The sequence below is a fragment of the Taudactylus pleione genome, unplaced genomic scaffold, assembly GCF_031769625.1.
Source record: "Taudactylus pleione unplaced genomic scaffold, aTauple2 ptg000627l, whole genome shotgun sequence".
In the NCBI taxonomy this organism is placed as follows: domain Eukaryota; kingdom Metazoa; phylum Chordata; class Amphibia; order Anura; family Myobatrachidae; genus Taudactylus; species Taudactylus pleione.
In genome coordinates, this window is record NW_028285029.1 from 6,266,179 (window position 1) to 6,387,500 (window position 121,322).

At 38.6% G+C, this 121,322-nt stretch overlaps 1 protein-coding gene across 1 annotated transcript; it reads right to left on the reverse strand.

Annotated features, from left to right (window-relative positions):
• Positions 1 to 29,239: 29,239 nt before the first annotated feature.
• Positions 29,240 to 106,974, reverse strand: LOC148479283 (vomeronasal type-2 receptor 26-like). The gene is made up of 3 exons (XM_088454698.1): positions 106,714 to 106,974; positions 45,949 to 46,072; positions 29,240 to 30,156 (listed from the first exon to the last, which is right to left on the reverse strand). The coding sequence occupies exons 1-3, from the start codon at positions 106,966 to 106,968 to the stop codon at positions 29,240 to 29,242; spliced, it is 1,296 nt and encodes a 431-aa protein (XP_088310824.1). The 5' UTR covers positions 106,969 to 106,974.
• Between the last annotated feature and the right edge of the window lie 14,348 nt (positions 106,975 to 121,322).

The window sequence follows — 121,322 nt, forward strand, 5'->3', positions numbered from 1 at the left end:
GGTGATCATATTAAAACATTTTTATGAATGTACTTATTTTAAGTTTAAATTAAAAAAATATACTGTATATTATGTTTTACCAAAAGGATTATATCTGTTTATTGGATGGTCAAGAGTCAACCATCAATAACAGCAAATTGGGTGAAAATATTAAATAGGTAGTCCTAATTATAGTATCTCGCAGAAATTATCATTATATATACTGGAAAAATTACCTTTAATTACAGGCAGATAACACATTTTCAAAAATTCCAGTGAAAATATCACAATTATATGACCACAGTAACTCCATCCAGAAACCAATCTGTATACTGTAGGTTCAATATTTATATCTGTTGAATTTATTATTCACAAGAAATCTAAAATCTTAGATCACAGAAGTAACGTACAGGATCTTGAACCAAAATTATTTTGTATAGGTTCAGTATTATTCACGATTCTCTATGCAAAAATACATCATTAAGATAATAGTGATCTAAAAAGAGTAAGATAGTTCCGGCATCAGTGAAATTAGATCATCTTATGCATTATTTGGTAAATGAGTATGATAACTCAGGTAACAATACTCTTAGATCATATTATGCATTTTAAATTTAATATATTCACAATGCAGTATTAAGTACCATATTATGCTGATTATATACCTGCAGCCATTTGCAAGAAAGTGTCCATGAACCTATACATTTATTTTTGGTTCATGATCCTGTATGTTGCTACTGTGATCTAAGATTTTGGATTTCTTGTGAATAATACATTCAACAGATATAAATATTGAACCTATACAGATTGCTTTATGGATGGATTTAGGGCCCGATTCTGACCCACTCGCAAGCGCTGAGCGCTCGCAAGCGGGTCGATGGTGCACTAGTGCACATGCGCATGACGGAGGGAGCTCCGTCGTGCGCATGCGCGAGACCCGAATAATGATGGGGTAGCCATCGTTATGGGTCTTGCACCAAGGGGGGCGTGCTGTCGATGGTGATTGACATCACGCCCCCTTTGGTGGGTGTGCCGTGGGCATGACTGCCAGATGGAGGCATTCCCATGGGAATGCCTACCGTCTGGGTCCGGCCCCACTGACATCACTAGTGATGTCAGTGGGAGTGATTTTGGCTCTGATCGAGCCAAAATCACTCCAGGGCTTGCGGCCACGAGACCCTACCACAGGGTCTCGTTGCAAGCCCGATGCTAATGATGGTCTTGACCATCGTGACCATCATCATGGACGCTCGCTTAAGCTGTGGGTGGTAACCAACAGCTATGCGAGCATCCAAGAGGCAGCTCCAATGTTAGGTAGGAGGGCCCTGATTCAGAGCGAGTGCTCTGGTCAGAGCGTCCGGCTCTGAATCAGGCCCTTAATGTGGTCATATAATTGTAATATTTTCACTGTGGAATTTTATAACATTTATGTTATCTGCCTGTGATTAGAGGTAATTCTTCCCGTATAAATAATAATAATAATAATAATAATAATAATAATAATAATACATTAGAATTTTTGAGGGATACTATAAATTATCTGACTCTTGACCCTCAAATAAACAGACATAATCCTTTTGTTAAAAACATAATATATATATTTTTATTTAAATTATATTTAAAAAAATTATATTTTAAAATGATCACCATGTCACATATAATTTTGAACTAAAAAGAGTGCCCCAAAAAAGAGTCAGCTTTATTTTCCTGTGCAAGGAATGTTTTGTATATATTTAACTATTTCATTGACTCCAGGGAGCTCCACCAACAAACCCTATATTACAAAGAAGATTTACAATCTCACTCATGATTTTTCACCATTGGTATATGTAATACTTGATATCATATCCTGTGCAGGTGCCTTCCCAAATACTCCCTCCCTTTGTTTTTGTAATACCTTTTAATGCTAGTCACATTAAAACGTTTGAGTTTTCCTAGGAGAAAACTCATCTGGACTCGCATAATCTAATAGCCTTGAATTCAAAGTGTGCAGGCTATTACATTTGGTGAGTTTTGAGACAAACTCAGTCCTTTAAATGTGCAAGAAGGTCCGAGTTTGTCTCACACAAAAAATATGTACCCCATTACATCTCGCCCAAGATACTATATAAGTCTCATGGGAGTATTGAGGAATTTTACAGTACCTAGAGTTCCATGCTATTCTGAGTCACACATACAGTGGAAGTAAGATGGTTTCTGAAAGATCTCCTGCACATACTATAGCATGGGGCTGGTGAAATCGCTGATACTAATGATGGGGGTTGAGGCTGTTGATGGAACAGTTGGCAGTGCGACTTCTTACTTGAAGCCATACAGATACTCACATTAGCATAGGGTAATAATGGGGAGATTTATCAAAGCTTTGAGAGAGATAAAGTGGAGAGAGATAAATCAATCAGCTTCTAACTGCAATGTTACAAAACTGCTGTGTTTTAAAAATGACAGTTAGGATCTAATGTGTTGGTACTTTCTCTCCAAGCTTTGATGAATCTCCCTCTAAATCTGTATGAAATGGTCTAATAGAGGCAATACATAAGCAATCAACTGAGGCAATTCCAAGTTGTGATTGTAATTGTTTAAAAATATCTGCAATGTATGGGGTTTACCAATTGCCGATTCAGACAAAATAAAATCTGTAATTCAGGTTGTCCAACATATTGGATTTCCCAGACCAATTGCGGTTGTAGACGGCTAGCTTATGGTAACAATCAGCCAATATGCCAGCCATTTACTTAAAAACATTATGAGCCTTTCACAAATGGAAGATTTGTTATGTCCTGAAAGTAATCTGCAAATCACTGAAAACTTTATATAATATATGGGTGCAGATTGGTGGATTGGAGACTCATTAAATCAGGAAAAAAAAGCAGAATCCATTATTTGGGGGTTGCTGATGTATGGGCCCCAAAACCCACTTATGGCCATTTGTGTGTGGCTCAGAATGAGACCCATATTTTTTACCAATGCTGTAAGTGGTCAGTACCATTGGTACCAGGTCAAGTAAAGTAGCAGCATAAAGTTACTATATATTTATTAATTTATTTTTTACTTTGTTTAGTTTCACTGTAAACCCCTTAAGAGCACAACTTTTTAAAATAATGATTAGATTGTACTATCTAAAACCATAATCCAGCGTCTATGTATGGCTGTGCTGGTGCTGCAATAGGTTTCTTTTTTTTAACACATTTTTCTCTGTTTGGTTGAAATGTAACATGGTTCTATTTACACTGATGTATTTTTTATTAGTCTATGACAAAAGAGTAATCTGCAGTGAATATAAAGCTCTCACTAGCTCTTCTTCTCCCTGTGTCCTGAATATTCCATAATACACTTGTGCAGCCAGGGCCAGATTAAGGCTTGTGGGGGCCCCGGGGCAACTAAATTGTGGGGGCCCCCACCAAGCCACACGGAGCCTACCCCCTTCCCCTCCACATGAAGCCTACCCCTAACCCCAATGATTACTTACCTTCTGGCTCTGTGTTTTGAATGCAACAGCACAGTCAGCACTGCTGCATATAGCGCAGAACAGCTACTGAGGCCCAACATCAGTGATTAGCATCATGGACATGTGTAACGTGATGTTGATGAGGGGACTTGTGACCCACTCTGTGCTCTATGCAGCAGCGCTGACTGTGCATTCAGAACACAGATCAGTGGCAGCTCAGCACCCATCTGGGAACAGGGTCCACATACACATACTGTATATACACATAAACACATACATACTCATTTATACACAAAAACACATACACATCATATGTACACATACATACACATAAACACATACAAACACAAAAACAAATATATACGCAACATATATACACATAAACACCTCATACACATATACACAAAAACACATATATACACAACATATATAGACATAAACAAATACATACACATATATACACATACACATATATACACAAAAACAAATATATACACATAAACACATACACACGCAAACACATACACATATATGTACACATACATACACATATATACACAAAAACACATATACACAACATATATACACATAAACACATACATACACACACATAAACACATAAATAAACTACATTTTATGCAGGTGCTGCACCCTTCATTAGGCTCCGTCCCCTCACACCATAATCCAGCGATTTGTGGGTCATATGGGGGCGGGTCTTATCATATTGGCTCCTCCGCCCCCACTTTGGCCACGATAGCTGCAGGGAAAGTTGTTGCTCCATCAGCGTGTGCTAGTGGTGGGGGCCCTCTGTGTGTGGGGACCATTAGACGACGCCCCTGTCGTCGTCCCCCTTAATCCGACCCTGTGTGCCTTTCACATGCATCTGATTTCCCTAAGCTTTAACTTATTTTATTTTTGTTTCTGGTTCTGTATTTGACTCTCTGCAGCTCTGGCTGGGACATGGACATCTAGACATGGATGTCAAATTGTAATGAACTATTATACATTTAAATATATGTATTATCAGGAAGATAACATTATTGAAGGATTATTCACTTAACATTCAAGATTGTATTCTCAGAGCTATGAATGGAATATTTTATTGGATGTCATCTGCATGATGTAAGTACATTAGGTTCTACATAACTTACATGGTCATTTCACACACATAGAACATTCCTAAAAATTCTGATCATTACTGTATTATATTAATATATATTAATTTATTTGTCTCTTACTTGTACTTTTAATTAAGATATTTTCAGATATCTGCAGGATGTCTTCATTTCAAAAAATAATTATGATAATCTGCGTATTAAAATCAGAGGTGCAGCAAGTGGAAATAAAACAAAAGAGTAAACACCCAATACTCAGATGATATAAAGACTTGAATAATATGTCTATCACCTTCTAGCGCTCTCCCAATAATAGATTCACATAAGTGGGAAATGACAAATACAGTCAGGTGTATAAATATTGGGACATTGACAGAATTTTCATATTTTGGCCTCTATTCACCACCGCAATGGCTTTGAAATGAAACAAACAAGATGTGCTTTAACTGCAGACTTTCAGATTTAATTTGAGGGCAATTACATCCAAATCAGGTGAACGGTGTAGGAATTTCAATGTTTTCTATATGTGCCTCCCACTTTTTAAGGGGCCAAAAGTAATAGGACAAACTAAACAATCCTAAATCTATTTTTCACATTTTAATACTTTGTTGCAAATCCTTTGCAGGCAATTACAGCCTGAAGTCTGGAACGCATAGACATCACCAGACATTGGGTTTCATCCCTGGTGATGCTCTGCCAGGCCTCTACTGCAAATGTCTTCAGTTCCTGCTTGTTCTTGGGGCATTTTCCCTTCAGTTTTGTCTTCATCAAGTGAAATGCATGCTCAATCAGATTCAGGTCAGGGGATTGACTTGGCCATTTCTAACATTCCACTTTTTAGCCTTAAAAAACTCCATGGTTGCTTTTGCAGTATGCTTTGGGTCATTGTCCATCTGCACTGTGAAGCACCATCCAATGAGTTCTGAAGCATTTGACTGAATATGAGCATATAATATTGCCTGAAACACTTCAGAATTAATTCTGCTGCTTTTGTCAGCAGTCACATCATCAATAAATACAAGGTAACCAGTTCCATTGGCAGCCATACCTGCACACGCCATGACACTACCATCACCATGCTTCACTGATGAGGTGGTATGTTTTGGATCATGAGCAGTTCCTTTCCTACTCCATACACTTCTCTTCACATCACTCTGGTACAAGTTGATCTTTGTCTCATCTGTCCATAGGATGTTGTTCCAGAACTGTAATGGCTTTTTTAGATGTTGTTTGGCAAACTCTAATCTGGTATTCCTATTTTTGTGGCTCACCAATGGTTTACATCTTGTGGTGAACCCTCTATATTCACTCTTGTGAAGTCTTCTCTTGATTGTTGACTTTGACACATATACACCTACCTCCTGATGAGTGTTCTTGATTTGGCCAACTATTGTGAAGGGGTTTTTCTTCACCAGGGAAATAATTCTTCTGTCATCCACCACAGTTGTTTTCTATGGACTTCCGGGTTTTTTGGTGTTGCTGAGCTCTCCGATGAATTCTTTCTGTTTAAGAATGTTCCAAACAGTTGATTTGGCCACACCTAATGTTTTTGCTATCTCTCTGATGGGTTTGTTTTGATTTTTCAGCTTAATGATGGCTTGCTTCACTGATAGTGACAGCTCTTTGGATCTCATATTGAGAGTCGACAGCAACTGATTCCAAATGCAAATGTCACACCTAGAATCAACTCCTGTCCTTTTACCTACTTAATTGATAATGAAATAACAAGGGAATAGCCCACACCTGTCCATGAAATAGCTTTTGAGTTGATAGTCCCATTATTTTTGGATTTAAAAAGTGGGAGGCACATATAGAAACTGTTGTAATTCCTACACCGTTCACCTGATTTGGATGTAATTACCCTCAAATTTAATCTGAAAGTCTGCAGTTAAAGCACATCTTGTTTGTTTCATTTCAAAGCCATTGTGGTGGTGAATAGAGGCCAAAATATGAAAATTCTGTCAATGTCCACATATTTATGCACCTGACTGTATAATTAAAAAATAATCATCATAAATAAAGACTCCACTGAGCAATGGATCATCCACATAGAACACCTTTGGAGGGGTATTTGATGGATTCTACAATAGATATATATCTCCCCTCTCTATGTGCTAATACGAACAACACAGGTATGGGGGATATGAAGAGAAATACAAAATAGTGCAGATCAAACTTGACACATATATGTTTTAATGGTAGATTGCACTTACAAAACATAGTAAGAATCAAGTGTTTTAAAAAAACATCCTCAGTGACATAACAGCAGCACTTTCATATACTTTGTCCTTGTCTTCCTTGATGGTAGGTAGGGAACGGCAATCACCCAGCTCCAGATAACAAGATATGCCACAAGGTAAAAGTAGTCAAATCGGTGCCACACCACTCGAATAACGGATGCAGTCCACAGATCCCATGCTTAATGCATTTCAGACTATCAGTCCTTCATCAGAAGCGTGCTCCATGGCTCATAATATGCAGTATAAATACCCTACCTATAGACCATACCTGTATCCACTTGCCACTACTTGGCATGTATTTGTGACTGCACATGCGCACAGTCACTGCCATCCCAGAAACAAGATGACCCTGCATTCCACAGTACCCGGAAGTTAGTTCCAAAGTGTCTGGCAGTTCATGCATTCCACTTAACAGCTGCGATGTGTAAATGATCCGGTCCTTAGTCAATGTATCTAGTAATAGTCTCCCATTCCCTTATGCATAGATAGCAGCAGCAAGCACAGCATCAAGTCCATTTATAATCACATAAATAAAATATAAAATATATATATGTGTACTAGATTAATAAAAACACATCATAAAAATATATAAAAATGCATAGGGAAAATGAAGTCATTCAGCAGTGTTATAAATAGATAAACAAGTGCAAACATCACATACTCACATAAGTTAATTAATTTAAAAAGCACTACAATTCAAATCACCTGGTTACAAGAGTCCCTAATTGGTGGATCCACTTAATTTCTGTTTGGGAGAGACATTTGTCTAGGTCTCTCATTCGCCATTTTGGTAAAACTATTTGTATACCTATAAAATTATTTAAATGGCACTCCTTAGAGTTATGGTGCTTTTTAAAATGCATAGAAACTATATGGGTTTCCAATCCTTTGCGGATGTTTTATATATGTTCAGCCCATCTTGATTTTAGGTTTCTACTTGTTTTACCTACATAAAATAGGCCACATGCACACTCCATGATATATATATAGCATTCTTGGAGAGGCATGTGATGAACTCCTTGATGGGATATGTTACACCTTTTATAGTGAATTCAGTGATCTTCTTTTCACTGGATTTCTCCATTTTGCACATCAGACAACTTCCACAATGGTGGAATCCTTTTGTTCTAATGCTTAGCCTTTTTTCAATGTCTACACTGCTCCTAACTCATTTTTCTTTTAAGGAGGGTGCCTTTCTATAAATAATCTTTGGCCTTTCTGGAATTATATCCACGATTATTGGGTCTTCTTTAAGAATACTGCAGTTCTTTTTTTGCAACTTTTTCTACTTCTATATAAGCTGAATTATATTGTGTAATAAAGGTCCACTGAATGTCTTCATTTAAACTTTATTTTTCCTTTTTCTCCTTTATCAATTCAGTTTGATCCAGAGTATATAATCTTTCTCTGGCTCTTTCAAGAGTTTCCTCTGAATAACCTTTTGCTAGAAATCGGCCAGTTAATTCATAGAGTTGTTGATGGCAAACATCCCCCTTGGTACAATTCCTCTTGATTCTTAGGAACTGTTCGAAGGGGATTCCATCAAGCCAATTTGGATGATATTCACTTGTTTTGTCTATAAATCCATTTGAATCAGTTGCCTTCCTAAAAGTTTTAGTATTGATCTATCCATTTTTTATATAGATTAAAAGATCTAAAAAGGAGACTTCTAAAGTGCTCCTTGCAAAAGTAAACTTGATTGTAAAGGTGTTATCATTCAGTAAAGTGCAGAAAATTAAAAGAGCTTCTTCGCTCCCCCCTGCATATAAAAAATACATTGTCTATAAAATGCTGCCATGACACCAGGTCCACCACCAAGTTGCCACAAATCCATACATGGCTATCTTCCCTGTACACCATGAATATAGTTGCGTAACTGGGGGTGAACCTGGTGCCCATGGCAGTGCCGATGATCTGTAGATAATATACCCCATCGAAATAAAAATAGTTATTCGATAAAATAAATTTAATACTTTCCAATATAAAAGACTTAGGTCCTCATTCAGAGGTGCTTGCAAGAAGCGAGTGCTCATTCTGAATGAGGGTGGCCGCTTGTATTTGTAAGTGCGGCCTCCTGGTCGCTAGCTAAGCTGTGGGTTACCACCCACAGCTTTAGTGACTGACCAGGTTGATGGTCGCGATGGTCAAGTCCATCACAACCATCTGGGCTTGCAATGAGACCCTAAGGTTGGGTCTCGGCAACTGCAAGCCCCAGGGAGCTTCCTGCCCTGATTGAGCAGGAAGCTCTCCACTGACATCACAGCTGATGTCAGTGCGGCCACCCACAAAATGGCAGGCATTCCTTAAGGAACTCCTCCATTAGTGAAACCACCCCCCTGCCATGCCTACAAAACAGGCCGAGCTGTCGATCAACATCGACAGCCGGCCCTTTTGTAGTGAGCTCCGGAGCGAGATAATTCCTCTCTCTCTCTGGGGCTTGCACCGGGGTCTTTGTGGCATAACATAAATGAGCTCTGTGTGGTGGTAAATGTATGTGTTTTTTGCCTCTGGGGGGCCCTTTAAAAATCTTGCTACTGTATGTGGCTCACAAAGTTCTAGTTGTGCCCTTGCATGCAGACACAGTGGCTCTGGATTAATAAGAATTTGAGTAATCAAGTTTGCTCAGGCAAAGGTTAAAATTATACTTTTGTTTTATTCTCACAGGTTTTTGGCAGACTTCCAATTTCCACTGGAGCCAGCCCTGGAACTTTTATAATTTAAGAGTGTCCCCATTAGTAGAGTTTGTGTGAGAATGTGTGGCTCTGACAAAATACCAACCTAGGCAAAAACCTAAACCTGATCAAACTACACTACTTTGCCAAATTTGGTGGAGCTAGGTCCAAAACTCTGGCATTAAGGTCAAATACAGTATATGGACAGACAGACATACACTCTTTCTAGCGGGCACTCTCCAAACAAAACAAAACACCAACTTGGCTTTATAATTAGTATTTATTGGTGATATAACACCCAGATGCATAAATTAATAAAACATCCTGTAATCTCCATCAACATCAAAACTATGCTTTTGGTGAAAGCGATGTTCACATATGTTCAGTGCAAAAATAATAATCGTAATGTCCTTGGACAAAAGCCATGATCAAAGCCTACTGTGGCTAACAAGGCTCAATGCCAAATATGCAATATGGAAAACTTCAGTACTTATACCAATGATGTCTGTCAGCCTCGGTCCCCTCACAGACCATTCAATACAAGCCAAATAACCTCATCATGCATCACAAGGTGCCAGCATAAATTCCCTACCATTAATTACCACATATTTTTTTTTTTCCATAGTCCTATTAGGGCTTCCTACACATGATCTGCAGATTCAGCACTCTCATGGAATGAGATTGCTGTCACTCACAAAATGGTAGACCTGCTAATTCACAGATTTGTGTTCTCACTGGAATACATACATGCTGTGTATGTAACTGAAGGACTGATAAGTTATTTAGACCATGCATCTTGCTCAGTACCCACAACCATATCACTTGGTTCATCTTACTCCATACATTATCTCATTCAGTATCCACATTCAGCTCCAACAAACATCTTGCTTAATTGCTAAAACCATCATACTCACTCATATTCTCCATTCAAACATTCCAAACAGACCAGAGCATATTGGGGTGGCATACAGCAGTGCAGATGGGGACAAGTCAGAGCCATAATAATGGGGGACAGAGTTGTGCAAATAAGGTGGAGACAGAAAGGAGCTGATTGGAGGGAGACAGAGCAGCACATATGGGACAGAGTGATGTAGATAATGGGGAGACAGTGTGTGGCAGATAGAGTGGAACACATACAGTAGGGAGAAGACATTGAAGCTCAGATGGGGGCAGAGAAAATGGAAGAGACAGTGGCATTGATGAAGGGGAAAACAGAGTAGTGCAGATGGAGGGAATGTCATAGGTGTAGTTGGGAGTAGACAGAGTGGTCCAGATGGAGGGTTATACAGTGCAGTGCAGTTGAAGGGGAAGACAGAGCAGCATGGATGGGGTAGAAGGCAGAGCAACACAGGTGGGGGAAATAGACTGGCATGAAAAGGCAGGATACAGAGTAGCATGGAACGAGAAGGTAGACAAAACAGCATGGGTGGGGAAAATCCAGAGCAGTAAGGATGATGGGAATATATTTTTTGCTTTTATAGCTGTGCAGACATTCAATTGCATAGACTGCATATATGTATTTCAGTGTTCACACTTATGTGAATTAGAAGCTCCATCATTTTGTGAGTGACAGCAATCTCAGTCCATGAGTTTGCTGAATCTACAGTAAAACACAGGATGTGATGGCATACCATATCTATATTACAGAAGGAACATGTCCAGAATTTCACTGCACTATTAATCTTGAGTGATAGAGATTTGACAGTTTTATGAAATGGGACATGTGAAACTGCACATTTACAGTATAATATATATATATATATATATATATATATAGTATATATTTATATGACAGGCTTAATCCATGGCACTCAACCATCTGGGGTGCCCTTGGTATGTGACCACACCATCTACATAAAAATATCATAAAAACTCGGAACTCACTTGCTTTTCAAACTGCAACTCCTTTGAATACAGGGAATGTTGGCTCCAAATATTGCAATCATTTGTTAAGCTGACCACCCCTCATGGTCATTACCATCTGGCCAGTCCCTACACTGATTCTCAAATAAATGATCTTGGTCTGCCACCTTTGGCTCAAGCTTGCAAACATTTTAAACATGAATATTGGTCCTGGCTTAAAGAGACAGGATTACACCCAGGGATATCAGTTAATAAGCACCTGGAGATAGACAAAAAAAGTTTGTCTTACATTTGAAAAATAGGGTCACATACCAAGGGCACCCCAGATGGTTGAGTGCTGTGGATTAAGCCTGTCATTTATTTACATTTTGTGGTCACACTTGATAGGGCATTTGAGTTTTGCAGTGTCACAGCTTGTTGGAGGTGTCTGTGTCTCTCTGGAAATCTCTGCCTTTCAGTGCCCACAGTAGTCCAGGCAGTATGTCTTTTGGGGGCTCTATGAGGCAGTGGTGGCCTCAAGGACACAGACATCCTACATATCTTAGCATGCAGTTTTGCTATCTACTCCTGCAGCAGAGAAAATTGCTTACAGATTGGAGAGCAGCTGAGTCTCCAGCCTTCTTCCTGCAAAACAAATGCATTACATCCCCTTCACTGCACTAGGCCAAACATTGTCTCAGATGTAAGTGGTATCGGAAATATGTGTTACTGTTTGTGTAAAATAACTCACATTTTTCTGTATTCTAACTCACCTGCTTCTGTTTAAAACTCACTTAAGCTTTTTTAGGTCACTATATATTTATCTATATTTTAAAGGTCACTCATTTATACATAATACACAAATTGAGTTGTAGATTAATTTATTACACATATTCACTAATTAGTTTAACTTATAATAATAGATTAACATTTTATTCACATTCACTTTTATTAAAACAGTTTTGTACATTAGTAAAAATATAATATTTATTTATACACAGCAAATTATTAATATGAGAATTCACAGGAAAGTATTAATCTCACACAGATATTTGATAGAGGAATTTATGATGACATATTATATGGTATATATAAATATATATGAGTTCTAATTAGATATATATATATATATATATATATATATATATATATGATTTTCACTAAATGTTAAAAAAATTTGTTCACATTCACTTTTCTAGAATCACTGCTTACTAGCACCATTTAATTAATGTAGGCTCCACTTGAACCTTTTGTAAAGAAATCTATATATAAATGGAGAGTATGATTATGTCATTATTATTATATCATAATAATGAGTATATTAATAGACTATTTAATTTTATTGTGGTTGGTGGCATAGATGATATTATGGATAATTTGGCACAATAATGAACATATAATTTATATGATATAATTACTATATAGTGTTGGTGATAAGTAATATAATTGGTAAGATTTACAGCATATAATATGTGATCTAATTATGTGCAATCTGTTTAGCTATATATTAAATATTACAAGGATATTTCAATTTAAATTATTATACTAGCACATATATAATTTTCTAATATAAGGTGATTTAGGTGATATAGATAATATTATGGATAATTGGGTGTATATATAAATATAATATTATGAGATATGGGGTGATAATGATGTGTAATAATAAAAATATATATAATTTATATGACGTAATAATTATGTAGGGTTGGTGAGAAATAATAAAATTGGTAGTATCTATATATTATATGTGATCTAATTATGCTAATTCTCTGTATCTATACACTTAACATTAAAGCATATCTAAATTATTATACTACCTCCCATATAATTTTCTAATATTAGGTGAATCAACAGCTTGCCACCTTATAATTTACTATATATAGAAATTATGTATATGATGACTAAATAGTTATCATATACAAAGTATAATATTTAATTAATATTATGAAAAATTATGTCAGAAACCTAACGGCTCTAACTAAGAATTCACTATCATTTAGCTATGCTCCATAGTCATCTTCTGAGGAGACACTGACATGGAGCTGTAGAACCAATGGAATAAACAGCGGTCAGTGATATAATTTGAATGGACCAATGAGTATAAGGCTGAGGGTATATATGAGTATTGAGACGAACGCACTGGTTGATCTGCCGTGATAAAGCAGCCTCTAGGCAAAATGCGCATCGGCATTGTTATTGTTATAATGCAACCTGTGATTTGTAGCATGTAATATGCAAAGCTGACAAGGGCATCACTCTCTCTCTCTCTCTCTCTCTCCCTGACAGGATTAAATTGGCTGGCTGATCATTACTTTTACTATTCGTATAGCTTACAGCACGTGTTATGTGAAGTTGATAAGAGCCTAATCTTATTCTATTACTTTCTCTCTCTTACCCCGCTGTATTGTGAAGGTGGAGGATAGCAGATGTCTGGTGTAATAAAGACTGACTGGCTGAATAAACAGTGATTTATCTGGCAGCAGTATTGGAATATAGAGATATTGATGCAAGTAACCTGTGTTACAACAATATAACTAAATAATTCTACAATTTTTGTTACATTAGTAGCTCTTTACAACATAGGAGAATTACACCTGGATATCAGAAACACTGGCTACTTATGAGTAACAGACCTCATTGAAATAAGTTATAATTAGAGTGGAAGTATATTTGTTAAAGGACTAAAATTGACATCAATTATTAATAAACACTGTCATTGATCACAAAAGGAGATATAGGTCTGGGAGAAATAAATAAAAATTGAGAGATTCTGCTATATTAAATATCTATTAATATTTATTTACAAATAAGACAGTGGTACTTGGAAAACTTTTTTAATTAACTTTATTTAATTTTTTATATCATTCACATCAATTTTGTTTGTATTATTTTCTAAGAATGTTTCTATTTGTTGTATTAATATTTTGCCACATTGGTGTCCCTATTAAAATATTTTAATATTATTTAAATAAAGATTAATAATTTTAAGAGATATAAATTATCATATTATACTGTGGAACATAAGAGTGATCAAGAGTGCACCAAATTAAAGAACTCTATATTTTCTTCTCTTTTTTTCTGTTTGTAGTTCATATATTTTTTTAATAATCATTATTTATTACTTTATTAAATTTTTAAAAAAAAACCTTGGTAGGATTTTTCTAATCAAGCCTACACTGAACAATCCTATGTTGCATCATTTGAAAAGAGCATTTATGGTGACCATTTACTAACCGTACTTGTGTGAATAACACAAATGGTGTTTAATTAGATACTCTGGAACTTTATAAGTAAAGAAATTTGAAAGAAAGAATCCCTCTGCAGCAGCCACTACTTCGTCCAGCAAGAGTGAACCCTTCTCTGCTTCTCGGACCTCTCGAGAGTACAACTCCAGCATATGTGACCATCATTTGATAGCAAAAGGAATCCATCATGAGAGATAGTAGACAGTTTGAAAAGGCAAGCCACGAACAAACCAGAGCAAATTAGCAATGCAACAGTGTGCAGCAGTTGTAAACCAAACCAAACTATCCACAGAGCATAAATGCAAAGATTTAAAATGGCCGACACCTATTTAACCGCTAATGAAAGCCCCACACACCTCTGGAAACATCTGAAAAGTATACACCGCTCCAAGAAAAACCAGCCCAGTATTTGAATTCACTGCCAAAATTGAAAATCGTTGATAATGACCACTATATCATTCATCATTTATTGTTTGTGAAATTGCTCAGTGTGTATGTCTGATATATTTCTTCCGGGACACCTGGAAGTTCAAGGGAAATCATTAAACAATATCACTCAGAGAGCATATTTTATAGTGGCTGGACCAAAATGCAATATATAGCACCTATCCTTGTGTATCAATGCCTATTTCCCTATAGATTGTAAGCTTGCGAGCAGGGTCTTCCTACCTATATATCTGTCTGTTATTATCCAGTTTTGTTCTATTAATGCTTACAATTGTAAAGCGCAACGGAATATGCTGCGCTATATAAGAAACTGTTAATAAATAAAATAGTGTGTTGGGGCCTTTACACTTTTGTGGCCAATTCACTTCCTTCTAGTCACAAAATAGCACCAACACTAATTACAGTATACAGATTAAAGGTTGTATCACATTACTTTTATAGAAAAATACACAATATCAATCCCCTTATTAATACCTATTGGTGCTAGTGAGTTTAGGGTAAATATCCAAAATTACTCACTACTAGATAGCTGTATCTCCCTACAGCCCCCTATAAAGTTTTCCCTAATGTGTTAAAGTACTGTGAATTTTAGATCACTTGTTTCAGAGAAGTGTCTGGGCAGGCTGTCTGTCTTCATTTTGTTTTTAATATTTCTTAGGTGTTTTTATACACAGTTTCAGTTTTTTTTCCACATAGTGGAGGCCACAACTATATGTAATCCTTGTAGTTGTGGCCTCCACTATGTGGGAAAAATAAAAAGAACCCTTTAACTGCTATTTCTACAGACTTGAATATTGCTTTTTTGTCGGTGGTACTGTATATCATTGAAAATTGTACATTTCAATATTATAAAATGTTGGTCAATAGTGAGACTCCAGTCACCATTTTGGTGGGGTATACTGAGAGGTCACTGACTCTGGGGCTGAGGCAGACTCTAAACTGTATTTGTTGGTGCCCCAAAACTTTACTTGTCCCTTCAGTGTTCTCTATCAGTAGGTTTTGCTATCTCTGGGGTTGACACATACTTTACAGTGCACTCCCCCTGACTAATGGTGGCCAAAGTGTCTGTGATGCATTTATATATATAAAGGGCACATTGAATTTGTTTTGTTTTGATATAATATATAATTAGCATTTATATACAAATAATTATAGTCATAGTCACAATTAAGGTCACACATAGGGAACAAATGTAACACAATTTATGTTACAAATCGCACACAGTTAAAACAAGAGCACTAAGCACACTGCTTTTATGCACAATAAAAACATATATTGGTAGTTTTGATTAACGGTATACTGTTCCAGTATTTTGCATTTGTGCAGGTTCAAAGATGACATATTCATATAGTGGTGTGGCACAAAGGATGATTTTCTGCTAATAGTGTCCTATCTCATCAAGTTAGAAAGCCCAATCAGATTTACCAGTTGTATTCAGGCTGAACAAATCAGTTTTTTAGATGTATCAATTTTTCAAGTTGATGATGATTTAGGTACCACCCTTAAAGTACTGCTAGGAATACAATTATTATATGGGCTTCCAGTCACTATATGGAACCTTTTGAAAGAAGGTTTGCAGACTTGTCAATTTGTTCATGTACTGTGGAACAATTTGGATACAAGTTTTGCTAGAGTCTAACTGACCGAAATGTCTTACTTATTGAAAGGGGCTATTCTAACCAAGTGCTCAAGAAATGCTTAAATAGAGCAAAATACATCTACAATAATCCGCTGTGTACCGGAGTGGATCAGGTGAAGGAGAGGATGGTAGTAACTACCCAATTTGACACCACAGCATCTGCATTTTCAATAGTAGTTCACAAGAACTGGTCAAATGTAGGTACAGCTGATGGCTTTTTAAAAGTTACATAAGCAGCCCTTGATTTCATTCAGGATGGGACCCAACTTAAAACAGCTGCTGCTGAGACCCTCTATCCCTTTTAATAATAAATCAGACACATGGCTTCAGTCCAAGAAATTAGTTTGCTTTGGTTGTGTGGGGTGAAATGGAATGATGACAGGTAGATATTTTGTGCACCCACACACTGGAGAACTGATTCCAATATGACACAGTCTCAAATAAATTCTTGCTACTGAGGTAGTCAATGTGGATCTATAAATTGTTAACTATGAGCCTGATTCAGAGATGGACACTAATGTCATTTTCTCACAGATCAAGTGATTGTTTGCCTTTGTGCATGTGTATACATCACAGTGAGCATGCATGAAGGCAGCTCTGCGATTGCACTGCGATCACGCAGGCCAAGGAGAACCCATTGCAAAGTGATTGACAGGAAGTGATCATTTGGGGGTGGTGATTGGGGAGTCGTAGCAAATCTTTTCCAATTCTTCTGCAGAAATATTTCATTCCATCACTACCAAATATGGATATTCTGGTTTCTTCATTCCAGATGACACTGTTCCATTGTTCTTCTGACCAATTAATATGCTTTTTTAGCACATTCAAATCTTTTCTGCCTTTGTTTGAGAGATAAAATTGGCATTCACTTGGAATTCTGGCAATTAATCCAAAATATTGAAGTGTGCGTCACCCTCATGAGATTTGTTTGTGGACCCAGGCGTAGTCACTGGTAGACAAGGGTTCAAGAGTACGGACAGAGAACATGGGAGGTATGATGTAATGCTGACTCATGGGTTGGACACGGAACCAAAGGAATGAATTCTGGAAGTTGGCTGAAACCTAAGTAGAAGTGTGGAGTCTAACCCGTTGATGATTTTCAACAGTGACCCACACATGGGGATATGGGCTTGGCTGAACCTGATGAGCAGGTTGCAATCCCCTACCTTGGTTTCCCTGTACTAGTGTATGGTATTGGGAATTCTCTTGATGGAGAAGACCATGAAAATTGGAACTGAACCGGACTAAAATTACCAGAATGGAACCTGACTGGATTCACTGAAATGGAACAGGACTATATTCATTGGGATGGAACCAAAATGGATTTACTGGAATGGAACCACACTAGATTCCCCCAAAATGGAACCGGACTTTATTGACCGGAATGGAACCGAACTAGATTCATTGGAATGGAACAGAAATAGATTAATCAGAATGGAACCAGACTGGATTCACTGGTTGGAACTGAACTGGATTCAAAGGAATGGAACCAGACTAGATTCACCAGAATGGGAAAATAATAGATTGACCAGAATGGTCAGGACTGGATTCACCAGATGAAACCAAACTAGTTTCACTGTAATGGAACTGGACTAGATTCACTGCAATGGAACCGGACTGGATTCACCAGAATGGAACAGGACTAGTTTCACTGGAATGGAACCAGACTTGTTCCACTGGAATAGAATAAGACTAGATTCACTGGAATGGAACCAGACTGGATTCACCAGAAAGGAACCAGACTAGATTCACCAGAATGGAACTGGACAGGAACTGAAGCCAGCTGTGCAACGAGATGGGAATCTGCACTGAGAACTGAAAGTACAGCAGGAGCTCAAATGGGAACAACAGCAAGGCTGAATACATTATTGCACTTGCAGCTCTGCTAGTGCAAGGGACTTCCTTACATTCCCTGGGCTAACCAGGGATTAGAACACAAGGTCAGGTGATGGCAGATTTTGATTCCACTGGTTGTAGGTTAGACAACTGATGAAAGGCAAGATGGCTGCAGCCAGTAAGTGGAGCCAGTGGGAGAGATTCCACATGGGATGCCAGGGAGACTGTGACATGGTTACTTGTGGGGAGAATCAGGGTGCTGACATTGAGAACGGTGAGCAGCACTCTGAGCTGCCACCACACAAATAGCTGACTGACAGTGATATAAAACATCAGGACATAATCTAGCTGTGGAAGATGAGTGGGAATGCCCATGTCCCCCAGCACACCACCATACACTTCTAATAGGTAAGTGGTGGGGTCTGGTACTATGGTCTCTGACAAGGGTTGAGACAGTCTGCATCAAAAAGTCCTGCCACTGATATTTGCACCACATTCATTGAAATCACTTTGATTTGCCTCAGATGATTTTCCTTTGTAACTCAAGGCAGTTGTTTCATTCTTCTATGGTATTGTGGATCTTTTTATACCTTTACCAGTTTGGTTTTGAATCAACTGAGTCTGTTGATTCTTATTCCACAGTTTCAAAATTCCTCCTTTGGTTATGTTGCCACCGACTTTTCTTATAATTTTGTTGTGTTACCTTCTTCACATAAAGTGATTATTTTGTATCTCTTTCTAGGTGACCAAACTACTCTTTTTTCATTGCTTGTCATTCTAAATAAGTTACACAGCATATTTCAAGAATGTAAGTAAAAAATGCATATAAAACAATGACCAACTTAGTGACAAACAAACAATTATATAAGATTGGGCAGCACAGATGGTGTAATGGTTAGCGTTACTGCCTCACAGCACTGAGGTCGTTGGTTCGATACCCACTACGGCCCTAACTGTGTGGAGTTTGTATATTCTCCCTGTGCTTGCGTGGGTTTCTTCCGGGTACTCCGGTTTCCTCCCACACTCCAAAAATATACTAGTAGGTTAATTGGCTCCTAACAAAATTACCCCTAGTGTGTATGTGTGTGTGTGTGTGTGTGTGATAGGGATTATAGAGTGTAAGCTCCACTGGGGCAGGGACTGATGTGAATGGCCAAATATTCTCTGTAAAGCGCTGCGGAAAATGTGTGTGCTATATAAATAGCTGGTAATAATAATAATAATAATAAAGATGTTTTACTATTAATTCTTGAAGCAACAAATGTGAGCTTACTTATGCTAACACCTGGATCAATTTTATGGCATCGCAACACCTGATTGGCTCTCAGAACAATCACTCCTATTAGTGAGTTTTGAGTTAAAGAAATCACACAATTAATCCCTAAAAACACACATTTTCCAAAAGGTTTCCACAATTTTGGCTACTATTGTAATGCACACTTAGATTCCACATACCAAATTTGAATTCCCTAAAAATCTGCAAAAGAACGCAACACAATTACCAGTGATACAATTGCAAATGCAAAAAGTAGTGGAGAGAGTGGACAGCCTTGGCAAGTACCTGTTGAATGATGAATGGAGTAGCAATATGTCCTTTAGAGATTTGAGAGGATGGATTACTATAAAGCATTTTAGGGATATCAAAGTATGAATAAAAAAACTAAATTCAACAAGGTTTCATGTCACCATGTAAATATTTTTTTACATCTAACAACAAAGGTAGATTAGGGTTTTTCCCCAGAACATAAGAGATATTGAATAGCTGCCAAAACCTCCCCGATAGGAAGCCTATTTGGTCTCTATGTACAATTGTAGGTAGAATCATTTTTTAATCGATCTACATGAATATTAGTTAAAAGTTTATAACCTAAATTCAAAAGAAAAATTTGAATATATGAAGCAGCGTTTTCTGTGTCTTTGCTGGGCTTGAGAATATTTTTTAATAATTGCAGAATTATAGTGAGCTTGTAATTCATGTTTATCAATAATAATATATTCAAAATTCAGCAAAGGTCCTTTGATAACATTTTTACAGAGTTTATAAAACTGTCTGCTAAATCCAATGGGCCTTAGAGCTTTTAGTGGTTTCAGTGATTTAATAACATGATCTATCTGTTTTAGGTATGATCAGAGAATTTAAACTTTCTGACAGGTGGGTGTCCACCTGCGGTAGTGACAAGTTGTTCCAAAAACATAATTTTTAACTATATATGCCTGCAAACAAAAACTTTAAAAAATTTGAGATGTCTTTAGTAAAGTAGTCTTAGCATTTTTGAGAATGAGAAATGATCATTTCATAGAGCATGACTTCAAACAATATTTTTTAGCAAGATATACAACTTTATTCTGGGGAGAAGGGTCACTCTCAAGCAGGGCCACCATTAGAGGGGGACTTCCGGGACTGGAGTCCTGGGCCCAGACACTAGGGGGCTGGCGGCTCCCAACCCCCAATGTTGGTGCACAATAGCAGGGTCTAGTGACTGACATGCCTAGCCCAAAGATGCTCTCTTTCTCCGCTTCCTACCAATGCCACTGCAGGACACTCAGTGGCCTGATCCTCATAGTGCCGCTTGTTGCCTGGTTGCCCGTGCCTGCTACTACTAGTACTTTAAGAGTGTGCTGCCCACAGCTGCCCTCCAGCTCTGCTTCTTACTTAAATCATGGCTGGCCTGTACAGTAAACTCTTCTTGTTAGACAGAGTTGCAGATACACTATGCGATCATTACTGTTCACATTTAAATTTATTAAATATAATTTCAGAAGTAGTTAGCATATCAATGGCCAATGATAAAGGCCTGCCCACCAGCATCAAGGTCACATCATTGAGCAGGTCCGTAACACTGTGGGGTTCACATCTGGGATGCAGGGCACCCCAAAAAACAGCTCAGCCAAAGACCTCCCTAGGGCATCACACAAAAAAGGGTGACAGTGAAGTGTTCAAGTATCAGGTGTGTAAAAGTAGCTAATTAGGGTTAAAATAATAATAAAGGTAAAATATGTGTGAATAAATGAGGTTGCAATAAATCTGGTAAATTGTTGGCAAACTTAGTTATGTCCTATTTCACTCCTTCCCACATTGTACAAATGATAACTCATTTATTGGCCTTAATAGAGGACTGATCTCCTCCTATGGGTTTTAATGAAGACAGATCTATTGTTTTTCTGAATCAGGAAAAGAGCCCACTCTGAAGTATTATAAGCCCATTTCATTGGTAAACCAAGATTTTAAACTTTTTACCCAATTGATTGCATAGTGTCTTCAATGCATTCTACCATTTGTTCTTCATCCTGCAAAAAATAGGTTTGCCAAGGGTTTAACTTCAGTGCACAATGTTCATATGTTATTTGCAGCAATGCTCCATTCACATTGTTTAGCTAGTCATGAGGCTATTATTTTCAGCTGTGATACAGACAAGGCTTTTAACCACATTTTATGGTCCCATATTTTAAGAGTTCTTCATTTCCAACAATTCATCCCAGAATTCATACATATCTTTAGAATGCTATATGCTCAACCAATGGCATCCGTTATGATTATTTGGCCTTAAGACCTCTTCTTTTATGCTGAATAGGGGTAATCACCAAGGCTGTCCCCACTCTATATTGCTTTTCAATATTGTCCTGGATCCATTGATCTACACTTTTGTTGGTGATATTTCATGCAGGGGGATTGTTGTCGGACCCATGATAGCAAAGTCTCTGTTTTTGATGATGAGCTCTTGTTATATCTTAATGAGCTACGGGCAGCGCTCCCCTACTGACCACATTGTGAGATTTTAACTTGCCTGGTTTTCTTATTAACCTTTCTAAAACTGAAGCATTGGCCCTACATGCAAATGCTAAGACTAGGTGAGGAGATTTGTTTCCTTTCAGGTTTGCCCAGGGTCATCTAAAATATGTATGTTTACATTTTCCACACTCTCTCTCAGATTTATACTCTTGTAATTTCATTTCTTTATTAAACAAATATCAGAGGATTTCACAAGATGGAAACATCTCCCAATTTCAATTTTAAGATGCTGTCATTTGTAGTAAATGGTCTCTTTCCCTCACCTCCTCTATCCTGTTCAAATGCTTCCTTTTATTTTTACAAAATGCAACATTAGTTCCATTAATGTGGCCCTGAATACATTTATATGGGATAATAAGCACCCTTGTATATCTTTATTTAAATTGCAACAGCCTCTACTGCTTGGTGGGGTGAATCTCCCTAGTGAAGAAGATTATGCTCTGGCAGTTTATTACAGATATGCATTGGATTGGATTGGAGGAGGTGATAATTTTGTATATATAGGCCCTTGGACCAGGCTTTTAGTATGCATTTGGATCTTGTGAGTATACTACACTCCTCCATTAGTCTTTATTTTCCTTAGCTATTTACCAAGCCTCTTCTATATACACCTTGTCAGGCCTGGTGTGCAAACATACAAAAAAGATTTACAGATGCACAACTCCAACATTACTCATTATATATAATAATAAATTTTGCAATAGCATTTTGCAAATAATAAAATAGGTTTTGGCATAATCATGGCCATGGTTATTGGCCTACCCACCTCGCCCAGGTAACCTCTGCAGGTAGGTCCCTAACATACTGGGGTTGAAATCCAGAGCGCAGGACACCCCAAAACCTGCCCAGCTGAGCCACCCCAGGGCATCATGCCAATAAGGAAAGGTAAAGTGTTAAAAGGTGTAGGATAGATGAGAGCAGCTGCTGCTGCATGTAGGGAGGTGAAAAATAAAGATGTGAAATAATAACAAACAATGGAAGTGCTAAAAGTGCAATTCAGGTGACACCACTCCCCAAAAATTAACCCTTAGCTGCACTGCAGTACAAACATTTTTAGGACTTACCTAGATTGTGCCTCTTGTTAAAGTGCAGTCAAAATGCCAGATCCCTGCTTAAAACCAATAAGGGACAGGTGGGAAGGGGTGCTAGCCTAGATTGAAGGCGTCTCATACCTTCAAGTGTGCATAAGAACACACTAAATAGAATATGTGGAAATAAATATATGTCCTAAAAATGTTTATACTGCAGTGCAGCTAAGGGTTGATTTTTGGGGTATGGGTCCCCTGAATTGCTTTGGTTGGGCTGCTTCAGGTCATCGCATTATATACACATTTTTCCTTTCTTGCACTTTTAGCACTTCCATTGTTTGTTTATTATATATGTATTATTTTCACATCTTTATTTTTCACCTCCCTACATGCAGCAGTAGCTGCTCTTATCTATCCTGAACCTTTCTACACTTCACCTTTCCTTATTGGAGTGATGCCCTGGGGTGGCTCAGCTGGGCTGGTTTGGGGGTGTCCTGCGCTCTGGATTTCAACCCCAGTATGTTAGGGACCTACACGCAGAGGTTACCTGGGCGCGGTGGTTAGGCCCATAACCATGGCCATGATTATGCCCAAACCTCTTTTGTTATATGCAAAATGCTATTGCATAATGTATTATTATATATAATGAGTAATGTTGGAGTTGTGCATCTGTAAATCTTTTTTGTATGTTTGCAACAATAGTCTCCACAGGTAGCACCTCCTATTGTATATATTTTCAGGGTGTGCAGTCTAGGGCCCCCCTTTCCACAGGCCTGGTGTGTACTTAGAGAACGCTTTGGCTTACTTTCATCAAACTCTCAGTTTATGCCCTTGATCTCCAATCCAGATTTTTAGAATGGTGAAGCTAATGCATTGGTTCACACTTGGCACCTTCAAGGAATTAAGTTGGTATATCACTACTTAAACTTAGAATGCTCTTCTGTTTTTACCCTGTCAAAAATTAAGGGGACATTCCCTTCCCTTGATATTACCCTTTTTGTCTACTTTAAAGTTCGTAGCTACATCACTCATTTGCTATCCCATCTAACAATCTACTGATTAGCTCTTTTGATAGGATAGTGAGACTACAACCTTGAAATTCTCAATCTACATCATTGATATACTCTTATACTAGATGGTTTTAGGAATCTCTCTAAAGTAACTACTGGTGGTGATCAATTTGAAACAGTTGTTTTATTCGCAATAAGCATTTGGTAGACAGAAAGAGACACCTTTTCAACCTGAATTCACCCAAATACAACTGATAACCTTTTTTGCTTTCAGTACACAGTTTGAATAAAAAAAATATATAAAATCACATTGAAAACATATTTTTACACATATACATTAGACATCTTGATCATTGTAGGACAGTTGTTAGTACACATGCTATCTCCCTATATAGGGACAATTTCTTTGACAGCCTGTAGGGCTCAGTTTGGATTTTAATATCTTGTCACCCAACATGTTACACCATAAATGACTTCCTTAGGAGTGTTGAAATGGTGTATGTGTTAATCGTAATTGGGCTTCAGATATTTGTATGCCTCCAAACTCTTAATCACATCTGTGGTACAATTATGTATACCAATATTAGCATATGATCAAACAATCAGTCTTTTTGCCAGCCTTTCTTGTTAGCATGATGTAAACTGTCACTTGACTGTTTTTTTCTCCAATTCCATTCAGTAACTCTAAAACTGTGTTACATTCAGTGACTCTATCACTGTGTGCTTACCTGTACAAGTGTACAAGTTCTTCAAATTGTATCCCTTACCAGTGGTTTACGATTGCTTGACTTACAAAATAGTAAGCTGCATCATTTGACGTTTGCTGGTCCATTGCAGTATGCTAAGGAAATTAGTTTTGTTTTTTCTTTTCTAGATTAACCCCACCCTTATATGAACCTGTGATGGGCCAATAAATTAATTGAGCAACTACCATATTGTGTATCACTGTCCTGAGAGGCTTGTATGGGATCATTAGCTGGAGTGTATGCAGATCCTTCTAGTGTCATACTGAAGTATCCTAGAGTGCCACCAGGTGAGTTGGCTCTCAATTTAGAAATAAATGTATGACCCAAAGTGGTGCTGTTATCATCCACTGTAGGACCACCAGAGGACAGAGACCTTTCCAATGCTTGTGAATTACTGAACTATATGTTTGCAAATGTATATAGCTGAGATGTCTGCACTTTTATTATCATGTAGGATGTAAATTTCTTTTGCTGGTCCATTTCGGTGTGATGGGGGATTTTGGTTTTTTTTTGTTATTCCCTTTGTCTGTTATTACCCAATCTTGTTTTATTATTGTTTTGTTCCCAATTGTAAAGCACAGTGTATTATGCTGCTACTACTGTATATAAGTATCTGCTAATAAATAATATATATATATATATATCTTTATTTAGTCTATAATTGTGGTTGCTCACTATCTGTTAGCATATTAGTGTTTGTTTCTGCTACTGAGGTCTACTCTGCTGGAACAGGTTTGACTCACACTGTAATATTTGTGACAAGATGTCAAGTTGCACTTTTGTGGTGTATTAAGTATGCAAGTGTGAAAGATAATAATAATAATAATAATAATAATAATAATAATAATAATAATTATTATTATTATTATTATTATTATTATTATTATTATTATTATTATTATTATTATGTGAATATGGTAAGATTTTAAAAGCAATTGACATACATTCTATAAACAACTACAATAAAAACATAAAATAAGGATAGTTTAAAATTTTAGCTGTTAAATAATGGTCGTGTTCAATCACTAAAGGAATTTACATTTAAAGATATAAGATTTTGAAACATAACAATCAAGAAATAGATCCAGACACCAGATATATATCACTTAAATAACAGTTATTATTATTATTATTATTATTATTATTATTATATTTTATTTTTTAATTAAAGGTGCTATGTAGCACTATATACAGTAAATTGAACACAACTGTCAATAAGTTATATATAACACACTAAATAAGCAAACAATTTTAGATATAAACCATATGCAATTACATTAATTATAAAGAGAGGACAAAGGTAAGAGGGCCCTTCTGTAATAACCTTAAGATCCATAGAGGATATGGGTTAATGCAGTAGGATAAAAACCTGCATATTATCAGAGGGTAGAGACTGCAGAGATAAGCGAGGTAGTAACCTATATTAAAAAAAGTTTTAATGGTATGTTTTATTGTTGGGAGGCTGATGAAAGTCTAAAAGAGCATGGAAGGGCATTCCAGAGGATGGGATAGTCCAGTAAAATTCCCGAATGTTAGAGTGCATAATGTTGATAAAGGAAGAGATGTGCAGATTAGTTTGGATGTGATTATAAGAGAGTTAGTGAGCCAATGAAGTAATAGGTAGAGGGGCGGTGGTGCATCTTTTGTACAGCAATGAGATATGAAACTAAAGCAGGCAGCATAGTTAAGAGCAGGGTGCAGAGGTGCAAATTTTGAGGTAAGAATACCAGAAATATGGAAATTACAGTAAAGAAGCAAATAAATAATGATGGCATGGATGAGAGTTTTAGTATCTTCCAGAGTGAAGAAAGACCTGATTGTGGAGGTGGAATTGGAAGAATTAATAATTGTGGGGTAAGAACAGTCAAAATTAACTTCCAGACATCAGACTTTGGAAAAAAGAGAGAAAGACATTATCAATATAGACAGATAAGATGAACGATGAATGGGTCCTGGCTAGGGGAAAGAAAATTAGTTCATATTTTTAAAATATTAAGATTTATATAGCATTGTGCCTTTCATGAGGAGATGGCTGATAGTGAGAAGGGGTGTGGATTGATAGGTTTACAGAAAAAGGTTAACAGTTTTTGGGTCAACATATTCATGCCAACAGTCCATACATTGACAGGGTAATTAGGTCGACTGAGATATAAGGTCAACAGATTATTGGTTGACAGAGACTTAGGTCAACAGTATTAAAAGATTAACAGAGTTAAAAAGTTGACATGCAAATGGTTGACACAAAAAAAGCTTGACACATGATTTTTTTTTATATTAGCCAAACCCTAAACCTAACCCTAAAAATAATGAAAAAACATTTGCTGAACTTTCTTGTGTTCACCATTTGAATGTGAACCTTTTAACCCTGTCAACCTAAATCACTGTCAACCTAATGTCACATTCAACCTAATGACCCTGTTCACTTATTGACTATCAATTTCCTTGTGTATATAGTTAATTTTAGAAAAGTTAGATTATTGAAGAGTACATTAGGTATGAGTTAGCTTCAAACAAAGAAAGCATGTACAAATTGGAGAACATAATCAAGAGACTTTTATCCATGTAACCACTGCAAAGTGTGTCAGTATTGTAGTAAAGAGTTACTTAGTTTAAATGTATCTGCATCATTAAGAGATAAATAATATCTACTGTAGAATGATGAACTATGAGACCGCATTTGTTGTTTTTATGGTAGAATGCCAATGTGGAAAAAAGATATATTGGCAAAACTAAAAGACATTTAAATTTCTGTATTTTAGAACACATGCAAAATATTTTAATTAAAGTAAAAATTCAAAGCATCCCAAGGCATTTTCTGGAATGGCAAGATTCAATGATAGACAGTTTATTTTTAAACGCTATAGAACATGTGATCTTAGATGAGAGAAAGGGAGATATTAAAAAAAATGGCTAAAAGAGAAAACTTCTGGATACATAAATGAAGCACTTTAACCCTTCTAGGTCTTCATGGAGGTTGCAATATAACCCCCTTTATAAATTAATAAGATTTATATGAATTATTAATTTTATGTTTCCTCCTTTCTGATTACAACCACATGATGATGGAGCAATCAGTTAATCCCTGTTTGCTTGAAAACTAGGTGGCAATACTCATTATACTGTAGTTTAGAAGTTATGTTTGATGTATATTTTATTATGCTGAAATAACATGTAAATGGAAAATTAAATTAGTTTTTTATGTCTATTTATTGTTTTTTTATAATGTTTTATTTTATTTGAATATCAAATTTACAGTACAGTACAGATTGAGTCTCCCATATCCAAAATGCTTGGGACCAGGGGTATTTTGGATAAAGGAATATTCCTTATTTTGGAATATATGCATAAAATAATGAAATATCTTGAGAATGGGACCCAAATATAAACACAGAATGCATTTATGTTTTACATACACCTTATACACATAGCCTGAAGGTCATTTTATACTATATGTTTTAATAATTTGTGCTTTAAACAAAGTTTGTGTACATTGAACCATTAGAAAGCAAAGGTTTCACTTTCTCAGTCATGCTAAAAATATTCCGTATTTCAGAATATTCTGTATTTCGGAATATTTGGATATGGGAGACTCAACCTATATATATTATGAAAGAATAAAAAAGGTTTAAAGTAAAATGGCATTGGTATGAAGCAAGTCGCCAATAGTGAAACCACAAAAATGTCAGCTGTTTTTAAGTAGCTAAATAATATGAATTTGTGTAGCAAATGTATGACTGAAAAGATTGCACTTTCCAAATATTCAGACTTTAACATATGGTTATGTGACATGTATTATATTTTTTACATCTGTACTGTTTTTGTGAAACAGTTGATATGCTAATGAGATGATTTATTGCAAAGTAATTGAACAGCCTATAATAACATCAATGGGCCCTCCTAAGGACACACCCACTGATGAAGTCACTGTTGTGACAAAACGCGTTTGGGCAGATCGATAGGCAGAACATGAACTGACACTTTCAAGATCTAATACCAAGGCTTGGACTGCATCTATGTCCCTATCAGAGTCAGTAGGCACTCCAGCCTCTTAATTATGTGATTACTACTGCCCCCTAAATTGGAGTATTTTAAACCTTAATGTATGTTTCTGTGGACAAGTAAAGTTGTTACTTTTTATTACACTCATTGTGTGCCTCCTGTCTTGTCTTATATATTCTAAGGGAAATGGTGATAAATTTATATTATGAGCAAAAGCTTGTTTTCCCCAGGCATAACATATCTTTTCTGTTCATTTCAGGACTCTTCAGTATTGTGTAACATTTAGGAAAAAATATACAGGAGAGAATTCCTATACATGATGCTAATATAGCTACAACTTCTACAATGACCATATTTTTCCCCTTAGTGCTCAGATAGGCTGGGATGGCACAGATCCAGACACTACAGAACACCAGCATGCTGAATGTGATGTATTTGGACTCATTATATATATCAGGTAATGTCCTCACCATGAAAGCCAGAACATAGCTCACAGCTGCCAAGAACCCCATGTAACCCAACATGAAATAAAAGGCCAGCACAGAACCCTCATTACATTGGATGATGATAGTCCCAGGATATGTGTCCATGTTAAACTCTTGAAATGGAGGAGAAACTGACAACCAGATAACACCATTCAGGACCTGGACAGATGAGCAGATCAACACTAAAGCATTTGGTAGTTTGGTTCCCATCCATTTTCTCCAGTAGCTTCCAGGTCTTGTGGCCTTAAAAGCGATGCAAACTGTGATAGTTTTGGCCAGGATTGATGACACAGCGATAGTAAATATAATTCCAAAAGAGATCTGCCTCAGCATGCAGGTAATATCCACTGGACAACCAAGGAAAAGAAATACACAAAGTAAACCCAACTTTAGAGATATGAGGAGAATAAAGCTGAGGTTCTGATTATTCACTCTGACAATTTGGCTGTTCCGGTAGAAGATAAATATACCAAATATAAAGACAATTAAAACAGAAAATAAAACAACCATGGCAGAGAAAAACCAGGTTATATAGTCTGCTTCATATGATAGAAATTCTTGTACTCTGGAAATACACTTGTTTTTATAATCATTCGGCCAGTCACTATCGGAGCATTTCACACAATTTTCATTGCCTATAGAATAAAAATGTGCATAAAATAATGTCAAGACAAATTGGCTTATTATCTCACTTTATCTCATGTGAGGAATAATATGACTAACATTAAGCAAAATCTGGTGGATAGAGCTTATATGAGAGCAAAACTAGTGAACATTGGGTAACATGTAATGAAACAGCAGATGGGTGGTGGATTGAATGTGAGAGTATTACTCTTGGTGGAGCACATGTATTGATGGGCAGGTGATGACATGTGCACACAAATCTGATGGTTAGTGGAAGATGTGATATAAATATTGTAGCAGTATTGCTGCCCTCATTTTCTCTCAAATCTATTCCTGTCTTTAACTCTCCCTCCCCTAAGTTTCACATATGCTGGTTAAAATGTAATAGCCCATGAGTTGCAGACAACTGTGCATATGCTGCTATATTTATGGCAACAATTAGTTTTCACAAAAATCAGCCTGATTTTGTCTAAAAAAAAATTGGCACTTTTAATCAAATGGCTATCTCTCTGGATTGGTTGCAGTATGGATATGTAAGTTAGCATTCTTAACTAGGCGTGTTATGAGGAATCCACTGTAGGGGGGAACTTCCCATTCAGTGCAATCAGTAGGTGGAAGAGGGTAAAGGATAGCAAGTGTTAAATCAGCTGAATCTATTTACCTGGCATATTCCATGATTCACACATAAGATCAGATAGCTGATCAGAGTGAGGAAACTCTGGAATTCTACCTTCTGTTGGTTAAATAATGTCTATTTTGCCTTAGGAGTGGGCTCTGCCTCTTCTATTTGAAGAATAGATTTTACAGCTCTCACAAGTGTAGGTATATTCAATTTAGAGGGGGGTTCCTACCCTCCCAAACGGGAGTCAGAGTGAGAGAGGTCTGTGGGCCTGATTCAGAGACGGACGCAAGTGGACATTCGCTCGTTCGGCGTACGAGCGAGAAAATATAAATTCAGGCGCTCGCTCGTAAGTTCGCTCATAGCTAATCTTCCGCCCCAAAGTCTACCAACCCCTCCTCTAGCTAACAAACTATCAAAATAGCGACTGTCCATCTCCTATTTTGGTTGCAGGGAATGCTCGCACAAGTCCAAACCAGAAGTGGGCCTGTCATTTATCATTTGCTTGCTATTTCATTCTGCCCACATACTGGAATCAATTCCTAGCAATCAGTATATTAATTAGCTTAATTGTTATTCACATCTTTGCAATCCGTTTTTTTTTTACCATTTCAATAAACTTTATTATTGTTCGTGTGTGTCATTCTTTCCGCTGAATACGTTCGTTTGTACCAAGTGGATGGTTTTTCAAAATTCAAAGCTGTTTTGAAGGCTACTATTGTTTTGCGTAAGTTGATATGCAGATTTCGCATCTTTATTTTTTAATATTTAAATTGGCTAACGCATGTCACTGCCTCAAGCCTATAATAATTCACATTATATTTGTGAGGGTGTAGGTCACATGTTTCATACAATAACCAATCCAATGCATTCTGTTATATTTCAAAGTACATTAGCCAATCATAATTTTTCTGGGCCCTTTATTAAAACTGTTTTTTTGGTTAAAAATCATTGCCATTATGAGAGCCGCAGCCTTTACAAGATGAGAACTCCTGGTCCTCACAGATGTGATGGACCGGAGGATCACAGTTCTTCAGGCCCCCATCACAAACCAACGCAAGCGGCTTGCCTATGCGGAGGTGATGCGCCACCTGCGATCTTTGGGCTACCGCCGCAATATTGGGCAGCTGGAAAGGCGGTGGTCTGATCTCCACCGCAGGTCCCCCCACCCTTTGGTGAATTTGTGTGTTGAAATTCGCGACAGTAAGTTTTTTTTTTTGTTTGTTTTTAAATGTAAGCCTCCCTGCGTTTGCATGTTTTCCATCTATCCCTTTTTGTTTTTTTTTTACATCCCTGCATGTGCATGTTTTCCATCTATCCCTACTTGTTTATTTTGTACATCCCTGCGTGTGCATGTTTTCCATCTATCCCTGTTTGTTTATTTTGTACATCCCTGCGTGCGCATGTTTTTTAGTTTCGCTATTAAAATTTTGGACTGTGTAAATTGATAAAAAAAACAAAAATAGAAAAAAATAAAATTTTAAACCATCATTTAGGGGCTGAGCGCAGAGTACGACACCCTCGTCCCCTATCCCCCACTCCCACCCAATCCTCCTCTCCCCGACCTTCACCAAATTCCCCCTCCACCCCAGACCACCCAGTGCCTGAGGCCCATCCCTGTCCTATTATTCCCATCCCTCACAATACACCCTCCTCTCCCCCCCTCTCTTTTCATCACCCTCCCCTCCCCCCCATCTCGTTTCATCACCCTCCCCTCCACCATCCCTCTCTTTTCCTCCCCCTCCACACAGAGTCAAATATCCCCTCCTCAATCGGACCAGCACTGGCCCACCTCTGAGGAGGACGATGTGGTGTTTACAGGACCAGGCATCAATATGACCAGTATGTTTGCCTTTTTAACTATGTTTTTTTTTGGCTTTTTGGTTGATGTTGTCCTTTTGCCTGTGCATTTCCAATTTGTTAAGTATTTCTAATGTTTTGGATATATATCTTGGCAAAACAATGTCTAGGATGTTTTCCCCTTACACATATCACACATGTCCAAACACTCATACTTGTGTCTATCTATTTTACGGTACCAACAAATGTATTGTTTTTGCATACTTCTGCTTTTTAATTTTTGTTTTTTTATGTCTAATTTTTAAAGTTAGTATTTAAATAATCTTTGTGTTTGCCATAACTTTTTTTTTTTGGACAAATTTAGATCTTTTTTGAAACTATAGTCTGATTTGTAAGTTGTTTGGTAACATATAAATTAAGGTGTCAGTTTAGTAATCCCTTTTTTTAAAAAAAACCACAGAGGACAAGAGGCGTTTGCAAACAATGCTTGAGGGATTGCAAACCTTGAGGGCCCATCTCGTGGTGGTCCTGCGGCACTATTTTTTTTATTTTTTTGAACCCCCTTAAAATGTTGGGACCAATAAAATATATTTTGATTTATTAAAGTCTCATTCCTTGTCTGTAAATATTAGATCCATTAACCTTACATAAGTCGACTATTGGAGCATGTTTTTTTAAGTAATGTAAATGTGTTTGTAGAAAGCTCAAGTAAGTATGTAAGCTGGAACATTAAACACCTAACAATACCAATAGGTTTGTCGAATTACCAGAGTTTTTTTTTATTTTGGGGTGGGTAATGTAAATTTTCTCTAAAACCTGCTTAGCCCTAGATTAGAAAACATCCTGATTCACCTTAATACCTTTGGTGTTTGTTTTAGCCACAAAGCATGGTAAAATACTTTACAATTTAACACATTACAGGATTAGCCATTAAGCAAGTTTGCCTTTTTTGGACCAGGTTACACTTGCTTGTATTTTACCAAGGAAGAGTCCTTAAAAGGTTATCCAAAAATTTAATCCACACAAAAAAAATAAACAAAGTGAATTTTGTCAAGCAATTATCACAGTGAAAACACAATCTAAAAAACAACCAACACCAAAAATAACAAAACAACAACAACAATCAAGAACTGTTTGAAGAAGTAGCAGGCCAACATGAATCCCCAAATGAGGTGAAGAAATAATTGTTCCAGAAGTTAGAGCCAATGTGGACACATGAAGAGATTTTTTGGGATCAGGTAGTAGGCATCATTTGTTCGGGTAATTTAATGGAATAAAGGACACCCAAAAAAAAAGGGAAAAAAAATTACAAATGGTCATTGTGTAAATTATCTACATAATTAACAAAAATTACCTAAAATATCTGTCCACCACATCATCGCGTAAGGCCCCCCCACATACTGACCTCCGACCAACCTCGGGGGGGCCATCCTCAGGCAAGGCATCCTCTGGCTGCATTGGGACACCACTCCTTATGGTGATGCTGTGAAATATCCCACACAGGACCACAATTTTTGAAACCATATCCAGCAAATACATGAGCTCGCCACCAGAGCAGTAGAGGCATCTGAATCGGCCTTTAAAAGGCCGATACAGTGCTCCACCACCTTCCTGGTGGCTGTAAGTGTGGAATTATACTCACTTTGTGGCCCTGGTGTGGGTGCCAAATAAGGAGTGAGCAGCCAGGGCGTGCAAGGGTAACCACTGTCTCCTGTGAAAAAAAAAACATCAGGACAATTGTGTCACAAGCTTTGCATTGGTTGCCACAGAAGGTGTCAACTTACCCAGAAGCCACGCATCACCTGCTTGTAGGTTGTCTAATTTGTGCCAAATCCCTTATTGCTGGATGACGAAGAATCATGTGCACTCCCAGGGAATTTGGCATTCAAGGACAGGATCTGGAGGGAGGCATCACATACCACCATTACATTCAGTGAATGAAAGTTTTTTTGGTTCCTAAAAAAAGCCTCCAGCCTTGCTGGAGGCTGAAGTGGTATGTGAGTGCCATCCACAACCCCTATGATGTGTGGGAAGCCAGCTATTTGGTAAAAATTGGCCTTCACCACACTAAGGGAACCCATATCCAATGGCATTGTAATAAAATGATGGAGGTGTTTAAAACTGGCCTCCATCACTGCCCTCAGGATCCTTGAAAAGGAGGATTGGGAGATTCCGGCAACTATTCCCACAGTGGTTTGAAAGGATCCTGAGGCACAGAAATGTAACACCGACATTAATTGCATAAGTGGTGGTATTGCTGTAGGACTGACAATTTGCCGTTCAAGATCACTCTCTATTAATGAGAGAGTGTCTAGTATGATTTGTGGATGAAGACGGTATCATCTTAAGACCTCATCATCTGGCATTCCAAAAAGGGTGACACGTGTTCTATATATCAAGGGGCCTTGCACGCCTATGAGGCCTACGCCTGGGACGAAGTTGAGGTTGGTCCGGTTCTGGAACCAGGGCCAATATAATTCGACCAACATCAACCTGAAATGGTAAGCCAGGTAGTTATTTGTTTAGACAAATTTGTACAGAAAAACATACTTATCTTTTCTAAGAATTCCAAAGATGCTTACTGGCCTTGGATGGGTCATGTGCTGAACCACCTACATTTAAAAAGTAGAAATTATATTTAAGATTAATTTAATAAACTATGATTGTAAACACATTTCTGGGTTGAAAAATAGAGAAGGGAGGACACATTATTTGAGAAAATCTTACGCCACATTTCCAGGGGTATTCTATATGGGAGCGTTAACATGTTTTGGGCATTATTTTTGGAGGTAAGACGTCATTATGCCCATGTTTACTTTTACACCCTATTCAATATCAAAGACTTATCGCAATTTGGAAAAGTGTTTGTTAAAAAATGGGGATAACTTGTCACCATTGAATAGGTGTCGGAAAAAAGTGTAGAATTGGTGTTTAGGTGTGCAGGCTTAAAAAAATTAGCCTGCACCCCTGGGACTGACATTTAACCCCAAAATGTGTGCCAAAAAGTTTAACAAACAAAAGAGTGACACCCATCAAAATTTAGGTATATGAAAACAATAAAAAAGGGACGAAATTATTACACAATATGGAAGTAGGTTCAGGGCTAATCTGCAAGTATGCGGCCGGTGTTTTGAAACTACGAATTATAGCGGCAGGTGCCCAAATGTTGATGTTTACACAAATTAATTGAGGGACATCAAAATATGCTAATCCCCATTTTTAGTTTCTCCATATTTGATGGGCCCACTTAAAAAATGAGCAAAAATAACCTAAGTGCTCTTCTGCATCACTTCTTCAATGTTGGTAACAAAACACATGCTGCAGCTCTTTTAAACCCCCACTTTCAAATAAAGGCTAAAACGGGGGTACCCATAATGTTCAAACATGTTTTGCCAAATTTAGGGGTGCTCTTACCTTTTTAAATTGGACAAACAAGAAACTTTACGCCAATCCCAAATCCAAGTTTCCAGTTTGTGTTATTTTTCAATTGACTACGGGGATAAGCGGGAGGGCGTACCAGACTTAACGCTGATAAATACTCCGATATTAAACGTTAACTTCGACAGTGAAGTTAACATGTGCTATTGATTTATTTTTCAGCGTTAAGTCTGGTGCGCCCTCCCGCTTTTCCCCGTATTCAATTGTAACATTTCAAAAAATGGAAACTTGGATTTGGGATTGGCATAAAGTTTCTCATTTTTCAAAGTTAAAAAGGTAAGAGCACCCCTAAAGTTGGAAAAACATGGTTGAACATTATGGGTACCCCCGTTTTAGCCTTTATTTGAAAGTGGGGGTTTAAAATACCCGCAGCATGTGTTTTGTTACCCACATTGAAGAAGTGATGCAGAAGAGCACTTAGGTTGTTTTTGCACATTTTTTAAGTAGGCCCATCAAATTTGGAGAAACTAAAAATGGGGATTACCATATTTTGATGTCCCTCAATTAATTTGTGTTAACATCAACATTTGGGCACCTGCCACTATAATTATATTCTAAAAACCACCTGCCGCATACTTGCAGAATAGCCCTGAACCTATTTCCCTATTATTAAGAAATTGTATTTTAAAAATAATTTTTGATCACCCTTTTTTGTTAAAAATTTTGGCCTGTCCATTTTTGCTGAACCAAAAAAAAGAGGGACCCAGTTCTTTTTTCACTGACATTCTCAGGGGTGAAGGCTATTTTATAAAAGCCTGCACCCCTAAACCCCAATTCTGCTATTTTTTTGTGCACCTATTCAATGGAAACAACTTATCACCGTATTGGATGAAAGACTTGTTAAAAATGCAATGTCTTTGAGATTGAAGAGGGAGTAAAAGTAAAACCTGCGAAAATGACGTCAGAATGTCTAAATTAACGCCAAAACTAAGTTAAGGCACCCATATTGGATAGCCATGTTAGTGTTAAGACAAGATTTTTAACTAAAACAAAAAAATATTAGATCACAAAATAGTACGCTCCTTTTACAGTTCAAACAAGACACATTAGTTCGCAAAATAGTACGCTGCTTTTACAGTTCAAACAAGACACATTAGTTTGCAAAATAGTACGCTACTTTTACAGTTCAAACAAGACACATTAGTTTGCAAAATAGTACGCTACTTTTACAGTTCAAACAAGACACATTAGTTCGCAAAATAGTACGCTGCTTTTATTGGTTACACATGATTGGGCAAAGAAAATAAACAACATTACTTTGGGAAAAAGATGCAAAGACAAACACATCGATTTGGAAAAATAATTAAAAAAACACTTACCAAAAAAAGACAAATAAACCAAAGAACGTCACTGGGGCAAGGCCAAAAAAACTGTAAAAAAAATTAAAACACATTTTCAAAAATTTACTCCGAATTTTTAAGGGTGGATTTTAAAATACTTACTGAAAAATGCAAAAGCAAAAAATTTGAAAACAAAACCGACCAGAAAAGAAATAAGTAAGCAAAATTCCCAAAAAGATCACAACCCAAAATACACCTTCTACTACCAAAACAGCCAACAAACCACGACAACGCCCAACCTCCAACAATCAACATGCCACCTCGACTGGAGTCACACCAAGCCATAAATAGTCTTTATTATCCCGCACAAATTAAGGATGGACAATAGGAGCGCACAATCAATGATGCGTCCGAATAATGAGAATAGGAGCGCACAATCAATGATGCGGCCGAATAAAAATGTCACTGAAATCCCAAATCAGTCTGCTGTAGTTGAGTCCAAAATGACTACCGAGCAGCAAGGTACTGGCCAAGAGGCGCCAGGTAAGTATTATTGTTTTAATAATGAAAATGATGGTTTATCAATAATTTCAAAAAATATATAAATTATACCAAAAAATTTCTGTTTTCCAAAAGGTGTGAAGGATGACATGGAAGAGGCTGCTGGGCCTAGTAGGCCTACAAAACCTGGCAAAAAAAAGGCAGCCACAATTCACAAGGAAGGAGATGGAGGTTTTGGTTCAAATGTGCACTGACACCCTGCCCCAGGCCCCAAGGAATATGGGTGCAAGCCAGAAGTGGAAAATGTGGGAGGACATAGCCAGTGCTGTCAATGGGGTGAGTGAATTGGAACGTGCAACCCGGGATGTTAAACGCCGGTAAGTACAAACTACATTTGATTAAAAAGTGTTTAAAGGACAAAATACTGCAGTAATAATGCCAACTTTTTATACAACAGATGGACCGACTTCAAATATCGGCTGAAACAAAAACTTGCAGATATGGCTAGGCATGCAAGGGGGACAGGTGGGGGTCCCACCCCTGTGTCACTTGAGCTTACTGATTTGGAGGAGCTGGCACAGGGGTGTGTGCAGGATGAGGAGGTGTTTGGCGTGTCAAACATGGATATTGACATGCCAGACTTTGCGGCTCCTCATGTTGACCCAGATAAATGTTGCAATGTTAACAACTCTGAAATGTTTTTGGGAACATATCTAGATTCTAATTTTACTCTTTTCTCTTTTTTCTCACAGAGACACAGGCAGATGAGTCTGCTCCAGAGTTGAGCGTTGGCCGCAGAATTTCTTCTGGCTCTGCAGGGGAGGAAGCAGTAGATCCGGCTGGGGACCCTGTGGAAGACAGTCCAAGGCCTTCCCCCTCACAGGCAGTAGTCCTCCTCACTTGATCTCAATTTCAAAACTGATCAACTGACCGAGATTATGCTGAGGCAGGACGCCAATCTGTTACCGGTGGCGGACGCCCTGGAGGCAAATTCTGTGGCCAACGTGCGAATTGCTAATGCCCTGGAGCAGCTTGTTTGCCACCACATGTTGGAGCCTGCCACCCTTCCTGCAGGAACATCAGGACCCTCCACCTCTGGCACAACAACAGCCATCCCTCCAAATGTGCCTAGCCCTATGCCTAGTCCAGAGGCCACAACATCTGCCTTTGGACAGGCCAGGCGAAGGACATCCCGGACCCGTACCAGCTCTCTCCCCACCCCGGCCAAATGCCCTAAAAGGCGATGACAGCACTGGCTAATTTCCCCACATTCCATTTCTGTGTTTGCCCTATATTCCTTAATGGCCAAAACCTCCCGCTCCTTTCTTGTGAATTGTTTTTAATAATTTTATTGGTTTGTGTATGAAATGCCACTTTGTTTATTTTTGTGGGCAAAAAACCAATTTATGTTTTTTTACGTTTTTTACATTATTTCTGTGAGTAAAAATAATTTAAAAAAAAATACAAACTGATCAATTCTCTATCTTGTTTATTTCTTTCAAAACTGGTTTAAAGGTAATCCAGACAACAAAATGACAAACAAGACAACGGAAAGAAAAACATTTTTTAAAGTCTAAACAATCAAGGGTTTTTAAAAAAAAAAGAGTTTTAAAAAACCAAAACAAAATACGAAACCAAAAAATGGTTTCTTTGGCCATAAAATATTCGCTTATCAAAAAAAAAAGTGTACAATATTGTTGAACTACAAACCCCCACAAAAATAAATAAAACCAAAACAAAAAAAGTCTGCTAATTGATTGTATTAGGCCACAATTAGCAGCTGAGTATTTCACCTGCGTTCGGATTTTAGCAACTAAAAAAAGGCTATTAACGAAACACCTTACAAGCAGATTAACAATTACAAGATGATTGTTTATGTGGCCGCAAATGATACATCGCCACACCATCGATGAGCCCGGAGAAGGCCGAAGAGACCATCGTCATTGCGGTAGACTATACCAGACCACAAGCTGAGCGAGCAGTCTTACTGAAAATTGGATCAGCCAGTGAAGTATGACTTGTTCCGTTCACATTGGCCACTCGCATCAGATAATTTATGTACGCCGAATAAATGCCTCGACATGCCTGCATTTTCCCATCTCCACCCCCGTCACCGCCCCCAAAATGGACAGTTCTGTCAATCACATTTTACATGTCACTTCCTGTTTGCTGTTCGACGAACGACTGAAAAATTATCGCAATCAGCAGTACGCACATGCGCACTGTTACACCGACGCATGCGTGGTTGTATAACATCGGACCGCTACGAGCGAATGTCCGCTTACGAGCGGCTCTGAATGAGGGCCTGTGTCTTTTGCCTCCCCAGATGATAACTCAGTATCTGATAGCTGGGTTGACTGGGAAGATAACACAGCATGCTTAGAATGTTTACTAGGTAAGGGTCTCTCTGTTTGCAGCATTTGTTGGAAGGCTGCCTCCATGGAGGAGGCAAGGGAAGCACTGGATTTGCAGGGAGTACCTGTTGTGACCATCACATAGGGACAGCTAGATGGTCCACAATTTTTTCCAACACCTGTGAAAAGGACGCCATGGGGGGGTTCCTGAGAAGAGGGTGCAGGGGCGGATGGGCCAGGTGGCGTACAACAAGATGCATATAGACCATCAAAAACAAGATCCTCTAAAGCTAAGCCTGCTAAATTGGACTTACGAGACACTAGATTGGAAGCAGCAGACTGCTTGTTATTCTTGCCTTTGCTAGACATAGCTGCAAGTTTAATGTATCACACAATCTGTCTTAGTGCAGTGAGTAACCCAGATATATACATTATGGCTGTGTAGTGCGTAACACAAACATACAGTATGTGATAGTCCACACACATAGAGGTAGATGTGAGGTACATTAAACCCCCTATACAGTATCTCAGTATTCCAGGGTTATAATGAAAGAAAGGGAAAAGTATAAGCTGACAGTTGTGAAAAATAAATAGACAGCAGCGCTAGCACAAGTCACATACAATGCAAAACATACAATATAAGTGCTGTGGGAACTATAATCAACTACACAGACCACAGTCACAGGTAGGAAATAGTGCTGTATAACCTGGATTTTGGGGGAGGTATCCAGGGAGACTGGACCCAGTGTTTTCTTAGAGACCTGAGGCTGATGCAGAAAATGGCTACTGTGAGTCTTGTGGGAGCAGAGGTTGAGGGAGGAGCAGCTCAGGGGCAACAAGACTGCAGTGGAATGGCGCCTGAAGCTGGGGGAGGGACCGCAGGGAGAGGAACTTCTCCCCTATGCTGACATCAACTACTGGGTCCAGGCCTTAGCTGTCCCCTGTGTCAGTATAGATAATGCACTGGTGGTCTAGTAGAGCCCTGAATGAACCGATGTCCACATCAGTGCCTCTGGTCTGTCTACTGAGACTGGAGGCAAGACGGAACATAGACTTGGGTCCCCACAAGCAGGGACCCACCATACCTGTCCCCTTGAGTCCTGGCTGCAGTCTGGGGTCTGAGGAGCTTTGGTAGCTAGTTCCCCCCAGACCCCTCTGAGAGTATCTAGCTGAGGGCTGGTATCACGGTGCCATAGAGGGGTGATGGAGCAGCAGTACAGACATCCACAGGACTGTCTAGCACTGCTTCTCTGTATTAAAAATGAAAATAAAATGAATCATCAAAATAAAGCTTGGGCCCCACTCTTCTAACGGTTATCCAGCTCCTGCTGGACACCAACAAAACTGAATTGCCTTCAGGATGTGGGTGGGGTATAGGGGGAAGGACTGGAGCATCCTGGGACAGGAAAAAGCTTTGCTGTTGGTGTCCGGTCCTATATGTACCACCTACACCCCATTGTCTCCCTGTGGAGCTATATGGACCCTGAAGAAGAAAAATAATTATAATTTAAAATGTACATATTATTTACAAGAGAAAAAAAATAATTTCTAAACATAGTGTTGGACAGAGTTTCCCAAACACGGCCCTCAAGGCTCCCCAACAGTTCATGTTTTAGAGATATCCATGGTTAAGCACAGGTGGTTAAATCAATTGACTGAGGTACTAATTAAATCACCTGTGCTCAACCATGGATATCTGTACAACCTGAACTGTTGGGGACCCTTGAGGACCATGATTGGGAACCTCTGGTGTAGGAAACAAATCTAAATGGAGTTGCTTTAGGTTCCTTCCAGACTTATCAAAAGTGGACATACAGTATAACATCCCATCAAAAAATATATAAAACCCTTGTGCTCCACTGTAGGTGTACAGTACTAATGTCTAACAAATTATTTTAAGTTCATAAACTGTACTGGAATTCCTTCTGTCTTCTAATCCTTGTACTGACAGATTTTCTCACATCGAACAATCCAATACAGTATAAAAGAAAAATATAGAAGGATTCTATATCATTTTTGATGTGATAGTATAGGATATAACTTGGTGGGAGAAAGTTAAAATGGTTCACCTCTATTAACCTTGCAGTTCCATCATAGGATACAATGTAGCAGTTCCCATTGTAGACTTTAATGTTACTTTACCACCATTGAAGTCTATGGGCGAAAGTTTGACAGACAGCCTGCTAATTCAAAGCAAATCAGTGGGTAGCTATAAAGGTGCCTGATAATTGGCTGCCGGCTTCTCTTATGACAGGAGTCACCCATATCCTGCTCATTTGCACAGAGGAAGTGTACTGTTAACAAATAATCTTCCAATTGTCCCATGCTTATCATGTTTTTTTAACCCATTGGATGTCTGCTTGGACTGAAGAGAACATTATTTACACTAGGAATAGGTAAGTATGGAATTTTTTTTACAGGATACGTGGATGTTACATGGAGACGTGAATGGCTGCAGGGATTGTAGGTGAGTATGTGTGAGAGTAAGCAAGTGAATGAGTGAATGCATGTGCACTAAGAAACAGGCCTAATGTGCACAAATAAGAATCAGGCCTAATGTGCACAACTCAGAATCAGGCCTAATGTGCACAACTGAGAATCAGGCCTAATGTGCACAACTCAGAATCAGGGCTAATGTGCACAACTTAGAATCAGGCATAAAATGCACAACTTAGAAGCAGGCCGAATGTGCACAACTCAGAATCTGGCTTTATGTACACAACTGAGAATCAGGCCTAATGTGCACAACTCAGAATCAGGCCGAATGTGCAAAACTCAGAATCAGGCATAATATGCACAACTCAGAATCAGGCCTAATGTGCACAGCTCAGAATCAGGCCTAATATGCACAACTCAGAATCAGGCCTAATGTGCACAGCTCAGAATCAGGCCTAATATGCACAACTCAGAATCAGGCCTTATGTGCACAGGTCAGAATCAGGCCTAATGTGCACAACTCAGAAACATGGCTAATATGCACAACTCAGAATCAGGCTTAATGTGCACAACACAGAATCAGGCCTAATATGCGCAACTCAAAATCAGGCATACTATGCACAACTCAGAATCGGGCACAATATGCACAACTCAGAATCAGGACTAATGTGCACAACTCAGAATCAGGCCTAATATGCACAACTCAGAATAAGGCCTATTTATTTATTTACTTTTCAAATTAATCAAAATTGTATTGTTAGTTTTCCCACCCCAAAGTTAGTTTTTAGCTTTCAGCATTTTGCACAGATATCTCCCATGTTACACATAGACCTACTCTATTACATACACACACATCCTTTGCATAGATATCTCCCATGTTACACATATACCTACTCTATTACATACACACACATCCTTTACACAGATATCTCCCATGTTACACATAGACCTACAGTATTACGTACACAAACATCCTTTGCATAGAAGGTATAAATTAACTAGTTTGTTAGAATCTTCTGCAACTGACTATGTGTGTCAGTGTATAATATAACATATTAACATATTGATGAACTGTTCTGTAAGAATTTCACTCATCTCTATTAAACACAATTGTCCATGTTTCAAACTGTATGTGGATTTCTAATAATATTGGCTAGGACTTACAGGTGTTACCTCATACATTCTTGCAGCAGTAGTGCCAAACAGCCCCTGTCGATGCGCTAGGTCCAATGTGACTCTGCTAGCGCTGGGTGTTTGTTTTCATCTTTTTTACCTGAAAATTATTTTAATTGGAATGTGATGTAACAGGGTCGTATCTACCCTTTGGCCAGGATGGCACTCGCCATGGGCGCCGGCGAAGGGGGGCACCATCTGGCAGTGCCATCCATAGTCAAGGGGGAGAATCAGTACTAGACTGCCATCACTGGAGTCCTGGGTACGCTCCTGCCTCTCACCTGGGGCAGATGTCTAGGGCCGGGTAGCCGCTTGCCGGCAGCTGCCTGGTAGAGTAAGTTTTTATTTTCACAAGGCGCACATGACATCATGATGTTGTGAGCACCGCATCGCTGCACTGAAGAGGAGCCGGTCACAGCCTGAAGATATAGTAAGTATGTGTGTGGGCTGCAGGGGCTGGAGAGACAGAAGGGTTGTCTGGCTTGGGAGACAGCAGGAGGATGACTGGGGAGACAGAAGGTGGATGGCTGGAGAGACAGAAGGTGGATGGCTGGAGAGACAGAAGGGGGATGGCTGTGGAGATAGAAGGGGGATGGCTGTGGAGATAGAAGGGGGATGGCTGGGGAGATAGAAGGGGGATTCCTGGGGAGATAGAAGGGGGGTGGCAGGGGAGATAGAAGGGGGATGGCTGGGGAGACAGAAGGAGGGGGATGGCTGGGAGATAGAAGGGGGGTGGCTGGGGAGACAGAAGGGGGCTGGCTGGGGAGACAGAAGGGGGCTGGCTGGGGAGACAGAATGGGTTCTTCCTTATGAAACAGAAAAAGGTGCTGGCTGATGAAACATGGGGGCTGGCTGGGGAGACAGAATGGGTTCTTCCTTATGAAACAGAAAAAGGTTCTGGCTGATGAAACATGGGGGCTGGCTGGGGAGACAGAAAGGGGGCAGCTGGGGAAATGTTATAAGTACAGAGTGTAATTATACAGTAATTATGAGGGGCGCCAGTCCATTACTTTGTCAGGGGAGCTCGGATCCCTAGATACACCTCTGTGATGTAATTAAGATGCACAAGTAGACTACACTGTTTAATTTAATATCTGACACTTGTCTCTCTGTGTGAGACTGAGTCTGAATTTACTGTATATACAAAGTGCTATGATGCAGCAGCCACTTCTTTTTTCAATGCCAAGTTCAGTTGTGCTTAATTTACAGACTCAGTCACACACATAGGGCCATATTCAATTGAGCGCGAGGTTTAGCAAGGAAAAAGCTCGAGCCAAATTGTGGATTACCATGGGTCTGCTACATTTACCTGCCCAGGGCTATACAGTGGTCTACGTAGCTCCTGGTGGCCTCCCCTCCAGCTTCACACTGGGTAGGGGGCTGCTGGGAATCCTGGTGGCTTCTGGAGGGCTCCAGGGGCTGCAGGGAGGAACAAGGGCTACTGGGAGATGTAGCTCTCCCACCGCCCATTATGGGGGGGCATACATACACTTGAGGGGGTCACGCAAACAGACACTGACTTATACACACTTTAAAACACTAACAAACACTCACACACACTGCATACTCACCACTGCTGCAGACCCGACGCTGGATGCAGAAGACAGCACTGCAGAAGGTAAGTCATTAAGGACTACTTAAGCTATTTGGAAACTTCCAATTGCTTAATTCATCCTCAGGGTGGGTGCCGCCAGGGTCCCAGAGCAAGTCCCATTGATTTTTCATAAAATTAACGATTTTAGGAAAAATCAGACTTGCTCTGGAGTTGCGAGAATAAAAACCTCCCGGCGCTCAAAATAGAAAACAACACGCACCTAATTAAATAGTAAAAATCCTGCACATGCAGGAAAAACCTCGCAGGTATGGGATTTTTGCTATTCTCGCCACCAATTGAAAATGCCCCATAAATCAGTGCAGTATCATGGTGCGTCTTAGTTGCATCACACTATGACTAAGGTGCATTTGCTGTTAAAAGAGATGCTGGGCTCAAGCAGAGTCGCCCAAGACCTGGCGGATCACTCACACCAGGCTTCTCACACAGCATGGCAAATTGAGGCTACGTGTATAAGGACACATCTATATCATACTGTATAACATAATAAGGTCACAAAGTTCTGGATGCTGATTTCAATTTGCTGTAAATTCACATTTTTTCCTTTGCTTCTAATTCCAAAACAAATTAGTAAAATATTGTACATATACCAGACTTATTGGATATTTCTCCTTCTGAGCACGGCACACAGTCATAGCAACATGCATGGTATCCTTCCCTATTAGCTTTTCTGTATCCCTCAGGACACTTTTCCGAACATTGTCCATGTGGCTTCTGTTGAAACAAAGAGATGAGGTTCAGCAGTTTACCTGAACATTCTATCATGTTCCCCTATTTTTAATGCTAACAGCTTTGGATCAGTATAAACAATCTGCAGATACAGATGTGTCCATCTACATTGTTGCTGTATACACAGCAAACTGCGCCATGCATGGCACAAAGTGTGCGCCTGCGAACGGATATGCAGACGACGATCACACCTGCACTTCCATAGGATTGCATGGTGCGATCGCAGTATGCGCCATAGCATACTGTAACATATAGTGTTGCCAGTAATAGCATGGTGCAATGCATGCGCACATTTGTAGCGTTATCAGCAAAGCTGTAGCTGGACACAACTGTATACTGGCAAGAAGAAAATTATAAAATAAAGAATTTGTTTTAATACAGAAGTTGAAGAACTAAATCATCATTTTTTATAAGTTACTTTTTTGTGAAACTTTCTGAAAAAAAGTGCATACAGGGGTGCTTTGTGTACAGAAAGTAAATGGAAAAATCTACATATGAGAAAATGTAGAGATGCTGTTGCCCTTAGTTTAGACAAGAGTACTTTATAATGGCCCAAAATGTAGAAATGATCAGGGGTGTATCTTACTATTGGCCAGGATGGCACTCTGTATGAGGGCCACCCGAGGTAGGGGGGGCAGAGCTGCATGGTGGTGTCACCCATGGCCAGGTCTCCCTGTCAAAGTCTGCTCTGTTGATCACTCAGTCAGAAGCATCAGCGCTGGACTATAAGGGAGGAGAGGGGTGATAGTCACCCATACAGCCACCGCAGTGTCTGTCCAGTGTCTGTCTATCTGTTCAGTCCCTGCCTTGTCCTCCTCCTTAACCCTCCAGCAATTTTCTTCTGTGTCCTTGTTACCTGGGATGTATTCTTGTCACTGAAGGGGGAAAGGGGAGAAGAGGTATGGGGGTAGCATTAAAGGGGGGGAGTGTGAAGGGGGGTCCCCAGTCACTTGCTTTCCCAAGGGTGCTAGGACACCTAGATACACCCCTGGAAATTATACAACTTAAAACATGGACCAGCCTTAATGATAATAGCTACAAATTTTGATTTTGATTGTTCTCTTAACATGCAGAGAGGTCTCTTATGCTGCATAGGAGATGGCAATGTCTAATTAATGAATACCCATGTATCATCATTTAAACGGTCAGACATGCCTGTGTTTTTCTGACCACCACTGTTACCACCCCCAAATGCTAACAAACTGTCAATCACTTTGCGATGGGATTCTATGAGCAATGAAAAACAATCACTTGATCTACATGAAAAATACATTAGCGTCCATCTCTGAACCAAACCCTTGTGCATTTGAATATTCAAATTTCCTTTTTTTACCAGCATTTACAAATCAGACTATCATTGTAATATCACTTTCCATTTGAAAGCAAACTCCTTATCTTTTCCGTCTCTATATCTCTGGAAAATCAAACTCTTAGGACTAAATTTACTAAACATTGGTTTTGTGTTTTTGGGTGATTTTACATCAGTTTTGCAATTAAGCCATTTGCCAAAGTTAAACCGGAGGGCAAACCAAGTCTCCAACTTTCTACCATTTTATGCCATCAGACCAACCATTGCTACAGTACTTTCTCATTGACAAGTATACAATCTGCAGTTTTACTAATGGTCAGTTTTAAATATGACCAAAAAACAACTGAAAAATGATGGCAAACCTACCCAAACAATAGACCTACCTATGGCAGGCAAGTTTTGGAGAAGGACAGCACAGAGCAGTGCAAGCTTCATTAGGTTAAAATGTACACTAAGGGTTAAACTCTTTAAAAAAAATGTGTGTTGTCCCCCTAAAATACATAAACAGCCCTGGATCATGCAGCCTGGGCTGGTATGAGAAAATGGGGTAAAAAACTGTGTGTCCTTGAAAAAGAAGCTAGTACTTCAAACCGCATTGGAGTATTTTAAAGGACATCACTATAGCAGCCAGGAGTTGAGTGTTAGTAAAAAGATCCCACCTGGACTGGAATTTGTTTTACATAAGGGTGGGTTGAGGACTTTACTATAAACAGATAAGCCCACTCCTTATTAATGGATGTAGAATGTTTTTATTTCTCTGTACATGTTATATATACAACTTCTATTTTTATAGAAGTTTCCTGCTATTTTTCCCAGATCTATAAATTGGGGACATTGATTGTAAAGCATTCATAAAGCTGATAAGATACAAGACTCCTAGATGTGAGTAAGATATTTGATTTTTTTTTATTCGATTATGTATGCAACAATTTATTTTCCATTATATTTCAGGATAACAAAGAACAAATATTGGATACAGAGGGACACATCCTCATTTCATATGAAAGTTTTTCAATATTTGGATTGTTGAATGCTGAACATAAATACTTCTAATAATATTTATTTTTTGTTTCCAATTCTGGTAGTGTCAGGTGACACTAAATAAGTTGACCAGGTTCTAGGCAGTCCAGTAGGAAGGGTTATTATCTTTACTTTGATGTCATTGTCGGTAAAGGTCTTACTCTTGGAATTTATAGTTTATTTTGATAAACATATTTTTTTCCACATTTTGAGAAAGTAACCTCCTATGCCTCTTTCTGCATATACACTGGAGGTTGGGCAGCTTAGGCAAAGCAAAACCAGTTTGTACAAGGTCTACGAAATTGTAATTTTTTTCTCCCAGTAGTCAAGGAAACTGGCTGACATGTCTATATTTACACTGCCATTAAAATAATCCTCCTACCTTCTATGGATGGTGACCATACCAGATTGCATTGTGATAGAGGTGTCACTAATTTTCAGCACCTATTTCAGACCAGACAAGATTTCAAAATGTTGTGTAGAGTCAACAGCATCATTAGTGGCATTCTTGGGAAAGCTCAGTTTTTTCCTGGCAGCCATAGTTTGGGAAAGCTTAGATTATTCCTGGCAGGCACAGATGCCAGAGAAACTAAAGGAGAAGATGTAATTGTTTCATGTGCCACTTGAGCTGACAACTTGCTAAACAGGAGCTCTTTGAATCTGTTAGGATCTAAGTCAGTGGGAAAGAAAGATATGACATACTACTTAAACCTAGAATCAAGTACAATTGACAGAATGTAGTTATTCAATTCCAAGATGTTGACAATCTATGGATCTGGGCAAAGCAAATAAAGGACTTGATTTACAACTCCAACATACTTAGCAGAATTACTTTATTTCATATCCGATTCTCAAGCTGATTTTTCAAAAGTCTACTTAGAGGAATCACCTGACTCAATCTGACAGAGTCAGAACTCACTTCACAGGTGAATACTTTGAATGGTTTCAGCACCTTGTACAACACTAAAATGTTGTCCACTGCCCTGTACTAAGAAATATTCTCCTTATGTCATGGTTGTTGTGTAGGTTTGGATGGCTTGTTGCTGTTTCTTCATTCACTGAAGCATATAGAGGGTTAATTTTCACCTTGTTAGTCCCTTGTGCCTTAATTGGTGGCATAGCAAATTTTACTTTTCTTGCAGCTGCTGCATTAATCTGCGTGCAGTTGCTAAATTGCAAAAATGTCCTGACATTTTTTGGTCCAAAGACAGAATTTCCTACAATTATCTGTCATTTAAAAAAAAATGCTGCACCACCAATTTGATTGTAAGAGCAAAACATGGGACATGTTAGTCCACAATATTTGTGGTGTTATCAGAAATCACAAATCCCAAGTACTGTAGTCCAAGTGGTAAAATCCATTTTGCAATGACATCCCTGAGATTTTCTAAAAGGTTAACACCATTATGCCTCTTAGTGAAGCTGTTGATACAAAGAGTAGCCTGCCTGGGAATCAGCTGGCCTGCTATGCTACCTGCTGCTGCTAAAGGTGAAACACCCACCCAGTGACTGTTACAGTCATGTAATCTTTTGTTTGCCTGTAACCACTTGTCCATGTATCTGTGGTTCTGTGGACAGTGGTTAAAATGGCATTTTCTAGACCACTATATTCTTTCTTATTGTCCTAGCACAGGCGTAGAATTGGTGTTATAGATAAATGGAATCAAGGTGAAATTTGGTAGTGAGAAGACAGTACTTCAATTCACGTCTAAAACTCGATGCATTAATGGTGGATATTGGATGCAGATCTAGTAGCATAGGTGTCATGGCATCAGTGATCTGCTGTGCAACTAGGTGACAGCTGTCATACTTGTTTTCTCTTGCTAAGGATTGTTTAACAGTCAATTGTTTATGAAACTACTACTAGTATTCTTTGTCCCCTTCTGGGATGAAGATCCACTCCCAGCAGCAGCAGGACTAGCACTCAGGGATTCTATTAAGGAATCCTGGATAAGGGAAGACATAGTTAGCCTTACCAAATTGGATGTTGGATTAGCTCCAATCAAATGTTTGTGGTAAAAGTTACAGGTGCTGGAATCTAGCTGAGAGAAGGTAAATAGCTGATGCTGGGCTACATATTGTTAATTTAATAGCATAACTTTCTGATTTTGAGAAAAACTTTTTATGAACATACTGCAAATGATGAAAAAGGAGAAGGTTTCTAGATGATTAAGGTCCCTATTTGTACTTCATGTGGATTTACAAACACTACAGATGGCTTGACAACTGATGTCAGGATTGGGTAAAAATAATTCTACACATGTAGATTTTTATTGTCTTATGGCCAGGCATGGCAATGGTGTTCTTATCATGGGCAAAACCTGCTTCCATTGGTGCCTTACTTACACAAACAACATCCTCATCATCAACATCCCCATTATCAACATCCTCATTAGCGCTGATATCAGTTGCAAAAATATCTGCCTCATTCTATTGCACTTCCACAGTGACATCCTCAATCTCTATTTGAGCATCTTTACTTACTTTAAGTGACACACAGTTTCTGAAAAAAATTATCCTTCTTGCTTTAATAAGAGTCTCATAATGATAAGCAATATCATTCCAAGAAAGGTTGCAGCAAGAACAGTCACTTAGGGAAATTTAAAAAAAAAAGTAATTTAGGAGATATTGATCTCTTATAACTTTTCAATTAAAAACCCACTGATAGACTAATGTATGGTCTTAATAAAGTGTTAGTAAAGTGTATTTATTGACCTTGGTCAAATAATGGTCTGTATACCACCTCCAGTACTCTCACTGGTTCCCCGCTTGTTAGTAGGAAGTTCTTGAATGCAAGATCCTTATGAGAGGAAATCACTCTCCAGGCTAAATGTTTGTTAAAAGGTAATTGCTGTGAGCAAGCAGTACTTTTAAGAGGATATAACTCTTCTGCTCCCTGGTTGTTAGAAAGTAGATTCTGTATGCAAAAATAATTCAAAGAGGGAGTTCCTAGATAAACAGCACATCCAAGATGTGGATGGTGACTTGACTCAAACTGATGGTTCACACATAATTGGCATTCATAGTTCAACATTTAGCGGAGTTTGGCAGCACAAATGTGTAAGTGGAGGTCAGCTTCCTAGGTCCTACAACTCTAACGCATTTTAAGTTATAGCATGAGGGTTCATCAGAGGATTGTGATGTTTCTGAGCAAACAGTTTGTTCTACTGCTTTAATATTTTTGTCAGTACTGATGTTCTTGTTTTCATTTTTACCAACTCTTCTAGACTCAGAGTGAGACAGTCATACATTGTCATGTGAGGCAGAATAATATGCCTGACTGACTGAATTTGCAGAGCTCCTACTCAGAAATAAATGGTAAGGCCCGATCCTTTCCTTGTCACTGCATATGGTGTATGTCATGTGCCAATTTTATGTTTTTCTGCAGTAAATTTATCTTTATTAGAGACGTATTTTTTCTAGCAATGTAAAATATTGTTTTGAATTTAGATACCCTGACTGAAACCCTCTATGCCCTTGATTAATGGCATTAGTAGATGATGTTGAATGACTTGTATTGTCATGACTGGTGGCTGCAGCTTCAGCACTATTACATTGTTGCTGCTCCTTCTCATCTCTTGAGTGATAGTCATGATCCATATCGATGAATAACACAAGTTGCACAAAAAACATTTTTTTGTCACTAAGGACAATTCAAATAGTGCTTATAATTATGAATGCAGTGCAGCACATACAGCACACACCAGTTGTACAAAAATGCAACTTTTTTTTTCACTAATGACAACTTTTGTGCACTAGCATGCACAGTGCACCAAAAAGGATTAATGCTGTCCTATATTAGGAGGAGCTCTGGACTGCAATGTATACTAATCAGTGGGCATGCAGTGACAAAAAACTCCATTCTACAGTGCACAAATGGTTATTGCTGCCCTATATGGTGCTCTGGGTGTGAATGCAGGCACTAGACAGTGCTGTTACAAAAAACAGTGTGGATAAAGGGTTAATGCTGCACTTTGTGCAGTTGTGCACCAAGGGTTAATGCTGCAGTGCTCAGTTACTCAGCTCCAGTATGACATTGATTGTAATAGAAAATTATATACCTGCACTATAAAATATAAAACAATGATTTGCTATCTACCTACATAAAACTACCTCACCAATATTTCTTTAGGGTGCAACTACCCATCAAACAGAACACTTAAAAAGTGAAAGCCAAGGGGACTCCACACTCCTCCTATATCTGTCAGCTCTGCATCCAACATATTTGGTGTCTGCTGTGAAATGGCACCTGATTCATCATGACAGAGACCTGTATCGGATCTAAATTATGCAAGACCCAACTCTGGGAAGATGATGTTAGCCTTAATTTCAGATCTGAGTTAGACAGGAAGATCCGACCTGTTACTTGGATCCCATCAGATATGTAAAATTTGGGTGGTGACAGGGCCTGATTCATTACAGATTGCTTTTTCAATCACAGCTGTGATTATGCATGCAAGTCCATTGTGAATAATGCATTGAAAAATATCAAAACCATCAGTAACATTGAGTACCATCACAGCCTCATGTTCAGTTGCACAAGGTGTGACCTTACTCAGAAATTGTACGCAGTGAAACCCCATGCTGCATATGGCATCACAGTGGCTAATTTATGCACTCCCCTGTAATGGCATTCAAATGCATTGGCATGACCTGCATTTCTCCAGCCACTCCCCCATCACCACCTCCATATGCTCACTTCCTGTCAGTCACCTGTGATGGGTTTACGTAGTCACTGCGATCTCAGTCTGCATACACAATGCATACACATGTGCAGATCTCACCAAACGGCCATCTGCATGCGTAATGACAGTTGCAAACAGTAATAAATCAGGTCCTTGGTTCTCTAAAAACTGAACCCACTCATCACCATTAATAACACTGGGATAGTCATTGTAAAATATAGGGCCTAAGTTAAAGATAGCAAAATAGTTCCCTGCAGGTACTATTTCTCCTATTTTGGCTGCTGCAAGTAAAATTTTTTTTTTTATTACTATTTTCTTACAGGTGTCCAAGGGAAGCAGAAGAGGACTACTTCAGGTCATTAAGACCAGGTAAATATAAATGTATACTGTATATCAAGAAGTTGAAGGATCTCTTTCTGGTGATATTCAACAGAAGGAATAAATATGAGTAGATAAAGAACTGAAGGTTAATGATAGGTTGAGCCAAGGTGATGCTGAGATTTGACTCTTAAGAAAAATAAGTAATGGCAGTAATGACAACAGTGAGGGACAAGTTGGGAGGAAATGAGAATATGTATTAAATAGCTGTGAGAGCTCCCTTCTGTGGCTATTCATCATCAATTTTTTTTGCTATACTATTTGACTATTTTTGTATGTATGTTCAAGGTGGAATAAAATACTCATTTATATATTACATACTATTGCCTGTGTCCCAGCATAAATATTAGAGTGCAGTGAAATTTGAATTTTCTTGCTATTCATCATCACACTGAATTGAATTCACCCCAAAAAGTCTTTCTTTTCTTTGAATACCATGATTGAAAGAAGAGAAGAACTTTAAAGGCGGAGTGTTTGGATAGTGGAATGCAGAACTGGAAATTTTTGCAGAAACCAGATCAATTTAGAGTGCCAGAGTTAGGGAGAGGCTTAATAAAGTTGCAAAATGAAGAGCAGATGTGAGAGAGTAGTTGTACAGGGTAATAGCCTTGTTGGGTAAGGCCATGACACTGGTAAAAGAGAATGATACTAAACTCTCATTTTCCTGATCATGTTAGCAGGGCCCTCTCTGAGCCCTGTGAATGTTCCCAAGTCGAAAGGGCTATAGAGTATGCAAGCATAATATACATTATATAAATGTTATGAATAATAAGTAAATTCTGAAAATGTAATCTTCATTTAAACAAAAACAGGGCCAGATTTAGCATGGATCGCAATTGTGATCTCAGCTGTGTAATCGCATGCAATTAATCTGCGAAAATATGCTAATGCCTGCAGCCGCTCAACCAGCTTAGAAATGCCAACTGTTGCATCCTCACATCTGTAATTCCACGCAGTCCTGCATACACATACTGGCCGCCATCAGGGGGGGACTGCTGGGCCTGTAGTACCGGGCCTGGACACTCTGGGCACCCATCCACTCCTCCGAACGCATGTCCACTACTTACCCCCTGTTAAACTTACGTTCACTGACAGTCTCGTTCGGGGCCGCCAGCCGCCAGCGCCCTTCCCTATATCCTCTTACTATCTCTGACATCTCTGACTGCCCGATGCTGCTGCCGTGTATATGGCAGGCTGTGGGAGGCAGGCAGAGTGGATGCTTCTAGCCTATAGCACAATTAAGCAGCCGGAAGCATCCTCTCTGCCTGCCTCCCACAAGCAGCCACAAACACCACAGCAGTGGCGGTCGGCTGGAGAGGTAGGGAGAGGATATAGTACTGGGCGCAGTTTGCCATGCACTGGTACAAGCGGACCACCGGCCGAGCCTGTCAGGGAGTGTAAATTTGGCAGGGGAATAGTATTGGGTTGGTGGGCCCCGTTGGCCCCTCGTTGTGAGGGGGGAGGAAGATTACTGTGGGGGGGATTTGTGGGGTGTTTGCTGTGTTCTGCATAATGGGGGCTGTGGGGGCCCTACCTATTTGGTCCATCCCGGGCCCCGCGATTTCTGAAGGCGGCCCTGACTGTATGTAACTTCAAAGCACATCAGTCCTTCATGCACAATAACAGCAGGCCTGATCTGTCTCAGAAGTTACAAGGCTCATCGCATGCAGTGAGTACACAAGCTGAAAATGCCATTGCAGTGACTAATATATGCACACCCATGCAACTGCATTCAAAAGTACAGGCACACCTACATTTCTCCAACCACTCACCTATCACCACCCCCAAACACTCACAGCCTGTCACTCACTCTGTGATGGAATACTCTCTGCATCCATAATTACTGTATGATTGCTTGGTATGCGCAGTACGCAACAATCAGTCAATCGGCGTATGCAGTTGCAGCTGCTATCCATGCTGAAGCAAGGTTTATTTACAGTGTAACAGCCAGTTCTTTCCTCTGTTTTATTGTACTAACTGTCATCTATGAAAACTGATCAGATTTACTCCCTTTAATATTTCTCTAACATTCATAGTAGAAGTGTCTCTGCATGTGGTTCTGATGAGCCATTTGTCATGCAAATATGTTGTACTATTAAATAGTTATTATCATCTGAGAATTTGGGTTTATAATAGAAATCTCAGTTTCATGTTGACTATATTGATGGAGGCATCTGAGTGATTTTTTAAGATATGGCACATTGGAATACAGTATTCTTAGAAAATGATACCAAATATTGATGGCTAGAGTGCACTAGTGTCTTATAACACTACAGGTACTTCCCTTACGAAGTAGACGGGTCATCCTTTGAGTAGATGGTTCTTTCATAGATCGCAATCATCCAATACATGAAAAACAAAAATGAATGCCATGACTATAGTGTAATATTTTCATATAAAAAAGCACATTTATTCACATCAAATAAAAAATTTAAAATTGTGAACTTCTGGAAGCATGTACCATACACTTTTACATATATCCAAGTTTATATCAGGTGGGGAATTACCAGAAGTACCTTTTAACAGGGCAAGTAGATGTAAAGTTGAAAGTTTCTGGACTACTTCTATATGGAGCCTTATTAAGGTCCCTCTGGAAAATTCTTTCTTGTGGTCAGTCCTGTCACATTTCCAACGCATTTTGGGAGTGCTTCCTCCTTTCCTCAAGGCAGTGTGACAGGAACATATCTGGTGTTCCTTAAGTACCTTAAGTTGCATTGACTTCTGGTCATAGGTCTAAATCTCAACAGATGAAAATATTAACTTGCCTGGTGTCTATTGAAATACCTGTTGCTGTTTCAATTAACTAAAAACGGAATTAAAAAAAAACTTAAATTGAGAACACATTGTGCCCACAAATAAAAATCTGTTATGTGTAAACATTAGACTGGAGAATACAGTAAATGCATAAAAAAAATGCATTTTAAAAAAAATACTCTTTTTTAAACAATTTAAAAAATAGTATAAACAAAATTAAAACAATTCCTTAAGATTAGCATAAACCCATAAAATCTCACATATATGGACATTCATAATTAGTAAAATAATAGAATAATAATATGGTAGAATAATAAAATGGTTACTATTATATTATATCCTGATTATATTCTACAGTTTTTTTAAAAAAAGGCCTGAACCCCATGAAATCATACATAATAAACCTCATAAAAAAACATTTTAATTTAAAATCCAGGTTTAGACAATTTGTGAATAAGGATTTTTAATCTAAAAATCCAGTTAATTTTTTTCTTGGCCAGCATGGCTTTGTCAATTCTATCTCTCCATGTGCTTTTTACATTTTCTATGACCATGAATTGTATGATCTCTTTAGTGGAGCAGTTATGTGCCTCTTTGTGGTTAGATAGGGAGTGTGTAGTTACTCATTTCTTGATATTACACAGATGCTCACTCAATCTTGTTTTTAGTGCCCTACTAGTTCTACTAACATAGATCAGGTGGCAACTGCATTCAATATAATATATGACATTTGTAGTGTGGCATATCATGAAGTGATCCAGTTTATATGTCTGGTTTTTGATAGTAAAATCTATATACTTTGTCTTAGTGGTTTTTATTTCTTTGCATTACATGCAGCTGCCACAATGAAAAAAAACCTTACTTCTAATTGGATGAAATGTTTTAGTTGAAAGGGCACTTCTGGGTAGCTTATTTTTTAGATTACGAGCTCTCTTATAAATGATTTGTTTTTTTTTGTATTTATTTTTTCAAAATGGTAAGAAGATGCCAGTGCTTGTTAAAAATGTTCTAAATTTTTTTGTACTTCCCTGTGTATTCTGTAATAAAAGCATACTTAAAATCATCATTTAGTGCTTTCTTATATTCAGTAACTTCAATTAATGAATCTCTATCTTTATCTAGGACCTCTTGGCTATATTTGTTCAATATTTCACTCTTATACCATTTATTCTGAATTATTTTCTTCATTATTAATATCTGGTCAGCACACACATCCTTTTTACTACAGTTTTGCCTCAATCTTAGAAACTGGCTCTTCTGAACATTTTTCAGCCAGTTCCCATGATGTTCACTTTGATTAGAAATATAATTGCTAACGCCTGTTTTTTTATTATAACATTTGATTTCTAAATGATCTTTTTTGACATATAATCTAAGGTCTAGAAAATGTTCTTCTTTTTGACTGGAATGGAAACTGAAGTGTACATTAAAATCATTTTTATTTAAATTATCACAGAAGTCCACCAGATCCTCCTGTGTGCCTTTCCAAATAAAAAGGACATTGTCTCTATAACGGTACCATATTTTTAGGTTCTTATATCTTTCTTTCTCAATAAAATTTTCCTTTCATTATGCCATAAACAAGTTGGCATAACTGGGAACAAATTTCATGCCCATTGCCGTTCCTACCATCTATGCATAGTAAGTACCTTTAAAATAAAAATAATTCTTTTGACATTAATATTAATGCCTTTGATTAAAAATCATTTCTTTGCTTCATCATACTCAGATTTACCAAGGTGCCACCCGATGGCCTCTATTCCTTTTTCATGAGGTATATTTGTGTATAAGGCTGTCACATCTGCCATCCAAAGAGTCATATTCTATTCCCAATTAATCTCTTTTATTTTTCGTAGCATGTCTGTAGTGTCTTTCAAGTGGGATATGGTGTTCTTAACCAATGGTTGTAAATGTGCATAAATGAACTACAAAAGGTTCATTGTTAAACTGCAGACTCCCGACATGATGGGTCTCCCCAGGGGGTTTGATGTGTCTTTGTGTACTTTTAGCAGTACAATTGATAAATATTTGCATTCTTTCTTCATGATGGTTCCTACCTTAAAAGATTCTTCCAGAATTTTCTGCAGGTTATTTTTAGTCTTTGCCTTTGGATCTTCTCTTAATTTAAGATAAGTTTTTCCATCATTAAGTTGCCTATTAATCTCACTTATATTTTTACCTTTATCCGTAATTACAACTCCTCCTACTTTGTAACATGGTTTAATAACTATTGAGTCTTCTTTCTGGAGTCTCTTTTAGGCAGTCTTATCTTTCCTAGTTAAATTAGTTTTCTTGGTACGGATAATTTTGAGTTTCTCTATGTCTTCATGCACCAATATTTGGAAGCAATCAACAAAACTGCCTTTTAGGTGCTTTGGGTAAAATGTTGATTTCTTCTTGAATTTAATGTCCTTCTCAGTATCCTCCTGTTCTTTGTTGAGATTCTTATCAGTAAAGAACTTCTTTATAGTTAATTTTCTCACAAACTTTTCAATATCTATATAAGTATTGAATTTATTAATTTCTTTACTAGGAGCAAATTTTAGTACTTTTAATAAATGTTTGGTCTCATCTTTCGATAACATTCTTTTACTAAGATTGTAAATTTTACACTGGTCTTCATTATTAATTTATATTACTGTATTTGTATTGGGTCACTTTTTTTTTTCTTTTTCTTTTTTCTCTTTTACATTCTTCTTCCCCCCTCTTTTTCCTCTATTCCTTTTCACTTTCACTTTCACCATCTCCCTTTGAATTTCTGACCCCTGTATAATGGAGAGATAATTTCCTTCTCTTCTCCATCTATTGCCATCTAGAAGTGCTATAACATTCCCTTTTATTATATCTCTTGACCTCCATTGGTTGTTTCCAATGTGGAATGGGTAATGGTCACCTGTCGTCCTATATTATTGACTTATGTAGTTGTTTATGTATATTGGTTAGTTATATCTCTTGTTTTTTCGGTAGTAATTTCTTTCTTTTCTCTTTCTCTTCTATATAGTGGTTTCATTGGAGAATTCTTATATATTTTTACAAACCTCTATATTTCCTTTTGTGTTAATCCTCCTCTGTTATAGCCATTTAAATATTGTCCTTCAATGCTCCTTATTTTATTTTCATAATTCCATGTGGAATCTTCTGTGGAATCTTCTCTTTCAGTCTTTGTTGTCCTATATATGACAAACAAGATACATGGTCTTCATCTTCTTCTGTTTCACCTTCCATGGAATATAATGATCCCTCATTCATTGCCTCTTTAAATAAATTGCCACTACCTCCTTTGTAATACTCATTGTCTCTCCACAATTTATTTTGCTTTTTTCTAATAATCTCTTGGGTATTTTTCATAGTTTTATGTTCTATCACCATTTTAGCTTTTTTATAATCAGGAAGTAATTGGAAAGGTTCAACAAGAGTCTGTATAGTATTTCCTCCTTGATATCTTTACATTTTTCCCCACATTCCTCTAATATCCAGTCCATTCAGGAAAAGGAGCAAGTCTCCAGGGTTCTGCTCCACTCGTCTTTGAAATTTTCATTAGCATCTTCAAATAATGGTAGTTTCTTTAATCTCAGTCCCTTGGGGATAATCTGGTCTGAAATATATATATTTTTTTCTAGAGTGACGAATTCCCACCAAAGCCTGTTTTCTTTGTAAATAGCTTATCAAGAAAGAAAGAAAGAAATAAGAGCCTAAAAATATGGTAATGTTATATAGACAATGTCCTTTTTATTTGGGAAGGCGCACAGGAAAATCTGGCAGACTTTTGTGATCATTTAAATAAAAATATTTTTAATATACACTTCAGTTTCCATTACAGTCAAAAAGAAGAACATTTTTTAGACCTTACATTATATGGCGAAAAAGATCAATCAGAAACCAAATGTTAAAATGAACCAACAGACTGAGGCAAAACTGTAGTAAAAAAGATGTGTGTGCTGACCAGATATTAATAATGAAGAAAAACTTTCAGAATAAAGGGTATAAGAGTGAAATATTGGACAAATATAATCAAGAGGTCCTTGATAAAGATAGAGATTCATTAATTGAAGTTACTGAAAATAAGAAAGTACTAAATGATAATTTTAAGTAAGCTTTAATTACAGAATACACAGGGAAGTACAGAAAAATCGAGTCAATTTTTAACAAACACTGACAACTTCTTCTAAAAGACTCAATTTTGAAAAAATAAATACCAAAAAATAACAATTTAATATATAGAAGAGCTCCCAATCAAAAAAATAATCTACCCAGAAGTGCCCTTACAAGTGAAACATTTCATCAAATTAGAAGTAAGGGTTTTTTTTCGTTGTGGCAGCTGCATGGCATGCAAAGAAATAAAAGCAACTAAGACAAAGTATATAGATTTTACTATCAAACACCAGACATATAAACTGGATCACTTCATGACATACCATACTAAAAATGTCATATATTATATCAAATGCAGTTGCCACCTGATCTATGTTGGTAGAACTAGTAGGGCACTAAAAACAAGATTGAGTGAGCATCTGTGTAATATCAAGAAATGAGTAACTACACACTCCCTGTCTAATCACTTCAAAAAGGCACATAACTGCTCCAATAAAGAGATCATACAATTCATGGCCATAGAAAATGTAAAAAGCACATAGAGAGATAGAAATGAGGAAGCCATGTTGGCCAAGAAAGAAAATTAACTGGCTTTTTAGATTAAAAACATTATTCCCAAATGGTCTTAACCTGGATTTTGAATTAAAATGTTTTTATAAAGTGTTTATTGGGGTTCAGGCCTTTTTATAAAACTTTAGAATATAATTAGGATATAATATAATAATAACCATTTTATTATTCTATTATTTTGCTAATTTTGAATGTCCATATACATGAGATTTTATGGGTCTATCTTAATCTTAAGGAATAGTTTTAATTTACTATTTTTTAAAGTGTTTGAAATAGAGTACTTTTTTAAAATGTATTTTTATTGATTATGCATGTATTCTCCAGTCTAATGTTTACACATAACATATTTTTATTTGTGAGCATAATATGTTCTCAACTTAAGATTTTTTGTTTAATTCCTTAAGATGGCCACTACAACATAATATCTATCCATTAAAAAAGAAATATGAGGTTCATCTCACGTTCCTAATGAAAACATGCCATGGAAATCCCTTCAAAATATAAGGCTGGTATACTACTAATATATGGCAATCGACTCTCTATTGAAAATGACTGAATCCTCCCCAATAAGGCCGCGAGAGCCGAAAGCCTGGTGTACATTCCACAAAACCAGAAGTTGACTATGTGTTCCAACTACCAGAAGCATCTGAAATTATAAAGAGGAGAATTGTAAGGAACCCCCTGCTCGACATAGGAGGTTGGAGACATGTGGGCAGGACAGTCTCCACTAGGAGGGATATGCATAGAGTGGGATTTAGGTGTTCCTGAGACCTGTGAGAGCAAGTGCCGTGAACCGGTCTGGCGTGTTCCTCTTCTTATATGAATATAAATAATTTGCATTACTATAACATTTATGTAGTCACTTTTAAGTGATTGAAACAGCCCCAGGTAGACACCAGGGAAGTTAATATTTTGATCTGTTGAGATTTAGACCTATGACCCAGAAGTCAATGCAACTAAAGGTACTTAAGGATCACCAGATTAGTTCCTGTCACACTTCCTTGAGGAGGGAGGAAGTGCTCTTGAAACATGTTGGCCATGTGTGACAGGACTGACCACAAGAAGGAATTTTCCAGATGGACCTTAAGAGGGCTCCATTTAGAGGTAGTCCAGAAACCTCCAGTTTTACAACTACATGCCCTGTTAAAAGGGACTTCTGTTTATTCCTCACCTGTTATAAATTTGGATATATATTTATATAAAAGTGTATGGTACATGCTACCGGAAGTACTCATTTTTAAATTTTTGATTTGATGTGAATAAATGTGTTGTTTTTATATGAAAGTGTTACACTATGGTCATGGGATTAATATTTATTTTTCATGTATTGGAAGACTGCGATCTGTGATAGAAAAATCTACTCATATGACAAACCATCTACTTCGTAAGGGAAGTACCTGTAGTGTTATAAGACAGTAGTGCACTCTAGCTATCAATATTTGGTATAATTTTCTGTGTTAGTAGGTTGTAAGGATAGAACCATTTTTTGATTGCTTATTTGCTGCTTAATTAGTGTCTAGGTGCCCAAGGTTACTACTAAAAGCACATTATAAATACAGTATTCTTGTCTAAGTTCATAATTAAAAATTGGATGAACATTCTAAAAGTTAAAATTAATTTATATTTGAAAAAATTTATGTCAATGATACTTTACACCACACCTTGTCATTTCTCCAATGTATTTTCCATGGCTCAATGTGTAACTGTTTATCACCTGAAACGGATCCATCAAATTTTCCAATTTTTATATGAATCATACTATATAATTTTGATACTGGAATTGCTACCCAATTTTCAAGATCTAAAGTTGAAGATAATTCTCCTTTATTATAAATTATTTTATTACCATATTCATCTGTATAATTAACCTTTTTTATGTAGGTGTGAAGCTTTCAAAGGAAAAGCAAAGAGAGAGAGAGAAATAGAGAATGAAAATGAACAGATATAATCATTGATGAGCATAATAAAATAGAAGATAAGAGAAATAATACAGTAGACATGTGGATTCAATAAATAGCAATGATGGGGGACATTACTCTGCAGACAAACTATTAATACATATTAGCATATAGAATAGTTTCCAATTTAAATTCAGCAGATCTTTACCACTGGAGAGTCATGAATATATTAGTGGATCAGTAATTTATGTGAAATGTATCCTAAATAGAACAATTTGGAATTTAAGGAAAATATCACAAAAATGTGCTGCATTCACTGAGCTACCTATGTCACTCAGAGCCATTTGACAATTTATGGAAATTAGGTAACATAGAACCTTTTTAGTCATGTCTGAATAATTCAATCAGAATATTTGGGGAATTTAAAGCATGCTAATTTATGCCCTGGGCTATTTCATTAGCCCCAAAGGCAATCATAAGGCTGCACTTATCGGGGATTTTTTGGGGGGGTCTGATCAGATCAAAAATAAATCTCTAAAAATGAGCCAGTTAACAGGTATAAACACCCAGTAAACACCTAGGTCAATTTCCACGCACTCTATGTATTAACCACCAGTAACATGTTCATTTAATGGACATTAACATAGGGCTTGGGTGAAAAAGGGGATATAATTGAATAGCCTCAGGCATTAGTCCAATGCTATTACCCTTTATTGTGACAAACTGAATTCTGCCTACTGTAATACCTCTTTTACACTAAATTCCTGGGTCTGACCCGGTATTTGGAACAAGTTTCCAAACCGGGTAAGACCCGGGACAGATCCCCTTTAGACTGTGGTGCCAACCAGGGTTATTCTTGGGTCAGCGCCATTCACACTGCACATAGGTGCAGTGGAACTGGTCTGCCAGTGCTTGGAGATGACATCATCTCCAAGTGCCAGAAAATCCAGAACTCTCTATCCTGTAAATGGGACTCACGTCAAATGACCCAGGTTACCCTCTTTACACTGCAAGGTTACATGGGGAATTCCTGTGCTAAACCATGCAAAACTACCCAGGTTGGATTGCCAGGTCACTCGAGCCGGGAATCCAACCCTGGCCCCTGGTACACCTAGCAGCAATCTGAGTTAACTTGGCAATAACCCGGGTTTTAGCTGTTGTGTAAACAGGGTATAAGTCTAATGAAAACAAACAGATTTACAACAAGAATAACACCTAATATTCTGACACCAAGCGATATGTACCTGATAGTTTCATACTAAGAGATACTTACATTATATCATCAATCTGGAAGTTTTGTATCATTATGTAATAACTGTTTCTAAGATCTGTGTGCAATAATAAAACATATCTAAAATCATACTATTACAACAGATGAAAGGGTTGATTTATTATTAACATTATACACACTTAAATTTGATCCAATTATACCTTCTCCATTATCAGGGTCTGTGCATAGATTTATAGCACTGATATTTAACTCTGTATAATCAAAAGTTTATATCAATAGAATGAATAAAGGGTACTATATGTATTTGAATTTGCAAACATCTCTGTTAATGTGGTCTGTGCATAGGTCTTAAAACTAAGACATTTGATTGTAAATAGTATAAAACGTCCTAATTCTTATTGGGTGTTCTTCAAATTTAAAGTTGCATCACAATATAAATTCCTTGTTTTAACCTGTAAATATACATGAATTCATCAAGTTTTCTAACCCAGAAATTGTGACTTTACTCATAGAACATACAGAAATGTCCACATACATCTTACTTCCTTGTGCATTAAACAGGCCTTTTAGTCACACAATGCCGTGGCGTGACTGAGTAGTGGCAAGAATCTTTTTTTCCAACTTTTTACATGCAAATGTGTCTTAATTGCAAAATGATGTGAATGGGGTGCACATGCATCTTTTGCTGTTTAGAATGATATGCAACATGCCTATATTTTGTGTGCAACTGCGGGTGTATCTGCATGCAAAATGCTTTGTTACAGTGCCACAGCTGCTGACACTGTAACATAGCATTTTGCATGCAGATATACCTGCTGTTGCACACAGAATATAGGCATGCCGCATGTCATTGTAATCAGCATACGCTGCTTGTGCATCCTATTACCATCACTTTCTAAAAAAGACGCATTTGAAGATAAAAAGTGTCATGAAAATATGATCAAAGTTGCACAGCGCTCACACATTATATTTAATGAGACTTGTAGGTAAGATGTATGTGGACACATCTGCACACAAACCACAATAATTAAGGGGTATCAATAAATATACTCACACATCAGATACCACCTAAATGAACAATCATAATAAATGACACAATAGGAAACGTTTTACTAATAATCACAAATTTTCTGTCTTTATTTTGCACTTTTTTTACAATATTTTGTTTTTAGATATTTCACTGGTTTGTCAAAACTTATTATTGAATATATTAAATGTTATATGTTACATTTATCCTTGTGTGCTACTTGAAGAGAGGACCTGATTCAGGACCAGACGCTCTGACCAGAGGACTTGCTCTGAATCAGGGCCCTCCTACCTAAACTTGGAGCGGCGTCTTGGACGCTCACATAGCTGTGGGTTACCACCCACAGCTTATGCGAGCGTCCATGATGATGGTCGCGATGGTCAAGACCATCGTGACCATCGGGCTTGCAACGAGACCCTGTGGTATGGTCTCGCTGCCGCAAGCCCTGGAGTGATTTTGGCTCTATCAGGGCCAAAATCACTCCCACTGACATCACTAGTGATGTCAGTGGGGCCGGACAAAGATGGTAGGTGTTATCATGGGAACGCCTCCATCTGGCAGCCACGCCCCCGGCACGCCCACCAAAGGGGACGTGCTGTCACTCACCATTGACAGCTCGCCCCCTTTGGTGTGAGACCCCGAGCGATGGCTACCCCGTCGCTCACCGGGTCTTGCGCATGCGCACGACGGAGCTCCCTCCGTCGTGTGCATGCGTATTTGGGTACCATCGACCCGCTTGCGAGCGTCCTGTGCTTGCGAGTAGGTCTGAATGAGACCCAGAATCCCTTTTTCTTCTTCTTGCTTGAATTAATGCTCTTAGAAAGTCTGGTGTAAAAAAAAACACATCTGAGCTACACTAACATTTCTAAGAAATGGACTCCACAATTTACATCTCCCTACAGCTACACATTCCCCAGCTCCCTACAGCTACACAAACCTTATCTACCTATAGCTACACAATCCACATCTCCTTACAGCTACACAATCCTCAGCTCCTTACAGCTACACAATCCTCATCTCCTTACAGCTACACAATCCTCAGCTCCCTACAGCTACTCAATCCTCTGCTGCCTACAGCTATACAATCCTCATCTTTTAACAGCTACACAATCCTCAGCTCCCTACAGCTACACAATCCTCAGCTCCCTCCGGCTACAAAATCCTCATCTCTCTACAGCTACACAATCCTCATCACCCTACAGCTACACAATCCTCATCTCTTTACAGCTACACAATCCTCTGCTCCCTGCAGCTACACAATCCTCAGCTCCCTACAACTACACAATCCTCATCTCTCTACAGCTACACAATCCTCATCTCCCTACAGCTACACAATCCTCATCTCCTTACAGCTACACAATCCTCTGCTCCCTGCAGCTACACAATCCTCAGCTCCCTACAACTACACAATCCTCTTCTCCCTACAGCTACTCCTCAGCTCCCTACAGCTACACAATCCCCATCTCCTTACAGCTACACAATCCTCAGCTACCTACAGCTACAAAATCCTCATCTCTCTGCAGCTACACAAATCCTCAGCTCCCTACAGCTACACAATCCTCATCTCGTTACAGCTACACAATCCTCAGCTCCATGCATCTGCACAATCCTCTGCTCCCTACAACTACACAATCCTCTTCTCCCTACAGCAACACAATCCTCAGCTCCCTACAGCTACACAATCCTCAGCTCCCTACAGCTACACAATCCCCATCTCCTTACAGCTACACAATCCTCAGCTCCCTATAGCTACACAATCCTCATCTCTCTACAGCTACACAATCCTCAGCTCCCTACAGCTACACAATCCTTTTCTCTCTACAGCTACACAATCCTCAAATCCCTACAGCTACTCAATCCTCAGCTCCCTACAGCTATACAATCCTCAGCTCCCTACAGCTACTCAATCCTCATCTCCCTACAGCTACACATTCCACATCTCCCTATAGCTACACAATCCTCAACTCCCTACAGCTACACAATCATCAGCTCCCTACAGATACACAATCCTCATCTCCCTACAGCTACACAATCCTCATCTCCCTACAGCTGCACAATCCTCATCACCCTACAGCTACACAATCCTCATCTCTTTACAGCTACGCAATCCTCTGCTCCCTACAGCTACACAATCCTCTGCTGCCTACAGCTATGCAATCCTCATCTTTTTACAGCTACACAATCCTCAGCTCCCTACAGCTACACAATCCTCAGCTCCCTCCAGCTACACAATCCTCATCTCTCTACAGCTACACAATCCTCATCTCCCTACAGCTACACAACCTCATCTCCTTACAGCTACACAATCCTCTGCTCCCTGCAGCTACACAATCCTCAGCTCCCTACAACGACACAATCCTCTTCTCCCTACAGCTACACAATCCTCAGCTCCCTACAGCTACACAATCCCCATCTCCTTACAGCTACACAATCCTCAGCTACCTACAGCTACAAAATCCTCATCTCTCTACAGCTACACAAATCCTCAGCTCCCTACAGCTACACAATCCTCATCTCGTTACAGCTACACAATCCTCAGCTCCATGCATCTACACAATCCTCAGCTCCCTACAACTACACAATCCTCATCACCCTACAGCTACACAATCCTCATCTCCTTACAGCTTCACAATCCTCAGCTCCCTACAGCTACACAATCCTCAGCTCCCTACAACTACACAATCCTCTTCTCCCTACAGCTACAAAATCCTCAGCTCCCTACAGCTACACAATCCCCATTTCTTTACAGCTACACAATCCTCAGCTCCCTACAGCTACAAAATCCTCATCTCTCTACAGCTACACAAATCCTCAGCTCCCTACAGCTACACAATCCTCATCTCGTTACAGCTACACAATCCTCAGCTCCATGCATCTGCACAATCCTCAGCTCCCTACAACTACACAATCCTCTTCTCCCTACAGCAACACAATCCTCAGCTCCCTACAGCTACACAATCCTCAGCTCCCTACAGCTACACAATCCCCATCTGCTTACAGCTACACAATCCTCAGCTCCCTATAGCTACACAATCCTCATCTCTCTACAGCTACACAATCCTCAGCTCCCTACAGCTACACAATCCTTTTCTCTCTACAGCTACACAATCCTCAACTCCCTACAGCTACACAATCCTCAGCTCCCTACAGCTATTCAATCCTCAGCTCCCTACAGCTACTCAATCCTCAGCTACTTACAGCTACACATTCCACATCTCCCTATAGCTACACAATCCTCAACTCCCTACAGCTACACAATCATCAGCTCCCTACAGCTACACAATCCTACACAATCCTCATCTCCCTACAGCTACCCAATCCCCAGCTCCCTTCGACTTCTAAGGGGGTGAAAAGGGCTGAAATGTTTCCCCACCCTGTGCAATTTCCTGACTGTCTCATCGTGGCTGTAGCAATGTTCTATAATCAAACACCAACTGTCATCCCAATTGCTGCCAAACATCACTGGCAGTTGGTGTGGCTCTGATATTTGAATAGTGAGGGAAAAGAATATGTTAAGAGGTGAGTGAGGAAAATGTGTTACAACAACAGTGAGATGGGAATGTGTTACTATGTAGGTGAGAGAGGGGAATGTGGTTCTACATAGGTAAGGGAGGGGAATGACAAATGTCTTACTATAGGGTGAGGGAAGGGAATATGTTACAACTCAGGCAAGGGTAGAGAATGTGTTACTACAGGGGTGAATGTGGGTAATGTGTTACTCAGGAGGTGATGGTGGGAATAAGGTACAACAGGTGTGAGTGAGTGTAATGTGTTACTACAGGTGTAAGGGAGGGATTGTATTTGTACATAGGTAAGGGAGGGGAATGTTGAATGTGTTACAACATAGGTAACTACCCCTGACCAAGCCTGAGGGTGAAACTGTATCATCGGAAGAATAGAATCTCTTGTCGTTCATGCTGCCTGGAACACCAGACACCAGACTGCTTCACCCATTGCTAGATAGAGATGTATTCTTTACACTTCTTTACTGCACTCTCATCAGTGCTGGTCTGCAGTAGCCAGACACAGCATGTCTGACAGCAGATGCAGCTGTACACACTGAATTAGAGGACTTCTTTATGCACTCTCATAATTTCTCCTCTACACGCACTTTGGAAGCAAGAGAAATGAAAGCAGATGCGTGACCATCATAAATTAGTCTTTTCTAGCACTTACTACTACTGTAACCAGAGCCGCCCCAAGCCAATTTGGTGCCCTATGCAAAATTTGGACTGGTGCCCCCTAACAGATAATTCCACCAGCAATCTTATGTCGGGTACACACTAGACGATGTCTAGCATACCCGACCTCATCAGCAACTGGACCTGTTGGGGGAGCCGGCATTGCCAAGTGCCAATACACACTTGCAGATGCTGAATGCAGCATGGCCCTCTCTAACAATATCCCCCGTTGGCCCTGCATGCAGGGTCAATGGAGGATGTCGCTGATGACGTATGGCTACAAAATACATATTAAAAATATCTATTATTGTGTGTTCTATGACAAAAATAAATAAATAAATATAAAAATTAATAACATGGATAATCACACATGCCAATCAACAGCGTGCATTCCACAGCGAGTCAGGGTACCTCCCCCACATGTAGTGCATGAATTACCTGATTTGGAACTACTGTATAATTCTACTTCTTCTGTATGGAGCGCACAGGCCCACACAGCCAGTCAGCAGCGCCATGCATTCCATATCCAACACAGCAGAGTGGCATGTGCAACAGCCTCCCACCACTTCCTTCAAGTGGAATGCCCTAGCCCACCCATCCAATCACCATTCCACCATAAAAACAGCCAGGAAGCACATAGGTGATTGTTCACCTTTTATTGTTGTTATAATTAATGCATTCACCACAGTAACTACACATTGATATATAAACAATCCAGAATATGGTAATATACCATTAGTATACAAGGATAATACATTGTATTGATGTATCAATGGTGAGCAAACCCCCTGGCTGGGGTGTCTTTATTGAACATTTAGGGGTCCTAGTCCCCTTCCTCAGGAAACATACTGAGGAAGGGTACTAGATCCCCAAAACGTTGAATAAAGACACCCCAGCCAGGGGGTTTGTACACCATTGATACATCAGCCTCTGAGTGACGCCTGTTTGCCTGATTCTTATATATATATATATATATATATATATAAAACCCCAGAATCCAGCACTCACAAAGTCCATGGCAAATGTGGCCATGTGCCCTCCACAGCAAGCCCCAGATCCGGGACTGATATAGTATATATACATATATATATATATATATATAAATATATATATATATATATATATACAGTATATATTTAAACTTGCAATATGGGCAGCACTTCCACAGATAAATAAATTATAGAAACATGATTTAAAAATGCAATGTTTCAGATGTTTAATTCATCTTTCGGCAAGGCATACATGTAGATGTGCTGCCCATATTGCAAGTTTGTGGATGGTGTCATGGCTCTGTGTCAGGCTCCTTGGGAAATTGAACCCCAGATGTTGGACAAGTATGTGGAGTGCCATTCAAGAATATACATAAACATCTACACACACACACACACATATAAATATATATATATATATATATATATTTTTTTTTTTTTTTTATATATATATATATATATATATACATACACATACACATTATATATATACAATACATACTTTTTATGAAACAAAACATATAATTCAAATAAATCCATTATTAAGAGAACATGATTAAGACACAATTCTTCCATTTTAGATCTATAAAGTACTATTGTATATATCACTGTTCTTGTTTTAAATGGTATTACACCTATCAGCTGTTACACATCACATCAATCCACAACTGTGTATCCATTTTCTCACAATACTTAATTGAAGAAAAAAGCAGTCATTGGGCCTTTTTTTGTTCCTACAATACTAATAACTTCAATAACATTTATTTCCACTCGTTTCCAGTCAATTTTGACCACCTCACTCTCACAGCTCACAATATTGATTTACGTAAACCAAACTAGACAACTCCACTGTGCAAATTACAGCTGCACCCTTCAACAAGTCCCTGAGTGTCACCAAATACTCAAAACAAGATAAATAAAACAGATGGTGGAACTTGGATGGGAGCGCTATATATACAATCCAATCAATAAAGTGGATATAAGTATCAGGGTGAACAGAACAATACCATACAGATATCCTTAAGTGAGATGAGTTGGTAGGTATTCTTAGTCCTTACTACTTGTAATGTTCTGCTGATTATTCCTCGTGCCAGGAAACATATAAGGAAAAAAGTGGGGAAAAAAGAGAAAAAAACGTCCAATGGGTATATCTGTATGGCAAATCGATGGTATACAGTACGTCAATCTCCTACTATGAGTTAATAAAGAGGAGAATAGTTCTATATAAAATGATATTCTTATTCCCGTATGCAGATATAATCTTCTTACAACATCTCTTCAATAGTACAAAATGATAAACATGGGCGTACCCCACTCACTCTGTACTCACAGTGTTGAAGTATATCAAGGTATCTTTAAAATTTGGATTATATGCGTTCCATACTCACGTATAGCAGGCTCGAGGTACTCCTATCTGGCTGTATTCAATTCTGCACTGGACAATCAGTACCACTCAAATCCGTAGTATCAAAATGTTTTATTTTATCTAAAAAGGCGAACCAATAGGTCCAGAAAAAGGCAGGTACAAGTGATAAACATACAAATCCACATCTCCGGAAAAGTGAAAAAACATATGAATCACACTGTCTATACTGGAACCGAAAGCACCCCCTGAATGAATGAAAAAACATACCAAAACAGCACACACTGACGCATTTCGACTGGGTAGGTCTTTATCATGGTAGCTGTTGTGTGCTGCTCCATGCTCTTTTAAATACCCCCAGTAAATGAGTCATCATAATGGGCGGGGCGTCTCCAATCTCAATGGATTACCAGCATCTATCTATTCTACTCATCCTTATCTCTTAATCAGGCAAGAGTTAAACAAACCAGCTGATGTTACCCGGTCTGGCAGTCTAAAGTACGATGCAGAAATCATGTTAAACTTAAAGCGTGGCTTTGCGTTCCACCGTGAGGAACGCAGGTACTTCTGGCGGAAGTATTCCGCGTGTATATCTTAGTAAAATAATCGTGCTCCAGTGACCAGAATTATCTTTCACTGGAACGCAGGAACCTGTTGTGAGCCGCAATTGCCAATGACTATGCCAACCCATGTGACAAGATGACGGGAGGCTCTGCGGAGATGAAAATTAAAATTAAAAATACTGCCTATCGGATGTAACACTTAGCAGGAGTTAAAAATTATAATAATGCCTGTCAGCTATTACACTTTACATACTACGATGTGTGGAAATTACGATGGTACAATGGGGTGATGACATATACCCCAACTGATATCAAAAATTGATCTAAATAAAACAGATGGTGGAACTTGGATGGGAGCGCTATATATACAATCCAATCAATAAAGTGGATATAAGTATAGGGGTGAACAGAACAATACCATACAGATACCCCTAAGTGAGATGAGTTGGTAGGAATTCTTAGTCCTTACTCCTTGTAATGTTCTGCTGATTATTCCTCATGCCAGGAAACATATAAGGATAAAAGTGGGGAAAAAAGAGAAAAAACATCTAATGGGTATATCTGTATGGCAAATCGATGGAATACAGTACATCAATCTCCTACTATGAGTTAATAAAGAGGAGAATAGTTCTATATAAAATGATATTCTTATTCCCATATGCAGATATAATCTTCTTCATGTAAGCATGAAATAAGATCTTTCATTACCTGTAATAGTAGAAATGTGGTGTATTTGTTGGAGTGTACGTGTAAAAAACAATATATAGGAAGGACATCCCGAAAATTGAAAGAAAGAATGGGAGAACATGTACGTAACATTAAGAAGGGTATGCTTACCCATAATGTTTCTGCACACTTTAATACCCATCACAATAGAGATCCCACTCATATATCTAGGTTTTGTGGTATCATATTAGTTCCATCAGTTTGGCGGAAAAATGATGGTGACAAAAGATTGGCTAAGTCAGAGATGAGGGCAATTTTTGAGATGGGGACCCTTGATCCCAAGGGGCTCAACTTGGATTTTGAGGTTAAATGGTTCTTACCGTGACCAACCTATAGAGAAGGAGTTAAATGTATATTGATCTCATGGGTTGATGTTTTATATAAAGAATTATTTTTATTCCTATAGTTATTTTTTTTTTAGTAGTGGCTCATGTCATTATTGACAGTACATAACAGGTTGTATATGTCATTTTTATTGAGATGGACCCACTTGGTCAGGTGCTGTTTGGATGCTTAATTATATACACTTGTGGGATTGTTATATTATATTTTATTCTGCTGTTTTTTAATATATGTATATTTATATGTATATCTGCATGAATCCATTGGAGATGATAGATCAATTTTTGATATCAGTTGGGGTATATGTCATCACCCCATTGTACCATCGAAATTTCCACACATCGTAGTATGTAAAGTGTAATAGCTGACAGGCATTATTATAATTTTTAACTCCTGCTGAAGTGTTACATCCGATAGGCAGTATTTTTAATTTTAATTTTCTTCTCCGCAGAGCCTCCCATCATCTTGTCACGTGGGTTGGCATAGTCTTTGGCAATTGCGGCTCATAACAGGTTCCTGCGTTCCAGTGACAGATAGTTCAGGTCACTAGAGCACGATTATTTTACTAAGATATACATGCGGAATACTTCCGCCAGAAGTACCTGCGTTCTGGTCTGGAAGCTACACAATATTTTTGGGATTTAGAGGAAATGGATTTGGATAAAAAAGAATTTGTCTTGGAAAGTATTGAGTTTATCCTGAATAATAATTTTTTCTGGTTTGGTGATTCTTTCTACATGCAGATCAATGGGACAGCGATGGGCACCAGATTCGACCCCAGTTATGCCAACCTATTGATGGCCTTCTGGGAACACACTCAGCGTGTATGGGGGCCATGAGCTGGGGGCGAGTTTGGTGTCCTGGATGAGATATATTGACGACATTTTGTTTATATGGAGGGGAAGTGAGGAGTCTCTTGATACTTTTTGTGAGTATCTCAATGGGAATAATCTGAATATTAAATTTACATACAACAAGAGTTCTAATACTGTAAATTTTTTAGATTTAACTATTTTTATTAAAGATGGGAAAATACAGACCAAGAATTATATAAAACCGACGGACTGTAATTCATACATAGACCATCAAAGTAATCATCACAGTAACTGGTTAGGCTCCATCCCTAAAAGTCAATTTCATTGGATACGGAGGAATTGCACCTCAAAAGAAGATTATATCACTCAAAGAACCCTCTTGAAGGAACAGTTTTCACAAAAGGGCTATAATATAGAAAATGTAGAAAAATCTTATTCGAAATACCTGGAATGTGATAGATCTCAATTGATTCAGGAAAGAAAAAAAGAATCTGAGGATATAGGTATCCCATTCATAACGAAATACAATAGTCAGTGTAAACAAGTAGAAAAAGTTATAGCTAGACATTGGGGGATTCTAAAAAGGGATGAAATGATTAGAGAATACATACCAGATAGACCTAAGTTTGTCTACCGTCGGGCCAATAATATGTGTAATAACCTTCTGAAAAGTGTCTCCACTGGGAAACCAATCATAACAAGGAGCACCGTTAAAAAAAAAAGGTTTTTTTAGATGTGGTGAATGCTCCATATGTAGATGTTGTAAAACAAAGTCCACTAAGATCACGGAGTATTGCTCTACATACAATGGAAGTGAGCATGAAATAAGATCTTTCATTACCTGTAATAGTAGAAATGTGGTGTATTTGTTGGAGTGTACGTGTAAAAAACAATATATAGGAAGGACATCCCAAAAATTGAAAGAAAGAATGGGAGAACATGTACATAACATTAAGAAGGGTATGCTTACCCATAATGTTTCTGCACACTTTAATACCCATCACAATAGAGATCCCACTCATATATCTAGGTTTTGTGGTATCATATTATTTCCAGCAGTTTGGTAGAAAAATGATGGAGATGAAAGATTGGCTAGGTCAGAGATGAGGGCAATTTTTGAGATGGGGACCCTTTATCCCAAGGTGCTCAACTTGGATTTTGAGGTTAAATGGTTCTTACCATGACCAGCCTATAGAGAAGGAGTTAAAGGTTATATTTATCTCATTGGGTTGATGTTTTATATAAAGACTTATTTTTATTCTTATAGTTATTTATTTTTTTTAGTAGTGGCTCATGTCATTATTGACAGTACATAACAAGTTGTATATGTCATTTTTATTGAGATGGACCCACTTGGTCAGGTGTTATTTGGATGCTTAATTATATACACTTGTGGGATTGTTATATTATATTTTATTCTGCTGTTTTTTAATATATGTTTATTTATATGTATATCTGCACGAATCCATTGGAGATGATAGATCAATTTTTGATATCAGTTGGGGTATATGTCATCACCCCATTGTACCATCGAAATTTCCACACATCGTAGTATGTAAAGTGTAATAGCTGACAGGCATTATTATAATTTTTAACTCCTGCTGAAGTGTTACATCCGATAGGCAGTATTTTTAATTTTAATTTTCTTCTCCGCAGAGCCTCCCATCATCTTGTCACGTGGGTTGGCATAGTCTTTGGCAATTGCGGCTCATAACAGGTTCCTGCGTTCCAGTGACAGATAGTTCAGGTCACTAGAGCACGATTATTTTACTAAGATATACATGCGGAATACTTCCGCCGGAAGAACCTGCGCTCCACACGGTGGAACGCAAAGCCGCATTTTAAGTTTAACATGATTTTTGCATCGTACTTTAGACTGCCAGACTGGGTAACATCAGCTGGTTTGTTTAACTCTTGCCTGATTAAGAGATAAGGACGAGTAGAATAGATAGATGCTGGTAATCCATTGAGATTGGAGACGCCCCGCCCATTATGATGACTCATTTACTGGGGGGTATTTAACAGAGCATGGAGCAGCACACAACACCTACCTTGATAAAGACCTACCTGGTCGAAACGCATTGGTGTGTGCTGTTTTGGTACGTTTTTTCATTCATTCAGGGGGTGCTTTCAGTTCCAGTATAGACAGTGTGATTCATATGTTTTTTCACTTTTCCGGAGATGTGGATATGTATGTTTATCACTTGTACCTGCCTTTTTCTGGACCTATTGGCTCACCTATTTAGATAAAATTAAACTTTTGATGCTACGGATTTGAGTGGTACTGATTGTCCAGTGCGGAATTGAATACCGCCGGTTTTCATAAAAGATACCCAGATAGGAGTACCTCGAGCCTGCTATCCGTGAGTATGGTACGCATATTATCCAAATTTTAAAGATACCTTGATATACTTCAACACTGTCAGTACAGAGTGAGTGGGGTATGCCCATGTTTATCATTTTGTACTATTGAAGAGATATTGTAAGAAGATTATATCTGCATATGGGAATAAGAATATCATTTTATTGAGAACTATTCTCCTCTTTATTAACTCATAGTAGGAGATTGATGTACTGTATACCATCGATTTGCCATACAGATATACCCATTGGACGTTTTTTTCTCTTTTTTCCCCACTTTTTTCCTTATATGTTTCCTGGCATGAGGAATAATAATCAGAAAATTACAAGGAGTAAGGACTAAGAATACCTATCAACTCATCTCACTTAGGGGTATCTGTATGGTATTGTTCTGTTCACCCCTATACTTATATCCACTTTACTGATTGGATTGTATATATAGCGCTCCCATCCAAGTTCCACCATCTGTTTTATCACAATATTGATTTGTTCATCTTGTTTGGGCCCAAAATTTGCTCCAAGATTGCTGGCTGACTAAGCTAAGCTGCAGCAGAGGGTGGCACAAACACATGGCAGTTCAACTTCAAACATTGCACATCAGGAAACACTTTTATTATTCAAGAGAGGCCTGAGGGAGTTGGAGTATGTATGTAGTTGAAGGTAGGGCAGGGACAGTTGGGGTTGATTGGTAGTAAATTTAAGTGAATTTTTTTATTCAAAAGAAAATTTATGAGGGAGAAGGGGAGGGCAGGAGGCATTTACAAAAAAATGTGATACAGTACATTTACATCAGACCTTGCCACAGAAGAATCCTTGAGCATGGCTGCTGCTGCTGGGAGTTGATTTTCTCATCCCAGAGGGGACCAGGAAGAGTGCTTTCCAAAATAAATAAACAATTGACTTAAATAATGCTTTGCAAACCTTCTATAAAGGCATTTCCCAACCTGTACAGGGACATAGAAAAACAGTTAGTTAGTGGCCTCAAAGTGCCACTTAACCAGCACATATATGGGGACAAGTGTAAGATCTATGATTTAAGGGCATGGGTAGCCAACCATGGTCCTCGAGAGCTACCAACAGTGCAGGTTTTCCAGGTCTCTTCACAGAATCAAAACTATAATAATTAACTCCACCTGTGGATCTTTCTAAATGTTTTGGTAAGTAATGAATGCACCTGTACACCAGCTAGGTCATCTGGAAAATGTGAGCTCTCGAGGACCAAGGTTGGCTACCCCTGATTACATTGTGTCTTTCTAGAGAATCCTGTGCCTGCTCTGCAGGTAGGAGTGGATATTCATCCCATAAGGGGACCATGAAGAGTGCTTCCAAAGAATAATTGACTTAAATAATCCTTTTCAAATCTTCTGTTCTGTAAAGGCATTTTCCAACCTATACAGGGACATTAAAAAAACAGATTTAGTTAGTGGCCTTCAAACTGCCATTGTTTCTCTGTCTACTTAACCATATGAGATATGTGAACAAGCGGAACAGAGCAGCAAATGCAACAATTCTGATTTAAGGTTTAAGTCTTATGTTGTGTCTTTTTGGGAATTATGTCTTGAGCGCCATGCCTGCTTGCTGGGAGTGGATTATTTTCATCCCAGAAGGGGACCAGGAAGCGTGCATTCAAAAAATAAATAAACGATTGACTTAAATAATCCTTAGCAAACCCTTTGTTCTGTAACTGAATTTCCCAACCTGTACAGGGACAGTAAAAAAGCAAAGTTAGTTAGTGGCCTTCAAATTGCCATTGTTCCCACTGTCCACTTCTTAGATATGTGAATATGTTAGAATGTAGAAGGCCAAAAATTTGGTGGACCACACATCGCTGATTGATCAACCATGGTGACTGGATAAGTGTCATAAGGAAGATGAGGCTGCAAACTGGGTGTCATGTTATGAGTTGGCAATATTGGGTATGCTGCTGTTAAGGAATCAGGCTGGTTATCAGTGGACACATTATTATAGTTGTTGTTATTTTGGGTTGCCATCTCCTGAAGGGTGTTTACCAACAGAAAGAACTTACCTACCTATCAGCTCAGGTATAGATACTGCCTGAGGAACAGAGCTCTGTTCTCTGGAGGGAAGCAAAATAGGTGGGATCCCCTGTTCCAACATCCAAAGCTCTTATCTCTCCACATCATCTATTATAGATGAAAAAAATTTAATCGGGGACATCTAGCTCCTCTTTCTGTACCCTGCTCAACCTTTTTGGACAGGAAGTCCAGGATGGAAGGTTTGCAAGAAGAAGGCCTAGCAACAGATGGGGATGGTCATTATCAAGACCTGGTGTCCCCAGTGGGTATAATCTGGGAGGTATTGGTTGGTATGCAGGTAACGGAATAACAAAGGCCTCCATTTTGTCTGTGCTTACTATTCTGTATTTCAGTTTGCGATTCAGGTAGGAATAAAGTTGGCTACAGAACACAGTGACATAATCACTGGATGTCTTAGTGCATTCAGGCCAAATAAGATCCATGAATTCCCAGACAGATTCTGGACATATGAATCCTTTGCTTCTAATAATCTTTGGTAATTCCTGGCAAAGGTGGGTGTTATAGCCAGACACTTTGAAGGCTGTATCTTTGAACTGCTTTGTAGAAAACATGTGAATGAAACCTTTCCACACTGCAGAACATAATGGAGAAATCCCTTGAAGTTCAGAACCTAGAGCATCTTTTTTCATGTTCTCTGAGGCCTCTCCTGACTTTTATTTATGTTTGTCAATAGAACAGTTTTTGAATTTAGGATGTCTACTCTATATAGGTTTGTAAATAAATATAGGCTTTAGTTTTTTAGAGCATATAACTTTATATGCTGTTAAGATAACTTTTCTGATATGTTTAAGATTAATAAACCAACTTTTTGTAACCCAATAAATTTTAAAAAAATTATCATTGCAATATTCATGCAGCCCCTTGACAGACAGCAGCACAGCACCCCTGCACAGCTATGCTGATGACACGTGTGGCTAACATGCACACAATAAAAATTGTTTATTTATTATTTTGGGTAGCAGCCCCTTGATAGACAGGAGCACAGCACCGCTGCGCACCTACACCAATGACAGTGACAAAAAAAGACAATATATTTTTATTTTTTTTATGCTCCAGAACTTGGGCTCAGAGCACCAATTGATTATGACTGGAGTCGGGCAGCAATAGGTTGCAACTTGAGTTGCTGGCTGGATCTTGTTCAGTTAAGCCTAACACGCATACACACACAGAAAAATATTACACTAAAAGACACTTTTTTTTAAAATACATATTTTTTATTTGGGAGTCCAGAACTTGGGCCCAGATGTATGCATCACCAGCCCAGATGTATTCTGCACCAGCCCAGATGGACACAGCAGACAGCAGAGCACCAGCCCAGAATGGATCAGCTCCAGTCCGGAATGGATCAGCAGTGCATGAGCCTAGGACACAGGGCACAGCACCACTCTCCCAGACCTACACTACCCACCCTCCCTGCTCAGTCTCCACAGCCAGAGTGAAATGGCATCCACCGCGTGGTCCCTATATACTACATTGATCATAGAGATGTAAGCTCGCGTACCACGAGATTTCTGACTCTATGGTTTTGCCTCAGTTTCAAGCTCCAAGTAATGTGGGAAACTCCTAGCCTGCTTGGATCTGGCTCAGATCTGCAAAATTCGAGTGGGCTCGGTTCTCTGAGAACCAAACCTGCTCATCTCAAGTTGTAACATAAAATTATAGTTGTGTTCAGCAGTGATACAAATACTGTGATGAGAGGGGTTGTCTTTCACCTGATTTGCCCACAATCTGGTGGGATCAGCTTCCTCCAAGGGAGATGAAAGCAAAACTTGTGAAACTTGCAGCAGTAAGGGAGATTTGGAAATCCAGGTCTTCAAGGTTGCACCAGCCCAGCTGCAGCTCATCACTGAGAGACAGAAAGGGTTTAAAACTCTCATACACCCAGTGCTCTGGGCACTGATGGTGCAAAGCGGCAAGTTAGTAGGCCAAAATTCTGTAGTTTCAGGGACTGATGATTTTGGCTGTGCTGGAAGATCATGGCAGATTGTTGCTGCAGGCTATGTCAGCAGACTAACCAATAAGCATTCGGAGTGCTGGAACATTTATTTTTACCTGTTTATTTATTTTATGTGCCTGTGTGTACAGATCTAAGGCTGTTTTTTCTAAAGAGTAGTGTCTGCTGCCACAAAAGACATTGGTTTACCAAGTACCCGCCTGACATGAGCCCATATTTTTACACTCGATGTTACATTTAGTGGCCCATAAAGGGACCTGCATTGCTGTGTCCCATCACAAATCCCAGATGCCTCTGAACATATCCTGCTCTAGTTCTTTTGGCCAGGAATCATGGACAAAGTCAAAAGGTTCTGCCAACAATGTCCCTAGAGCAGAAAGACAAGCCCAAGACCTCATCTGAGGGTAGCACTAGTCCCAATGCCTACTGCTGGAGTACCATTTGATCACATCACAATGGATCTCATTAGTCCACTGGAAAAATCAAAGCAGGGTAACAAATATTTTGTGGTGATTTTGGATTACGCCAACCATTATCCAGAAGTAATACTCTTACGGAATACCAAGACAACTACTATTTCCCACATCTGCTGCTCCTCTTTTCTCGACTTTGATTTCCTAAAGAAATTCTTACAGACCAGGGAACACCATTTATGTCCCAGATAATGTTTGAATTGTGTAAGATATTGGGAATAACCCATCTCCATACCTCAGTATACCACCCACAGATATATGGGTTGGTGGAAAGATTTAACAGGACCTTAAAGCCTATATGTTGTGCTGCCATGGATAAGAAATGGGAGTGGGATGAAGTACTACCATACATCATGTCTGCCAAATGTGAGGTACCCGAATCCTTACTCAGGTTTAGCCCCTTTTGAGATCCTCTTAAGAAGACAACCCAGAGACATCCTGACAATCTCCACTGTCATTTTTGCCAGTGCTACTGCATGCAGACCTGGCTGCAGCAGTTCATCCACAGTGCCCAGAGTTGGAGGTATCCGTCTTCACTCACCTGTCCTGGACTTATCACATGTGGTGAGAGCTCATAAGAGCAAATATTCTATTATTCTCAGCTCTCATTTGAGATGTTATTTTGGCACCCTTATTTGATATCCACCAGCGCATCACTATCGGAATTCCGTCATCTCCCACCTAAGCATAATAGGAGACCTCCATTTCGGAGGGCACAATCATTAGACTCCAGCTTATCAGGACCTATTTTCCATGCTGGTCATTCATTTCAAGGTTATTTATTTCACCATTTATCCCTGCAGTTCATTATATACTCCTACTTCATTGAATTATGTGATTTATTTTTCCTGTTTATTTGTTTATCTTTTTATGTGATTTTTTATAGAGCTTTCTTAAATAAATATTCAAAGCAAATATCATCTGTATTGAAATTAATTTGTATGGTTTTGTGCTGTGTACCACTCTATTTTGTCTGCCTAGTATATTTATGATACAATTAGGAGGATTGACAACCTCCTTCACAGCTACAATACTTTTAACTGTTTACAACACCTTATATTGAAGGTCTTTTCTTTTCTTATAAGGAGCAAATAGGGTGGAAGTTGCCAAAAGGATAAATGAAGAAGGGCAGACTAGATGGGCCAAGTGCTTCTTATGTGCCATCAAATTCTATGTAAAATTAAGATTATTAGAACACACAAAATATACTAAATACAGTGAAAAATCACAGTGTGCCAGAACACTTTTATGAATGCTGTAACTCGGATCTGACTGGTTTTTATTTTTAAGGCAATAGAAGAGGTAATATGATATGAAAGGAAAGGAGACATTCTGAAACAACTATCAAAGCATGAAACATATTTGATATATACATTAAATAGGTGTGCTCCTTATGGTCTGAACAAAATTTGTGATATCACCCCTTTTCTGCATGACTAGTTGTCATTTAGTGGATATGATTTCTGTTGAGGTGTGATTGTTTTTGGATTGATTATCTCAATCATGGCTCTTATATGGTCTTTTTTGCCAAAGATTAGGTGCAGATTCTTGGTGTCACTGTTTTATTTGAGCCAGGAGAAATTATGTAATAATATTCCGTTCATGTTTGTGAAGAATCAAGGTTGCTAGTAATAAAAACTTACCTTTGAATATAAATTTTCTCTTTTTAAAAATTAATTTTAAAGATTAATATTGAAATTATTACTATTGAAATAGTGGGAAATCATTGGGATAATAGGTATAATTTTTTTTTTATTAATATCCTTGATTCTAAGATTATATGCTGGCAATTGTATATACTGTATATTTGGAAACAATGTACAGTAAGTATTTGTATCACTGCTGAATACAACTTTAATTTATATGATACAACTAGAGATGAGAGGGTCTGGTTCTCTGAGAAGCAGACCAACCTAAAGTTCTAGATCCGAGGCATGAACTGAGTCCAGCTCGTGGTTTCCCACATGACTTGGATCTCAAAAAGAGGCAAAATGTCATATTCCTGCTTTCAGATTATCACAGGTTTTGGATACTATAAAGGTAACTGGTCATCGGATCCATGTCATGCTGACTGTGGAGAGTGTAGTGAATGGATGTGTTGTGTCCATTCAAGAGCTGCTGTATCTGTCCAGGGCAGGTGCTGCTGTGTCCATCCTGGGGTTGCTGTGTCCATCCAGGGCAGGGACTGCTGTATCCATCCAGTGGTAACTTTGTCCATCCAGGGGCTGCTGTGTCCATCCTGTCCATCCAGGGCAGGGACTGCTAGGTCCATCCAGGGGTTGCTGTGTCCATCCATGTGCAGTGGCTGCTGTGTCCATTCACAAGCTGATGTGTCCATCCATGGGCAACTGTGTAAATCAAGGGCAGGGGTTTCTGTGTCGATCCATGGGTTGCTGTGTCCATCCAGGGGCAGTGCCTGGTGTGTCCATCCAGGGGCTGCTGTGTCCATCTAGTGGTTTCTGTGTGCATCCAAGGCCAGGGGCTGCTGTGTCCAACCAGGGGTGCTATGTCCCTCCCATGGTGCTGCCAATCAGACTGCAGTGTAATTTTTATACACATATTGTTTGTAGCACTGTAAGTGGTAGTGCAGTATATAATAAATATTGTGACACTGTAAGTGGAAAACATAGTGTATATGTTCAAAATATTGTTACACTGTAAGTGGAAAACAGTGCATTCATAAAAAATATTGACACCGTTAATGGAAACACAGTGTATTTGTAAAAAAAATCATGACACTATTAGTGCAAATGCAGTATATTCATAAAAAATACTGTGACACTGTAAGTCTAAAATGCAGTGTTTTTGTAAATAATATTGTGACATTGAAAGTGGTAGTGCAGTGTTTTATTCTTTTCTTATTCATAAAAAATCTTATGACACTGTAAGTGGAACCGCAGTGTAATATTCAACATGTATTAAATTAATTTGTGACACTGTAAGTGGAAACTTCACAATTTTACAATTTAATAATACAAAGTTAGCAATAAAAAATGTAACTTTTCACTTCTTTACTCGTTCATGAAAAATGATTAGTCTACACGCTGACTACAAGACCACAACAAAGTGCTAAATAACATGCATAATATATTAAACATATTGAAATCACAAACGCCTCAGCTGAGATTCAAAAAAACATATTTTCAAAAGGTGAAAATAGAGGATATGTTTTAAAAAATGGAATAAAGCAGCTAAAACTGCATTATCAGATACATTATCCCTACTGCCTAAACTATGGCCCCTCTACCTAAATTTCAGCTAGTCAGAGGGGCAGCTCCATGCAACCTTATTCCAGAGTGCAGCTTCTCCTCCTGTAGCCCAGGTCAGACGATGTGTGGGGTTTTGGTGATATGGACTAAAATGGAAATCATATCCACTAAAGTGGACAATGAATCCCAAATCTAAAAAGGAGTGCAGCTATAATTCATACACAACACAGGATGGGATGATGATATAGGCTTGGGTGCTGGTATAATCTGGGATGATGGTATAGGCTGGGGTAATCATATAAACTGTGGTTATAGGTTGCGGTGATGCCTGGGCATAAGACCAGAAAAGCCACATCTTGGGTGTGGAATTATTTTAACCCAGTTCCTCACAACAGTTCTGAAGGCATCTGTATCATTTGTAAAGCCAAAATTAGGAGAGATATGGACCTTAACTATCTAGGAACCTCCACCCTGTTTAGTCTTCTGCAGCACATACATCAAAAAAGTTTTGAAAAAACTCTGAAACTTTGGCTAAAAAAGTAACAACAAGCAGTCGTGTCAGCTAGCTCCCTTTTTTTCTGCTTTATCCAAGCATCTGCCATATTCAACACCAACACCTTCCTCAACAATATCTGATGGAGTCCTGGAAGAGGTGTCATTAATTGTAGGCAATACATTTAGACAAAAGCAGATGTCAAAACTTGGTTGTGTTGACACATCTGCATCACCAATGGTTGTTTTGAGAAAGTTTAGGTTTTTTTTCTCGGCAGATTAACTTGCTGGAGAAACTGAAGGATAAACCATCACTGCAAAATTGGCCACTTAAGCTGACAATTTGATTACCAACAGCTCTTTGCATATCTTCAGATCTGTGTCCATTGGGAATAAAGACACAATGGCCCTCATTCGGAGCCACTCGCTAGCGGCAGTACGCTCGTTCCGAGCGATGTTCGCACATCTGTGCATGCGTACGGATCGTTATACGCATGCGCGAACCAGTCAGTGCGGCCGAAATTCATGTGCTCGCAATATAGCGAATGCCTGCTATTTTGAGTGACAGAATGAGGCGTATGTGGGTGGTAACAGGGGAAGGTGCTTGAAAATGGGGAGTGGAGATCCGAACGCAGGCGTGCTTAAAGGTCAAAACGGGCATTTTATGGGTGTGCATAATTAATACAGCAGCGTCATTGACCACGTCACTGGGTTATTTTATAGCCAGAACTGCTCGCAAGATTGTGGTAGCAAAAACCAACCACAAGAATAGCGAGCAGTTCATACGCTCGTCGATGTACTCGATTAATTCTAATAAATAGCGGACATGACGTATGGTGCGTGCGGCCAGGGGGCGTTTTTAACAAATAAACGAGCGTATGTTTTGCTCGCTCATTCAGACTTAGAGGTGTGAACAGACTGCAATTTGCGAACTGATCATTTGAATAGCCACCCCTTGTTTTTGAACGAACGACCGCAAATAGCGAACGGCTCTGAATCAGGCCCAATGTCTTCATCCATTATGGGATGAAAATCCACTCCCAGCAGCAGCAGGCATGGCACTCAAATATTCTCAAGAAAAACACAACGTAACACTTAAACCTTAAATCTTGCATTTGCTCTGTTTGTCTAGTCCATATATCTAAGGTTAAGTGGACAGTTCATACACTTGGAGGCCACTAATTAGGGTTTTTTTATTTCCCTGTACAGCTTGGGAGATGCTTTTCTAGTGAAGTGGAATCTTTGCAAAGGATTATTTAACAGTCAATTATTTTGGAAAGCACAACTAGTAGTCTTCCTGGTCCCTTTCTAGAATGAAAATCCACTCCCAGCAGCAACAGGCAAAGCGCTCAAGGATTCTCAAGAAAGACACAATGTAAGACTTAAACCTTAAACCTTAAATCTTGCATTTGCTCTGTTCGGCTAGTCCACATATCTGTGGTTAAGTGGACAGCGGGTATAATGGAATTTTGGAGGAAATGGATTGCAAATGCTTTTCTATTGAAGATGAATCTTTGCAAAGGATTGTTTAACAGTCAATTGTTTTTTAAATCAATATTAGTAGTCCACCTGGTCCCCTTCTGGGATGAAAATCCAATCCCAGCAGCAGCAGGCATAGCACTCAAGGACTCCTCTGGGGCAAGGAATGATGTGAATGAGTAAAATATAATTTGTAATTGCTTCCCCTTCTCACCTCCCCTTTGTCCTATAAATTTACTTCGGAATCAAAGAATGTAATTCAATTTACTAACAATCAACCCATCCTTTCCCTGCCCTCAACTACATACTCCAACTCCCTCAGGCCTCTTGAATAAAAAAAACATTTGTTTCCTGATGTGCCATGTTGGAAATTAAACTGCAATGTGTTTGTGCCACCCACTGCTGCCGCTTATCTTAGTCAGCCAGCTAGCTTGGTGCAAATGTTGGGCCTAAACTGGATGAAAACAATATTGTAGATGTGAGGTGGTCAAAATTGACTGGAAATTAGTGAAAATTACTATTATTGAGGTTATTGAGGTTAATAATGCTGTAGCAACAAAAAAAATATGTGATTTTAGCAGATTTTATAAATCTTTAAAAACAAAATCAAATCAAATCAGAAACCAAATCCAGATCAAAAACTCAAGGAGATCCAGATCCAAAACAAAAATAGAAACACAGGGGTCAGTGCACATCTCTAGATACAACTATGTTCTTATGTAATGACTGCTTTTTCCTTCAATGCAGTATTGTGAGAAAATGGATACACAGTTGGGGATTGTAACAGCTGATATGCTGTAAAATCATTTAAAACAAGTGTGGTGATATATAATATACCACAGTACTTTATAGATGTAAAATGGAAGAAATGTTCTTAATGTTCTCTTCCTAAAGGATTTGGTTGAAATATGTCAGTCTTGTTTTATAAAAAAGTATGTACAGTATTGTATATAAAATGTAATAATTGGTGTATATATACGGTATATATGGCTTATATAAAAGGGTGCTGGGAGAAGGGTTAACCACACCCCCTGACAAAGTCCTTGACAAAGATTGTTGGGCTTGGCTAGGAATGTGAGACTTTGTGATGTCATCTGTTCCATCCAGAAGCAGCAGTGATCTGTGAAAACTGTCAGCAGCTGCAGTCAGATGTTGAGTAATGGGGATATATCTTTGTGCTGTGTTTAATCTGTGATGTACATGAGCAATATTTATAGTAAAGTTCTTTTAATATACTAGTCTCACAAGTACGATCTAATTGTTGATTACACTCAGAAACCAATTTCCACAAGGAAATAGCCCACACCTGTCCATGAAATAGCTTTTGAGTTGATAGTCACATTACTTTTGGCCCCTTAAAAAGTGGGAGGCACATATAGAAACCGTTGTAATTCCTACACCGTTCAACCGATTTGGATGTAATTACCCTCAAGTTAAATCTGAAAGTCTGCAGTTAAAGCACATTTTGTTTGTTTCATTTCAAAGCCATTGTGGTGGTGAATAGAGGCCAAAATATGAAAATTCTGTCAATGTCCCAATATTTATGCACCTGACTGTGTATATATATATATAATATATATATATATATATAGAATAAAATGTGACGGGCGGCACTCAGTGAGACTTCACAACTTGTGAAGTCTCACTGAGTGCCGCCCGTCACATTTTATTCTACTTACTACTATTGGAAAGGCACCGGAGCATAGATTTTTACCACGAGTGCCGGGCCAACTTGGACTCTATATATATATATATATATATATATATACATATATACACACAATATATAAATATATATATATATATATATATATATATATATCTGTATATGTATATATATAATATATATATATATGTTTAGGCAGCACTCCATGAAACAATATTACTGGCTGGTGTCTTCCTTAGATATCCTCAAAGGAGTCCAATATAGATGCAGTGGAAGGTGGCACTCAGAACTTACATCAGCCACAGGCACCATAGAAACATAGAATTTGACGGAAGATAAAAACCACTTGGCCAATCTAGTCTGCACCTTTTCATTTATCATTTTGGCAACCTCAACCCTATCTGTTCCTTACGTCTCTCTTAAGGATATTCTTATGCCTATCCCAAGCGTGTTTAAATTGTTCCACTGTCTTAGCTTCAACCACCTCTGCGGGGAGGCTATTCCACTTATACACTACCATTTTTGTGAAGTAATTTTTCCTCAAATTTCCTCTGGTAGTATCAACAACATTTCAACATTTAATACATCATCAGGATAAGAACAGTACAATAACAAATATTCTTATAGCATTGGGCCCACCACATGTGCCTTCGGCTCCCTGGGACCCATGGAAGACACCCACTGATGATTTATTTACCCATCACTGTGGCAACCAGAGAAACAGATGTAAACAATTACACAAATGAAAACAAGCACAATTTCCTACATATAAATTATAATAACAATGGTAAGTACAGGCAAAGCATATCCATACCACCTGACAATTTGAGTTGAAACATTGCAAATAATAAATATAATTTATAAATTGAGCAACATTATACAATATATCAACAATAACTTATAAATTGAGCAACATTATACAATATATCAACAATGAGCCTAAATAAGCCCAAAGTATCCCACAGAGATAAAAAAATCCCATGGACAAGAGAGCCACTGATAGTATACACATTTTTTTATACATAGACACATAAACACACATATATATATATATATATATATATATATATATATATAGATATTAGGGGTGTGCACCGGCCACTTTTCGTGTTTTGGTTTTGGATCTGGATCTTTCTTTGTGTTTTGGATCTGGATTGGTTTTGCCAAAACCACCCTTCCGTGTTTTGGGTTCTGGGTTTTGCGTTTTGGATCTGTATTTTTTTGAAAAAAAGCATAAAACAGCTTAAATATCCGAATTTGTGGGTTTTTCTGCTCCTGTGCAATTATTAACCTCAATAACCTTCATTTCCACTCATTTCCAGTCTATTCTGAACACCTCACAATATTGTTTTTATGGCCAAAAGATTGCACCAAGGTAGCTGGATGTCTATGCTAAGCGACATGAGTGGGCGGCACAAACACGTGGCCCATCTAGGAGTGACACTGCAGTGGCAGTTTGAAAAACTAGGCCCCAAACAGTACATACGGCAAAGAAAAAAAAGAGGTGCAAGATGGAATTGACCTTGAGCCCTCCCACACAGCATTATGTTGTATAAATAGGACATGCACACTTTAACAAACCAATCATTTCAGCGCCAGGGTCTGCCACATGACTGTGGCTGAAATGATTGGTTCATTTGGGCCCCAACAAAACAAGCTGGCAATTAATGTGTCCCTGCACAAACTGGCTCTACGGAGGCAAGATGTCGTCCTCATCCTCCTCATCCACCAATTCCTTGGATAAAACAGGAAAAAAGGGATTTAGGTGTCCCTGGACTGCTTACGGTCTTAGCCAAAGTTTCTGAACTGGACAGTAACTTTTTATGACCGCGCTGCAGGTGCCGTATAAGGGAGGATGTTCCTAGGTGGTTAACGTCCCTACCCCTACTTATTTCACCTTTACATATAGTACATATGGCAAGACAGTTGTTGTCCGGATTTGGATAGAAATATTGCCAGACCAAAGAGGTGGAATGTTTGGTCTTCTGCCCAGGCATGACCATGATGGGCTTTTTCATCCCCCGGACAACAACTGTCTCCCCCGGAGCCTGATTTAAACAAACCACATCACCATCAGAATCCTCCTCGCCAACTTCCTGTTCAGTGCCAGCTACACCAGCATCCTCAGTCTGTTGTACTTCAACAGTGACATCTTCAATTTGCATATCAGCAAGTGGACTGTGGGTGCTCCTTTCAGCACTTGCAGGGGGCATGCAAATGGTGGAAATAGCCACCTCTTCCCGTCCAGTGCTGGGAAGGTCAGGCATCGCAACCGCCACCACACTTGGACTCTCCTTGGGGATTTGTAATATCTTCTTAGAATGCACAGTTCTTCGCTGTGCTTTTGCCAGCTTAACTCGTTTGATTTTTTTAGCGGAAGGAGGGCTTCCATCGTCATGTGAAGCTGAACCACTAGTCATGAACATAAGGAAAGACGTTAGCCGTTCCTTGCCACTCCATGTCATAAATGGCATATTGGCAAGTTTACGTTTCTCTTCAGATGATTTAAATGTTTTTTTCAAGGTCATTTTCCTGAACTTTGTCATTTGGGATTGTATGTGCCCTCTACTATGACAATGGGCATCGGCCTTGGCAGACGACGTTGATGGCATGTTATCGTCTATGTCATGACTAGTGGCAGCAGCATCAGCACTAGGAGGAAGTGGTTCTTGATCTTTCCCTATTTTATTTTTAATCAGAGAAAGTTTGGTCCTCCATTTATGTTATATTGATATATACGTGCGGCTATATACTTATGACAGAGGCGCACGTTTGGCACTACTTTGTTGATGCACGTGCGGCTACTGCGCACACAATTCACAAACACAGAAAATATTTTTTTATTTGGTTTGGAGTGTACTTTGGGGGTTACAGCACCCTTTAATGGTCAAGCCAGCTGGCCCTTTACTTATGACACAGGCGCACGCTTGGCACTACTTTGTTGATGCATGTGCGGCTACTGCGCACACAATTCACAAACACAGAAAATATTTTTTTATTTTGTTTGGAGTGTACTTTGGGGGTTACAGCACCCTTTACCGGTCAAGCCAGCCGGCCCTTTACTTATGACACAGGCGCACGCTTGGCACTACTTTGTTGATGCACGTGTGGCTACTGCGCACACAATTCACAAACACAAAAAAATATTTTTTTTTATTTTGTTTGGAGTGCCCTTTGGGGATTACAGCACCCTTTAACGGACAAGCCAGCCGGATTTTTACTCATGGGACACAGGCGCATGCTTGGCGCTGCTCCTTTGTTGATGCACGTGCAGCCACAGTGCACACAGTTCACAAACACAGAAAAAATATTTTTTTTTTAGCACTTGGGGGGAGCACCCCTGATGGACAGAGCACCCCCTGGACAACACTACAGCACCCCTTTAGGATTGGGACCCTGCACAGGACTTTGGAGTGGACACAGCCCCTATGGACAACTGACTGCACAACACAGTCCAGCCAGCCCCTATGGACTTTGAAGTAGTGGACACAGCCCCTATGGACAACAGCAGCACAGCGCAGCACAGCACAATACTACACTGCACTACACTACACTACAACACTACACTACACTACACAGCCCAGCCAGCCCTAACTCCCACCCTCCCTCTTCACTGTCCACAGCCGAGTGAGAAAATGGCGCCAACGTGGGTACCTTATATATGATCCAAAACCCGCGAACCCCGGAAGGTGGGATGATGATGTTTTGCCTCGATTTCAGATCCGAGTCAGGTGGGAAAAGTCGAGCCTGACTCGGATCGGCCTCGGATCGGGGGGGCTCGGGGGGGGTTCGGATTTCAGAAATCCGAACCCGCTCACCCCTAATATATATATATATATATATATATACTACTAATTTAGAACTGGCATCTCTCACTCTGTGAAACATGTATAATACACAAAATCAACATATGGAATGATAGTTGGATGAGGCAAAGAAGTTAAGTAATAAAGTCGAACATTTTATTTAACCTCTTTGGGGATAATGTACCCAATATAAAGATCCTTTGCAGTTTACATCTTAATAGTTTTAAGGAGCGGTGCCTACCACCTAAAGATGATGGTACATCATACAGCATATGGTAGACAGACTATTTCCTGCTGTCAAAAAGTGTTGAGACACTGGTTGGTTGCTTTGTGCTCTCATAATGGCTGAATTAATTGATTAACAGAGATGAACCATATGCTCTTTCAGTGTCCTCTCCATCTTCCCCACATAGCTTAAACCACAAGGACATGTATTTAAATAAACAATTAATTTTGTGGTACACTTCAATCTATGTCTAATATAATACCTCTTACCACTATGGGGATTGCAAAAACTATTGCCCATGGTCAAGTGTCATCAAGTTAAGCAGTAAGGCACTTAAAACACCATTTCCTTAGCCCAAGCCAACTAGCTTGTTCACTCTGTTTTAAATGTAGGACTGTTATATCTGTTTTTACAACCCAGTCTCTGATGTTTCTACCTCAGGAGTAACAGTGTATATTTTCCAAATATTTTAAGTTCAAGTGCTAATCAGTTTTAAAAATAGGCCACAGTCGCTTAGTAGCCTATCTAATCTTACCACTTGCTATATTAAAGTGACTAACCTATGGAAGATTGTTGTCTAAATTCCTTTCACTTTTGCAAAGTAGTTTTGATCTAGGTATGGCCATAGTTCGCTCTTTAGCTTTCAATAATGAGGATTTATCATATCCCTTCTTAAAGAATTTTTCACACATAATATATTATTATGTGACGTTTAGACTCAGTAGCATACTTACAAATGCGTTTAGCCCATATAAATTGAAATATGGTAATCCAAACTTGAGTGACTTAGGGTTGAGACTGTTAGCATGTACAGTAGTATTGTATTTTGGTCAGTGGCCTTATTATAGAGAGTAGTACTAACACAACCACTTCACAAAAATGCTTGGACATCAAAAAAGGTATCAATGCCTGCCTTGATGGTATAAGTAAGTTTGATGAGACTATCAGATTCATTATGCCCCTTAATGATTTATATTATCTTTGGTGCCTGTTCATATCAAAAACAGATCATCAATATATCTGAGGTAACATCTTATATATTCAAAATGTTGTCTCTCAGCCAAAGCCATGAGATCTTGTATTGCAATCACCCTGCCTTTATCCGTGGGGCAGATTACAATATCAGTATACATAGAATGCTCTCTTACTGCATCATATCCCCCTTAAATAAATTATTCCAACACCTCTTAACAGTGCTCTGAGAGGTAACATCCTGCTTTAACATACATCCAAAAGTTTTATTAGCTGCCTTATTTTAAACAGAATCAATCAGAGATTTATTTTGAAATTTTTGTAGCTTGAGGGGGAATCCCATCATCCTTTAGACTAGATACATTAGTTTTAGAACTGGAGTCATGAAAATTCTCATGTAACTTCAAATAGTGAATGAGTTTATATAGCTCAACCTCCCATTTCATGGCATCAAACTGTATTCAATGTACAAAGGAGAGTCCTCTTCTCAGTACTTTGGTCTCTAATTCTGACAGTAGATGTGCTGAGAGATTAATAATTATCAGGGACCGCTCCGTAAAACTATTAAGATGCAAAATGCAGTGGATCTTTAGGTTGGGTACATTATCTCCAAAGGGGTTAAATTAAACTTTAGGACTTCATTGCTTCATTTAGGATTTGTTTGCCTTATCTAACTATAATTTCATGTGCATTTTGTGCATTATATGTGTTAAACAGAGAGGGAGCTGTACATTCTATCAGGCTTTCACAGTTACTTATATTGGTACACAATTGTGTACACTATTAGTGACTAACTTATCCCTAGGATTTTTTATCTTGGTGGGTTATTTTTGGCTTGTTTAGGCTCATTGTTGGTATAATGTTGATCAATTTATAAATTATAGTTCTAGCTTGCAATGTTTAGACTCAATTTGTCAGATGGTGTGGATATGATTTGCCTGTACTCACCATTTTTATCATACTACATGTAGGAAATTGTGTTTGATTACATTTGTGAAATTGTTTACATCTGTCTCTCTGGCAGCCACAGAGATGGGCAATGTATGATGTTATCAGTAGGCATCTTCTGCAGGTACCTTTTAGCCAGCGGCACACCTGGTGGGGTTATTTCTATAAGGTCAGTTGTTATTGTACTGTGCTTTATCCTGATGATTAATTAATTAATTTCTTTGTATATATATATATATATATATATATATATATATATACAGTATATGAGTGCTGATTGAATATATATATATATATATATATATATATATACAGTATATGAGTGCTGATTGAAATGTAATGAGACTGCCTCTATTTTTTGCTCTCATAAGTAGACGTGGCAATGCAATGATGGTTATTGTGAAGCTCACACTTCAATGTGTCTGAACCTATGGCTGGACAGCCATAGTCTTCCTTGTTTGGTCACAGTGAGTGGAATATATTTGAGCATTTCATCATGGTTTATGAGGACGACATGTATGTGAAATTTCGTCTGAGATTTGTGATTGAATTTTGTGGTAAACTTGGAAAAAGCAAAGCAATCAGCCATGCTGCAGTATTTCGGTGGAGGAAGCACTTCAAAGAGAGTAATATTCAAGTCTGTTATTTTGCAACATCTCAACAGCTTTGGCAATGTTGAAATTTGTAACTGTGGTGGATGGTTTCCAAGTATGCGCTTAGTCAGTCACTTGCATATTACCCTCTTTGGAGTGCTCCTACCACCGAAATATTGCAGCACAGCTAATTGTTTCTCTACTGTTTGCTTCCCATAAAATTTCATGAGTTTCATTTCCACTTTTTCCAAGTTTCCATAATATGTATGCACATGTGTCTGACATAGTCTCACATAGTCTCACAGACACATCTTCCTCATCCACCATTATGAAACATACTAATACTTCTACTAGCTGTGACCAAACAAAGAATGGTAGTCTATCTGCAGGTACAGGCTCGTCAATGTATGAGCTTCACAATAACCAGCATAGCATTACTACATCTACCTATGGGACATAAAAACAAAAACAGTCTCTTTACTTTTCAATCAGCCCTCATGTATGTATATATATATATATATATATATATATATATATATATATGTAGGGGTACTTTTGGACATTCTGATGTCCAGAATATGCCTGGTTTCCTGGGATAAGGAGAAGACAGGATTAAGGATCCTGATGTCTCCTTCAGGATTGTTTTGACACACAGCTGCATCTACTGTACATGAATATGATCGCTCTCGAGTGTGTACTGTTTAAAAGGATTGTGGTATCCAGTGCATGGGGATTTAACACTGACTAGCAGCTAGGCGATAATTAGGGTTTTTGTAGTCATCATCATTGCATGGGTCAATTTAAACTGCATCGCTGCCAAACTGCAATTTAGCTAACCCTTTTAACTGAGTCCCTTTAAACATCCATATTCATATAAACTCCAGATTTAAATAAACATTTACTGTATGACACTTACTGTATTTAGCAGTTACTTATTGTAATACAATTTTATTGTTGATAATAATAATATTTAATAATCATCATTATATAAACTCACATGCTTTTCATTTACTTTAAAGTTGTTTATGATTTTTTTATTGCTTAAAAAAAAATACATATCATGCAAAGCTTGAGCAATTGTAAAAACTGCTGTATATATTTGACAGAGAACAGGATCTTCAAGAAAAGCATCAAGACTTTTAAGCTCCTTCCAAGTGCAATTTCTCTGGGTTTGTTCAGTTATCATTGGAAGAATCAAATCTTTTAACTGATTGTTAGACCTGCAGCGAAGTTGAGTAATCAACAAATCCTCCAATATTGGATCATTTGTGTAATTTGATTGTTTGACATTTTCTAGATAAGTTTCTATTCCAGGGATGCCACATAATGGACATGAAAACACAAGACAGCAATTAACGGGAATAGTAAACTCCATTATAGATGACCATGAAGATGGAAGAATAAATGTCTTATTGAAAATAAATGGAATTATTGTATAGATAAATCTTAAAAAGTATGTGGTATATATGCCACAAATGATTAATATCTGAGCAGTAGATTGATGAAAAAGCTCAATTAATGAACTTTTAACAATATCATTAATGTCAATAATTTTTAACCTAAATTCAATACATATCCCATGAGTGGTTAACTCCCTGCTCAGCTGTTGGAGCTCCTGCTCTCCAGTGTCATCATCTGAGAAAATAATGCCAACCCAGTTCCAGCCAAACAGTTGCAATAACTTTACAATTGCCAAAAATTGTATCTGATCATTGTGAATTGTTCGAAAAAAACGTGGATAATTAATTCTGTCACTCAGCAGAGGATCCCTTGCTCCATAACTGATCTAAAATGAACATTAATGTAGTTAGTTGACATAATAATCAATAAATCAATTAAAACAAGCAGTTTTATATTCCATAACATGTTTGAAAAACTGTAATAGTTTATTAATACTAAAGATTAGGAGTTTCACCATTATTTTTCAAGATTTGTGGAAAGTTGTAGAAACTAATTTTAATGCAAAAATTTCAATATAAAAAAATGTAAGACAGCTGAAATTGGTAATTTATAAACAATGAAAATATGAGGAACATGTTTGAAGAAATATGAAGAAATAAAGGTCTACATTTCTATTCATGATTTTGGAAATTTCTCTGCACATTTAAATTTTACAAAAACTTCTGGAATCAGATAATTTCTGTGAATGTTGATAAAAGTAAAATAAGACAGTTAATACAAAATATTGTTTTTTTGTAATTCTTTTAATTTAGAACTACCCCTTTATTATTCTCCTAAAATCATGCTAGTTTGACCAGATTTTATATTTGTAAATTGTCAATATAAGAAGACATTGGAATTGTCTGTGTCATGTGTCAAATATCTAAGTTTGAAATTTTTATTATAATACTAGTTAAGAGTCCATCAAATGAAAGGAAAAAAAATAACTGTAAGATCATGTTGGACTGTTCTTTTGTAAGGGTTAAATACCACGCCGAACTTATACCACAATTGTGGAATCGACTATCAATTTAAATATAAAAAAAAAAATAGCACTATTCCTAGTTCACAAATATTTCTTTATCTACCACAAATTTTGTGTAAATCTTCTTAGAGTCTTTTACCAATTGAACATGTTCCATGCCACCAATATTGTTGATTTTTACATAAGCAGATTTTGCATGGCAATGGCAATCACGTTCTCTTTGGTCATCAGTCATAGTTTGTTGTCTAGTTTTATCCGGCTCTGCCCGTCATCTTTTTGCTGCTACTTGCTGTGTAGTTACTCCCACAGTAGACATTTTCCTTTTTGGTGGCAACACAGGTACACTTTATTGCTTTATTTAATTAGTATATTCCTATTAATTTGACAGTAAGTGCAAATAAAATGAATTGACAGAAATACAGTCAATTTTGAATAGCAACAGTCATTATAAATGGTAACTGCCACACCAAAAACCTACATAAACCAAACCCAAAAAGGCCAAGAAATGAGGAAGTGAGAAAAATCAAGTTTGTTATAATGTTTTCCCAAAAAACTGATTGTGTAGCAGCAAGGCAAAAATCAGTAGGGCCACTTCACGACCATAATTTTCATGGTTAGTAAAAGACAAAAAATTCTAGCATGTGGAAATATTTTTATTCGAACCCAAACAATATCTGTCATTCCCAAGTAAGTAGGGATAAGAATATTAACAATTTATTAATCTACTCACTGTTTCATAATTTGCAGCAAATTCCTTTCAGTGTTTCATTAAATGCTGAGAAATCATGTATCCTGTAGTAACAAGGAGTCCAGCACAATTTACAGGTAGCGAGGATTGATACCACAAGCAATATACATGGACAACACTTTTTTTTATCAACCTCCTCATTACATTTAGAATCGGTGGCGGCTTCAGAGGTGGGGCTGCAGCGCAGTAAAACATTCAAATAAGGGAGCCACACCAACTACCAGTGTGTCCCAGCCATCTATGTTTGGCAGCATTTGAAATGGCAGTTGGTGTGGTTCCTCTATTTGAATTTAGGACTGTGCTGCAGCTCCACCTCAGGAGCCACCACTGATTAGAATGTAGTTTGAGATAGGGCTGCTTCAGCTGCTGTCGGTGAAACATCATTACTAAATGGGACCATAACTAAGAATATTTTTTGCCAACTGTATGATATAATAAATTGCAAGATAAAACATTATTTCAGTACCTTGTTGCACAGTGGCTTACTAAAGGCATGACATCCATGTAAGCCTTAGCACAACATCCAATGTATGCATCACAATTTAAACTCGTGGTTGAGGTCATCTGTCCATGCTATTAAGTTCCTTTTGAATTCCATTGTCACCAAAATACCTGTTTTCTGCATTCAGCAGCGGCATGTAAAAAACGTCAGTAGCTCTAAATTAAATATGAAGCAATGCCACCAACTGAAGGGACTGGAGAAAAAGGCTATCAAGACCTATTGTGTATATCCAGCCAGAACATAGTTAGACGGGGGACATTTTACCTTACTGCAGGACATAGAGAATTATTGTGTTTTTATGCAAGCTACTTAAGCCAATTCAAAATTGAAATTAATAAATCAATTTCAGACATTGCCAGTCAAAGTTAAATCATAAAACCAATCAAACTACTGCATAATTAGCTAGAGTACTGTAGCTGAAAGAGTCTGTAAAAGTAGACAATTTAGCTAATTACAAGTATAAGTGGAATAATGTACTTAGTTCACTTAATGGATGCGCATTAATGCTAGTGATCCAGAACACGGGTATATATATCACAAAAGTTATTTTAATACAATTTAAAAAAGAAGACCGCAATATACATTTTCAATAATCCAAAACATACACATAACAGCGTAAAAATATAATTAATAACAATAAAAGTTCTCCAGATGTGGAACTCCCATAAAATAATTACAATAGATACAGCTCCTCCGATGAAATACTGTAGAGAAGGATCCATTTCTATTAAGAGCTAAAGTTGTGCCTTTTTGAGAGAGTCTGTAAATAACAGCTAGATTGCTCAATCCCAGGGAAAAACTGTCATAATTAAGGCCACCGATAAAAAAGGAGGGATAGAGGCTCAAAATACCTCTGATTACTGAGCAGATGCTTAAAGATAACTTTTGAATGGGAAGTTCTATCAGAAACTCCCGTCTGGTCCAACTAAGAAATTTCTAAAATTGAATTAGGGCTTAAGAACGCTCTTGAATGTTGACATCTTTATTTTCTCATATTGTGGTGCAAAGTTAGGGCAGTCTGTTTTAAAAGTAATAATTAGTTATAATAATTTGGATATGAATGTAAATTGCAGTGACTTAAGACACCTGTGTTAAATAATTATTTTTTAAGTTAATTGATTAATTGTAGACAACAGATTTTTCGTTAAATCTGCTTTAAAATGGCAACCAGGTGAGTCCTTGTCTTCACCCAACTTCTGAGGAAACCATCACCATAATTGATGGAGAAATGCATCTAGGATTAAGAACTGCTATTATCTGGACTCTCCGTGACCCCCCGAGAATATGATGTGCCTTTAAAATTGTAAGCGACTTTACAATAATAAGAGGAACATATGTGCAGCATCAAATGCTATATGTGTCAGCCAGGGCTTTCATCAAGTACTATGGCTGTGAATCCTGATTGCTGTGAGGAGTTTAAGGAGTAGAGTGTGACTGTGGCTGCTTGCTCAGTGCTGCTGCCATCGAACACAGCCATGGCAGAGGATATGGCCAGTTATTGCCAGACCCTTAAGGCTGATTAGGCTGCTTTGTTTATTTTAAGAGACCACTTCACTTAATTCCTGCTGGATTTGTTCAATCTGACCAATGATCTATCATGTGTCCGTAACGATATCCCGTGTGTTGTGTATGATATTGGCAGATCTTGCCTGCTGTAGGCAGGATCTGATGATACGACGTGTGACCCAAAGGTACGGATATCGGTATCATTATTATGAGTGGACACTCATGATTTGCACATATTTTGCAAGATTTGTCTTTCCAAATCATCGAAATCAGGCAAATTGTGCATAATATTGTATAGTGCACAGGTTCTCAAACTCGGTCCTCAGGACCCCAAACAGTGCATGTTTTGCAGGTCTCATCACAGAATCACAAGTGATATAATTAGTTCCACTTGTTGATCTTTTAAAATGTGTCAGTGAGTAAGGAATACACCTGTGCAGCTGCTGGGTGACCTTGAAAATGTGAACTGTGTGGGGTCCTGAGGACCGAGTTTGAGAACCACTGGTCTAGTGTGTACACACCTTTAAGCCCATTATTAACTTACTAAAGTCTTTATCTATGCTACTGTGCAATTCAACAAGTAATTCAAACAAGTAAAATGTTTTCTTTTGTGGGTGCCTAAATAACAAAATACTTTAAGGATAAAGTGTAAGTGCCTTAATTTGGTAAACTGTGCATGACCTTATTATTATACAATGTAAGTGTGGGTGGGAGGGCCCATCTTGCACTATTTTACATTATGGGTTTTGCATAGCTTGTCAGTGCATCTTATATTTTTAAAATGAGCACTCTGCAGCTGCTGTATCTCTGTCTGCATGTTGCACAAGTTTCTGTATTATCTAATCCCAATGATATATGGCAATACATAATTTATGGGCATTGATATTGGTGTATCTTTATTTGTAAAAAAAAATCATCAAAGTGATGCTGCTTTGCAACTTTCCGAATGTTAGAAATGTTGTTTGTTTTAGATATTAAAAATAATTTGACATTCTGTCACTGCTACACCACAGTCTGGATGCCAGGTAAGTTACATATTTAAGTATAAATAAATCTGAATGCTTATTCTACTATGACACAAATGAGGACACATCTGTGTGGGCAACACCATGAAATAAAAAGTATGAGAAAAAAAATACATATTTTCATACAAGAAGAGGCTAAGCTGAGGTAGCAATAAGAGCCATGTTATTTAATAAACAAGATGTAGATTGTAGGGTGGAAGAGAGTTTTGCAGACCACGCAGTGTTATAATAAATGGATACAGTATCATCTGACTCTTCATTAAAGATGATTGGTTTGTTTTTGACTTGGTTCTTTTTTTGCAAAATTAGCTTAAGTTCAAATTAATTCAGATTTATCTTAATGGCTATGCAAAATACATATGTAAAAACTGTACAGACATTAAAAAGCCATTTTTTAGAAAACTAAGTAAAACTGAAATGCTCATCTCTACTCTTTATATTGAGAAAAGAGGATCTAATAGAGCATAATGTGCAAAGTTCACATGAAATGACCTTGAGGACCCCGAAGATTACATTTATGTGGTTTTTTATGATTGTGCTGTTTGATGAAGAAGGCAATGTGGATTTTTGCATTGCTTTAGAAGTTTTGACACCACTAGGGAGTACTCAGTATTTTTGGGCACACATGCCAGAACTAATTTCTGAACAAGTGTTACTTAGTAGAGGAAGATATCAACTGTTGATTTGGAAACGGTTTCAGGAACATAGACTGAACATACAAAAGGGACTGGCAACACATAGTGTCTTCAGGCACTTTTCCAAGGTGCATCAGAGGGACCCAAGTTGTTTGAGGAACATAGGGGTAGAGAAAATAGAAGTAACAGCAAGACGGGGTGACAGTTTCAGGAAATTATGCCAGGCAGAATCAAAATGGATCTTCAAAATCCAAACTTTGTCACCAGAAGGCCATAATGAGGCATTGGATTTTTTTGATTAGATATTTTGGGGGGGCGCGGTGGGCTTTCGCCAACCTACACATACTGTCTGGTCGGTGGTGTGATCATAGCCCCCCGCCTCTCCCCGTCTCCTAAACACATCAATTGTCTCCCTGTTGCCTAAACACATCAATTGTCTCCTGCCCCCTCTCCTTCTGTAATGTCGTCCCCCGTTCATCTACCTCTCCTTCTCTTCTACAGAGTGCTCTTGTGTTTTTTATCATTTCTTTTTTTTATTTCTTTTTTTATCTTTTCTTAAATAAATATATATATTAACCAGGACAGAGCAGCACTCAGAGTGCCGCTCTGTCTTGGTTAATGTGTATGGAAGTTTTCTTCTTGGAAAGGGCACCGGACCAAGTATACCCTACAGGCATGGGAGTGCCGGATATTCCAGTTCTTATATATATTTATATATTTTTTTTTTCTTTTTACTTTTATCATGTTTTATATTTTATAACACAATGGATCACATATTATAGGTTAATTACACCTTATATATGTGTATAGTTGTGCATATATGTGCCTGTAATAATAGTTTCAACTGGTAGTACCACCCATTATACGGTACCAGTCAAAAGTTTGGGCACACCTTCTCATTCAATAGTTTTTGTTTATTTTAAGTATTTTCAACATAGTCAATTAAAACTGAAGACATCAAAAGTATGAAAGAATACATATGGAATTATGTTGTTAAAAAATAGTGTTAAACAAATCAAAATGTTTTAGATTTTAGATTCCTCAAAGTAGCCCCCTTTTGCTTGATTGACAGCTTTGCGCACTCTTGTCATTCTCTCAATCAGCTTCATGAGGTAGTCTCCTGGAATGGTTTTGAAATAACAGGTGTGCATTGCCAAGAGACAATCTGTGGAATTACTTGCCTTCTTAATGTGTTTGAAACCATAAGTTGTGTTGTCTAGAGGTAGGGTTAGTACACAGTGGACACCACTATTTGACTACTGTTGTAATCCATATTATGGCACCAACCACTCAACTCAGTAAAGAGAAAAGACAGTCCATCATTACTTTAAGACATGAAGGTCAGTCGATATGGAAAATGTCAAGAACTTTGAATGTATCCTCAAGTGCAGTTGCAAAAACCATCAAACGCTATGATGAAACTGGCTCTCATGAGGACCGCCCCAGGAAAGGAAGACCAAGAGTTGCCTCTGCTGCAGAGGTTAAGTTCATTAGAGTTACCAGCCTCAGAAACCGCTACTTGACTGCACATCAGACTAGACACCACATAAAGTCTTCACAGAGTTCAAGTAGCAGACAAATCTCAATATGAACTGTTCAGAGGAGACTGCATGAATTAGGCCTTCATGGTCGTATTGCTGCAAAGATGCCACTACTGAGGATGAACAACAAGAAGAAGAGAATTGTTTGGGCTAGGGAAACACAAGGAATGGACATTAGACCAGTGGAAATCTGTATTATGGTCTGATGAGGCCAAATTTGAGATTTTTTGTTCCAACCGCCATGTCTTTGCAGATGCAGAGAAGGTGAGCAGATAATTTCTGCATGTGTGGTTCCCACTGTGAAGTATGGAGGAGGAGGTGTGATGGTGTGGGGGTGCTTTGCTGGTGACACTTTTGCTGATTTATTCGAAATTCAAGGCACACTTAATCAGCATGGCTACCACAACATTCTGCAGTGCCATGCCATCCCGGTTTGCGCTTACTGGGACCATCATTTGTTTTTCAACAAGACAATGACCCCAAACACACCTCTAGGCTTTGTAAGGGCTACTTGACCAAGGAGGAAAGTGATGGAGTTGCTGCGTCAGATGACCTGGCCACCACAGTCACCCAACCTAAACCCAATTGAGCTGGTTTGGGATGAGTTGGTCCGCAGAGTGAAGGAAAAGCAGCCAACAAGTGCTCAGCACCTCTGGGAACTCCTTCAAGACTGCTGGAAAACCATTCCAGGAAACTACCTCATGAAGCTGATTGAGAGAATGCCAAGAGTGTGCAAAGCTGTCATCCAAGCAAAAGGGGGCAACTTTGAGAAATATAAAATATAAAACATAGTTGACACTTGTTTAACATATTTTTGTTTACAACATAATTCCATATGTATTCTTTAATAGTTTTGATTTCTTCAGTATTAATCTACTATGTTGAAAATAATTTAAATAAACAAAAACCATTGAATGAGAAGGTGTGTCCAAACTTTTGATAGGTACTGTATATATTTAGGGTGTGCAGTCCAGGAACCTTTCTTATACACTCCATTTAGTGTTCTTCTTTGCACACCTGAAGGCTGAGACACCTTCTACCTGGACTAGCACCCCTCCCTTATTGGTTTATTCGTTTAAAGCATGGAGTCTGGTATTGTCAAGGCACACTAGTAATAGGCAGGCACGAGTAAATGGGGCATGTCCTAATCATGGGAGGCATGGTCATGCCCCCTTCAAGGGAAAAAAAATAAAAAAAATTTGAGGGAGCCCCCTCAGCCCAGTGCATAACCAGTGCGGGGCACGATCAGCTTGATCACTCCCCTCACATGCATAGGAAACTGCTATGGCCGCTTCATAACAGCAGCGAGCAGACTCCCAGTTCAGCCCAGCACACAGCAGCATGTGCTGGGATGCTATGATGAAGGAGGGGGGGAGCGGTACCAGACCCGGGCCCCTACCGGGCCCCTCCATCAATCCTGGGCCTGGGTAATTTGTACCTGCTCCTCCCTCTCGGCACCCCTGATTTTCGGGGCGTAGGTCCCCTGGATTGCTTTGGTGGTCTGCTTTAGGGCATCGCATTATAAAACTTTTCCTTTTTTGCACTTTTAACACTTTTACTGTTTGTTTTTATTATATTTGTATTTTCACTTCTCTATCCTATAAATGCAACAGCAGCTGCTCTTACCTATCTTACTTTACACTTCACCTTTCTTATTAGAGTGATGCCCTGGGGTTGCTCGGCTGACCTGGTTTGGGGTGTCCTGCACTCTGGATCTGAACCCTAGTATGTTAGGGACCTACCCTACAGAGGTTACCTGGATATGGTGGTTAGGCCCATAACCTTGGCCATGATTATGCTAAAAACCTAGATTTATTGCCAAATTTTATTGCATAATGTATTTATATATAATCAGTAATTTGGAGTTGTGCACCTATGATCTGTTTGTTTCTGTGCCTACATCCAATTCTATACTGTAAGGCATATACAAAAAAATAAAACAGCAAAGCTTAAAGATAGTAGGTGCAGACCTAAGTGTCTATGTACTAAGCCATGGAGAGTTAGAATGGATGGAGAAAAAGTAGCAACCAACAGCTCCAGACTATCATGTATCAAACACACAGTGGCATCACAAGGTGGGGGCGGGGGGTGTGGGCCGCACCGGGTGTCACCCTCCAAGGGGGTGACACCAAAAACTGCTCTCTCTCCCCCACCATCACATACAGTAGCTTCTGCAAGGTTACTGCTGCCCACCCACTCCCCCACCCTCTTCCACGGCCGCCGCCACCCATCCTGGCTGTTATGCTTAAAAATGTTTTTTTTTTTTTAAAAAGGCATGCAGCGTGTGACGTCATGGCGTCAAACTGCGCCGCCTCTGCAGTGGAAGAGGAGTCAGCTGCCTGCCTGCCACCACCATTTGTATAAGAGAGGAGCCTGCTGACCGCCCACCTTCCCACTGGCCGCTGCTGTTGGAAGTTAGAAGCCCACTGCCCACCCACCGACACTGCTGGAAGAGAGGAGCCAGTCAAGAAGAGGTAAGGGACGCAAAAGGGTTGGCTGGGGACAGAAAAGGGGGAGCTGGCTGGCTGGGGACAGGGGAGGGGGAGCTGGCTGGCTGCAGACAGAAGAGAGGGAGCTTGCTGGTGACACAAGTTGGGGTGGTTGGCAGTCTGGGAACATAGAATGGAGGGCTGGCTGGCTGTGAACACAAAAGGTGGGACTGGCTGTCTGGAAACACAACAGGAGAGGCTGTCTGGGAAGAGAGAAGGGGGGGCAGGCTGTCTGGGAACAGATAAGGGGGCAGGCTGTCTGGGAACAGAGAAGGGGGGCAGGCTGTCTGGGAACAGAGAAGGGGGGACAGGCTGTCTGGGAACAGAGAAGGGGGGGCAGGCTGTCTGGGAACAGAGAAGGGGGGCAGGCTGTCTGGGAACAGAGAAGGGGGGACAGGCTGTCTGGGAAAAGAGAAGGGGGGACATGCTGTCTGGGAACAGAGAAGGGGGGACAGGCTGTCTGGGATCACAAAAGGAGGTAGGCTGTCTGAGGACTGTTGTGTTATACGGCTATGCTGCCATCATAGTTAGTGCCCGCTGTATCTCGCCAATGCAGAGCTACAGGTCCTGTGAGATGATGATGTCATCATCTTGTGAGTCCCTCTCTCTTTGCTCATGCCCGCTGGCATTCTGGGAGGAGAATTGCAGTGTGAGTACTGGACTGTGTGACTGGTAAGAAGGAGGGAGCGTGGAGCTGTGCACCTTGGATCTGATTTTTTATTTTTTTTGGGGTGGAGGGGGGGTGTCACCACGAGTTATAGCACCGGTTGACACCAACCCTAGTGACGCCCCTGCAAACACAGCCTATAAAATGACCATTAAAAGCTGAATGGTTGTTACCTTATCTTGTTCACTTTATGTCTGTTCAGTGTTTAAGATCCCTCTGCCAAGAAATATGAAAATTGGGGAGTATTTACCTTCCATGATGTAGGTACTATTAAGATGTGGTTTCTATGGGCAACATCTCCACTTCTCTAAACCTGCACTTTAGTAAATATAGCCCCTAGTGACTACTAGTTGTTTAAGAAATAGTTTTTATCCATATGTAATATATAGTTTGAACTCATTATTAGTACCCTCATTTTAAGTTCATATTTCCTTGCCTAGAACCTGGCAAAAATTAAATCTGTTTCATTGAATATTTTTAATGTTTTGTATTATGACAAAAAAAGTGTATTGATTGATGAAACATTTAGGTGGAAATGTAATAGGCTGCGAGGTGCAGTCATCTGCGAGTCTAACCTTTAAATTGTCTATAATTTAAATTTCAAAACCATGTATGTTTTATTTTTTTATTATTGTCTCTTAAAAAAAAAACAGGCAGACTCATTGGTATCACACTGCACCTTGCAGTGTTTTACATTTATCCCTTCGGCATCTTGCAGTGTTTTACATTTATTCATTATAGTCATATTTGAATACATTCTTGTTTCATTCATTATTGTTGGAAATCCAAAGTGGGCTTGGAGGTCCTTTGCCTGATCTAAAAAAGGTGAGTTCTTTGATCCAGCAATATTCATACATTTAATTAAATTGAGTTAAACAATATTTCTAAATAAGATTTGATGGCACTTACCTGTGTATAACCAAATACATTCAAAATTTGTGCCATTGGGATGGTGGTGTGAGAGTTGAGATCTCCAATAAAACCGACTAATTTGCCATGTTCCATACACATGTAATTAGGAATTAATTTCTTAAATCCAGATAATATACGAAAAACATCTTCCACTGCTTTATTTTCACTTCCACAAGAATCAAATAGATGATAACCCAGAGTAATATTGGGCAGAATGTCTGGGTTCTTGTTAATCTGATTAATTGCAAACATAAAAACTCTGAGATGTGCATATTCTCTTCGAAGTAAACTGTTAAAAATAATAATACATTGTGTGCAATTATTATTATGATTATGATTATTTTTTTGTGTAAAATTGTTTTTCACAATGTTCAATACATTTTTCTTATTTTCAAATTACATAATACACTTACAATATTATGTCAAAATTACCTTTATGCATAAAACCCACACTTTATATAAATAATCAGTGCCTGGACTCAAAAGCTAGACAATATAATTTATCTCTCACATTCTGCTGTAATGCTCTATGGTACATTACCTCTGTCAAGATCACCACAAGCAAATGGGGAAATATACCTCTTAGACATACAGTATATTTTAAAGTACCAGTAGCCTGTATGGTTTAATGTACAGTATAAAAACCTCTATTCTCCTGTCTTCTGTCTAGCAGCCATTCATCTCTATTGGACACTTCGGCCTATGGAGATCCTCTACTGAAAGATTGGAAGTCAGGGTCCCAGGTTGGGAATAGAACTGGAGATCAGGGGCCTGGATATATGCCTTCCTCATTCACAAGTACCAGATGTTGGCTAGACATCACCAAATGGTGAGGAGTCTAACTTACTGGGAGGTGTTCACCAGTGACCCCTCCAATTGGGATTTGGGTTTAAGCTGTACCCAGCTTAAACCCAACATTTCATTTTGCAGGTCATGTCCTCTTGGTCAGGTATCCGGCACAAGTGGGAAGAAGAAGGACACAATCACAGGGAAAGCACAGGAGAATAATACACAGTGTTTGTACTTGGGTGATGTACCGAGTACAGACACTGTAGATTCAGACACAGAACTGGCACAGGAGAATGACACTAAGGAGATGGAACTTGGATGTTGTACTGGACACACACTGTGAATTAACACTGGGAATATCTCACTATACAAAAGGATCTTGGAACTTGGAATGCTGCAACAGCAAGTATTCACTGGATGTAATGACATTGTACAGGCAACTTCCTGTTGTTCAGAGCCTGGCTAAATACCCAAGGTAGCAGTCCATTGGAGGACCGAGTCAGCTGACTGCAACCAATGCTACCATTGGGTAAAGGGCTAAACAGGTGATGTAGACTGTCATGGCTGCGTCCATGACCATAAGCAGGAAGCAAATAAGGGAGCAGGCACATGGATGTCCTAGCAGACCCCAGGCATAATCCACAACATGTCACTTCCTGGCACACCTGGCATCTGACTGCTCGAGAGGTCAGGGGAAGCCAGCACTGAGGTGAGCAATGGCCGATCCTAGGCCACAACCTGACAGCAACTTTCTGTCCACAAGATGTCACTTTTTCTAAACTTCACTGTGCATGCATAAAAAGCCAATGAAGTTTCTGTAGCACAACCAGCTGTTTGGTTGACTGAACCTTTCATTTGGCACGCTATAGTACAGAGTGTTCATCATGGATTGAGAGCTGCAATTTGGCGTGTATTACAGAATTAAATTATTTGGAGTGATATTCCTGTATTGTTAAAAATATTTAAAATATTATTTTATACTGGTAGTATGGTTGTCAGCCACCAATTACCGTCAAGACATGCGAGATTCCTGGACAGGCTGATTTTGTCCTCTAGTTTCATGGAAACAGATAAATGGATAATATGACCCCATATTAACATTATCAACCCTAGTATGCAGGGGCATTAATAAATTATATATATATAGTCAAGCAGAGGTCTGGCACTCTGGATTTAATATGTTTGTTTTGGATGCCTGGTGATGGGCATGCACTCAGTCACACGCCCACGATGGTGCAGACGTGATGACGTCATCTATAGCCGACTCCGGATGGGTGGCTCGTCCCGCTCCCAGCGCGGTTGTCACTGGTGGTGCTACAGTATTTATGGTAAGGACTCATTGTATGTATTGTTATCCTGAAGATAAAATGTCAATGTACTGAATAGTTGATACCTAAAATACAGTTGACGTGTGTTATTTATTGAGAGTGCTGCACCTTTGCATGGTTATATGTATATACAGTATATATATATATATATATATATATATATATATATATATATATATATATATATATATATATATATATATATATATATATATATATATATATATATAAATAACCAATGAAGTTGATGAGTGAGCAACAACAGTGTCTATACACTTCATATATTTATATTTATACTAAAATTGTGCAAAAATCAATCAATATAGAGTGTCTTGTGCATATGTGCATAATGAAAACTAAACCATTAGGTATTGCCCAATGCAATAATTTCAACAATTATATAAATATGTGAGTCTAATAAATAGTGACAGTGCAAAAAGTTGAATAAAATATATAAGAAAACGTTTAATGTACATATATGGGACTTGCACTATTCTTGCCTCCATGAACTGGGTCTGATTACCTCATTAAGATAAGCATATAATCTACCTATTTTTGTTTATAAAGTACACATTTTTTATCTATATATTTATATTTCATCTTCTTCCTTTTACGTATATACTTATTTTAATAATTGTCTGTTTTTTATATATGTACATTAAATGTTTTCTTATATATTTTATTCAACTTTTTGCACCATCACTATTTATAATTGTTGAAAATATTGCATTGGGCACTACCTCATGGTTTAGTTTTTATAATGCACTATGGACATATACACTAGACACTTTATATTGATTGTTTTTTGCACGATTTTAGTATATATATATATATATTTAATTAATATATGAAGTGTATAGACACTGTTGTTGCTCATTTATCAACTTCATTGATTTTATGTTTTTAATGTGGTAATTAGCCATTACCAACTCACTGTTGTTAGAGCAGACACTTATATCAAAATAAGAAAGTGCAATACACTGGTCTATAAAACTTAAAAGAAAAATATTGAGGCTTGTCAAAACTAGTCGCAGAGATCATTCACAATATATATATTAACATTAATATATATATATATATATATATATATATATATATATATATATATATATATAGGGTGGTGTCACTGGTGATACACCGGAGCACGCATCGTCAGTGACATTGAGGATACACACTAGACGATGTGACCAATATGTTGTCCGATCCATCCGGGTCGCACAACATATCATTTATTGTGTACCGGCCATAAGAGTGGGTGTCTCAGTCCTTGCACATTCGGACACATGTCTGTGACAATGCAAGGGAACAGTAGTAGCCACAACTGCGTCCAATTTAGAATTAGGCCCTATAAAGAGGGAGTATTCCTTTCCCTCAGCAGACCCCGCATTCTCAACAGAGCCCACCCCCATCAGGGCTGCTTCCAAAAATTTCCCGGGCTGGTTTTCAATCCCAATCCGGCCCTGCCCCATTCACACTATACCAAAAGCCTGAGAATTTCCAGGGTTGGATATGTTCACACTGAACCCAGGTCTTCCCTGAAATTTGGTGTGGATTTATATGGAAAGCTTTGTTTTTGTTCATAGTATTGACATAATATAATAAATTGCATTTTTAGAGTAAAGGCCACAAAGTTTGTTTGTTTACATTTTTTTAATTGAAAGCCAATACATTTTTACACTACAATATAAGAATATTATGGATATAGCCTCAAAAGTAACTTGGCCTTTAAAAAGACAATATATTCACATGAAAAGTACGTATAATAATACACACTTAAATTTGTTTGCTCCCCAGTCATGAGGTCCTGGCAACTGCAGTTGATGTTCTCTGCAGGTGCATGGAACAGCCAATGAGAAAGTTTTCCTAAAACCCAGGTTGGATGCATTCACACAAGAGAGGCTACCCAGGTTGCACCCAGGAAAAACCTTGTTACAGAGTAGTGTCATGGACATGGAATTTCGACCTGAGTCATTTCTGTTCACACATAACAAAACCCAGGTTGATGCACATTAACGGCCATAAATCTGAGTTTTTGCTATATGTCTGATAGGGGCAATATTTGCTTAAGGGCATAAACATTGAGAGTACTTTTACTGTCTGTGTGAAGATGTGTACGATAAATGCACAAGTTTCATTTTGTATACTTCAATTACTTGCACATCTAGTTTTCCCAGGCTGCAACACAGTGTCACTCTCAATGTTATTCAATCATATGCTGTACATTTGTTGCAATCACAACACATAAATCTAACCTCCAAGGCTCACAATGCCGTTTGTGAAACCTGTCAATGATTACTGCAGTATAATTTGCCCTACTGTACTAGATGCAATTTAAATTACACCAACTGTCTTATCAATTGTGTGTCCTATATTTACAGTTATGGTGCACACACCGGGCAATATTACTGAGCGATTGCACAATTATGACATCGTAATTGTGCAATCGCTCAGTAATCCTGCACAAATTGTGCACAACAATGTCGGAAACGACAAGTAATGCACGCTCATTGGCAGGATGAGCAATATGTGGATCTATTCATGCAGTACATATCACACCACACATGTTTCAGTGACCCGTATTTGTTCCTTGTATGATATCTTACACACTTTAACCTTCGTAGTGCACCTAAGATGGCTGCCTTACCTGCTACACCCTTGGATGGGATGAAATATAATCTGCTGGCTATGTATGGTCCCTGCTATTAGATTTAATATGCTGCAAGTTTCCCATTTCATGTTATCTTTCCTAAGCGTTTTCTATTCCACCCAGGGTAATCTATGTAGTGCGCCTAAAATAGCTGCTTCGTCTGGTACCCATAAAGAGTGGCATATATAACCCGGGGCAGCTATTACCCAAAATATTTCCACCAACCCTCCATTATGTATTCATGCACTCTGATAAATGAATGAGGTTATCACACTCATCTATGCACAGGGATATCTCAGGGAGGATTTAAGCACCATATGAAGTAAATTGTATTAATCACTATAATCATATCAGCACTCCCTAAGAATTACTCACTTGATGAGATACATCAACTGGGTGTACATATAAACAGACATAACTGGTCATAATTGCATAAGACAAGATACTTTCAGCAAACCTCATGAATCATCATGTGGGTCATATATTAGATGGTTATGCTGACTAGGGTAATTATATTGTGTGCTGGTGAGTGACATACTGAGTCGTACAAAAGCTCAATGTCCATTCAATTGCAATCACTATTGCTCAAATACAAGCAGGGTTATCTGACTGATGTGATACTATTGTATATACTAGTGTGGGGACACTAATATATATATATATATATATATATACATACACAAAGATAAATCACTTACAGTACGTATATGGAACAGTATGAGAGTGTAGAGGTGCCGCTATTTATGTTCTCATCAGATCATTAATTTTATCAACCACGTTTTTTCAATCTTTTGACACCACTTATCTGTATTTTAATTAATTTTGCTACTTTCTCTGTTACAATCCAGGGATATATATTTTATCTGGTATATAATAATAAAAGTTATATTTTAACATATCAATTTAGTGCACCACTATTGGACATTTCATTCCCTCTTTTCCTTTGTGTTATTGTTGAATTCATATGTCCGTGGTAGCACCCCCTTTGACTGTATGATTATTTAAAGGGGGTTACCACTGTCCCTGAACTTAGGTGACATATATGTCCTGTGCGACTGATAAACCATAATCTATAATCTATTTAGAAAAGACAGAATGGGGAGGATTGGAGGTGGAGTAGCTATGTATGTGAAAAACACAATAAATGCTACTATAATACAAAATGTTGAAGCAATACCTGAGGCCCTTTGGGTGACTATAGAAATGGGGGACAAGAACATAATTCACACTAGGGTGATCTATGTTCACTTTCAATATTGGGATATCAAGAGATCAGTATTACAGATTGCAGTTCTCTACTTCATATTCACAGTGGACACCGCAATTGTGTTTTTTATATATGAATTTTTATAATACTCAATTACATGCTTTTTATTTTTATTAGATTTGTTATTGTATTATTTGATTAATGTCGTTATATATTGTTTTGATTATTAAATGTGATTTATTGTATTGCTTTTGGGCATTTTTCTAGAACACACATTTCTATATCACATGATTTATCACTCCAGCACTGTTCTTTGGTTTCATTCATTTGTTTTTTCTTGTTGGTTTGCTACCATTTTCAACAGCTGCAGGAGGATAATTAATTAAGTGTCTCTAGTCAGTGCCTGAGGCTAAATTTCTCCTATTGCAAGACATTACTAGAATGACTTTAAAAGGAGAGGTAATAATCATGGGAGACTTTAATTTACCTGATGTAGACTGGTAGGTATCTGCTGCAAGTTCCTCTAGAAGTGGCGACTTTCTAAATTTCTTTCAGGGAGCATATCTCAAACAATTGGTGAGGGAGCCCACTTGAAAAAATGCTATTCTAGACATGATACTCACAAATTGTGAAAGAATATTGGATGTAAATGTGGGTGAGAACCTAGGATCCAGTTATCACCAACCAGTATGGTTTAGTATAATGACAGGTTCCAATTCATGTCATACACAAACAAAAGTGTTAGATTTTAAGAAGGCTGACTTTGCAGAGATGGAGAGATGTGTTACTGAGTCAGTGGCAGATTGGAGGAACTTGGAAGGAGTGCAGGAGAGGTGGGTTTTGTATTAAAAGGGTTAGGAAAAGCACCAGAAAAAAGAAGCCAGTGTGGTTTACAAAATGGGTATCAACTAGTGTGAAATTAAAAAAGATGGATTTTAAGAAATATAAGCAGACCCAAAATAATAATGACAAAGAGGTGTATCTTGCCAGAAGGAAGGAGGTTAAGAAGATGATTAGGCATGCAAAGGCAGAAGCTGAGGAGAAAATGGCCCTGTTGGTGGATAAAAGGAGCAAGACTTTTTTAAGTATATAAGTGAAAGGAGGAAGTCAAATGGAGGAATAATAAGGATTAAACCAGAGGGTGAGTACATAATCGAGGAAGACAAAATAATTTCAGATCTAAATAATTATTTTGGTTCAGTATTCACTACAGAAAAAGAGTGGAAGGGGCCACAGTTAAGTTGCAGAGGCATTCATAAAAATGAAGTACATGAAATTTTATTTACAAAGTAGAGGGTCCTAACAAAACTCTCTAAACTGAAAGTGGATAAATCAAAGGGGCCAGATGGGATACATCCAAGGATACTAAAATAGATTACTAAAAGAGAAAAAAGGGGTACTGATAACACAATTAACATAATTATTCAACAAGTCGCTAGTATCATGAGTGATTCCAGAAGACTGGAAAAGAGCAAATGTAATACCACTGTACAAAAGTGGAAGCAAAGAAGAAGCAAGTAACAGACCAGTGAGCCTTACATCTGTAGTGGGAAAATTTTTGGAAACACTATTAAAAGAAAGAGTGGTGGAATATCTCAAATCCAACAATTTACAGGATTCCAAACAGCATGGATTTACTCAGGAGAGATCGTGCCAAACAAATCTTATTGACTTTTTTTTTAACTGGGTGACAAAAGTAATAGATCAAGTGGGGGCTGTAGATGTAGCTTATCTAGACTTTTGTAAGGCTTTTGATACTGTTCCACATCGTAGACTGATAAACAAATTGGAAAGCATGGGACTGGATTATATGACTGTTGAATGGATAAGATCTTGGTTGCAGGATAGGAAACAGAGGGCCTGATTCAGACCCGGTCGCAAGCACTGAGCGCTCGCAACTGGGTTGATGGTGGCCCAGAGCGCATGTGCACGATGGAGCCGGCTCCATCGTGTGCATGCGTGAGACCCGGATAGTGATGGGCAATCCGTTGCTGCGGGACTCGCACCAAAGGGGGCATGCTGTCGATGTTCAGTGACAGCATGCCCCCTTGGTGGGCGGGTCGGGGGGGTGTCGTCTCATTGCCATTCGCAAAATTGCATCGCCCCAATCTAATTTTACACCTTTCCTGTCTCAGACAATTATTCGGCTTCGACATTCCACCCTTTGATAGCAAACAACATGCTATCATACTCTGATTTCAAAATTAATTTAGGCTTTAAAAATTTATTTAGGCTTACATTATGACATATTATTTAATGTTATTTTATGGGATGGCACAAGGTGGTTCTTAATCCATCAATAATGTGTCTCTAGGAGAGGACATAAAACTACCCCTATATGCACACCGTGGATCTTGGGAGATCATGAGAAAGATGTGGGAAAGCACCAATCCTATAAAGGAAGTCTTGAGGGGGAATAGGGACTTACATTATTAAGATGTTTTAAAATAACATTTTAATAATTCATTTTATGCATGTCTAAATCTTATACATTATACGTTGGTACCTTCTAGTTCAGGGTTGTAATATCTTGGCACAATACCCTTCTGGTACCCTACCAATCATTTCTTTGGTGGGACTCAGTGTATATTTATACCGGAAGTGTCTTCCACTCGACTTAGTTGTGTGTAACAGTTCATAATTAATAGGCCCACGATCAGCTCTTAGTGAAAAGGTCTTCGTCTGATTATTCCCAGTCACCTCCCAAATCCCTGGTTCATTGGAGTTGGTGATGTTTAAACATAAAAGTGATTTATCTAATTGGTACTGGTGAAGTTTAAAATGGGGTGGCTTGATATTAAGAAATTTTCCATCTAGTGCATGCCCTCTTTGTGATTCTATAATTTCAGAGACATTTAATGGGAATGACACTAATCCTACATTATACTGTCCTTGGGCACATGAGAGCACACCTAATAGATGGTTTGGTTAAAAATTTTGCCTGCCATGGTGTGATAATCCTCTAAAGGATACCCACCCCAATACTGATTATACTTATGTTGACACTGTTGGATGCATCTCTCATCAATTATGGACCCACAGAACTCACACATACAATAATCCTCAGATGATAGACCATCACACTGTCTCCAAGAATCCAAAATAGCTGATCTCTTAACAAATACTGTACTAAGATTGGTCAGACACTCCCCTGATTGACATAACACTCCTCCTCTTGTCTCCACTCCATCAATACCGCCATTAGCTCCTATCTCCTCTATCAGTCCCCCATCACAGAAACCAGAGATCCCCGAACAAACCAGGATGATGGAAACTCTGGAAGAGAATACAAAAATGAAACAGCAGACCAGTCCATTGAGGTAGAAAGGACCTGCAAATTTCTTTTAGTTCAGATATCTCACTGTAACCTTTTAACCCTCCCGGAACAAGCTTGTGATCGACAGGTCCACATTATCAGTCTTGTCTCCACCTTGTTTCTCCACCAGTTGGTTGACCTTCTTGCAGTGAGTGGAATGGGGCCAGGTATCTCTCTTGGCAACCTTCAAAGATGTGGTACTCATCAGCAGCACCTGATATGGACCTTCCCAATGATCAGTCAAACAACCTGAATGCAAGAAATTTTGGATAATAACATATACTCCAGGTTCAATACCATGACAGTTTGTTTCAGGCATATCATGGGACAACAATTTCAGTTTCTGCTGTTGTTGTTTTAACTGTTTACTCAATGTTATAAGATACCTTACAGTTACCTCATTGTTACCTTTCAAATCTTCCTGTGGACTTATAATCATATTAGGTTGTCTACCAATCAGTATTTCAAAGGGGGACAGATTTAGAGGGAGTCTAGGAGTGGTCCTTATGCTATGTAGGACCAACGGTAATGCTTCTGGCCATCCTAGTCCAGTCTCTGCCATGATCTTACTTAATTTATTTTTAATAGTACTGTTCATCCTCTCCACCTCTCAGCCTCTCCACCTTCATCCTCTCCACCTTGGCACTGGCTTGCGGTCAGTAGGGGGTATGTAGTCGATAATTAATAGCCATCAGTTTACACATATTTTGAAAAACATCACCTGTGAAATGAGAACCCCTATCACTCTCGATAATTTTAGGGATACGGTATCTGCACACAAACTCCTGAACAATTTTCTTGGCAGTGAACACAGCAGTATTAGTGGCAGCTGGGTATGCCTCAACCCAATTGGAAAACACATCAGTGCACACTAATACATACTTGAGATTCCTGCAGGGTCATATTTGGATGAAATGTATTACCTGGAAAGGTCCGTCAGTCGGAGGAATGTGGGATGGTTCGGAAGGGATTGTTTTCCCAATGTTTTTCCTCAAGTAGGTCAGATAGGACATTGCTATCTTTTCCACTTGAGAAGAAAAACCCGGTGTGCACCAGTATGCTCTCACCAATTTACACATACCTTGCTTTCCCAGATGAGTCAGACCATGCGCTGCCTCAGCCAGGCTTAGTTAGTATGTCTTGGGAGCCACTGGCTTACCTTGTCCATCTCTCCAGAGTCCAGAGGACTCTTGCCTACATCCCTTGGAGCTCCAGACTGACTTTTCCTGGATAGAACACAAATTTTGCATCTCAATTAATTTCAGAATATCAATTGTTTCAAAAGTCATGATTTGTTCAGTTGGTACATTCATTTTTAACCCTGCTGCCCATTTTGCAGCTTTGTCTGCCCTGTTGTTGCCCAGTGACACCAGATCATTGTCACATGTATGGGCTTTACACTTAATTACTGCCACTGCCTTTGCCAATTGGATTGCTGTTAGTAGTCCTTTTATGTGTTTGGAATGTGCAATTGGTGTGCCTGCTGCTGTCATAAATTTTCTCAGACACCATAAGGCACCAAAATCATGCAGTGTCCCAAATATTTAACCCTGTACTTGCATGGCTGTAGTTTTCCCTAAGCAACCTTGTGTCCTGTTTGTGAGAGATGAAGGAACAAAAGTTAAATATCATTTAAACATGACATAAACGAATCAGAACATAACATTAAATTGTCCATATATTGTATTAGAACAGATCCATTTGCTGGTTGAAAATATTGGAAACAGTCGTGTAAGGCGTGAGAGAAGATACTGGGGCTGTCTATGAAACCCTGGGACAATCGTGTCCATATGTATTGTACACCCCTTTATGTAAAGGCGAATAGGTACTGATAGTCAGGATGAAGAGGTACAGAGAAAAAAGCAGAATAGAGGTCAATGACAGTGAAATGGGTTGCATTGGGTGGGATCTGCATAATAATGACAGGTGGATTTGGCACTACGGGAAATTGGCTCTTTACCACCTTATTAACCCCTCTAAGGTCTTGTACCAGCCTACAACCGCTCCCACCACTCTTCTTTACAGGAAAGATGGGACTGTTGGCTACACTTGCTGTACAAACTAAAATTCCCTGCTGTAACAATCGCTCAATTATGGGATAAACTCCTAATTCTACCTCCTGTTTTAATGGGTAGTAGGGAATTTTAGGAGCTTGCCTACCACTTTTTAGATTTACCATTACAGGACTTACATTTACCATTAATCCAGTGTCCTGTCCATCCTTGATTTACAGTGAATCTGGAATTTGGGATTTCATTTGAACTACCTAAGATTAATTTTTACTTAAACCAGTAGAGTGATACATTATACTTTGAGGAATGTCCAGCATATCCCTCACCTCATGCACAACTCTCTCTGGGATATCTAGAATGACACATCCCATCTTACATAATGTTGCACTTTACCCGTTACACCCATTGCTGGTACTGTCTTGCTGGTTACCTGTAAGTTAGCAGGAGATTTTATCACAGACCTGGTTGCCCCTGTGTCTACAAGAAAAGGGTATTTAGTACCAGCTACATCAACCATCATTACCGATTCTTCCCTAGTCCTTCCCATTAACCTGACTATCTGTAGACTACAGGTATGACCTGACCCCTAGCGTTAACTCTCACTCTCCAATACAGCATTTACAGCCACAATTGGAGCTGATGACTGTTGTGGGTTTCTTGTACTCTGTGTATATCCCGTATGGGGATATCCAGGTACTCACTGGTTAGGGTGTTCTACCTTCTTCACCCTACAGTTCCTACTTACATGTCCCTTTTGGTTGCAGTTAAAGCACCTGAGTGGGGTGGGTGAAAAGATTGCTGTGGGGGGTAATCAGGAAGGGAAAGATGGTGGGTGTGGGTAAGGATATTGAGGGAAACATGGTGGTTGTGGATAGTATGGTTTTTGTGGCTGTGTGTGATAAGTGGGGTAGGGTTGTGTTTGAGGTGGTGCAGGATTGGTGAGGATTTGTAGCTGTACAGGTGCATGTGTGTCTGTTGGCTGTGATGTTATAGTCATTCCTTCTAGAGCTTGAATACTAACAGCCATTAGCTTCTCGCTCTGGGTTTCTCTCTTTTTAAGGATGTTCTTATCATATTCAATAGCGGATTCTATGAGGGTGTCTACAGTGACTCCCCTCCAGCCAGGTTGTGAGGTCTGAACTCAGGTATTTAGGTTTTCTTTTAGACCATCCACAAGTACAGTGACGATCATTCCCCTGTGATGAGTGCTATCTTTAATATCCTCTAACCCAGTGTACTGGGTGATAGCCTGCAGAGCTCGATTACAATAATCCTCTGCAGATTCACTCTCTGTTTGTTTTATGGTGAAAATTTTGTTCCAGTTAACTACTACTGGAAAATATACACCCAATTGAGTTATAATGCGGGAAATGTTACCTTGGTTAATTTCATTTGTTAAGGGAACATCTCCGTCCAATACACAATACATGATAAACTTTGTCACGTCAGTATTGCGTGGAAGAGAAGCCCTTAACACCACTCGCCAATCTTTATTGGTTGGCTCGTGAGCACTACCCAAATTTTTCAAAAATCTTTGGCATTTGGCTAATTCCTTTTTAGGATGGGGGAAATCTTTCATTATGGAATTTAGCTCTGCTATTGTCCAAGGACAATGCATTGCTACCTCCCTTGTTGACACTACACCGTTTGCATCTGCATTCCCATTCGGAACAGTTATTGTCCGGATGGGATGCAGACTGGCCGCACTGCTACTTTTGACCTTGATACCTGGCTGGGGGTTTAGCTTATTACTTCTATGTATAGGGTTAACAACTTCCTCTATGGGTGCAGTGGATGTTAACACTTCCTGTTCTATCACTGATGAAGATGGCGGCACCACTTGTGCTTGTTGTGGTGGAGCATCTAACATGTGTACAGCATGGGAAATGGAAGACATAACAATAGGATCATCATCTGCATCATAAGCATTTTCCTTATGATTACTTAAGAGAGAGTACAAGTTACTTGTTACACTCTTATGGGTTTTTTCAACAAATATACCTGCACCCCCATCAGCATAGGGCGGCGGTGGTGCACGTGAACCACTGGAAATACCTTCCACAATGCTACCTTGCTGCATGTGTATGCTATCTTGTGGCATGCACGCACCGCAGTTTAGCGCTGCATGTGTACTCTCCCATAAAGTGCTCTTGATGCTAGTTTGCATTGCGTGCACACTATTTAAGCCATGCATCCCCCTCACACTGCCATAATTTTAAACACTCGTTATATTTTACCTTTTTCATTCGAGAGTGCACCATACAGATGCTATCTCAGACATTGTTCAATACCTCCTTATCAAAGCAGCCAATTCTGGGAAATGGTCTAACACTCTTCATTTTCATTTTAAACCATACATCACAGTACCTAATTGCATAAGCACCGTACTTTGTATGCATAATATGGCATGCCAACCCAAGCTGCGCTTCCAACAGCAGCACATCATCTAACATCTCTACCATTTGCTTGGCCCCCATCTGGGAGAACCCTAAGCTTTTCAATAGAGATTTAAACTGGTGAAACACAGTCAATATATTTTCACTTACCTGCGGACGATATTAACAGGATGCACCCACACGATTATGGAAGAATAGCCAGGCTACTTCCACGCACCTAATCCTTTTTTGACTACCTTTCAACTGCTAGTATGTAGGTATTCGAATAACACCTACCCTTTTCAGTGATTTCATCCACCCTCTACCCAGTTCATAATCACAATTTATCCAAAACTGTGCGGTTCATTTACAATGCTCAAATAACACTAACTGATCACTGAATACTGTAATCACACTGTGAGCCAAACCTACAACAAAGCCAACAACTACACCTGCTTATGTGTTATTACGGTAACTACTACCAGGCTACTAGGTTGACCCTTGTGCCTTGTCCTTAAGGGTCCTACGATACCCTTAACTAGGGAACTGTTGTCCCTACCAACAAATATTCACTGTTACACACCCTTTTCCTGCGCAGAAAAATACACGCTTTCCCAGACTATGGCAACACAGATCAATGTATTTACAACATTGCTATCTATCAATATCACCATGCACTCTCAACGGATTTGTTTAAAACACGTGGCAGCAATACAGGAAATACATATACGCTATTGTGCAACTAGTCGCATACACAATAATGCGACTACTACACAACACATATTGTGACTTTTATGCTATAGTGTGACTTGGTTGCATACACAATAATGCGACTTCCCCTTTTTAACACAAAAAAACTATCGATGAAGGAAAACAAACTTTTTCCTCCCTCATCCCTGGATTCTCAATCAGCGCTCCCAAAGCCACAATAA

Coding starts and splice junctions, on each gene's coding strand:
- LOC148479283 (XM_088454698.1), bottom strand. CDS start 106,968: ATGTTTGCAATTAATCAGATTAACAAGAACCCAGACATTCTGCCCAAT. Junction 46,073..106,713: donor ATGTATTTGGTTATACACAG/GTAAGTGCCATC, acceptor TTGTTTCAACAG/AAGCCACATGGACAATGTTC. Junction 30,157..45,948: donor AGAAATATCCAATAAGTCTG/GTATATGTACAA, acceptor TTTATTCTATAG/GCAATGAAAATTGTGTGAAA.